The following is a 142,950-nucleotide window of genomic DNA, read 5'->3' on the forward strand; positions in this document are numbered from 1 at the left end:
TTGTGGAGCGCAACTGTGTCCAGGTGATCGTCCTCACATTGGTGTAGGAGCTGAACATCAGCTCGCTCCTCACCGAGGCACCGAGGTAGCAGCTGTTGGTGAACTTCTCCAAGGCCAGTATTGGACAAGGGTCCAGCAACTGTTGTGGGAGTTTCCATGGGGTTGAATGGACTAGATCCACAAGAGTGCCTCCAGGAAATATTGACTGATTGTCAAAGGTCACTACTCGCTTCATCAACACGTAGTTAAAAGGTTAAGAAGCTCGTTCATTGATGCACATTTATTTCTATAATTAAATACATGCAACTTTCATCGTGTTGAATTCTCAACTAAGATGTCAATTCTGATTTTTGCGTGAGGACAAGCGATACGTCAGTCACAATATCTTCATTGTCCAGGAAGTAGAACAACAAGTAGCTCACAATACAACGACAATTTCGATTCTTATTGTCTACATTTATCACAAGTCCCACAATATACACATATAAAAGACCTCCTTGCCTTGAAAATGGATTTATTTCTGGAGCAACTGCAGCTACCATTCAATAACAACACCTGACCAACCATCATCACCGGGGACTTGTGCTGTCTGGGAAGATATTTTTGAGTCGATAAAAAGTCGAATGGTTAGAGAACAAGTGAGGCAGAGAGCTAAGAACAATTTCCAAAGAATATATATCACTGGTTATTATCAAATAAAGGAATTAGCTTCTGGAAAGAGCACTGATAATGACTCACAAATGAATTTATTCTTTGGCGTCCCGCGGCGCCTCCTGGGGCTCACTTTGTCACGGTGACGTTGACGCGGCGATCGTTTGTTGACACAGAGACAAGTCCCCCTGTTGGACAGTCGGTGGCGTCATCAGCAGGTGACTCAGGGGAGTGGGCGGATAAGACGCTCTTTCTTTATTGGATCTGTACCTACAGCGCCGTGTTGTGTACTGCACGTCTGCAACATGCAGTAATTACAGCATAATTATGCTCTATGCAGTAATTAGGGAATTCATTAGCCACTGCATGCGTTGTCAGACGGTAATGAAGGGGAGAGGGGGACACAGCAGTTTTCACTAGCCCACTAATCTTTGGGTTTGAACAACTATTTCAATGAAACTTGACATCATTTTTACAGCAAGAGCGCCACCTACTGCGCCCTGAAAATGAGGACCTTGTTTCATGAAGCTTCATCAGCCCATCACTATTGTTTCCATATCGGAGTCTTACCCTCAGATGGTCCTCCCAACCATAGCAGGAACTCGTCTCTGCTCACGTTGTGCCTCTCTCACCTGTGTTATAACCAGTGTTGCCACAGTTATTTTGAAATTGTAATCCGACTACTGATTACTCCCTCATAACATACTTTACTGATGACTACAACTGCCGAAACAATATCATTTATGTGAATTTGTAGGTTGGAGTTCTTGGGGGTTCAGTGTTTTTCATGTTTGGGGTCATTTTTTTAGCACAGTCTCAGTTATATGAATGTACAGACAATGTTTTGCTTTGACACACTCACACCATTGGAGCGAAAACCACTCACAAAAAGCAACAAGTATGAAAACAAAACAAAGTGATATATTGTCATTTAAATAATAAAATGTTGGGAATGCCCCATTATTTTTATGATTATTGAACTTTTTTGGCAGTAGTTGCACTTAAGTGACTGCTCTTACTCGCCTCTATGCTCCGTCGCGCCGAGGATCATTTTATTTCTGACGTATGAGAGAAAATGCAACATCGGTACATATGATATATAAGGCGCCACTAAGTCTGAACTACCATTTCAATGAAACCCTGCGTCTACTAAGGGTGACACCTACTGCGCCCTGAAAATGAGGGCATTGTTTCATGAAGCCTCACCAACTCTACACTATCTGTGTATGCTGCGTGACGGAGGTGGGGCTGCTTGCAAAACACGGCAGCAACGCATTATTTTCACTGAAACTGCGAAAAACAGTTGCAAGATTTGTCGTGACATTTTTTTCCACAATAAAAGTTGCTCACGGGGCTTGGGACGTTGCCCAATTTAGCCACAATATTATCAAAATGTCAACCCTTTTCTTGAGCTGGGTGGACAATGAATGCAACACTGAAAACAATAGTGAAGATGTGCTGCTATCAAAGCTAGAGTTGGGGTGAGTCAATAAATCCATTGTGGATCGTACCGTCTATTCCCGACCTTTTGACAATTTTGCAGTTAAATATTTGGGTGCGATCCTTCAGACCCACCCCTCCCACACAGACAGTGGCTTAAGTCTGTATTAAACATCTCATCTCTAGAATCTCTACTTTGATGCTCATCACAGTGACCTCTCTTTGTGGGGACCTGCACAGGAATTTATGAATAATTAACGTGACGAATTGTTTCTCCTCAACAAACTGACGTGAAATTCTTCAACAAAAGGTTAATGGCTTCTTAAGGAGGCCAGATGTTTGTCATAGTTTCAGATCAGCATCGCCATGAGACAAGGCGGACGATCACGTCCGCGCGAGGAATCTTCTGCGAAGGGCAACCTCGGTTCACTTTGAGCCCGTAGATCACTGACACTAAACCTTCACCTCATTCAATTCTTCACTTCGAGGTTATTTCCTTTACCAAACCTGGACAGACGATAAAAACAGGCCGTTATTATATCTTGATCATAAACAGTGATTTTTCACTCTGGGAGCCTTGCGTATCTCCCTGCTGAGCCCTCCTCCATACACACCTCCAGTCCCTCAGCATTGCCTTGGCAGATCAATGGCACAGCGTGGGATTGGGTTTTTAATTGAGCTTTCCTGAAGAGTGGGGGATGTTTTAATGAGGACACGTCCCGTATTCCTCTTTGACCTTTGAGTCTCTGAACTACAGGTGTCCATCCTCTACCTCGTATAGGCTTGTGACCTGCGAAGCCTTAGAGCTCTTGACATTTAACCCCACTCTAAAATACACAGCAACAGTTACAGAGTGGACGATGTGAGAAGCACACTTCGCAAGTGTACTTTAGGTGTTTGCCGTCATCGATCCATCAGAAAGATGGCAAGAATAAACGCAGAGATAACATTGGTTTAAAAAAAAATGCCTTACATACTGGACCCAAACTGTCACTCTATTCCAAATAGATACTTTTAATGTTAACTGAAGACTGAGAATTCAACGAATCCAAAGAGTGTTATTGTCTACTTTGATGTATCATATGTTTTGCCAATGATTCTGATAATATTTGTTATATAATATCAAAATGAGTCCTCCCAATATAAGAAAAAAACATCAAAGACATGTCAGCCCCATAGAAATTGTAAATTATATATATATATATATATATTTTTTTTATTTTTTTTTTTTTTTTTTATAAGCAGAAAATTTGACAATTGTATTTTACATTATTATAGGTCCTTTATGTGAATAAAAACATGGGACAAAGGACAAAAAAAGGTCACCTGGGCCTGTGCTCGAACTTGGAACGCCCATGTGGGTCCCATGCGGGATGGCTGTGGGTTAGGTGGGCTGGCTTTTCAGATTTTTCAGGTCAAGGTGGCTGTGCTGTTCATCAAAATAACCGCCAAACAACTACATTGTTTCAGGCAGGGATGGGCTGATGAGGCTTCATGAAACAGTGTCATCATTTTCAGAGCTCAGTAGGTGGCGCCCTCTCTTCAAAAAAAGATGAGAGGTTTCATTGAAATGGTTGTTCAAATTCAGAGATTTCAGAGCAGATGGTGCCACCTAGTGGTCTCCGAAAAGGAAGGCACTGTTTCATGAAGCCTCATGAGCCCATCACTAGTTTTAGGAAGTTTCATTTCTTTTTAAAGGTAACCAAATGCTACGATTGTGTTGCGGTTGCATTTCATTGAGTTGAATATGTGTGTTTTTTTGGAACACGGGTGGTCAGCATTGGTGGTACCAGAAAAACGTTCGTTTTTTCACTCGCATTTTGATCATAGAATCAATAAGGCTATAATTTGTTCTGCATTTATCAACGAACGTTGTTCTCATTGCTATACTCATTCTCAGCTCTTTTCATGAAGTACCACAACCCCTTCGTCGCACAACATCCACTGAGAAGAAAAACATCTCCTTTTCCTGACAAATGCTTGTGTGCATAATAATTCAACCTTCAACCTCAATTGTTGTCAGAGCATCCATTTGCCTGATGGCCTCTAATAAGCCATTTCTGTGACAAGCGGCTGAAATCGCTCCTGTGCAATCTCTTCCCATTATTCTTCTGCAAAAGCTTTCAGCGCATTGATGACGGATGGCTCCTGTGTCGCTGCTGCGCTGTTCAAAAGAATGATTTTCCTCAAAGGATTAATGCTCGACACTAAACCGATCACTTAAAAAAGTAGGGTTTTTTTTTTTTTGGCATGTGTTGTTTGACTTTCTTCTGGCCCAGGCACAAATGGGAATCGCGCGGCCAAACAAAAGTCAGTTTTATGGAGGCTACAGACCGTTTTAGCCATAAATAAAGTGGAAAAATTGAGGTTTGCATAAAAATATTAAAATGTCACATGAAAAAATACTGGAGTGCTGTACTGTCTGGAGCAAAGATCGCTGGTAGGAGTGCATTCACACACTGAAAATCAAAGTTTAAACGCACACAGAGTTTAGCAAGTGAGTTTTGGAGAGAATCCAAAACAAAGCTTTAAATTTGCTCGGCTGGATGAATGTGTTATGAACGCGCTAGTGTCGACATGCTGCGCCACAGTGCCCTCTGGAGCCCATTTTGGGTATTACAAATCCATGAACCGGCTCATTTGTGCCGCTTTAAATGCTGCTACAGTGGATGTTATTCGGGATCAGAGGTTGCAACTGGATGGGACTCACACCCCACGTTTGTAGTTCTTGTCGGTCATGCAGTGTCAACACGGTGTTTTATGCGAGGCGTCGATTTTGCAAACTTTGACTTGCTGTAATTATGAAAATGCAAACACTGAATATCTCATTTTGACGTGAAGCTTCTTCAGTAGCTGAAGAAGGCATGTTCAACAATAGGACCCCTTCAACACTTTTCAGTCACTATTACCGGCCAGTTTCAGTATGTTGCCTTTTATTTTGTGAGCAAATGTTATGTGAAATGAAAGGAGTCGCTTCATACAAAGCTGAAAAAAAATAGACAACATTTAGAAATACATGTCCTGGAAGAGCGTTTGTCCCATTTCAATGTAGGCTTCCGTCTCCTGCGGGGTCATCTGCTTGACTAGTTCGGGCCGTTGGCTGACTTCTCGGTACGAATACTGCCGACCTCCCACCATCACCATGGGCTCATCACCCACTTCCTCAAACTCATCGTCGTCGTCGTCCTCCTCCGCCTGCTTCAGCTGAGAAGCCGTACGAGCGGGAGGGGCGGAGGGAGACTCGTCATCTGATTCGCTGGTGTCGCTGTCTGAGTCACTGGCATTAGCGGCGGCGGAAGCGAGCCCGCGGGCTGCGGCTCCACCTGCAGCTCCCCCTGCCGCTGCCACACTCCTCTTCTCGTGGATGAGCAGCGCACGCATGACCTCCTCATTTTCATCTGCCTGACCGCTTCCCCGGCCACTTGCTCCATCTTGCGCTCCTGATGCCAGATCCCCATCTACGAGTCGCAGCAAATTCAAGTCATGAATAGTTGAAGTCAAAGATGAGTCACTTTGAAACAACTTCAAATTTGGCAGGAGCTTACGGTTCTTGTTCTCAGAATCGGTGTACGCCCCTGGCACCGTGCTCTGAGTCAACCACACCGGCCTCTCCTTCGCCTCTTTGCCCTCAGAGGCCCGCTTTTGTTGCTCATCTTGCTCCTCCATGTTGATGACAACATTTTGGGTGTACAGGTCGGCATAGGAACCTTTGTTGGACCAAACTTCGCGGTGTTGACCGGACGCATTGACTGCAGACGCGGCAGCACGATCGCGGCTGAAAGAAGAGTCACTTTAGATGGTGGACAATAACTGAATCGCCCAAAACATGTCACAGCTGAAACGTAAAGTATTGTGAACAATTGTGGGAACTGACCTTTGTTTGAGAGCCGGGATCTCCGATGGCTCTGGCTCAAGAAGGTCATGGGATAAGTTGACGTCCTCTGTTTCACGCAGCAGAGCATAGATTGGTTCAATTTGCTCATTGAATCGGGCCACCGGCGTCCTCGCTTCAGGACACACAGATTCATCCTCCTCTACCTCAGTCTGACAGAAGGTGCAGCGAAATTTACCTGCAGGCAAAGTCCCCTCAAAAATGGTCGGCAAATTCAAGTGAAATATGCAGAAAGATTTTATCTCAGAGTAACTGGTGCATGTGAGAACAAATTTGACATTGATGCGTTTAAGCAAACAAACAAGGGGACAGTTTTTTTTACCTGTCATAAAGTCAAACAGTTGGTTTGCCTCAAGATCAGTGAAGGTGGAAAAGCAGCAGGGGCACCGGAAGGAGGCGCGGTTCGTGGAGTCCCGCTCATCTGTCTCAATGCGCCTCCGCATGTGGTCCAATTTGTACTTCACCACATTGACCAGGACCCTGCAGGTTTGACAATGATATAACATATAAGAAGAGCATACTTTTTCAATGAAAAAAAAGACCAAACGCTGACCTGTAGTTGATGAAATAGTAGTTGTGACGTGTGGTTTTGCCATCGGGGGCGGTCTCCACTCGCATGCGACACTTGACAAACTTGTCGGCTTTGAGCGTGTTGAGGACTGAGCGCAGCTGTTTGCGGTCAAACTTGAGCAGCTCCAGCATGTCCTCTTCTCGGACGCAGGGGTTGCGAATGAGGACATCCAAGGCCAGAGCGTGTTCGATTCCGTAGAACCCCCTGACCACCTGCTTGGCGAGTCGCTTGAGCGCCGCCGGGACCTCGGTGAGGAGCTCAGGCTCAATCATCCTGCAGCCAAAACAATATATGTAAAAACATCACCGTCACAAGAAAACAAAAGCTACAGTGGAAAGTTTAGAACACGAATGTAGTTTACACAGATGTTGTTGACCATGTAATGCTTGAAAATATACTGCTGGTATGCAGTATTACCAAGATAAAATACTAAATACAGTTTCAAACAATGCTATACTCTCGAATATTCTCGTGAATTGGTCTTAACACATCTTACGGTTCATTAATAAATGTAAGTTAAAAATAATTAAATGTTGACAGCCATCAAATCATCTATTATATTAACTGCTATGAACAAAACTTCTCAGACTTTTGTCTCACCACGGCAGGCTACCTTACCTTATCCCCGTATAATGAACGCAATACAAGAACAGCTAAGTATATTCCTAGTCAGCGATATGAAGGAAAGGTGTATATTAAACTATTGCGACGATAAATCTGCGGAAAGATAGCAGAACAACGTCAACTAACGCAGCATGAGCTTCTCATGTTGTTAGCATCGCGGCTAAGTGTTTGTCAGACACCGGAAGCCGCTTCGCTTTGTGACCAATGGTTCTCTGATCATAGCTGACGTCACGTCATGAACGAATCAGGTCGCCGGATATAGAGGAGTGGGCGGGCTTTGTTTCGCACGTCTTCCGGGACAACAGCGGAAGCAACGATGGCTTCTTTAGACAGAGTTAAAGTGTTAGTTTTAGGCGATTCAGGTAAGAAACGAGAGCGTTTTTAAGTCGAGTTTTAGTCGTTATTTTTGAATACACGGAATGCGCTATCACGTTGGAATTTTGGTTAGTCATTCCTGTACGTGCCATGTAAATACTCATGTATCAACTGTCATATTTTTATATATATATGTACAGTATTTGTTATGTGAATACTGTACTATACATCAAGCATGTAGAGCTTTACTGATCCGCTCGTGTCACGTCTGTTTCACTTTGCAGGAGTGGGGAAATCCTCATTGGTCCACCTCCTCTGTCAGAACCAGGTGTTGGGAAATCCATCATGGACTGTCGGCTGTTCTGTAGATGTTCGGGTAAGAAGATTTCATAAAAACGTGAACGCTTTCAGCCAACCTCATGATATATCTTGTTTTACACCGACTCTCAGTTGTTATTACTAACACTGTCGTTGGTATTTTCATTAATACAGTGGTGCCTCGGTTCTCGACCACAAGCCGTTCAAGAAGCGATTTGTTTGAAATCTGAATAGATTTTTCCCATTACAATGAATGGAAAAAGAAATAATGCGCTCCAAGCCTTAAAATAGTCTTTTGTAGGAGTGAATGTAGAGCGTCTGCTGCAGGTGCGCTGTTCCTCTATGTGTGTGGCCGCTGCATGTGGGAGGGGTTGCCGAGTGAGTGACGTCTCTCCAGAAGTGAAGAGGTGCCCGGTGCGTGTCCAGCTCTGAATGTGCGCTTCTGTGCAGTTTGGCTGTGACAAAGTCATAAACCAAGTCACGCTCTGTCCCAGACTCGCCTCGTCCCTGTCCCAGCTCCAGCCCACAACAGGACATCAAACCCTGGAGTGAGCGCTCCAGCCTCGGAGGTGTGGAGAGCGAGCACCTCCCCTGTGACACTCTACCATGGTCCAGTGCGGAGACAGGAAAGGTTTCACACCTCAATATGAAGAATAAACAGTCAGTAAATATAGCTAACGGGACACATCTGCATACAGAGGCTGCGTTATACACAATAACAAAGCGCCTCGTGGGTCAGATGATCGGTCCGCGCACGTTATGTTTTTTCTGGCTTTTTCGGGCGCGTTCGAGTTCCGGATTTTCGTTCGAAATCCGAAGCAAAAAAATCTCGAAATTTTTCTTCGAACTCTGATTTGTTCGAATTCTGGGACATTCGAAAACAGAGGTACCACTGTATATCAAATTGAACAGTTTTGACTGACATCTTGGTGCCAAACGTTGACAAGTCAAGGAGATATGATTCATTGATTGTACAAGGTTGGCGAAGGCTGTTTGTAAATCATTCACTAATAAACGTTAAAACAACACTGTGCTGCCATCTCTAGGTTCAGGACTATAAGGAGGGAACTCCAGAGGAGAAGACATATTACATTGAACTATGGGATGTTGGAGGATCAGTCGGCAGTGCCAGCAGTGTGAAAAGCACCAGAGCTGTTTTTTACAACTCTGTAAATGGTACAGTACATTCAGTGTTTTCCTTACTGATCTTTTTTTTCTGGATTTTCATTGTTATTATTTTTTTCCAGGGATAATTCTGGTTCATGATTTGACAAATAAGAAGTCCTCCCAAAATCTCTACCGGTGGTCTCTAGAAGCCTTGAACAAAGACTCCTCACCCACAGGTGTTATCGTCTCCAATGGGTAAGTTAACTCCTCAGGCGCAGTTTCTCGTTGAAAACGCAGCTGTCGAACCCGTGGAATTCTGTGTTTCCTTCAGCAGTGACTATGACAGAGAACAGTTTGCAGAGAACCCAGTCCCTTTGCTTCTTATTGGCACCAAGTTCGACCAAATTCCAGAGACCAAACGCACCGAAGTCCTCACTCGAACCGCCTTCTTGTCTGAGGATTTCAATGCAGAAGAGATCAACCTTGTAAGTTCCAGCTCTTTCAGTGTGTCAGTATCGACTGTGTTTGAAACCATAGTAACAATCAATCGCAGTTGGACACTGAATGAGTCCAAGGAGATCTATTAAAAGATACTATAAACATATCAAATAAACTTCTGAGAAACCATCACTTAAGACGATGGATTTTCATCATCAGGCGTTTGTTTGACGGTAGGAATAATAAGTATAGATAGATCTCTGAGGACATCTAGTGGTCATGCAGTCAACTACATCTTTTATTATTATTGTTATTATTATTATTATTATTACTAATAATAATTAATACTAGTATGATTACTATGGTAGTATTCAATTTAATGTTTATTTATTTCAGTAAGGGCAAAGAGTATTAGTCATGTAACTATTGAAAATAAAAATGGCATGAAAATCGATTATATTATGTCTTATGTATGCATTTCCAATATGTCAATTCACTGGAGGGAAATAATAAAAAACATTCTTATAATAATAATAATTATTCATAACTATAAAAATGATAATAATAACATCCCCAACATATTCTTCATTATGAAAGGAAGGTAAATATATTAAAAAGGAAATATGTTTTAACCTCTTTTTTAACATAAATAAATATGAGGGTGAATAAATTATAAAAAGGTTAATATAATATAATGCAATAAAAATAATTCAATACTTAATTTACCAGTTTCACATTGAATAACTGGAAGAATAACAATCTGAAATGTTTTCATAAATTGCTACGGCTTTAAATGAGTTTAATTGTACAGAAGTCCCCAAAAATTATATTTAATCGAAAAAAAAAACCCTGAAATGTTTCAGTTTGAGTGCAAACTGTTAATAACACATGGAACATGACTGTGCGACGGCCGGATTAACGCGAGCGCAGGGTCGCAGTAGACTGAGTCTGGTCTGATAGAATGTTTGAACATGTGTTTTGTGTCTGTGCAGGATTGCACCAATCCACGATACCTTGCCGCAGGGACATCAAACGCGGTGAAGCTCAGCAGGTTCTTTGACAAGGCAAAAAAATAAATGACCATTTTCCACTTGTTGTTTCAGACGTCTATTCAATGAAAGGAAGGTAACTGGATGTTTTGTCTTCCAACAGGTGATAGAGAAGAGATACTTCACAAGAGATCCAAGTCAGGTGCGGCTGAATTGCGTTTATTGCTATTAGCGAGCTAGCGCAACAATCTCATAAGCATCGATCCAGTGACCACCATGTGATGTAGAGAGATTTCATTGTCTACCGTGTTGTTCGTGTCATTTCAGATGACTGGCTTCACAGACAGGAAGCGATTTAACTTTAAAAGCTTGCACTACGACTGACCCTCCGTGTTCCTGGTCTTGGAATCACAGTGACGTCTCCAACACCTTTTTCTTCTATTCATTCCCGAGCGTCGCATTCAGTCCGATGAGTGAGGACTGTTCGTCACACTCTTGATCCACGGGACGAAGAAGGGGACATTGGTGAAGACGTGAGGGTAGCCTGGATGGGTGACTATATTAGACGTGAATGATGTGATCCCTATCAGCTTGTGGCCGCAGAGCAGCGGCCCTCCAGAGTCACCCTGAAAATGGAACAGCATATGGGGTGTTTCCATGTTTCTTGTTGAATAAAACACACTGTGTGTTTACCTGGTAGACTCCTTCATTAGCTTTGCTCTTGGTGCACACCATGTGCTGAGCGTAGAAGTGGTTTTGCCACAGCTTTTTGCACGTCTTGCTCGACTGGAGAACTTCTTCCGTCTCCTTCAGCACTTTGGACGGAGGTTCTTCAGCACCGGTTTTGCCCCAGCCAGCCACCGTGCAATCGATTTTCACTGGAGCTCCGTCCGGGAGTTTCATGGTCTTGGTGTATTTGTTCAGCTTGGCTTTAGTTTTCAACTGTCAGGGAGAACAGTTCAAAACATTTCTCAGTTTAATATCGGAAAGTGTCAATTGGTGTAATAAGAAGTGATGTCGGTGGATTGTACAATCAGCTTTGTTTTGATGATCCGAGGCTGAAGGCCTGAACAGTGGCTTCATGCAGCTTCACTGCAAGACTGCAGTTTATCCACTGATCTGAGGCCTCATCTATTAAAGTGTGTAGGAAAGCACTGTCCCGTGGCTGTACGCCGGAAACCTGCGGATTTAAGAGTGCTGACGCATTTCCTGCGCCTGTTTCAGTTTGTAACTCGCAACCTATCCCGCAGTTGGACAACATCACATGATGCCTGCTGCACTATGAGCATCTAACGCAGTTGACTTTACAGAGGGGCCGCTGTTGTGATGGACTGTCAAACCAAAAAACTGAAGTATAGGGACAAAATAATGTAAAAATGATCAAATGCTTGAAACGGTGAACGTAAACAATTTAAAATGATGATTTTACCATATTTTTTATTATGTTATTATGTATTATTTGTTTATTATATTTTAGGTATATATCTTTTTATATATTTTATATAAAAACTGCAAGAAAAAAATACTAAATACATGGTATTGTTTCTCAATTATGCAGTGAATATCTATGGCAACATGTTTTTTTTTTTTTTTTTTGGTCACTTAATTTTGAGGGACTGTACTGGGACAGTACAAAAAAACATGGTGAAAGGCATGCCTTGCTCAAAGTACGTGAGTTAGTTGAAGGTAAAATATGCGTGTTAGTTGCTCTCAGGAACGACAAGCGCATTAAATTCCAAAAAATAAAAAGTCTTCTTCAAGTACAGAAGTAAAGCTAATTCAAATGTTGTCGAATGTCATTGGTGGAATTGGTATTGTTAATCGTTTTTCTATTTATACTTCTTTAAAAAAAAGAATTAAAATTTTTATTAAAAAAAATATTGGAAAGAAAAATGCACATATTTCTGACCTCATGTGGCCCCTAGGCGGCGCTTTGCACAGGTCGACTTTGAAGGGAGCAATAAACCAGCCCTGTGGAAATCGCTTGTTAATTATAGTCTGGATGCGTCCTATCTGTGTGTGTGTGTTTATTTGTGGGGACCGATTATCAACAAAACACTATCCTTGTGGGGACCGCATGACTTTGTGGAGGCATTCGGCTGGACACCATGAGGTTAAGCCTCAATTTGAGGATGAAGTAAGTGGGCCATTATAATTGGGTGTAAGCTTAGTTCAGAGTCCTGGTTACTGTTAGCCATTTGTTTTGGATGGTTAGGTTAAGGGTGAGAGGCTGGGGAAAGGGTTATGACAATCCGTGGTCCTCATAAAGGTAGAGATAGAAACGTGTGTGTGTGTGTGTGTGTGTCAGTGTGTGTCATCTCTCATATGTGCTCTTCATTCGATCACTTCCTGATGGTCTCATGAGGCTTCATGAAACTGTCCTCATTTTCAGAGCCCACTAGATGACACACACTGCTCTAAAATCTCTGGATTTGAACAAACATTTCAATGAGACCTCTCATGATTTGTCAAAGGCGAGAGTGCCACCTAGTGGCCTCTGAAAATTGAGGATACTGTTTCATGAAGCCTCATCAGCCCATCACTAGTTTCAAGTGTTTAACCAATGGACCAGCCCTGTCACACGGAACACAGACTGCTCTTTGTCTGTGTTTTTTTTACATTTTAGTTGCAATATAAACCCATATCACACAGACAATGAGTTAGACTTGAGAATGAACCCATCATTTCCACCCAACACAAATGAAGAAAAAACAGTTTGTTCACTATACCACAAGACACAACTTGAGCTGAGGAGTACAGTCCACATCCTATTCAGCTCTGTGGTGAAAGGCTGTTACCTTGAGCAGCATGATGTCATAGTCGTACCCCTGTTTGTAATGTTTGTGTGGATAGGACTTCTGCACTTTGATCCTCTGCTGGCTTTGCTCTGCACGACTGAGGTTATGTGCTCCAAGTACCACCATGGTAGGACTGGCATCATGGAAAGAAAGAACAGATCAAAGTGCAAAGAGAAAAGTCACGTGTCAATAAATGTGTGCTCTAGATATTTAAGTGACCTGTTCTTAGAGCAATGGGCTGCAGTGAGGACAAAGTTGTCACGGATTAGAACCCCTCCACACAGATGTTGTCCATCGCGCTGCACTGAGGCCATGTACGGTCGCGAGTGAGGCCTTGAGACCCGTCCACCAATTATTTTGGCCCCTGTGGCTCCTATACAAGGATTTTTAAATTAACAAGCAGCTTTTTTTTCCAACGATCACATTGTTTTAGCTCACTCACCGGCGACGGAGATCAGTTGAAGGGCGAACAAGAGACGGCAAACCTGCTTCATGTTTCGTCTGCTTTCAACGGAATCTGCTAAGAAGTCAACTGTCAAACCACAAGAGACGAAACTGTGGTTTAAACTCAGCGGAGCGGTGGCTGCATCTTCTTTGCAGGAAGCAGCACTGCCACTCACATTATTCTGTATTTGATTACAGCAAGAGATGAAAATGACAGGTTCTATTTTCAGCGATGAAAAGTTCATTTCATTGTATCAATATTGACTTGTTTAAAATGGGGATGATTCAATACAACACTATTTTATTTCTCTAAAGAATAAGGGAAATAAAGGGGTGGATATTGAACTAAACTGAAATAAAATGTAAATGATTCATGACAGTAAAGAGGTGTATGAAAATGATATTGAATAAAAAGGAGATTAAAAAATATGAAATTATTGACCGGAAGGAAGAATATATAAAGTTACCTGCACTTCTGACAGTTGGGCTGCAGTGAGGAGGAAGTTGTCACGAATTAAAAGCCCTCCACACAGATGTTGAGGCCATGTACGGTGAGTGAGGCCTTGGGACCCGTCCACCAATTATTTTGGCCCCTGTGGCTCCTATTTCATTGGAAAGGCAATGCTTTCTTTACCATCACATAGCTTCAGCAACTCACCGGCGACGGAGATCAGTTGAAGGGCGAACAAGAGGCGACAAACTTGCTTCATGGTTGCTTTCAGTCAAATTCTGCAGGGTTTATATCGTCGTCCACACAACGTCAACATCTCAACAGGGGAATCTCCATGGCTTCAAATCCTCTTAAACTTATCGTGAGGACGATCTTGCAGTCAGCAGCAACGCCCTCACATTTTTCTGCAAAAATACCAAACAGTCTAATACTGGCATTAATACTAGAGCTGCTTATACCTTGTACTTGTTGGTGAAAGCTTGGGCCTATCCTCATACTTTGAGGGAAAAAAGGTACATGTGGAATTCTTGAACTACAAAGGTAGATTTTCTTATATTTTTATTGGTTGAAAATGGCTTTTTCTTTAGCAACAAATCTGATTTCTATAATAAATCCTGGATGAATTTACACTTGGACCCATTGAAACAGAGAGTAAAAACATATATTGAGTAGACGGCGACGTTTTTATATCAATGAAATGCAAATGACAGATTTCAAATGTGAAATTAGAAGTACACAGTTGATGATATTAATGCGATGGCACCTGCGTCAATAACAATCTCATCGCTCTGTTAATTTTCTTTAAAAACACAATGGACAAGAAAACAGTTTTAATCAACGTTGCACAATCGAACTCGCCTTTCTGGAGGAATCTCAGACACAGACACATTCACAGTGAAATAGTTACAGTGTTTTACTTTTTTAAAAAAAGAAAAGAAATCACTCGGATTTTCTCTTTGCTGTCGCTCTTCCACAACACTTGCGGCCAAGGAACAAGCAGCATTTGAGGGTCAAGAACAAGACAGTCACAATGACCAACAAGATGAAGCCCATGACGTCCAGGCTGTGGTACTGGATCCAGTTGAGGTCATGAGCCGAGACCCGTAAATGCTCCGCTCCTTTGTGTCTCATGACGAACTCGGTCCAGAACACAGCCTGCTCCAGGGGGGGAACTGGACGATCCAGATGAACAGCAGAAAGCTCTGCCATCTTCTCCTTGTAACTAAGGAGAGAACACGATTATTATTATTATTAACACAGATTATTATTACCTTACGGTAAGAAATAAATAAATAAAATGAACTTCATGTATCCTACTGCTTTGCAACATAAAGCACACAGAACACCATTTTGTTTTGATGGATCCCAGACCTGGGCAAAGTGTGGCCCCAGGGTCCATATGTGTCCTGTTTTTGTGGCCTTTATGAGGTCAGATTAAAACTACTAACTGGACACCACCAATTGGACACCACCACCAACTAACGGATATGTAGTAATTTTTCTAGCTATTTTATATATATAGTAAATATATATTTATTAGCCACAAATAGTTCAACAGTTAATATGACAACATAATATAACATCTCATTTGGCATCTTTCTGTCTCTTTCTTGTTCATCAAAACACATTGAAAGAAAATTGAAAATATATTTTTTAAATACATTTCCATTTTATCTTTCATAACCATCTTGAAATAAAATGCATCAATTGAAACAGTTTTTTTATACGTTTCATTGCAGAGGTACACATTTTAAGGTCCTTACAATGAATCTTTATATATATATATATATATATATATATATATATATATATATATATATATATATATATATATACAGGGAACCTTTGTAAGTGCAGGTCCACTGGTCCACTGATCCCACTGATACACAAGACACGTGGCAGCTAGGATGATAACAACAACAACAAACATGGAGGAATCCCTCAACAAAAGCAAACCAAAGCTTCTGTTTGCTTTTGTTCAGGGATGTTTTTCACTACACAATGGCCAGGGTTTCCTCTACTCTGAATGTACTTGAAATTCTTATAACATTGAAATTCTTAAACAAATATTTTTATAAAAGAGCTTTAGTTTCAATAAGGTGATATACAAACTTGAATATAGACACCATTGTGATTTATTGTGCGATTGTCAAACGGATGCAAAATAAACAATATTTTGTTATATATAAATAACACACTTCGTTTCATTCATGTATTCATTCAGCACCAAACTTTTGCAGTTTTTTTTCCATTTTTTTTTCAAGCAACCATGGCATTGGCTAAATATTTGTGCATCGGGTGAGACTTCACACATTAAACAGGGCGATTAGAAGGTCTGGAATGGCAGGCAGACACCTAATCTCCGGCTAATTCAGAAGCTCTTGTGGCCGAGAAGCAAACAGCGCGCAACAGTAAGTGTTTGCAGGCTTATTTCAGGAATGCCACAGGAAATCTTCTGTAACTGCTTGTTGTCCAAGTCCTACACCAGCACCCACTTCAGCCTCTTCAACCATGTCCACGAAAATAATTGACAGGTTTTTCTCTACATGAAATAATGAAGATGAAATACAATTTTAATTCCAATTAAATAACTATAATTAAACAGGATACAATTTTAATTCAGGGATGAAGTGTTGTCACACGGAACAGATCGACTTGTCACAGCTTGAAAAGCACAAGAGGATTTCAAAGCCAAATTCCAGTTGCGTCAGAGCTAAAAAGTAGGTGAATAGTTTAATGACGACCTATTAAAAAAGACTTGTAAATAAACCTACATTTCGGGTTTGACGGTTAAAAAGATCCGAACCTTTTTTATTTGATATTTTACAATCACGACATCAAAGAGCATAAGATCTTCCTTTTGTCTGCTTTCTCCTCAGAGGTTCTTTGCCTCTCTCATGGGTCGCAATAATAAAATAAATAGCCTGTACCATGTGAACGCAACGAAAACAAATGCAACACTTAGATCACTCCTTTCTCAACAAGAGTAAACTAGCAAACAAGTTGTAACTAAAATAATTATTATGCAGCAGCCAGAGAGGAAAAAAAAAACAAGTGGAATAATAATGAGTCAGAGCGAAAGAGTCAAGGGAAGTAGCAGCATGGTGAGGTCAACCCACACGTGGGTTCCTGAAACAGACGCAACCAGCTGAATTTCGCTCAAATATGCGATAACTCTGAGGCCATATGAAGGTGAGAGATGAGCACAGCTGGAAACTAAATGATTTAAACGATAACTCATGTTTGGTCACTTTCTCACTTCCACAGAATTTATCTTGAAGATAAGGTGCTTTATCTCATATGAGTTCAACGTTGTCTGGAAAGCTTCTTTCGAAGCGGAAGTCTTATAGAACAGGACACATGCGCCAACCGCGGTGCCGCTTTATCTTCTCGTGTGTTTTTTTTTTCACAGCATACGTATGTATGTCAGCATGACCTCGAGTTGAACTTTTGCATCCTCACAATCTAAACTGCAAAATCCTACCTTTGATCGTAGATGAGTTTTTTCAGTGCGGCCGCCATTGAGTCGCCGTTCACGTCGAATATACTGAGTTTCTCCGCGACGCCCCGAATCACCAGTTTATGGACATTGTCACCTTGGTCCCCGAAAAGTGGGAACATGAGCATGGGGACAGCGTTGCAGACGCCCTCGTAGATACCGTGGGTTCCTCCATGTGTGATGAAGACTTTGGCCTTGGGGTGCGCTGAAGAAGAGTAAACAATTTAGGCCAACCGAACTTTGTAAACTAATATTTTGTACGGGGTGATTCAGTTGATCATGAAAAAAAAACATACCAAGCAGATCATTTTGAGGTATCCACTTCATCAGTCTGACATTCTTTGAGACATTCTTGGGTGCCTCTCCGGTGAATCGCCAAATGACCTTAAAGCACAAGGTTCAATTTTAGTGAAAATATATCAGTCAAATGCGAGGAAAACACTTGTCATACATGCTTTGACCTAGCGGTGGGCCGATGAGGCTTCATGAAACAGTGTCCTAACTTTCAGAGCCCACTAGATGGCACACTTGGCTGCAAAATTTCTGGATTGGAACAATCATTTCAGTGAAACCTGACTCGTTTTTTAAAGTGACAGCGCCACCTACTTAGCTCTGAAAATGATGACACTGTTTCATGAAGCCTCATCAGCACACCACTTGTATTCACCACTTAGAAAAATCTTCCAATATTCATGGTGTATCTTCAGAATTTTTTTTATAAAATAAACATGGAACTATTTATAAGAACATAATGTAATTCAATCAATTGTTTTCCTATTTTTTTTCTTATTTTATAGTAATTTAGTTTATTTTGAGACACTTTCTTCTTTTGTTGTGTAGCTTGACAGCCATCACACGGTGTATAATCTGGTAAATCCAATGGCCCACCCCTCATCTATAAGCCATTTGGGAGACAAAGAATGCCCCACGAAAAGACTTGTTTGTCTGTTGACAATGTTTATGATGAGTGAAGGGCTGGCGAGGCTTCATGAAACAGTGTCCTCATTTTCAGAGCTAACTTAGATGGCGCTCTAAAGTCTTTGGATTTAAACAACTATTTCAATGATCATTTTCAAACCGAACTGACCTCTGAAAAAGAGGACACCGTTTCATGAAGCCTCATCACCATCTAAAACGTTACTAGATGTTTGACATTCACCAGACGGCTTGCAACCTGAGCTGTAAATAAGTAATACATGCCTGAGTGCTTGTTTGTGCTGGTTACAAAGTCTTCACTCTGACCTGATTACAGCTCTGCATGTCACGCGTTCCACGTCTTTGTGTGGAGCACGGAAAACCACATCAAGATCGACGTTGAGTGAATAAGTCACTGATAAGATTGGAGAGTTACCCTTTGTGGAATTCGACTGAAGGCGTCGAAGAAGTGTTTGGCTTTATCTGCAGGCATGTTTGACACCATGGAGCCCAGGGTGAACACGATGAAGCCGTCGTCCCCGGAGCCGTCGACAAACTCCTGCAAATCCTGCAGGGAGCGTGACGTAGAAGCAAATGTGAGCTTAAGGTCTGCTTCCTTGATGGATGGAGACTTCAGGTTTACAGCACCGAATGAATGAGAAATCAAAACCAACACGCAGAGCATCATTTGAAATCAACAAAGCTACTAACTAAATACCACACATATCAAACATGCCACTTCAAGATGACATTGCCAGGCGTATAAGAGCCGTTTTACTTGATCATGAATAAAATATAATGCATATTTTTAAAGCATTGACTGGATTATATGGAAGAGGATTATGGCCAGTGAAGAAAAATAAATAATAATTGGCAGAATTCTGACTTTATTTTCTCAGAATTCTGACTTTTTTTTTCTCAGAAGTCTGACTTTGAAGTAAGAATTCTAATTTTTTTCTCAGAATTCTGACTTTAAAGTGAAAATTCTGACTTTTTTTTCCTCAGAATTCTGACTTTAAAGTAAGAATTCTGACTTTTTTCTCAGAATTCTGACTTTAAAGTGAGAATTCCGACTTTTTTCTCTCAGATATCTGACTTTAAACAGCAGTCTGACTATTCACGTCCCACAATTCATTGCTCAAAGTCACAAAGTGAGAATTTTGAGATTAAAGTTAAAACTTCAAAGGCAGAATTCTCTCTTTAAAGACAGAAATCCGAGAACAAAAAGTCACTTTAAAGTCAGAATTCTGAGATTTAAGTCAGAATTGTGCTATTTGTTTTTCTTCACTGGCCCTAATCCTCTTCCGCAGGATCCTGATGTGGCAGCGGCTCCAACTCTATACTCACGGCAGGTAGAGGATTTTTCTTCACACAGTTGATGCCTCCAATGAAAACCATGTTGGGCATGATTGGTCTGGGCCACTCGAGTGCAAAGTCATATCTGAGAAGCCAGATGGCACCATGGCTCAACAGATCCTTGTAGGACATACTCTCTCCAAAATAGCGTGACGCCAGCTCCCCAAAGTGGTCGTAACACAAATGGCAGACGTAGGACTCCACTGCGAACATAGCGACGTTGAGGAGCCTCTGCGGGAAGGTCATGACGTCTGTGTTGCCAGTGAAGTCCAGAGGAACGTATGAGAGAGGAGCCGGGCACTGGTTTGCTTTCAAATCGATGCCACATGGAAGTCCTCGCAGGAAATACACAGCAGGGATGGAAAAGGCTCGTGCCAGGATGGATCCACATGGAAGAAATGGGTCTGTGAGAACAGCATCAAATCCCTCCGCTTGTAATTCAGCCATCATCGCTTGGTCGTGTAGGAGAGTCTCACAACCTCTCGCCTGTGTTTTTGTAAAATTGACCAAACGCTGGACGTTGACGAATAGATCAGTGATACCTGGCGGTTTGAGAAATAGAGAGTTTCTGAGAGAATCAAAGCTCTGATCCAGATCTTCTTTGGTGTAGGGCACTTTCCAGACAATGGTTCTGTAGCTCTCAGAGTGCCCGATCAGGAGGCTGGTCTCAGGCACCAAAACCACCATGTCGTGTCCCCTTTGGTGGAGCTCCTTGACCAGAATCTTCAGGCTCAGCCAGTGACTTCCATCCACCGGCACGACCAGGACCTTCCCCCCAAGAACAGGCCCCAGACTGAGGCAGCACAGTCCAGCCAGCACTTGAAACCACACCCAGCTGCCCATTCCTCCTCGCTCCTTCTCAGACTGCCTCTCTCCCACTTCCAGAGCCTCCTTTTCAACTTGTGTGAGAGTTTGTGGGTGTGTTAGTTCGGGAGCTCAAGTTGCAGGAAGCACATGCTGCTCCACTGCTCTGCCGTCGGACCACCTATTATGCAACCAGTGATTTTTCAGTCAAAGTGAAGGTTGCAACACCACGCTACATCTGCAGGCTTTGTTAGGAACATGCTGTACAGTAAGACGGGACGCAGATGTCTGACTGAGCTGCAGATTCAAAGGACAACCCGTCTTCTCATTTCATTTTAAATGCAAGATGCAAACACGACAAACCTAAAAGTAAAGTTTTTAAATAATACTTCAGCCTAAGATTCCTGATGTTTTTCCTCCATCATGAAACTTGTTTTTGGATTTTACACTCACTAACTTTTAGTTGTTCAGTTAAGTCTCTGACCTCCTTTATGAGATCAATTCAATCATTCAAGTGGTGAGTTTGTGCATTGTTTTATTAAAATATATAATATATTTCTTCATAAAAGATCTGGTTATTAGTGATGAGGCTTCATGAAACTCATTTTCAGAGCTCAGTAGGTGGCGCTGTCACTTTAAAAAAGTGATGAGAGGTTTCACTAAAATGGTTGTTTAAATCCAGAATTTTTAGAGCAGAAAGCGCCGTCTAGTGGGCTCTGAATATTAGGACACTGTTTCACGAAGCCTCATCAACTGAAAAAACTGCGCAGCCCAAGTATGACCTTTGGTTTCATTACTTAAGCAAATGTAAATACATAATAGCCTTTTCCTATGTGTTAAAGTGGAAGTGTGAATTGGCCCGTGAGTGAGAATGGCTGAGAGTATTTTATATGTTTTATTTTTTTTATATCTTACTTTTACACACTGTCTTTCACTTTGCACCGAGTTTGTAAAACCAACTACAGAGACAAGTTGCTTCTATGTTGCTTGAAACAGTGAAGCAATTTACTGTTACACTACACAATAAAAAGTTATGTCTGTTGGTTTTGTCAATTTCTTCATTGAAAATATTGAAAATGATAAAAGAATACTCATTCCAATGCGTACATTTGCAGCATGTAAAAAGGGAAAATACTGCAGTATGAGAGAAAGGGACCTTTAAACAAAAGTAATTTCTCTCACTCAACTTAAAAATTCGAATTAAAAACGTCACTGAATGCAACTGGGCAGATTCCAGATTTGTTCCCTCACCTCAGTGACCCTGTAGATTCAGCGTAACACCACAGTTTACGACTTCTCTTTCACAGGCTCCTTCAACCCTGCTGTTCTTACACTGACAGACCACTTTCTTATTCACCCAGTTTACAAGGTTTCTGCCTCAAACTTCTCCTTTATTGATGCGTAGCACATGTGATGTCAATCATTTCCCTCGGTTTATGACCTAAGCCCGATTTGCTAGAGTTGTAAAATCAATCATTAGCCGGCCCATATTAATGGAGTAAGGTTCAAGGAAAGATGCAGAGTCATTGTGGATCTGCAAACATCAGTATCTCACTGATTCAAGCTGAGCTGCCTCATGTTCTGCAGCGGTTAAGCCCCACCTTGAGGAGCATATACATGCCTCGTCGCGGGTCCGGTTTCTGCTCCTTCCTCCTCCCCCAGTGTTCGCTCGCACGCGAGCTGCGATCTGTTTACACAACTTTCCTGCCTCGACCCAGGGCCCGATTTGAACAATGAGCTCGAATGAGGCTGCTGTTGCTTTCATTGCAAACAAAAGTCTCAAGTGTTTCATCTTGTCAACATGGTGGAGACAAAAAACAAACTCTCCTACAAGGTAAACAAACACACCTTGAGAAAAACCTTTGGTAAATCTGTGATGCTTTCAGAGCGTCCGCTTTCACAAAGAGTGAATCACATGATTCCCTTTAAATACAGTGCTGCATAATAAAGGGCAAGAAACTCTTTCAGCAACCATCACGGATCTGACAAAAGGAAGCTTCCTAAAATGAACCACCTTCTTCAGCAGAGCAATGTTGACGTTGCACATCCGCCATTTCCTCCCACTGTGATTGGAGCACAAGCCAAATTCCCCAGTAACCACTGTCATTTCCTGTCCCCATTGTCATCCATCAAATCTTTACTCCGCTTCCAACCTGACTTAAAAGTCACAGTTACTGAGGTGGAACTTGGTGGTGACATTTATTTGCTCAGTGTAGCGTAGTCATTGCACAAAATAACAAGGACAATAGTACAGAATTAGTCACTAAAATTACTTGTAAAATTGCATATATATAGTTTTTTTTATTTATATTATGACGCTACACTCATAATGTCTTTATTTATTTTTTAAGATGACATCAAAATGTTCTGGTTGGAGTGGAAAAAAGGCTATTTACTTTGGTTTAAAAGCCACAGAATGGTGCGGCTGGTCGACATGTTCAATGTTATGGCCCTTTGACGGGTTTGCGTTGCAAGAAATGAATGATAAGTAACAAGACAGGACAAGAATGTAAACCCGAAACACAAGTTGATCATATCAAGAAGGGGAAGAGGCGTCCTCTGAGCTGCATGTAAACGCCAGTGCAGAGCAGAGATCTTCAGGTCTGCACACCACTGGACACAATGTTGGGAAATGGGGTTGGGGTTTAGAATCCTGTGGAGAAGCTAAGGTCAACAGAAGTGAAGAAAGTCTGTCACGCATGGTGTTGGAGCAGCATTTTGTATGTTGCCAACAAGTCGAGTGTTAAACAAAAAGTGTCATATCTTCTATACACCAGCAGGTGGTGGTGGAACTCCAGATTTAAGCAAGGGACGCCAATAACTATATTGGGATAAAACACAACAATACCTTTATGTTTTGCTTTTTTTTTTTTTTTTTTTTAATTAAAAATTAAGAAATGAATGTATGCAAAACAAAAATACACAAAAACTGCTGATATATAACACAACTGTATTGTTATAAATTATTACTATTATTATTTTGCTGTTATTATAAATAATAATAATACAATTTAATCATGTTTTTTATCAAAAATAATAAATGACGGTAAAAGGACTATTGACAAAACATGTATGATAGCGGAGCAGGAGCATGGTTCGCATTGCCGGCAGGAAATCAGACCTGTTCCCGGTGCATGTTGGTCTCCGCCAGGGCTGCCCTTTGTCACCGGTTCTGTTCATCACTTTTATGGACAGAATTTCTAGGCGTAGCCAGGGGGCGGAGGGGATCCGGTTCGGGAACCACAGAATTTCATCTCTGCTATTTGCGGACGATGTTGTTCTGCTGGCCTCATCGGACCGGGACCTTCAGCATGCGCTGGGTCGGTTTGCAGCCGAGTGTGAAGCGGCCGGGATGAGGATCAGCACCTCCAAGTCTGAGGCCATGGTTCTCGACCGGAACACGGTGGTTTGTTCTCTCCAGGTTGGTGGAGAGGTCTTGCCTCAAGTGGCGGAGTTTAAGTATCTCGGGGTCTTGTTCTCGAGTGAGGGAAAAAGGGAGCGTGAGATTGATAGACGGGTTGGTGCAGCGGCGGCAGTGATGCGGTCGCTGTATCGGACCGTCGTGGTGAAGAGAGAGCTGAGTCACAAGACGAAGCTCTCGATTTACCGATCGATCTACGTTCCCACCCTCACCTATGGTCACGAGCTTTGGGTAGTGACCGAAAGGATGAGATCGCGGATACAAGCGGCTGAGATGAGTTTCCTCCGCAGGGTGGCTGGGCGCACCCTTAGAGATAGGGTGAGGAGCTCGGTCATCCGGGAGGAGCTCGGGGTGGAGCCCCTGCTCCTCCACATCGAGAGGAACCAGCTGAGGTGGCTCGGGCATCTGATCCGGATGCCCCCTGGACGCCTCCCTGGGGAGGTGTTCCGGGCATGTCCTACCGGGAGGAGACCCCAGGGAAGACCCAGGACTCGCTGGAGAGATTATGTCTCCGGTCTGGCCTGGGAACGCCTCGGGATCCCCCGGGAGGAGCTGGAGGAGGTTTGCGCGGACCGGGAAGTTTGGGCTTCCTTGCTCCGAATGCTGCCTCCGCGACCCGACCCCGGATAAGCGGCAGAAGAAGGTGAAGGTGAAGGTGTATGATAGCAAAAAATGAAGTCCAAGTCAACTAATTTTAATTGTATTGATTTATATAATTATTATTATTTATTTTATTTTTATAACAATACCATCGGATCTTCCATCAAATAGTTTCTATTTTGCCCATTAAAATATAATTATTTGCATATAAAAATAATAACAGAATAAACCTGAACAGCTAGATACCTCCTCAAACTAATACTTTCTTTTTTTTGAAACATATGAACAAATCAGAAAAGCATTCCCTTGTGTTCATACACACAGAGATCAAGTTAATAGTGACTTCACTCGTGAAAATTTCAAGCCAATTAAATCAATCGTATCTCATTATGCTATATTAAGCTGTCATTATGTCACAGTTTAGCACAAAAAAAAATGTTGAACAGTTGAACTTTGGCACCTCACCTTCAGTTAAAGTCCAACTGAATACTCAAGACACTGTAGCATTATCCATTGTCTTATCAGTTGATATTTTATTTGAACTTTAAGACACTTCGCAACGAAACGTTGTTGGCTTCAGTACGTTCTCCTGAATCCTGAGGTCTCTGGAAGCTTCACAGAGACGCCACGTGATGGCGCCGGAGTCAACCGGGCGCTCGCAAACGCACGAACCAGTCTTAAAAAGAAATTCCTTTTCATACCGTCAGCTTCACATTTGACCTGTTTTCACACCATTTGCGGTGTTTGTGCTGCTTTGGCTGCTTTTCAGATTACAGAGATGACAAGGTGAAAGTGTTATCTCCACAGCGACTTGTGTTAGCCTCTTTTTCCCCACACTAAACACTTACAAACGTTCCACTTGTCATTGTACAGTCGCGAAAAGTGTGGCTCTGTTAACTATTGTCGCGGTTTTACGCATCACAGAAGTGAAGATCAGACTCAAGGGGTTAAAAAGTGTTGTGTCGGGGTGGGGGACGGAGACAAGAATGACATCAAGCCTCTTACTTTTCCTTCTGTAAGGAGAGAATAAGACTTCAAAGGTAGATCTTTGCTTTGACTCGCAGCACGGATGCGCACGGAGTCTCCAGACGCGCAGCGGAGGATTTTGCGCACTGAAGTCACACAGAGCTGAAGCGAGCACATCTTCTGACTGCAGCGCTGTCTGCGGGCTGCACACGCTCCACCTGCCTCGTACTCACCTTATTAGCGGATTATTCCACCTGCACACTTTGTTTTCCAGTGCTAATTTATGCCAGAGAAATTCTGAATCCGTCCCAGACGAGGATTTGTGGACACTTTTCACCCCTTTAAAAAAAAGTGGATTGAAAAACAATGACCGCCGCGTTTGCCTCTGGTTTGAACGGGTAAGTTTACTTTTCCTCGCTCGTTCACGTTTGAGATCTTATTTTGACTTTTTCGAAACAGGTGAGAAGAAAAATGTTCGAGCGCGATGTTCGTCTTCAGTTCTCCCAGAAAGGATTTAAGTGCCACTCATCTTGAATAAGTCCTGAAGCCCATGACGATGAGAGCTCTACACACGCTTATACTCCTCTTCATCCTGCATCAGGTAGGAAAACCAGAAGAAAAGCAGGGATAAAAGGCTTCTGAGACACCTTTTTAATTGTTATTGTTTATCTTAGAATCTATTCCAAAATTATTAATAGGCAAAAAACGAAATATAAATTGTTTTTACGGTGTTATTAATAAAAGATTTTGAGTTTTAAAAAGCACCACATCATAATAAGCATCTAAAGACAATATTATTCTCCAGGTGTTCATTTTAAATGATTTCAAATCACATTGTTATTGCTTCATATGAGATTATTATTTTATACATTTGTCATGTCATTCATAGACTTGGCTTTAAACAGTGGATTGACTCAGAATTTGGGATTTATTTTGATGTTTTTTATCACCACATATTCATACTGAGGAGCAATATTTTCCTCAGTATTTCTGCCGTTGGCCGATACTTTTCCCACGAATGATGCGGAAAACCGGTGGAGAAAATTCAAGATGCGCTGGAGAATTTCCTTAAAAAAAAAAAAAAGATTAAAAGGCTAAATCCACCGACTCTGAAATGATGATTGCTTTAACAGTGAGGGACAGAATCTTGGGTCCATAAATGAAAAATTATTTTCGGGCATTTACCAACGACTTATTGTCCTAAGCTCCTGGAGTTAAACCTTCCCTAAAGTCTAATTCTGTTTTGATTACAGGAGTAATCTCTCCAAGAGTTTTCCACAGCTTTAGGGGGGAAATTGCACTTATTTCGTGCCTGCAATGTCTTTTCTACCAAAGTAGTCTTTGGAGTTTTATCACACACCACCACCGCCCCCCCCTCCTCCCCACTAAAAGGGGGGTTGATTAGATCTAAGCGCTGTTTGACTGAAGAGCGTGTTCACTTGGGCGCTATCCTCAGAGAAGACTTCTTTGGAGATAGCGGTGCAGATGCGGCTGCGGATGCGACGTCTGCTCTGGGTGTTGTGCTAATCGGCCTCTGGTCTACTGGGAGCCTTGACTTCAGAAAGAAAGACAGGCTGCTTTCTCTGGGAGAGGCGCTCCTCACACGCCTCAGTGGCTCCCATCCCAGAAGACTCAATGCTGTCGGACTGGGCACAGATGGACCCTTATCAATAGTCCCCCAGATGGCTGCAGAATGAATCAATAGCAAGTTGAACTTCATCAATAACCCCGGAAAAATGCCTTCCACGGAAACGTACTTCCTATTCTTGAATTTAAAAAAAGAGATGACTCGAGTGCGGAAATCACATCATGGCAGCATGGTGTGTGTGTGTGTGTGGTGTGGTGTGGTGTGGGTCATCATATTTCCATCTGGATGAACAAAAGATATTTGGTTCTGCCAAAGGTTTTCAGAGTCAGAAAGGGAGCCGATATCAAATGAAAAAAATATTGATCCCCGCAGCCACTGCAATGTGCCTATGGCTTCACTTTGGGCAGAGCTCACCTGCATTTTTCGGCACAGGAATCTTGTGGTTTAAGCTTGTGTGGGTTCCCTGTCTACATAAACAAAACGGTTTACAATTATAATGACAATGATATACAGCCCCATTCATGGTTGACAGGATGACATTTCGGAAAGACCTTCCTCTGTGTAGGAGCCACTGGCTGCAGCCGATTTCAAATGACGTCCGACGAGAGGCGGAATTCGTCACAAGCGCTTCACAGCGAGCACACATGACGACAAGCCATGCAACGGATGACAGCTGTTTCAAGCTAAAGCGCGATAGTGCTCAATACCAGCTTCAAGGACGAGTAATAAAACGCAAAAAGTCATTAAGATTAACACATTTTATGGAGCAACATTTATGACTATTCCATTTTTAAAATGATTTAACATTCAAAAGTGAATTTCAGGTAGTTTATGTGCGGTGTGTGCATATAGTATATCATAATTTAATTTAATTTTGTGCAAATATATCACTTCACACTTCATAAAAATTTAAAGATTTAATAACTATCCCCCTCACAACTAATACTCCTTTTTTCCTGTATCATGGCTGTTAGCATAAAGAATAAACAACTTAATATTAACATGGACAGTGATATTATTCAGCAATATATTATTTCTTTTATAAGATAATCCAGTGACAGGTTTCAGCAAGTGTTCAGAAATGAAAAGTGAAGCCACTTCCATGCTGTACAAGTGTAAATGTACATGAATATGACTGGAATTGTACTTGGTGACAGGCACATTTTCTATCACTGCATGAGGAATTAAACTCGATTTCTCAGCAAGACATGAAGAACAATGACCCTTAACAGCATTATATGTAACCATATCAACGAAGAGACGACGGCTAATGGGAATAATAACAGTATTAGAGGTTGTGGGTTGATGATGGATGTCTTTTAACAAGTGGATGCTCATTAACCCACTGAGCAGATTATTTTCAGCAAAAGGAAAGTGTCTGAGCAGAGGAACCAGTGACACCACACACGTACAGCAGCACCGCACATGAATAAGTGAGGATGCAACCCTGAACCCAGCGTCTGTGGTCGGAACCGCAAGGGTCAAAACCAGCGAGAGAGAATCCATTCTTCCTCGTGAGATCATGAGCTGTTATCCTCGCAGTGATGACAGCTTGTAGGTGAAGATAGAACCTGGCTATATTTCTCCTTAATCCGGAAGATTAAATGTGAGAGGAGGAAGTTTAAATGCAGTCGAGAAGAGGACGCCAGAACTGCATTCCGAATCAGGGTGAAGAAGGGATGTAATGTTAGAACAAGCTCAATCCACGTCATAAATAAGTTCAGATCTTATCTTAATAAAGACGGTTGGATTGACAGTGTCGGCGCTTGGAAAAGGTCAGGCCATTTATGAAGGTGGGTTTTTACTGCTTGCAATTTTGCTCAGGGGGGTTTCAGGTGATGTACTAGTATTGTGCAGTGTTGGAGACGTGTTTATTTAATTCAGAATTCGTGGAGACACGACCTTGACGCGGACTAGATGAACCTGAATTCAGGACCTTGGACACCAAGCATGAAAAAAGTGCATCATGAAATGAGTATAAACCCGCAAAAAATAGCCATAAATTGGAGGTAAAACCAGTGAGACTGACAGCTAAGTCCACCACTGTCACGTGTCGACATACTAAACAAGGACATGGTTGTTCTACGTTTCTGTACTAAAAGCAGAAACATTCGCTCACTCGCGGCGGCCATGTTTGCCCAATTACACATTGGGCAAAATTTTGATCTGAAAAATTGTTCACAGTGTGAGTGTGGCATATAAATATTTCTCTGCATTTTCTCCTCTTAGATACCTGCTCCATAAACTGGCAATACATAACTTTCCTCTCTGAAAGAGTAAAAAAAGTATTTCTAGCATTAACAAATATTTTTGCACCTGATTTATCGCGATAATGTATAATAATACATTCTACGTGTCCATCATATTACTTTGTAATATTATGTCTTCCACACCAAAAGAAGATTCTGACAGTATGAACTGAATTTTATACATTGAAATTTCACTTATTTTGTAATAATATCGGATAGTTATTCATGAAGTGTAAAGTGGTTGTTAGTTACACTGTTATTACATCAAGCGATAGTCAGAAATGGGACAATGCACGTGATATTTTCTGATAAAAAAACTGAATATGAGTGTGAGAAAGTGAGTCAAATGTCATTCATATATATTTCTTAACACAAAGTTGGGGTTAAGTCTGAAACACTTTAGTAAAAATCCCAATTTGTTGCCAGTTATTTAACATCCAAACACGTGATTGTAGAACAACTGACATCAGAGAAGAAATAAAAAAAAACAAAAAAACGATTTGAAGGCTGAGCAGTTTAGGAGTAAGCTGATTGTCTGGCTCCACGACACACACCCTCTGTTGATCCCTAACTTTGATGTGCGCTGATTTCATGGCTTACAAGTGATTTCTCAAAGGACTTGGAGTTCATTCCGCCAGTCTTTTCCTCCTCTGTCCCTTGAATATTCATGCGCAGTGTAAACAAGCGCAAGTGCATTCGACTCGGTTCAATTTTAACTGCTAATATTGTCGTATTAAACGTGCCACAGCCTTGTTACGTCCCGTAATTTCCCTCCGCCGCAGCGGCTCCAGACAATGAGGCGCTATTCAAAGTCAAAAAAGCGCTTTGGCAAGGACAACATTTTGGTCCACATCTTCACAACAAAACACCAATTCGACACAAATTCCCTCTCAGAGGGCTCTTTAACCTCGTCCCCCTGCCCCATGCTCAATTAGCTTTGCTTTTATTATTTATTTATTGTGTATTTAAGGGCAACTTTAGACCGGGAAGTGTAATAAAATGTACAGTGGCGGGGATTAGGAGCAGCTCTTTAATCTCGCGCTTCTGATAATGCTGCATGGGCTGATTGATTAGTTTTTCAGGAAGCTTATGTCAGAAAAACCTAATCCGTCTTTGGATTGTGCCAGCCTTGTAAGGTTTTTCCGCCATGATAAAATGGCGGCGAATTACAGAGCTGCTGGGCTGTGATAAGGTCCTCGTCTCCTTTACAGACCCCCAACGCCCAACCCCTTTCCCTCTGGACAAAGAAGCGTGTTTATATTCTCCACATCCCCACTCTGCCTGCTCTTTACATCAACCTCTCGCCGGATTTGGTTAGAGAAAAAAAAAAAAAAAAAAACTTAGCAACTTAATTCCGCCGAAAGAACTGCAAATGGCTCCAGAAACTGCGGCAGGAAGTGTTTAAATATGCATTGGCAGGAGTGGCGGCGGTACAGTACATGCGTGTTGTTGCCTTCCAGGAATCATTTCTTGAAGCTTACATGGAGCTGATGTGTATCTGCGCCCATATTGGGGTCACAATCTTTCCCGCCAGAAGGCTTGACTACATAATCCCTCATAAGGAACACTGTCTGTGGCATTTGCTGCCCACTCACACGTCCAAACAGAAAAAAGGCTTCTGCAGCTTAAGTCCATCAAATACATCTCTCAGACACCACACGCAATATTGACCATGCATTGCCTTTTTCTCTATCTGTCATCATTTCCTCATGTCGCGGCGATCAATTCATGCTAAAGGTCCCAAAATGAAGCCAGTGCAATTCAAAGTGATTGATTGGTGTGACACAATTGCCCTTTTGCATCGACAATACATCTCATCTCGCGGCCGTACGCGAACAATTATAGACTTAAGTCGAACAATTATGAGCCGCGTGATGACTTTTCTCAATCTCCTCATGTGGCGGGAGCTTTAGAGGAGGATGTGAAGTGCAGCGCAGCTCTCGTGGAGTCAAGCGTAACCCCTCCGGTGACTGCCGCAGGATTTATTATGTTAAATATAATGTTCAGACTCCAGATCCTGGTTTTCAGTCAGCTTATCTGGTTGACTTTTTTTTTTTTAAAGGGGGGGGCGAGGGGTTGAGAGGGGCGGGGACTTGAGCTTAAGTTCCTGAGTGTATGATCTCTAATCTAATGACACGACAAATCCATCTACAAGTGTCCTGCGCTTGAGAGAATTTTGGAATTCGCCTCCATGTTGTTTGGGGCTGTCGATACATTACGATTTTTGATCTCAATTGATCGATGAGTTAACTCGCGATTAATCACACATTCCGTATCTGTCGGAAACGCAACTAAAACAAAGGTTTTATGAACACTGGAGTGGCCATTAATTCTTTCTTCATGCAAACATTTGTTTACTCCAACAACCCAACTTTACAGATGCTGTAAAAAACATTCTTTTGAATAACCTCAGAGGCACTGAAGAGGCTCAGATAAAAGCATAACATTGTCAACATTATTCGCCAATCTTAAGGTGATAAAAACTTCTTTTAAATCACATTAAGAACAGACACAAAATGTGAGATTAATTCAACATTAATCGGCAGTTAACTCTGCTTTATTGCGAGTCATTGAGATTAAATAATAATAAATAAATTGGGAGATGTCATGTCATTGCGTCTGCAGTGCTGCACGAGTGTCAAACACGAAGCCTGGGGGCCAAATCCGGCTCACCAAGTTGTTTTATGATGGAAGAATAAGGAGTATTTGCTGAAGAATGAACACATCGGCAGCTGCTGTCTGTCTAGTCAAATATAAAATAACAATCTGAGGCATGCAATAAAACAGAAAGGACAACAAATGAACACTTTTCAAAGCACCAAACTTCATTAAAATAAAAGATTTAATAACCATCCCTCTCACAAAAAATACTCCTCTTTTCGTGGAACATGGCTGTTAGCATAAAGAATAAATATCTAAATATTAACATGGACAGCGATACTGTACTATTCAGCAATATAGTATTTCTTAGTGATGGGCTGATGAGGCTTCATGAAGCAGTGTCATCATTTTCAGAGCCCACTAGTTGTCACTCTGCTCTAAAATCTCTGGATTTCAACAACCATTTCAATGAAGTCAGTCATCATTTTTGAAGTGAGAGCGCCACCTACTGAGCTCTGAAAATGAGGACGCTGTTTCATGAAGCCTCATCAGCCCATCAAGCCATAAGCCACCAAAACGCCATGACTTTCCGAATAAGAAGTTGCAAGAAAATAGAATAAGCTTGTGTTGAAAAGTGTTCAATGCACTCCAAAAGACAGTAACTTGAGCATGTTTTCACACACTGAACCCAGAAACAAAACCCACATCTTAAAAAATCATGGCGGAAAAGTTCGCCACCAGATATTCTTTATTGATGTTCCTCAGCTCCCCAAAATCTCCTTGACTCAGCAGAACATGTCAGCGCATCAATCTCTCTCCAGGCGAAGTGCTTGCCACCCACTTAAGGAAATCCATTTGCGCCATTGTAACAGGACCCAGAATGGTTGGTTCAGGGTGGAAACTCAACAGAATAGGAGGGTGATATCACAGAGAAACCCAAACAAAGCAAGTACAGTGAAGACAATACTGCTTCATTAGTCAAATAATTTACTCATCCCCAGCCCCTTTTTTTATTTCCTTGGGAACACAACTGAAAAGGGATGGATATTAAACACAATAGGCAGGATGTGTTTTCGCTGTGTGAGTATTTAAATGAGTGTTTTGTATTGGAGGTGTTGGACTGCTGTTTCTGGAGACAAAACGCAACACTGGCGGCAGGAGTTTCCTTGTTATTTCCACCAGAGCTTCTCCATTCATGTCAGAAAGCAGGAGCCTAATCACGTAAAAACCTCGACTCCAGCCTGACGCTGCGCTAATGTTTTAGCCTTTGAACGCGCTCATATCTCCCAAACACTCTGACATATACAGTTTTTAATTACCACCTAGTTTGGCACTGGCAGAATACAATCGCAATACGTGTCAGGAGGAATGATTGACCTTTTTAATTAAAACTCAGTTGAGTTCTTGTTCCAAAAAAATGTGAAAAGGTGCGACAGCTTGAGAATGAGTACAATAAATCTCTGATAATTCGGAGTTTTGCGTTTCATCCAGTCTTTCTTGGGGCTCGCAGGCCTTTTTTTCTCTCTCTCTCTCTCGGCTCTAACAAAGCTCTGTCAGCTCCCCTCTGTCTTTGTATATTTCTTGTGAAGTGCTTGTCTTCACAGCTACTTGGAGCAAAAAGGAAGCAAGGTTTTTCCTGCACATGTTTCTTCTTCAAAGCAGCCGTTTCTGTGAAATTACCAGCGCCGCGATCGGCTTTGAGAACAGACACATTGGCTCGGCTACATTTGGTGAACATGCTGTGGAGGGAATCAAAAAAAACACATGTGGAAGACAGAGCTTACAAATCAATTTTAGCTTGGATTCAAACAGAAAGGAAAAGGGAAAAATGCTCAGAGCAACCGGCACAAATAAAAAAATGCGCTTCAATCTCAGGGAATAGTGATTATGGCTATTATACCTTAAATTATCACACTAGTTGTTGAGGAAAAAAATAAATAAGATGATTTCATGAGAGCATCTGGAAGTCACAAAGCAAAACAGAAAGGAAGCAACCAATCCAGAAGTGATCGAGAAACAGAGGGGATCATTTCGTCATTTACTATATTAAGGAGAGTAAAAACGCAAGTTTTTAATCATGAGACGTAAATCTGTCTCCAATCCAAGCCGTCCTCACGCGGCCCGTCTTTTCATATGTGCAGCCAGAGCGACTTGAGCTCTGCGAGCAACAAACTTTAGTCATTACAATGTTTCTTTTGGGATTTTTTCGCGAATAACACGGTGAAAACCGTCACGTTCATGTCCACCTCCATGATGTGTTATGTGTTTCCACTTTGTTTTAATATGTTTGATCATGTAAAGATTTCATTTTTAAAAAGGGAGAATTTTTCTGATGGCGTTTTCTGTTCTCATGTTTATATGTGGCGGAAACCCTGAATCGACTATTCCATCAGTCCCGACGGCTACAGGTGTCGACGAGTTATGACATCATCACTGTCTTTCGCACGCAACAAATGGCGAACATAGCTTTGAAACCCCATTTTGAGCAATTCAAATTCAAATATGATATTTCAAAACAACATTTAATACTTCCATTTACAACATTTTACACACACATACACATTGTATCTCCATGCTTGTGGGGACCTCTCATTGCCGTAATGCTTTGCCCGCCTCTCACCATAAACCTAACCATCCAAAACAAATGGCTAACCATAACCAGGACCTCAAACTTGAATTCAAGGACACACACATGCACACACTTGTTATTTACAACACGACAGTCAGACGTGTCTGCAAGTTTGTCAACTTGCAGACAGACAAGACATTTCAGTTACTGAAGTGCACAGCAAATAGACAATATAATCTAACACTAAGTCACAATATTCAATAAAACAGAAATAAAATAGAAGACAATAATATGACATTTACTGATTGTAAGTAACAGAAAATTGTTCAGTTTAAAACCCAAATGCAACCAATAAATTCAACTATGAAGAACCAATATATATAATACAGTATTGCAAGTATAAACAGCTCAGACATCATACAGACAATAGGAATTGTAATATTTTCCTGATTCAAAGATACACAAGCTACAGTACAATATTTCCTGGAATGAAGCTGGTAATTTATAAAATGTTTGAGCAACTGTAGCCTGTCTACATTGTAACTAACCCTGCAACAGTCACAGTTTTATATATAACCAGTGCAAATCATCAGCTAGTTTTACAGGTTAGACGCGTCTATCATTTGAGTACCAGCGCAGCAGGGTGGTCTCGAAGGGCGGGGTGGTGCTGCTTTTTGTTGCAACCCAACTGGCACACACAGCTTCACCAATCAGGTGGGCTTGTTTCAGCTGGCACCTCTTTGGTTGAACTGGGGGTGGAACAAAAACCTGAACCTTCTTTGAAAGAGTTCGGACACCTCAGATTATCAGCGTCACAGATTGAAAAAAAAGTATATTTATTGACCATTGGTCTTTCTTTAAATGTTTGGAGGCTAAATTAGACAAAGAACATCCCAACCGACATCACCTCGGAACACTGGAAGCTCAACACTCTTCATCCTCTCTCTATGTTTTTTCCTTGAATCTCCTTGTTCTCCCATGTCGACGTTTTGGACTCTTCCAGATTAAGTGTGCTGTTGAATAACATTTTGAGTCAGCTATTTAAGGCTCCTGCGGACTAAACAAAATAACTTGGCGTGCTGGTTTTGGCCCCTGGGTTTTGAGTTCGGCACATGGTGTAAAACTATATGTTGATTTTACTTTTCGAATTACCCAACACATGCAAATACGCCTTTAAACTGTACTGAGAGAATCTTTCGACCTCCTCATTATAAACATTTCCTGTGAAATAAGTGCGCACTAAATTGTTATTTTTAGTGCCGCTGGATCCACTCGACTGTTACCCAACACGACACAAGTGCCTGTTGATAAAGCCAGTCAGTACTTGAGTGAAACCTTCTCCAAGTCTGACAGGTTTTCCCGGTATTATCGGACTGAACATGGCTGTCAGACACTGGCAGATGTGCTGTAGGTGTCAGGAGTATGCTGGGAGTGATTTGAGCATGTAAGGGGATTATTAAACTGATGATGCGATGAAAAGTAACGCCTGCCCGAAACCGAAGTGTTTAAGGCTTTGCAGCTGACACATGTGGCAGGTGCTGAGATAACACAAGTATCCAGATTACCTGGGTGCTCTTGTCCGAGACCCTTCACCTGCCACCCGTCTGTCTCCTGGAGGATCAGCATTTAACACCACCACCTCATCTTGAGTTCTAACGCCAGAACATTCTCACATTATCATTTCCTCTTCCCCTCCCTCCATGTGAAGCGCGCACACACGCATACAACACTGTTTAACTGTGTCAATTCACTCCCATATTTCTTTCTAAACTCACTTTCATTTTCACTTGAGTGGAGAAAGCATGGCGAGGAGTGATGTCACTGTTGATCCAAGGGTGTCTGGGTTTCATTTGCATCTCCCTGAGAAGACGCTAATACTTTTATTTGTGGGTGGAATAATTGCATCATAGATCAGAGGCCGCTCTCGCCAAGTTTGTCATCATTTTCTTTTGCATTAATGCTCTACGTAAGCGAAGTGAAGCATCTTTCAAACGCTCTCTAACATTGTAATGAACAATTAAAACTGCGTCGCTGAAATACATTTGTCAGTCACGAAAATACAAATCCTAGCAAGCTTTTATCTCAAAGAGCCAACATTTTTTCCTAAATTCTTAAGTTCAGCCAAATGCAAGTAAATAAAAATAAAAATAAAAATAAAAATAAAAATAAAAATAAAAATAAAAATAAAAATAAAAATAAAAATAAAAATAAATTGAATGAAGCAGGGATTTTAGTGGATAAAAAATGTATATATCATAACTAAAATGTATTTTTCACAAAACAAAAAGTAGTGAGACTTTTTTCATATCAGAAAAGACAAAGCTGTTTGTTACATTTTCCAGTTTCTCACTGACCTCAGGAGGAAAGGCATGCTCTGCTCAGATATGCTCTGGAACATCCACTGTCCCTAAAAGGTGTGACAGTATATCACGCACAGTAAAGTAGGACTAGTAAATGTCCCTAAAGCCCAGCTGAGCTACACCACAGTCAAATCCTGCAGCCAGTTTTGCTTTCACTTTACAGTCGTTGTTAGTCGATTCAGATTGCCTTTTCCTGCTTTCGATACGTCAACAATAAAGACATAATTCCTTTGCCGGAAACCTTTCCATGCCTGGCAAACGCAACCCTCCAATTTCAGCGTTTCTTTTGACACAAATTGCACACAGCTGCCCTGCATCTACAGCCAACTGCCCCTCAGCCTGTAATATTTGTGGCACACATTCATGGCTGCGGTTCATAAGATTTTGGAGCTGGAAACGCTGTCATTGGTCGAGATACTCCAATCCATTATTATTCCCAGTGTTGGCACATAATCTATCAGAGAGTGAGGGGTGTAGATGTGAGGACTGCCAACGCGTCCTCGATCACAGTAAATCATTACCTCCGCCAAGGAAGGACTGCCTTTGCCTGTGTTTTTCGGTGAGCAGATAACTATGAATGGCTTTCAGTGTTGATGACGGAGCACCGAACACATTATTATTTTGAGGTTGTTCCGGGTTAACATGGGCATCTTGTAGCCTCAGCCGTGCCGTCTTGAGATGTTGATGGGAAACTGATAACATAGATAAAATAAAAGCAGGACAGCAAAAAGTGAAAATGACAATGAGGGTGGAAAATAGTTGCTTGCTGGAGGTCTGCGCTGTCTGAGTGCTTTTCTAGATTATATATATTTTCTGGAGGCACTTTCATCCAGAAGAATGTGGGAAAAGGGAAATATAGCCAGAAGAATACATGGGCGGATTTCACTATAGGTAAAATTGTCCAACAAACTGACGTATTATTACAGGCGCAGGCAATTCAATTTCCTCAGGCCAAAAGACAGAAGAAGAGTCTTAAATGATGCTTACATTTTATACCAGAAACATGGGAAAAGTGTGATGACACAATGGCATTATATACTATATATATATATATATATATATATATATATATATATATATATATATATATATATATATATATATATATATATATATATATGATTTCAATGTATTTAAATACTAATGTGAAATATATAAATTATGAAGATCTCGGAAAAAAACACTTGAATATGTTTTTCAAAAACACACTTCAATGCAGTGTATTTTCTTCATGTTTTAGTTTAATTTTGTTTGCTTTTGAGGGACAAAGAATAATGTGAAAATGACTCATAAAAATGAAAAAAGTGAGTCAGAATTCAAATTGTAATTGTACTTTTGATCTGACCTCATGTGGGCTGCATGTGGCCCCGGGCCACAAGTCGAAGGAAATTTATGTAAGCTCAAGTCAGTTTTATTTATCATGTAAAGGAAAATAAAAAGCAATGGATATTATGTTCTTTACTGTTCTGCGGTGCAGACAGACAAGACATTTCTGTTACTGAGGTGCACAGTAAATACACAATATAATCTAACACTAAGTTACAATATTCAATAAAACAGAAATAAAATAGAAGACAATAATATAGTGAAATATTTGTTTGGCATTTACTGATTGTAAGTAACAGAAAATGGTTCAGTTCAAAACCCAAATGCAAGAAATAAAAATGGCCACACAAATAAATTCAACTATGCAGAACCAAGTAAATATAATACAGTATTGCAAGTATAAAGGGCTCAGACATCATACAAAAATATATCTATATGTGGCAAAGCCTTCCAATACAGACAATAGGAATTTTAATAATTTCCAAAGATACACAAGCTACAGTACAATATTTCCTGGAATGAAGCTGGTTATTAATAAAATGTTTGAGCAACTGTTGCTAAGTTACAAATATGCCAAACCCATTTGAAAGAACAGACTGGAGTCAAGATAAGATTTAATAAACCTCCTGTGAGGAAATTGCCAAAGAGCATTACAGTACATGAAGGAAAGTGTTGATGCTGTTTAATGGCATGTTACAGATGTGGAAGCCACAGACCAACTTCTCAGAGCAGGACTTGAACGGAACAATACACAGGCAGCAGCTTTCATTTGCTGGTAATAACGGGTGAAATAAGCATTTACTGCCGCAGCTGCTGGCTGTAATCTTTCCCTGCTCAGCAACTGCTGTAAACACTTTATTCTCAGGAACTAATATTGAGGAAAATCAACTTACCCTCTTAATAGAACCAAATATAATTATGACCAATGAAATCCCTCACTCACAAGCAAAGAACTTGAGACTAAAGTGTGATGTTACTAAAACACTGAGAGAAAAGAAATGCGTATTTATATTTAAAAACGTTTTCTTTGAGGAACAGTACACCATGTTTACATTTAGCTCTCTACACTACTTTGTCTTTCTGTATAAATATGAGCGCAACGTGCTGACAGATGATGATCAGCTGTGATCGATGTGATGCCAAGTGGTGTGAACAAAGGCATCTGCACCGTGTCATTATCCGAGACAGTGGAATAAAAGTTAATCGTTTAAATGACACGTTTGAGATCATTAGTTCGCTGCTCAGGTGCAACGCAGGCACTTTGTCACGATTTTTGATAATGACGATTTTATTATCATTATTAGGTAGTTATTATAGTTATATAATAACTATAATATAGTAGTTATTATATATATATATATATATATATATATATATATATATATAATGTTTTTTTTATTTTTTTATTTGTCAGCACTGACTCGCAGATTTTGTATCAATTCTAGATTGAATCATTGTAACCATGGCAAACAATGTTTGCTTTTAGATATTCTAAAAATGTTCTAGACAGTATCTGTCATGTTGGGTTGTCGTACTAAACAAATGTTGGCATGAAGAAAGCACCACTCTTGCTATGATGAAATCTTACATTTAAAACTGACTGAAAATGTGTGACCAATTTTCCATTTATCGCGAGTTCACTTTTGCGCGATTAATTGAGATTCAAATTTTTAATCCAATGACAGCCCTTCTATTAAGACTCCCACAATCCACTGCAGCAATTGACACAGTGAAAACAACTAACTTCAAAGAGCAAGAGGTTAACAAATGTAATACAAATGTAATAATGCTGAAGTAAAGATCTAATTTCGATTTTGAAAACAGTGGCTCAACTCCGAGTCTCAGTCAGATGACATTCCACCTTATTTTATGGAGCTGTGCAAGGAATTGTGACTGAAATAAGAGTGTTTTCACGTCAGATATCCATTTACCGGTGACTATTTAAATGTTATTTTTTAATGAATGAGATCCATGCAGACATCAAAGACAGCCGTGTGGTTGTGAGGCGCAAACACAGCATGTCCACATCCAACCTCTGATGGAAGCTGGATGACAGCAGGAGGGGATCATCATTATTTCTACTTGAGTTATCAAATCACTCACATCTCAAGCCTTTTATGTTTTGCCACATGCATTCACCGTCGTCTTTTTGTCCTGTTTTTCCTTCCTTGCTATATATGCAGCGTGTCAATTATTTCACAGAGAGACATGTTATATCATTATCACCACAGTGGGGTTCCCGTTTTTCTCTTTAACACCTGATCTAGTGGAAAAGTTAATAGAAAAGTGGAGTTTTTTTTATTTTTTATACCCTCTGTACAGTGTACAGAGCGTACTTGCTAATTGCTGGGATTTACTTTTAGCGCGGCGATGTATTTAGGTTGACGTGATGAAGCCTTGGCTATCTCCGTGGCGTATTTATCATATCGGTTTAATGACTTTGTCACTCGTCGGTCCGTCCAGAGTTTGAGCTCGGCAGCGGCGGCACTGTAAGTCAGGATGAATCAGCCTCAGCGTTCATCTGTAATGAGCATTATGGAGCCGGCTGCCTGCTTGTCCCGTGGGTAGACATATCTTTTAGAGGCCTGACATAAAGGTAATTGCCACCGTGACCAAAACTAGCCTCTAGAAAGTTATTAAGAAGCCGCTGACATCTGGCTTCAGGATCATCTGAAGAGATGCCTTTAAAATGCATTTGCGGCGTCCAGCCGTTATGTTTGCCGGTGATGGGCTCTGCGCCCCCGGGCGAGGCTACACTGTTGTTTTGATGCCGGCGATGGAATCTGATGGAATCTCTTTCAATCTGGCGCGGTTGACAATGAGTCGCTGTCACTCACGGTGAGGTTTCCTCCGTCGTCCTCTCTAAACACGCCTAGTATTCCGATGAATATCAACCCATTTGCGTGATGTTCTCACCTATTTGTCGCAGCAGGGACAGTTGGTTTGTGGCGTCTTTCCCACAGTAAACAAAATGGACAATTAACCTGCTCATCGGTGCACGACTAGCCGTTCCAATGATGCACGCCATTGTTCTTCATGGATTTTTCTGAACAAATTGACCCCACTTGGACGGCGCAATTCATTTCTCAGCTAATTTTCTGTGTCTGAGGGTTCATTAACTTGAAGTGCCGCGTGAGAATCTGGGTATTCACTAAGACCACGAAGAAGCACATGCTTGGAGGCAAGACTTTTATATAGTCATTGCATGACAATGTTCACTTAAGAGAGGACCTTCTGGAATGTTGACGTTGACATTGGTCAACATTTACAACACTGCATGAGTTGCAGGCCAAACGTAAATAGAAATATGAAGCTAAACAGTCCTGCAGTCTGGGTTTTCTCGAAGCGTATTACCTCCACCAAGAAGGTTTTTCTTGATGTTTATTGGTCCGTCTCTTAGCTATTTTTTTTCCGGAAAATACTTTGGTTGCGGATCTGGACTCCACACAACAACCAGTGTCATTTTGCCCATTGTAGCACAAGCTACAGCAACTTTCTCGAGTGCACAAGCGCCAGATTGTAACTGCCTCCTGCCGACCTATTGAGCTAACTGGAAGGGCATCAACGATTCTTAAACTCAAAAGTAGTGATAGGCTGATGAGGCTTCATGAAACAGTGTCCAAATTTTCAGAGCCCACTCTTTGCTCTAAAATCTGTAAATTTGAACAACCATTTCAATGAAACCTCTCCTTTTTTAAAGCGAGAGCGCCACCTAGTGAGCCATGAAAATGAGGACACTGTTTCATGAAGCCTCATCAGCCCATCACTACTCAAAAAGGAACCTAAGTACATCGGTATAACCACTAAGGCACTTTTACACTGTGCTGTTTCGGGTCCTCAAGATGGAGTGACTCTAAAAATGTGTGAGAAATGGGATGTGTGGCATGTGTGTGAGACAAGGCTCATTGATGCCGATTGTGTGAGAGTCGGCAGCTCTGGCTGAAACCACAAACTGCTGGTAGCGATCATCCATCTTTAGCTTGTTCTGTTAGCGATGAACAGGATAATTTTCATGCTGCACATGTGACCAGTAACAGCCAGAATGGTTCAGAAAGTCACCGTGAACAGAAATGCATTGGCAGTTTGCTTTAAATGTCAAAGGAGCCAACAAAAGGAGCGCCACCCCATGGCTTACCTAGCTCCAGCCGCTCTCTTTTTCTTTTACGTGATGCGCTGCCCATGACGTCAGCATGTGCTTCAATTGAAAAGCATAGGACACTAAAGTCAACTCTCCCAACATCAATATATAACGCCATGGAAGTGAGGATGTGTTGGTTTGTTTCATGCAACAACAGTTAAGTTGCCGGTTCGAGTCCATGACCGGGTCAAAACTTTGGCTGGTAGCCAGCATCCAAGAGGTGTTAACCATGCTAATACTAGCTTTGCAGCATTTCCTGTTTTTTTATCCAGAGCTGGTCGTGTTAAAATTTAGAAATCTTGAGCAGGTTCATGAATCCAAATGAACCGACCAAAATCAAATCGTATCTAAAGTGAGACCGTTTCCAACCAACCCTGAAAGTTATTTTCAAATCGATTTTGGAGTTAATTTCTAAACAAAACACTGTTACACAACCTGTCACTAATGTAGAACAATACTACCATGTAGGCTCAGCATAAGGCGTTAAAATGCCTTTCACATTCACGTCACTAAGTAAATAAAAGACTGCAATCCAACGTATAGGTAGTTCCGATGGAGCAGGGGACAAACATTCACGCAGCAAGTATGGCATGTGTGCGTGCTCTGGTGAATCTTGTCCGTGTTTAGGCTGCCCTCCCGCAGAACTCCTGGGGGCTTCTGTAGCAACACACCACAAAGCCCTTGATCCCTGCTCTCCAACAGTTTTTGATAGGCGAAACATTCCAGCAGATACAGAACTTTGAGACACTAGTTTACCCGTACCATTGTGGGATTATTGTTAATAATCTCTAAACATCCGGAGCCAAGAAACTGGTTCATGTGCAATGCATTTTGGGTAGAAACAAATTGCATTTCAAGGCCACAATGACAGGCCATTTGAAATCATGTTACGGACTAGATTCAGCCCCGGGGCCTTGAATTTGGTACCTGAATTTGATAAATGAAGACTGTATGTGAAATAAGGCTTAATCCAAGATGAAACAAGGTAATTGAAATTTGAACATTAGAATGATTGATGAGAATGGATGATACTTAATCGAGCTATCCAGCATGCAACCGGCGAAATCCTCTCCGCTAACATTAAACCCAGCATCATCTCGCCCTCCCAGGCCAGTTAAGCCTCCCCCAGGCGAACCCCTCCTGCTGCTACATCATTTGTAATGATTCACAGCCGGCATCAGTTCCAGAAGAGAAGGCCCTGGAGGTGCTTGGCCGGTCTGGAGTCAGAGTCTACATGCTGAAGAATAGATTGGCGCTCTGATCGCTGAAGCGGCCTCACGCTCAAGAGCCATCACTTTTAATCAGAAGCTGTTTACATGGCAGGTGCTTCATCGGCGTGGTGGATCGTGGCAGTAAATCCAGCAGAACTCTGTAAGCCGCCATTAGTGTGGCGAAATGTAGCAGGGTAAAGTAAACCCTGTGGACCATTTTTGCCAAGTGGAAACATCAGAGGAAAAGATTCATCTCCAAATTATTTCCAACACGGCTACTGTAGATCAACTGTACAACAATACAGCATGTAGTGTGATAACAATAGTCAACACCATCAAGTTAGAAATGACAAAATATACAATAAAACTAAAAGCACTTTTAATAATGATCATCCGGTTATTGGCGACATTTTAACCAGAAATAGGAAACTACAGGGGACCTCAGCCTTTTTACAACACACTGTTTGTTAAACGCCACGTTTGGGGTCAGCCAGTATTTACCCTCCTTCACCACGAACCTGTCTTCGTCATCATTATTCTTGCCGATATAAAACCAATGTGGATAGGGGGAGCCCAGATTACTGGTTGCTTTAAATATGTCAAGCCGCTAATAATGAATTTCTAGTCAGAAGTTCCATCTGAAGGAAATACAAAAATGTGCCATATTTTTTTTTCCCTTAACACTTAACCGGTACAAATGTACAGAACATACGGAATATGTATGAAACAATGTCACAATAAAGATTTTCACTCCCTTTATCCGACATCCGACCTTTTAAATGATGGTCCCAATTTTTATTCATTATAGTCCATCATTCTTACATTACTAGTTTACACGGCACTGCCTTTACAACTCCTGCTGGATATTCGGCAACATTCATGAAGTTCTTCTTTCGACATTTCCCATCAGGGGATGCCACAGCGAGTCAGCCCCCTCCATCTCAACCTATCTTGACCATCCTCCCTTGTCCCACCTGTCCTCTTCAACTCCCCTTTTCTCACATCCAGGAGCCTCAATGGTCGTCTTCCTCTTCTTATTTTACCAGTATGTCCATTTGAAACAATCATGAATACACTGAGTCCAGCTAAATTATATTTTTTGTTCCAAAAAATGTTCTTTTTTTAACATAAAAATTTCAACAATAAATTCACAATTTATTGATTCTAAGATTCTTCCTGTACTGTCCGTGGATCCTTCTTCATTCTTCAAGTGATATTTCATTTTTTTACTTTTCAAAATCTGTATTTATTCAGATGTATTTCAGTGCAATTCTGAATTTGACGTTGAGTGCTGCCAGGCAATTTTATTTCTTTATTTATATGTTGTTTAGAAGCTATTAATTTCTGCCTGTAATACAAATATTTTTGAGAAATATGTAGTTTTTAATGAATATTTAAGCAAATGCTGACGTACGGACAAGGAACAGATGATACAGTTTTGGTGGAATTCCGATACAGCACCTGTATCCTGAAGACTCCCAATAGCTACTATGGTATTTCCTCATGCAGCGTGAGCTCAACTTACTTGTCAGTCTCTATGGGTTCTGCCTCCTGCTGTTCCAATGTGCACATAAAAGCCTAATAATATTTATAAAATAAATGTTGGCAAATAAAATCGTGTGAAAATGACAACATGAGCTGCTTGGTGGATGTCTGCGCTCTCTAAGTCTTTTTTTTGCTTCTGAACTTCCTGTTTACACATACATGATATGGTTGTATGGCGACAATAATTCGACCCCAAAAACAATGATATCAAGTTAAACCTACGGAGCACAGGCATCATTCGCATCTCTGTCACTACTTTCAAAATAACAGTTTCGGTAGCGACTGCACTGAGGGCGCAAGGATCAAACATACTGATGTTTAGAGGACGTGAAAAAGAAGCAGCCTCACTATGATTCCATCAGGATTGTGGTGACTGTGCCCCACTGCTGCCGCTGCTGCTGTTAAAATGAAGTCTGTGGTGTTTTTCAGCTCAATAAGTCTGCAGTTATTATCATAATAATGTCTTGTTTCAAGTCTTGCTGAAATGCCTCCAGCACCGCGGCACAGATTAGGAAATCTTAATTAAGCTTTTGTACATTCTCCTTCATAAGACCTTGCCTCGTTTTTTTCCAATGCGTCTTGTTGTATTAAAATGTTTTTGGGGGGAGTTTAAGACTCTACCGTCAGCGTGAGCATGTGCGCGTTGAGAACCAAACTAAAGCCTCGTGTGTGTCTGTAGACTCTTTCAAGTTCCCTGCGCTTCATCTCTCAGGACATTAGATATTCCTCTCAACGCTCCCCTGGTTGTCACAGCGATTCCCCCAGTTGCTTGTCAGACTTAAACTAGTCTTTCATACGCGTTATAATCACCTTAAGAACAAAACTAACCTGAGATGTTTCTTAAGCTCTCAGTGAGACACCGAAACAGATAAAAAGAAAAACAAGAGTTTGCTTTCACACAGCTGTACAGCAGTAGGTTCCTGGACCAGTGACTCAGCTATGAGCCGAAGATCATCTGCTACATGTGTTAAGGGAGTCATTGTAAAAGCAAAAACCGTGACTCGATATTAACACTAAATGTATGGGTTTCATTTTTGCTTGAAATGTTTTTTGAAAAATAAGCTACAATTGTAACAAAATCTCCCAAATAAAACAAAGTCTCCGCCCCCTGGGGAGCCCCTGGACAGACCGCCTGTCCATAGACAGACAACCACTCACACACACCTACAGTCCGGACAAATCCCTGATCGATGGGGTGGACATACTTGACCAGGCTAGCCACAAGAATCGGCACAATCTGAGGACAATCCTGTGTCCTGGAAGCGACGCTACAGCTAGTGATGGGCTGATGAGGCTTCATGAAACAGTGTCCTCATTTTCAGAGATAAGTAGTTGGCCTCATTGAGATAGCTGTTCAAAATCCAGAGCTTTTAGAGGAAAGAGCGCCACCTACTGAGCTCCGAAAATTAGGACGCTGTTTCATGAAGCCTCATCAGGGTATCACCAGCTACAGTGCTAACCACTACCCCACCGTGCTGCCATTATACTGATAAGATACAACATATTAAGTGTATAAAATTAAACTAAAGAAAAATAAATAAACAGGCGGTGGTTCTCCACTAAGGGAGCGCGGCTCGCAGCAGTTATCAATGGGTAAGCCAGGATCAATGCACCAAGATAAATGCATCGATTTGAAATTATACGACCATTTTATCGCTTGCCGCACGAGTGAGAGACTCGATAGGACTCCTAGTAAAAAAATAAAAGACGTATGCATCATAACTATGAATTTATAATGGGCTACCATGAGTGTGCTTGGGTTCCCAAACAACTCAAAGCAGACCTCGGTGTTAGCTCGGTACACATGTGCTTCTGTTGGGCTTACAGCGGAATCGTAATTAGTCTGCGAGTGGCGCGGCGCCGCTCAGCAAGAACTCAAACAGCCGCTGCTCGCCGCTTTCAACATCTGCTTCTCTCAGTGATCCCCAGAACCGGGCCGCGGGAAAGACAGCACAGCTAATTACTAATAAAAGTGGCTAAGCTCATTTCTGTGCATTATTAAAGCTTTATCTGGAGTGGACCAGGAGTCGGCTCCGGAGGCTGAAAGGCTTTGAGGTACAAGGAGGGATCACAGTTCATTTTCTGGCTCTGGATTAGCACTTAGCAGATACTTTACCACGTGATAAGCCTGTTTTATTGTCGGGCAGCATGAACAGTCAAAGTTCATGTGAATAGCAAATGGCAGAGTTGCTGCAGATTTGAAGGCAGCTCATGGGGTAAATCCACGGGGATTTTTTTATTTTTATTTTTTTATGACCATGTAATCTGACATGACAGTCGAGGAGGAAATGTAGTCATTTGAGGATTTGATCAGTGATTATGACTAGTTTTCTCTGGAATATAACTTTTAAAGAAATAAAGAGAGTAATACAATACGAGTGCATTGTAATATATATATATATATATATACACACACATATATATATATATATATATATATATATATATATATATATATATATATATATATATATACACATATATATATATATATGTGTATATATATATATAATTTGCTGTATAATATATAATAGAGTTTATATATCACTACTAGCAATAATGTGTTATATCAATGGTAATATCTATAACTATATATAATATACATATATAAACTCTGTTATACAGCAAATATATATATATATATACTGTATATATATATTTACTTTGCTGTATAATATATAATAGAGTTTATATATCACTACTAGCAATAATGTGTTATATCAATGGTAATATCTATAACTATATATAATATACATATATAAACTCTGTTATACAGCAAATATATATATATATATACTGTATATATATATATATATATTTACTTTGCTGTATAATATATAATAGAGTTTATATATCATTATTAGCATTAATATGTTATATCAATGGTAATATCTATAACTATATATAATATACATATATAAACTGTTATACAGCAAATATATATATATATACTGTATATATATATTTACTTTGCTGTATAATATATAATAGAGTTTATATATCACTATGAGCATTAATGTGTTATATCAATGGTAATATCTATAACTATATATAATATACATATATAAACTCTGTTACACAGCAAATATCTATATATACTGTATATATATATTTACTTTGCTGTATAATATATAATAGAGTTTATATATCATTATTAGCATTAATTTGTTATATCAATGCTAATAACTATAACTATAATATATATATATATGTACATTTGTATCACTCATTTTCATGTATCAACGAAGCTTTAAGACAAAGTGTACAGAAAGTGAAGCGATGAAACAGTTGCAGCCAGCAACAGTGCCCTATCATGTTAAACTCTAAGTGATCTGAAGCGGTTGTTAAAGATCCATTGTGTTCGATAAGTATGCAGTACTGCGTGCTGCATTCACTGAAGAACAGATAGCAATAATTACCAATCAGAATTCATTGTTCTTTACAGTCCGAATCTAAACGAATCGTCTCAGGAGCATGTTTCATCAAATCACATGTCGACGACAATGTTGGTCATTTTTGTCCCGTCTTTTTTATCTTTCACTGTAGGTTGCGTGCAGGAAAATGCAGGACGGAGCCATGGAGCTCATCGAGTGGGGGGACGTCACTGAACAGAAGACTTCTCCCACAGGGGCCAGTCCACGAATCCTCAACCCCCTGCGTTTATTCGCCCGAGGTTCCCCGGGGCTCAAGAGCAACATGAGGGAAATGGCGTATTTACAGAGCATGGAGGACTTCTGGGACTGGTTATCTAACCAAACAGATGTTCAGGGGGCACAGGCCAGAAGTAAACGCAGGCCCATCGTCAAAACCGGGAAATTCAAGAAGATGTTCGGCTGGGGGGACTTCCACTCCAACATCAAGACCGTCAAACTCAACCTGCTCATCACCGGGAAGATCGTGGACCACGGGAACGGCACCTTTAGCGTGTACTTCCGCCACAACTCCACCGGCCTGGGTAACGTGTCTGTCAGCCTGGTGCCGCCCTCCAAGGTGGTGGAGTTCGAGATCGCCCAGCAATCCACGCTGGAGACCAAAGACACCAAATCTTTCAACTGCCGCATAGAGTACGAAAAGACGGATCGCAACAAGAAGACTGCCCTGTGTAGCTTCGACCCATCCAAAGTCTGCTACCAGGAACAGACGCAGAGTCACGTGTCCTGGCTCTGCTCCAAACCCTTCAAAGTCATATGCATCTACATCGCCTTCTACAGTGTTGACTACAAACTGGTGCAGAAGGTTTGCCCCGACTACAATTACCATAGCGATACGCCCTACTCCTCCACCGGATGAGCTAGCATCCATCTTTTTGTTGACTCACGGGTTGTCCTGGGATTCACAGCCGTGTTTCACGCCTCCCCTTGTCAGAGATCTGCATAAACCAATTAGTACGTTGTCCAGATGTTTTGTTTGAGGTCAGACCACCGGCAAGCTGTCTTCAACGTGTGCAGTAGAAGGGAAACTAACACTCTGAAGTGATTCCAGCATCAAACAAAAAGACTCGCGGTAGCACCAGGCAATTTGAGTCCCAAAAATACTACTCGCCTCTCACATTTTACATGGACAGCAATAATCTAATGTGGATGAAAATGGCATTTGTTTTACAGTGAATGCGCGTTGTGATTCCTGACAGCCAGTCTTTTCAGCGCCTTCGCTTATCCAGACCGAATCTTGAAATCTCTTAATTAGATTTACGCAACAATAAGATGAATACCAGGAAGTATCCTTAGAAGCTGCTACAGCTCAGAAACGGTCAAATGCCGGATGTAAATTTGTGGCAAAAGACGTAAGAAAAAAGCGAAAAGTGTCTGTGAGAAACAGATGCAGAGTGAATAACTAAACCCCTTAATCTCTCATTGGCTTGTAGCTGCTATAGTTAAAAAAAAGTCTTAAGTAGATCACACCATATGATGTAAAAACTAAAACATCTTGTGAAAAAGGAAGGTTTTTTTCTTTTATCACAGCAAGTCAGCTTTGAAGGGCCCTATTTATTCACACACACATGAAAGGCATCATGGTTAACTGTCGGCTAAATGATAACTTCGCATGACAATGTCTCAAAAAGCAGAGTTCAGTAATGCAGAAGTCACTGTCAAATGTGCTTGAAAACACCCCATTGTTCATCCACTTGAATCAATTAGCAATGCATTTTAAACAGATCTAACACTAATCTTGCTTTAGCTCTCAGTGGTATTGTATTGTTTTGTGTATAAATAAGCCCAATAAGAGGTAAAAGGTCTTGTCAGTCAATGGGAAAATAGCATATTAGCGACGACAGATGTGGATTAGGGATGTTTTTTGGCTGTGATTAAATGATTTTACACGCGTCGGCAGGCTTGGGTTCTATAAACTGTAAATACCGCTATCCGATTGTGTCGGTTACTGCTGTCTGTGTTAACACAGACAGAACATTAAAACTCCCTCCTAATTGACACAGGTATCACTAAAGCGAACTGACAGATTGAACCGGAGCGGCCGGAACAAACTCAATTGATCCGACAAATCAAAACCGGATGGAGGCACGGACACATCGGAAGGTAGATAGATGGAAAGATCTCAGTAGAACGGTAGAAATCACAAATAAAAACTTGAATTGTTTTTTATTTGTTTGTATACCGGTATTATATCTATTATTCTGTTGGTCAATTGACATAAAAAAAGCACATTATTGCGTAATAGAAATGGATTGTCGTGTTTGCGACAAAGACGACTGAAAGATATCTGTTTTTAACGTTTACATTATATGAAACATAAAGATAACCTTTGAAATACAGTTCAGGTTTATATTGCAATCGCGACCACAGTCCTTTCATAATATTTCTTTATAAGTACTTCTCAGTCCACCCAAACACAGATACAGAAATGTTTTTAACTCTGTCTTAATGTCAAATAAATCAACGTCGGTCCCGGCTTCGGCTGCCCGTTTACTCCTAGAACTGCGGTTACATCCAGGTTACTGCGAACTTTCACCGAGAGGTTGTGTACGTAATGTGTCCATAAATATGGATGTTGTTGATATTCTCACTCCGTTGGAGCCTAAAATACATGCAAATTGAATCGAAGTGGAACTCTCATCTGCCTCTGGCGTCTCCAAATGTGACGTCATATAAACGGGAATAAATACTTAGATATTTCATGAGAAGTCAATTTAACATCAACAAAAGTGTTTCATATTCCATTAAATACTCAACAGACCCCGTGTTTTTCGCCGTCTCCGCTCCACTGCGTCCCTTTTCAGTCGTTCGTGGCGATTGATCCCAGTGCGGCAGTGAATATCGTCCGTGTGAAACATGACGAAAATTGACTATCAAGGTCGGAGGGTGTGGTTCGGACTTATTTGTTTAAATGAACTAACATGGAAAGCAAAACAAGATTTTGTTGGCAACATTTTGTGTGGAAAAGCAAATTTCCACGGGAAGACTTTTTAATGTGACGTCTACTGTTAGCATCCCGCAATAACCGTGATCGATGTGCACCACTCGCCGTCACACTTTCTTATTTCCCAGGCCTCTTGTTTTACCCACCAACTGTAAATGACCCTGCAATTTTACACGTGCAAGTGTATAATAACAAGTCAATATCTATGTTTTGGTTTCCTTAATTCTGTGCAAATTCTATATATTAACGTGTACAAAGTGTCTCACTGAGAATAACAACAATGGACTACTATCCCAGGAGGAAAAAAAAAAAATAAACGAATAAATGTTTTCCTTCTTTCTATGTAGATACATGAGATTTTTTTTTTTTTCCGTTTCTCTATGGACCTTATGCTTGTCTCCCTTGTGTACAAAAGAGATCTATTGTGTGTAGCGTGTAAGCAAATAGGTTGATCCCGGAACATTTTTGTTCATCGCGGGTTCCATTTGTTTAAAAATTGTAAAGATGAATTAAGGTTTTTATGGCATTAAACCTTGTTTAAAATTGGCCCAGCGTGTTGTCGTCCTGTCTGGCGCTGGACTGGTCATTGCAGCACCCCTCGCTGGGATAAACACACCCATTTAAGAGATACATTTCAGTGTAGCGTTTTAATAGCCAATAAATCTGTGTCCACAGGCGCGGATGATACCAGAGGTACACCTCAGGGAGCACATCCATTTTGCGGTGGCCATCAGGGACAGGGGTCTTTTCATTGGCTTCCATTACTCTTATCTGATCAGAGGGAGAACTGCTCTTCTGAAGCGTCAGATCACTCCAGGCTGCTCTCTGGCACGTGTCGGAACACTTCACTCTCTTTGTTTTATGGACAGCTAGAAATCAAGCGATCCAGATACGCGGGCCGAGCGGGACTTATTGATCTGGCGCGGATCACTATCAGCATCACATTTGCTCTTCAGTGAAACTGTTCCTCTTCTTAATCCGGCCTCCAGTTTCTTGCCACTGCTGCTCCTCGTGAGCGTTCAATTACAGCACCGTCTCATGGCAACCAGACGGTTCGCACAACTTCGCCTCTTCCTGTTTCCAGCGTTTCGCTGAAATACTACAATTATCCCACGTCAGAAATGTCCCCGAGTAAGAGGCACATTTAAGACGGGAAGAATACACTTTAAAGGTCAGCAATTGAAAGCTGCCTGTTTTAAGTATGTGGCTGGACATGATGAAGAGGAGCATTTGTCTTTCCAGATTTCCGTTTGCGTTGGCGTCTCCATGCGATTATATATATAGTCTAGTTTTTCCCTTGTTCATCTTGAGGATGAAGAGCACTGAATCAGGATTAAGCGAACATGTAAGGGCTTGGTTCCAATTCATTTTCTAATCCAGTCTTCTACCATGGAAAGTTAAACATGAACATGAAATGAAATTTTCATAACATTCAAACATATGTCAAACTCAATTTTTTATTTTTATTTTTGAACATTGTTTAAATCCTCTCCAATACTGAGAACCTTATTTTTTTCTGTTTTACATACAAAAAAATGATATATACAAAACAGGGAAGTTTGTTGTATTCACTACAATTATTTTCATTTATTGATATATTTTTTGAGTCCTCTCCAATATGGAGAGAACCTTATTTTTTCAGTTCTATAAAAAAATCCATAAAGATATAATATATGAAAATTATATGAAAAATAGGGAATCTTGTTGCATTAGCTGGATGTATTTTATTTATATATTTATATATATGTTTAAAAATTCTCCTCTCTGATATTGAGATTATTTTTGAGATTATATTATTATTTTGCAATATATCATTGTATAATACATTTTTTTTACTATGTGTTTTCTCTGCTCATAAAAATAAATAAAAAAATATGATAAAAAAACATAACTTGTGGCATTAACTAGATTTTATTTAATTTATTCATTTATTTATTTTCAAACCTTAGCTTTGGTTCTTGATGATTTCAATTTTCAATCTTTATTTTTTATTTTTCAATGCATTTTTTCAGATTTTACAAGTGTTTTTTTTTCCAGAATACTTTCCTTTTATGCTACGGATGTGCGCGGCAGGATCTCAGCAGGCATGACACCGGATTCACAACACATCCATGGGAGTCACCAGGTTGGAGACTCTCACAGGATTTTTTCATATACCTTGATAATTGATAAAAAATATTATTTTGAAAAACAGAGTGGGAGAAAAAAATGTGGCTTAAATATGGAAAAAAGACTAAAACATAGACTGCTCAGATAGACAGAAATATTGACTCAAAAAAGCAATCCAAAAATAAATTGTTTTAATATATATTAATATTAAAATAATTTATACATTTAATTCAAGTCAATTCAATACACCTTTGTATAAAAATGTATTGTTATTTATCTACATTAAATCCACATCCAATAAACTCAACAAATCTTCAATAATATACTTCTATTTTGCAATGAAAATAAAATGATAATAATAAAATGACGGTCCTTTCGGAACTAACCATTTAAATAAATAACAGCTTCGCTTCAAGACACACATTTCTGGTGGAGCTCAATGTTTTAATATCCATAATTCAACTCAAATTCAATCTTGATTGGAGCTCAAGACAAGCCTGATGATTAAAATGTATTTTTTTAAGAACATTATAGAGCGCAGGAAATGAGTGCTTTGCATTGAAGAAGACATATTAAATTTGCTTTTACAGCACAGACACTGAAGAGGTAATTACTCCCTAAATTTGCCCAAAATTGGTTCCAAAATGGGCTTCACTGTTATCATTTGGTGCATAATGAGTAGCTTAGAAAAAAAAAAATAAAAAAAATGTTGTGGTTCATTATGACTTGAAGAGCGGTTTCAAGACAGACATAATCATTAGAAAGCAAAGAGGATCACTTCAAGCAAATGAAATCATGAAAACTCAATTTGTCTTTCAACAGTTTGAACAAGTTCCTCAGACCTTAACTTCGCTCACAGATTCCATATTTACATACGCGCGTGTAAAGTTGTGGCCCGGATGTGTTGACATTTCCAACCAAGCTAATGAGCAAACCAGTGGGACGTAATGATGCCGGCGCTTGTGCTCCACGCTTCCGCTCAACTTGGGTGGTTGGACCATGATTAAAAGGTCGGCGAGATGGTATCAAGGCTGGTTCTTTGGATGTTGGCGGAGAGGGCAGCGGCCGTCGGCCCACTACTGCGTTCCAGCCGAGCTGCCTTGTCTTCGCTGCGTACAGGAATTATTAGCACATGAAATAAGAGGGAAGATGTCTTTCATGTGTTCCGTCCCGGAGTACATGACAAGTCACAAGTCACGTCAGCTTGCAACAAACGTGGCGAAGAAGATGCGGCAAATGCAGTCTTCTACCATGAAACGTTAAACATGAACATTCAATTTTCATGACATTCAATATTTTAATTTTTGAACATTGTTTAAGTCCTCTCCAATATTGAGAACCGTATTTTTTCTGTTTTACATAAGAAAACAACTACAAATATGATATATACAAAACAGGAAAGTTTGTTGTATTAACTACATTTATTTTATTTTACTGATATATTTCTTGAGTCCTCGCCAATTTTGAGAGAACCTTATTTTTTCTGTTCTATATAAAAATACATAAATATATAATATATGAAAAATAAGGAAGCTTGTTGCAATAGCAAGATTTCTTTTATTTATATATTTATATATGTGTTTACATTTGTTATAAGTCCTCTCTGATATTGAGAGAACATTATTTTGCCACGGACTGAAAAAGTCACAAGTCAAGTCAGCTTGTAACAAATGTGGCGAAGAAGATGCAGGAAATCCAACATGGAAAGTGGCAAGGCTTCTTTGTTGATTTGGAGTCATTGTTCCATGTGAACGTTGTCTCTGTGAACACTCAACGCTAGTGATGGGCTCATGAGGCTTCACGAAACAGTGTCCTCATTTTCAAAGTCCACTAGATGGCGCTATCCGCTCTAAGATCTCTGGATTTGAACAACCAATTCAATTAAACCTCACTTCATTTTTTAAAGTGGTACAATGAGAACAGTGTTTCATGAAGCCTCATCAGTCCATGACGACTGAACAGTGTTTAACACGAACAAAATTCTTAACACTTGGCATGAAGGTTATGCTAAGTGATGCTTCAGCCCATCACACATGAAGCCTCTATGGGCTGATGAAGTTTGATGAAACAGTGTCCCCATTGTCAGAGCCCACTAGATGACACTCTCTGCTCTGAAACCTCTGGATTTTTTTGTGCTTTATTTTTGATTTCCTTTTCCTTTTGTGCTAAGGATGTGTGGGGCAGGAGCTCAGCAGGCAGGAGACTGGAGTCACAACACAACCATGGGAGTCACCAGGTCAGAGAGTCTCACAGGACTTTTTTAAGTCCCATGATCATTGATGAAAAATATTTTGAAAAACAGAGTGGGAAAAAATGTGGCTTAAATATGGAAAAAATACTAACACATAAACTGCTCAGATAAACAGAAATATTTACTGAAAAAAAAATTAAAAATCATATAAAAAAATAAATTATTTTAATTATATATATATATATATATATATATATATATATATATATATATATATATTCTTATTTATCTAGATTAAATTCACATCCAAAAAAACCAGCAAATCTTCAATACTTTTCTTTTGTAATAAAAATAACATAACAAAATGAAGGTCACTAGAGCGCCACCTACTGAGCTCTGAAGATGAGGGCAGTGTTTCATGAAGCCTCATCAGCCCATAACCATGAACAACCATTTCAATGAAGCCTAACATTTATAAATTAACAGCACCACCTTTTGAAATCTGAAAATGAGGGCACTGTTTCATGAAGCCTGAACAGTCTGAACAGACATTCACAAGACTCTCCATCTTTCTCCCTTTTACCTGCATCTGTTTTGGAAATAGTCTGTTAAGCTCGACTTATAACAGTGGGGCTGAAAAATTCATGAAACCGTGTGCAAATCTGTGGATTTGACCAACCGAGAACAGCAAGAGCGCCACCTACTGAGATCTGAAAATGAGGACACTGTTTCATGAAGCCTCATCAGCCCATCACGAGCTACAGCACTTGTGGGCCATTTACAATGAATAGACAGGCCGTTTTTGCCCCTCGGGCCTTGAGTATGACACATGCTATGATGGCATCTGCAACTTTTTTGACAAAAGAAAAAAAAAACATTTTAGAAATGAAGACCTTGCAATCTTTAAGAGTTTTCTGAACACTGCTTCACAACTTCTTACCGCAGGCCATTTGTGCACACAACAATTAACATCATCATTATGACCGCACAATCTCTGCACTACGGCTTTAATTCTGGCTTCACAACATTGACCTGCCAGAGTCGTTTTTTCTTTCGATCTCGCATCAAGGATGCTGGTTCAATTCCTGCTTCGAACAAACTTTTCAGTGTTGCCACACTGAGAATGCAAGTTCGACATAGTTGCTGGTCAACTAAATATCGGCCTACTTGTAAATGGTTCATGACATTTATCTACTGGTCCCGTAACACACCGCAACATTGGAAAAAGCTTATCCTGTTTGGACCATGACCTGGACTGGATTATGTTTTGGCCGGTGCCGATGGAGCCGGACACCGTGACTCTTGCCCTAGTGGTCTGCACCCAATTAAAAACAAGCCGCATTTTAATCTGTGACTGAAGTCGCTGCCTCCTGAGGCATCGCGAGGCATCTGATAACAACTACATCAACATTTTAAACTGCAGCAACAGCAGCAAATGCAAACTTTTCCGGGTAGTGAGATCATCTGTCGGAAAGCATCAAAATTTGAGAAGATGAATCAAATAAGAGGCAACATCTGACTGCTGGAAAATGTTTAATGTGTTAATGCAGGCATTCATTCAGTCAGACAACTTCATACGTGTCACTTCCGCTCTGGATATCCAACATCAACGCGATGCTGAACGGTGAGTGGGATCCCGTAAAAATGAGGTGATCCTTTTGAATTTTTACAAAATCCTCTCACGTCACACTTCATACGACAACGGACTGAATAACATGACGGGCCCCTCATTCAAACACGATAACATCGCCAGTCGAAGTGATGCTCAGCATCCTACAAACAGCCAAGCATGTTAGAGGAAAGGTCTTTTTTTTTCTTTTTTTTTTTTGCACATACTCGGTTCATTTAGTTCTGCACAAATATGTTGGATAAATGCAGACGAGAAGTCGTTACAAAAATTGTACTTGGACACTTTCTTTGACAATAACATCACCATGCATTAGTCTCTCCACTTTTTGTTAACCACAATATATTGAGAATATATAATATTTGCAAGTTGGCAATACTAAGGAAAGAATTATCAAGATTGTATCTAAAACAGTTCACAGACATATGATCGGAATTATGTCGAATGAGAGAGACCGGGTCAATGATGCTTTTTCTTTTCATGTTTCGCCTAAACGGAGGACAATTTTTGTCTCAATAGGAATTGACACTTGGGTCTTCGGAACGGCAGACTATTATTCCCCCACACATAGAAGCAATACGTCAGACTTTCCTAAACACGGGTCATCTGAAGATGGTTCAACGGTCATTTACATAGAAATGGTGCCATCAATATGGGGCATACACATCTTTTAAAAAGTGTAAAGAACTGACCTTGCACTGAAAGTGTTCATGCTTTTTAATGTCTAGTCACAAAACGGGCTAAACATTACAAATATATAATATTTCCCATTTAGTCAAACCTTTGTTACGTTCCTATCGAACTCCATATCAAAATGACTACTGATGGGAACTAGTGCAACCTGGAGGAGGCCTGGTCTTTGTGACGAAGGCAGGCACAGAGTTAAGAGAGACAAAGTTCTCTAGAGCAGCTCCAGAGCAATGGCAGATATATTAAGGCCATTTCTTTTAAAATGACAGGAAATAAACAGTAGCAGGCAGCTTGACTTTGCTACCCAGACTGAACACTGTTCAGTTGGAGCAGCAAACCAAGCAAGCAAACATCAATTCAATCCGTTTTTTTCCCCCTAAATCCACTGATGCCAGTAGTCCAATTGCAAGCCTCCCCTCATCCCTGGTCAGAAAACTCCACTCCTCTTTATTCAAGTGTGTTCAGTTTTGGTGGAAATAGAATGGTACCCTCGCTAGTTCTTTCTTCACACCACGAGCACAGTCCTGGGGCACGATCAGGACTGTTTTAGACGCTTCCTGGGAAGACCAAAGGGCGGACACTGGGCTGAGGCCAGGGCGCGGAAAGCTTCAGCTACCAAGTGAGGGTGCGACTGGATCATTGACTTCCAGCCTGCGGTCTCCATTATGTCCGTAGCATGACTGTAAGCACACAGAGAATGGGGTTGTCACTTAAGACCCAAGACTAGGCCCATTAAAAATCAATAAACAGAGAAGAGACGCTAATGGTATTAAGCAGAAGGAGGCAGCGAATGAGACTCAAGAACTGTCAGTACTGACGACATCAATAGGAAATTAGACTCTATAAGCATTTCACAGTTAAAACAGCGCAGGACAACACGCTGTGCGCAAGTGTGTGCACTTGCACGCACACACACACTAAAGGAAGCCATCCTGCTTTACTGAGTGTCAGCAGTGCGTCGACATCATCTCAGACCCTCTAAAAAACACTGAGGAAATAAGGAGCAGAAGGCTCCAGCTGCCCTCACACACAAACAGGAGGACAACAGTGCCTTGCATTGGGAGACGGTTAGCGTCCTAACCAAGTAAACAGCAGTTGGTTAGCACCAGGGTTTCTGGTACGTGCTAGCCAGGGCTGGGCAATTGGATTTCCTCAAGGGCCACATTATCTACCGTGACTGTTATGAAGGACCTTCTAGGGAAAACACAGTAGGGAAAAAAAGTCTTGAATTTAATTTGATTTTGTAGACTTAATAATATAAAACAAGGTGAAATAGGAATAAGGCTAAACATGCCATGACATGTTTAAGATACATTATTAGATTTTTTTACTTTATGTATATTTTCTTTAAAGATTGTCAATATAAATCACGAATACTGGAAGTGGTGATGATCTTGGTAACATAACGATGGGAATTTTTAATAGCTTTTCAATATCAATTATCTTATGTGGTTTTGCGATGACCTCACACGGACTGCAAAAACACAGATAAAGGGAAGCATTAGGACCTGGGCCGCACTTAATGTGGCAAAATAAACGCCCGCAAGCCTTCAGAATTATCTTTAGGTTTCGCATAACAAATGCTGTATAAATCACTCACAGAATGTAAAGTTTACATCTGCGCACATTTACAAACTTCAAAGCTTAAAACACTGAGGAAATGTGACACTGCTCTGCAAATGATTTCACACAGGCGTCTCAACCTCCTGTCCAGTTGTACAGTGTTCCCTGCACATAAGAACGAAAAATCTGGCATTGATCATCATCTCTCAGAGTTTGAGACCTAATAATCCCCTCAAAGTTTTTAGCCCAGCACTGATGGGTTTAGTGTTAAATATTCAATAACCACTAAGACTCAAATGTGGTCATCATACATGATACTGAAGTTTCAGTTAATAAACAAAGCTGGATTTCATTTGTTTTAATTGTTAATGACAAGTTAAATTTTTTACTAAATGTGATATGAGTGAAAAAATAAAAAAGTCTGTTATGTATGGGACATACAAAGTAAATGTCCACTTAAATTGCTGTAGAAACTGTAACACAACATTGTAAGTTATGGATATATTTGATGTCCCTCGAGCCTTGATAATCTATGTATTGATATGCGGCTGAATTTTCCCTTTTTCGTAGGCAACTTTTTTTTCCCCTCAAACAATACAATGAATGAAGATAACGCTGCGGGGGAAAAAAAGAAATCAAAAACCCCAGAGTCATCCTTTTCAAGGTGTCCTACAACACAGTACGTCATTTGAAAAAATAACTTGCCACATTGTTTGCGTCTGCTCTGAATAAAATCGTACAAATGTTTCATTTCCTGGCTGAACGCAGGTACGAGTCTATTAATATAGTCGGATAGAAAGATATGGCGGCTCAAAGTGAACAGGCAAATAGCACTCTGTCTGGCGCGGCTAAAACAATGAATTCTAATGCATCTGGTGTGGAAGGAGATAAGAGCGTGTTATTAATCTTGTGTCACATATATCAGCTAATTACATACTTGCTATTCCAGTTCTTTCCATCTTTACAGCCCAGCTGTCTCAGGACACTGCACCTATAGCAAGGAGATAAAAAGGTAAGCATTCAGGGCTGGTAAACACAAATGGCAGCAGGAATTTATCACCAGAGTATTTTTTTTCCCCTCTTCTCCGATACTTGCCTGTTGATAAAATCTATGGCTTGTGCTTTGAGCTGCTCAGCGCTGTGCAAGTCGGCGAGGATGAGGGTGTCGGCCACATTCTCCACTGAGAGGTTGTTGCACAACGCCTCTTCACACATGACTTTTAAACGCTCCAGAGCGTACTGCGGCCGTGACGAAAGGGAGATGCTAATTAGAGGCTTGCACTCATGAGCACACAATAAAGACAAAAGCAGGAATCAGGAAATATAATTAACCATTCGGGCTCTGGTCCAAATTGGACATGGGTGAGCTGATGAAAGACTAGAGAGGTCAATACCAGCCGGGCCCTGCAACATTTGCACAATACTACATCGGCAGTGGAATGGAATTCAATTAGAGCTTTACATTTAAATGCAGCCAGAATGACCACTTTCTTTTCCCCGATAACCCTGGGACAGGTGGTGGTCAATGAAATACATGTATGAAAACCAGCTCCTTCCAAAGAGCACTTTAAAAAGAGTTACCATGGTAACCAATGTGGTTACCACGGACAGACCAGACGCTTACCCATCATTCTGTTAAAAAAAAAAAAAAAAAAATTGAAATTGAAGTTTAATAAATTAACAATACATTTACAAAAAAAAAAAATATCAGGCTCAACTGTGTTATCGAAACTAGAAATAAATGGGTCTTACTTTATCAGCAGCTGCCAGCAGGTTGTCAGCCATCTTCTCAAGATTTGGGGCCTTTCCAGTATAAATGAACCCCATCATTTCCTTAAAGACCTCAGGATCCACGTCACTAATGTCAACACGGTTCTGAGGGAGAAAAAAAAAATAATTGTAATTGCGCCACATTTAAGTGACAGAGTTAAATAAATCCTACCTTTTTACTCTCCTCCATTTCATGTTCGAACATGGCATTGAACACAGGAGATCTTGCTGTGAAACAAATAATAACCATCAATTAAGGCTCAACTTACAAACTTGCTGTATTGTCAGAAACACTTTCAAAAACATGCTGCATCAGCACCAAGTCCTCCCAACAAATTCTTCAAGCACCATTTGGAAAAGTAAAAAGAAATTGTAAAGTTGCGACGTTGTCAGCATTTCCTCCGAAAGCTACAGCTGCCATCACAGAGTTCAAATGCAGACAGGCTGGAAAAAGAGAGCTGGGCTTTCTATCTCCAACATCCCACTGTCATCTGGGTCAAGCCGGGCCAAGCAGTGGTAGTCAGGCGGATTAGCACCGCTGCAGAACTAGGCGGCTCCTAATCAAGTCAGGAATAAAGACCCTTGGTCGCCTTTTGAAGTGCCTATGGCTACACAACAGAGGCCATTGAGAAGAGGCATGACATGTCCTGACCCTGCCATTTCAACTGCTTTTCTCAGGGTGGCTGTTTGTTCAGGGCTACGTTCAGACCTGCACAATACAAGGCACCGTGGTCCTCACTCATTTGCATTGAATCACGCAGACAAGCTGAACCAGCCTCAACTTCTGCCAGACAGATGGATGACGCAATTTTCATTCCAACTAAGAAACATTCATGTAGCTCGAGACTTCCAAAACAACATGCAAAATATAGGTGCAAATCATGATTTTCTCCAACAACAAAATACATAAAATGTCTGGCTGAAGTAGCATATACTGCAGTTGGAACAGAGGAGACATTTTCCCTCCCTCATTTCATACAGTTTAATACTGGGTCTTAAAAGCACCTTACAGCAGAATGGAAACATCAACCCATTTCAAAACAGAAGTTTGAGTCCTCCGGTATGCAGTGCAGAACATTTGAAAACATACAATCAATCAAAAATACACGAGGACCACTGTTTTTAAAAGTAGTAAAAGTAGAACCTGAACGTACACAGCCTTTTATGTGGTGAGGTGAACAGTTTCAGGGACTTTATAACCCACTTCCTTGATAAAATTCACACCAAGTTCACAGGAACATGTCTGCCGCATCATTAAAATCATACTCGTGCGACCTCAGCTTGTACCTTTCAAAACAGGGGAAGCAGATGCTCTATAGTGAGCCTCGGAAACTGTGAGTTCTAACCAGATCTCTCCAGAAACTGCCAAGCACCAAAATAAGCAAAAGAAAAACCCAAGCAATTCAAAAGGTTTAGAATCTTTCGATGCACAAAAGAATAAGGGGCTTCATTCATACTGCAATACATAAAATTCAATCACATTTGTGCTCAACTGAGTGGCCAAAGATTACATGGGTGTAAAACACAACAATGTGACAACAAAAGAGCTATCAAAGGCTTGTGGGGTTTGGTCGGGAAGGGGAGCAAGTTTCAGACTGTTTATTTGCACAGAACAATTCATACACAAGGAAACCCAAAGCTACACTCGGGTAAAAATAATTTAAAAACTATGTGGAAAATAATTAAATGAGCAACTGCAATAAACTCAAATATTTGCAGGCCTCATCACAAAGAGTCAACAGTTTGTGCTGACCTGAGGTGTATAGAGTGTTTGTTCCACAAGCAGGAAGCTTAGACAACTCTGTTTCACCTTGCTTGGTCTTAGCCCAGGGAATGCTCTGTAAACATGCCCCGGATAACCCGAGGACTCTGTATGCTTTGCAACCAACCGCCATATATTGATGCCCAAGACCATTCTTATAGAAGATTAAAAGGACAGGAGCATCTGTTTGTTGTGAAGGTGTGTATCAAAGAAACGGTGTGGACACAGCCTCTAACAATTTGCCTCAGCTCCGTCCTTCTGTTTTTGTTTAAATGCAGAAATTCCACAATCTGTTAACTCAGCAAACACCAGGGGGTTGGAGGACTTCCTTACCTGCTAATATGGATTTGTGGGCTTTGAACTCCTGCCCTCCCACATAGAGGCTGCAGTCTGTGAAGCGTGAACACTCCCACAAGTTCCCCAGGTCATCAGACAACTGGCACTCGGGTACTTTAAGCATGTTCATGTTCGACTGGCCCGAAATGTTGACAGAATCCTGGACAACACTCACCTATACAATAGACAAATCGCAGAGAAGAAAATTAATTTCACTTGAATGTTGAAACTTGAAAGTGCATTTTCTTTCTATATTTCTAAATAATATTTGACAGAAATTCCTATCACAGCTTTTGGTCAAATTACTTCCAAATCCATTAACAGATTTCTCTCCAGCACCAAATAAAATTATCTTGTCCAGCATTGTTAATAGAAAAATGAACTTGTCAATGAGGTAAATGTAATTTAATGCCACAGACAAGACAAACAACAAACGAGTTCAGACGCTTGTGAAACTGAATTGCATCACAATGCACTGGTGTTTTGAGAAAAGAAAACAAACCCATGAGTGAATACATAAGAAATAAAAAAGGAAACAAAACCGTACCTCACAGAACAGAGTGAGCTTGTCATCAGGCAGAAGTCCATTCGCCTCATCAAGGAGGAAATCTCTTCTGATAAACTTTTTGAAGCCCCAGTCTTTGCCTTGAACAAATCTGTATGCTCTTTGGCTTTCTGCAACATCGTAACAAGTACAAATTATTTTCTTCCATACAGCAAAAACACTGCAATTGTTAACATTATTTTCTGTGCAGCTGTACTCACCCATTGCTTTAGTCTCTTCTCGTTTAGCATTCAACAAAGAAAATTTAAATTTAGCTCTGACTTCACTTTTTGGACAACTAACAAGAAGTAAATACAATGAGAGATAATCTTTGCTTTCGTCGTCAAGTCCCTTTGGATTGACTCGCAGACACCTGAAGAAAAAAAAGAAACTTCAGTCAGATACAGGCTAATTCAAATAAGCCTGAGAGGTTTCGGTCACAAAATTATATTGCATGTTGCAGTTCACAGAACATTATTCAAAAGCTTTTTGACAACATATGGTGTGAATCCATAACACATTAAAAGTACTGACCACTTCATTTTGTCATTAGGGCCAGAGGAAAAGGTCGAGCTCTTCAACACCTCCCCCATTTCTTCTCTACAAAAACTAAAGTTATTTATAGTCCACATGTAGGAGAACTTCACAACTTTGACCTAAAAGTAGAGAACATTGAAGTTTGAGAGGTCAGTCAATTAAAAAAGATATACTTTGAAAACATCAATGAATAATGAACAGCAAGATTAAAAGGAATTTTGAAAGAAAACAACCAATTGTCAAACAGGAAATGGAGTTGGGGGTAAAGAAAATGGTGATAAATTTCTCCAACCTGTGTGTAACACCAGCTCTCTGCCACCGGTCCACTTGACATCTCCCCAGGAGGGGGAGGGGTTGGAACCCGTGACATCTCCAGTTCAGAGGTAGCACTCACGTCCTTAAAGCGCTTCCCGTTCCAGAAAAGACAAACACATAATTTTCATAATGCGGCACACAATGGCATAACAAGTGACATATACAAACACAAACAAAAAACATAAATGTAATGGTCCTTGCACCACTTTTTATCTTACAAAGTGATCCCGGTCCACCAATGTTCTGTATAGAACACACGACATTGTTCACGTAATGTCTAAGACAAAACAAATGTTTGTTAGTTTTATGAATGAACAGGAGGACATAGAGTCAGATATAACTTCAACAGCAGGCTATGTCCACACAATGTTTATAGCTTGACTTGTCTCACATAATTCTGAAGAAATATCTGACCAATGAAGAGTCAGATATTTTGATTGTTGTGGACCACACTCTTTGTTGCAGCTTTGGGGATGCACATGAAAGCGACTCCAATAACTATGTTTTGCTCTTCAAAAAGAACTGTAATGTCAATACTTCTGTTATTGTCCACAAATCAATATGAAGCAATACATTGCCATACATTTAATTGTCCTGAAGTGTAGCCACCGAGATGAACACAGCATTTAATGCAGCAAAGTAAATGTAATTGAGAAGTAACAATTAGAGCGAGAACAGAAAGGAAGATTTTTAATTGACACAGGATCAAGAATATTCCCAAACTAAACACGCTGCATCCTGCAGTACCAAATACTAATTCAAATATTGGGACCTAAAATGATTCGTGCCAACTGAGGAGAGGTGCGAGAATAAAGATAGCGAACTTCCCTGAAAAGAGTTGTGTTTGTGTTTAGAGCATTTACGGTGCTATATCTTGAAGTGAGAGCAGCCTTTGCAAAATAGCACCTTGAGGAGTGTTGACAAACACAAACCAATGCTGGAAACGATTGAAAATGTGCAAGAGAGAGCAATCAATTTCGAGCCTAAAGTCCTGTCCACAGCAGAACAAAACTGGAAATTAGGTGCGTGACAAATAAAGCCATTACATGAACTTTGGAAACCCTGTCTGCCCACATTTCCAACTATCTCACAGGGACTAAATGAAAAGAAAGCACTTTACTCATTTGCTCCTGCTCACCCTTAACAGGGTCACAGGGGGCTCTGGCCTAACCAACTACGACATGGCCACACTTCTTCCTTTTTACTGTTGAAGGCATCTGGTGCATTTAACAAGAACGAAACCACAGAAATAGTCACAAACAATTGGAAACAATACTCCAGAAGTCAAGAATAGGGATGAGTATCACAGTCACTTGCATAAATCTATTCAAGTTCGATTCATAAGTTTATATTGTTCCGAAATTGATTCATATCTATTATGAATGAATAATGAAAATTGCTGAACTGTGTGCAACAAAAATATTATTGGAATAATACAACATTAATTTTTTTTTTTTCTCACTTGTTGACTGTAAGCTTTTATTATTTTGCTGCTCAGCCTCCCCTTCTGTATAGCTCACTCCAACATTACAGCTATCTATGTGCACAGTGGTGTGGCTTGTCAGAACCTCAACGGTCTGTAAAGCATGAGACATCACTCCAGGTGGATTAAGTGCATAGTTACCGTCATATACATCTGTGTTTAAAGTGACATCCAGCCGTCACCTGCGTCAGCCATAGTGTGTGTTTATATGCAGACTTCTAAGCTTCAGCCGGATGTAAACGTCTGCCGTCAATGACGCGTACATTGATATCATGCTCTATGAATCAATATTGAAGAGTTTAATGAACTCAACACTAAATCGAATTAATCGATTTTTTTTAACCCAGCCCTATTCAAGAAGTGTCAAGTGTGACACAATTTAAAGACATTGGTAGATGAGGTAATCTGATAAGATGCTTAACATCAATGCTTCCTTTATCCCATCACACTTTGAAGGAAATGTACAAAAACCCACAGCTACCAAGAAGCTCAAACAAAGCACATTGACCAGGAAGTTGACAATAAGACACCCAGGTCGAGGAATTCCATCTCCAACATGCAACAGATGCAACAAATCCAGTCCACTACTGTCGAAAGGGACTGTTTGGGATATTCAATGGGCATCAATTATCAAGTCCAGGTGCAAAATGAGAGAGAAAAGACTTGCATGCAACTTTGCTATAATCTCCAGAACTACGTTCAACTAGCGTGCAGTTACTCCTAAACTGGCCATTTATACTGAATCATTGTGAACAGATGTTTTGCTGATGCACTAATTTCAAACTGCAGAAATATATTTGGGGGAATTGAGTCTGAGAAATGTTTTATTTCAACATCAGCTGACAAAGGTGCAGGTGAGATCATTCATTTCCCAACCAATTCCATCCCCCACCCAAAGATCTAAACATTCCAGCTAGTCATGGTGTGCCCAAATACTGTTACCTAGCTTGTTGCACATTGGCCAATACTGAAGAAGTAGAAACCCTAAGGCCAGAAATCACATAATGGGATACACTTTGGATTCCAAATGGCTGCCAGTGGCCTTACTGATGAAATGTGATATGGAGGAAATGATATCTTAAAGTAGACTATTTCTGCTCAAAAGTCCCATCGCATTCTTCCGTGACTAGATACACATACCCTGATCATACGATACATTAAATAGAGAGCCCCTTGTTGTGTCCATGTTTTGAAGAGTAAATTATACTTACAGTTAGAAGCAAACAATACAAACTATCTTGAGTACATACTTTTAAAAAAGGATCAGTTATAGGATTTCTGCTACAAGTAAAGAATCGTGGTAGAGCACCACAGCAAAATAAAAGCCGCCACACCTTCAGCTGTTTATAGTGTATGAATTATTCATATAAATATGGTCCATATATGCACACTATTCACGGACCATGATGAGAATCTTACTGTATTCTGCAAAGATTGGATTTTTGAAGTATATAAACATTGTTTATATACCTATATATCCTTCAAAGCAACATTTAGAAGGATTCATTATGAACGCTTCGGATGTCACGAGTCAACAGATGTAGTAAATTACATGACTTTTGTTTTTTTGGTGGTTACATCCTTCATCTCTCAATCAACAATGATGTTGGCTGGGCATCATGACTGTTCGCTCCTCCACCGGTAGTGACCATGCATTTTCTGTGAGAAATGTATTACTGTCTGCCACTATTTTCATTACCAAAGGGTGAGGTCACCATTATTACATAAGCATAATGGAAAATTTGCAGGCATTTCTACTTTCTTCAGTACTAAATATTTAGCAAACCTCAACAATATTGCACTGAAGCATGACTCCTTTCTGCCATCACACAACTACAAAAGGATGTTTGTCGGCAGAACACATCAAGAGGCCACAATAACAAAATGTTTCCCAATTGCTGATACATTTACTTGTTTTCTGCACCATAGTCAATAGTACTATACTCTTAGTACTAGTTGGACACAAGTTAGCAAAGTTAGAACCTGTCAAGAAAATTATGTAATGTCAATATCAAAATGGAAATGAAGTTTGTAGATGAAAATGTGAATTACCTCTTCAATATCTGAAATTGTTCAAAAAGGAAGTTTAAGTCACAACAGGATACTTCATGGCCCGATCTTCAAGTTCCGGTCTGCAGAGTAACAAGAATAAAAAAAAAGAAAATATTATTAAAATAGGTCATCGATCATTTTTAAATATCTCAGATGAAACATCCAACTTTTGTAATGAGGACTTACACATACATAAACCGTTACACATATCTCCAATGTTATCACTCAAAATCATATGCATCACGTACATTGCACTGTTGATGATTAGTTAGTTGGCCATAACTCAGTTACTGACTGTCAAAGAAACGTTGGTTTGTATCATCACCAGTTCAAACTAGTTCTGAGGTTAGGAGCTGTCCAGATTGTAGTCAAGATGTCTTCACCAAATCCACTAGTTAAGCCTTAAACGCTGTGATCCAACACATGAGGAAACATCCTATGTACAAGGCAAGACTCTTCAAAACCGGTGACAGAATGGAAGACTGCCAGCAAACATAAAACACAGCATTCAAAAACGAAAGAAGGCACATTAATCAATCGTCCACAGATGCCATCAAACGTAAAAATGCCAGCATAAATCACATCTCATTCCACTACAATATTAACAGAACACAGCAGGAGCTTCATAGAAATACAAATAATGACCAACTCGTCCGTTGTTTGGTGCGTCCCATCACATTTACATGAGCACAGCAAAACAACTGAACTAATCGTTCTAACTATGGGCTGAAATACTCAACCATGTAGCAGTAGAAAGGTCGAATTCGAAGTTACGTTCGCGATGAATTCACTCCATCTTCAACCCACAGCCGAAGCTAACTCTAAGCAGCTAGCACAACATAGACATCAACGGACACACGTCTATAATCATGTTACCCAAAAATGTAGTTGTGTATTACTTCCCGAATCCTACGGTATTCTAACAACACGCCATTAAGACTTTATGTAAAACGAAGGCCCATGCTTGGTATCGATGACAGGATGCTAACTAGCGTTAGCTTAGCTCGCTAATGCACCGACTGCTGCGAAAAAAAGTTAAAAAATATAAGACGACGGCGTACCTTTCAGTTTCATACTTCCGTATATGTCAACTGTTTCATACAGCTTCGTGTCACAGTGGCGCCGATCACCCACAGTCACTTTGAACTGTTTTTTAAAGTGAAACTCTTCACAAGGTTTCTTTGTCTAATTTCTATCAGAGCTAGCTACCATCTGTACAGCTGGCTATTTCGCCTACTCCGCATGCGCAACGCTGCCGAACTTCCTGCCTCAGCTCGTTAGATCAGCTGGTTCCAACAATAATAAGTTCAATTGCGGTACATCGTGATCATAAACGTACACAACAAAGTCAGTACCTTTGTTAACTGCACTGACATTTTAGGAAGGTAAACATACACTTTCATTACATCACTTTTATCCCTCGACTTTCGGCAGGGTTTGGTTTGTTTATAACTTATAAAGATGCAGCCAATTGGTGTTTCTTTTAAATAAGAATAACATTTGCGTTTGTTTGTGTGATGCTAAGTGTTTAATATAAACGGTCAATGTTATGATCTTAATGCGCCCTTAGATGGCACAAATCACATTTTTTTTTAAAGAAATTATATTTATTCAAATAGAACATTGATGATAATATATTTTTAATATACTACATGTTTTATTATTCCGGACATGGGACATTTAATCTGCATTTATTCAACACTCATTTCAAAACTGCCAAACAAATGTGACCTTTTTTTCCATCCATTCATTGCTCTTTAAATTCCAAAAATAGATCCCATTTTATTTGTCTCTTCTCCTTCCCCATAGTTAGTCACAGTTAAAGTGCAACCAATAAGTCTTATAAAATGTTATAGGCACCAACTGAACACAATGTGTACGGTATGTGTCTGTTTGCTCAAAAGTCTCTGTAATGTCTGGATTTACTGTGTCATGGAGAGGAAAACATATGCATGAGAGTCAGGAAAGTTGGCTCGGGAGGACCGTTGCTATTTAAACTGAAAAGTTAAATATTACTCTTCAAAAGAATATAATTGAACATTTGTTATACCTCAAAAATAAGCAAAGAAAGTTCATTTAAAGAAGCATTTTTGTCAAATGAAACAATTAATAAACAATATATTTAAAGCATAGAACATTATGGCATAATTCAAGTTTATTTTCTATCGTAATTTCTCATTGTTTTATTATGCTGGAGTCACAAGTTGAAGTTAAATTTTAAATATTTTCTTCTGTCCTTTTAGGAAATTGAATTGCCTGCCTGTATTATACACTCATTCATTGTTCAATAAAGTTTCATCAGAAAAGTCTTCTGACAATAATGAGTCCTGCCGGCAAGAAAAGGAATGGCAGTGATCCTCGGACAGGAAAAAAGGCCATCGACTGCTGGAACCCACAGTGACCTCATCCAAAGCGGATGCGAAGGATAACAGTGACGATGAGCGTATGACAATGGGTCTTTCTTTGGGTGAAAATATTGAATAAAGGAGAATACAAATTTGAACTGTTTCAATCTGATAAGTTTAAAGTAATAAAGGCCATGTAAATTTTTATATTAGGGAGATTTTGAAAATGCTTTTTAGATATGTATTTCTCACTCATGTGATATTGTCTCACCTTGTCATGCAAATTCATAATATGATATGAAAATCATTTGGTATGTGTCTCTATTGTTACCCGAGATTTTAATGCTGTTTGGTGTGACGTGTCCAGTTTTCTTCAATGTGCTTCTATGTACTTCATCACACCCTTTTCAACAGCTCCTCCATGGACTTGCCATGTATAATAAAACTGCACATTTATCGTGGTCAGCTCGATGAATAAAGTTGGGATGTGTGCAAGTAAAACCCTCTTTCCTTAAGCAACTTATTAAAACGAACAGTCCAGTGTCGCAGTGGTGACTTTATGCATTGGTATTTGAAGGAGACTGGCAATCTTCTCTTCAGGCAAAAAAATGTAAGGTTTCTAATTAAATGTAAATTAGAGTTTTGTCGTCAAGGTCATGCCTCACATTGATTTGGTCTAGTTGTTGGCGAATGCTCCGCCAGGAATCAAGAATCTGAAATGCGTGTTCATATATTAAGAAGTGGCATCCTTCATCCGCTGATGATAACATACTGAGCACCTGTTACAAGCCAAAAGTGCTGGTGGGTAAAACTAGAAGACCTTTGCTCGATGGTTAACAATAGATAAGTCTATTTTTCTCCAAGAATTATAGCAGAATTTCACAAACTAGACAGGATATCTGATGTAGCATGAAGCGGCGGCTTTGTCAAGGTGTATCAGTTATTGCTATTCTCCTGCCCTCGCCCTCTTGAAAGATGAATCATTGCACTCAGTGTTATGAATGGTGCTTTTCAAACTAAAAGGAGACTGTAATTAAACATATTTTATTGGATTTTATTGTCAGATGAACAATGCCGACGTAATGCATCACCCGCTATTATCCGACTTGATTGAACCGAATTGCTTATATTTCGATATCGCTACACGTTCTGAGGGAATTATGAGGTTTATTCAGACACGATTTTCATTACAGTGACAGCAGTATAATGGGTCTTAATGAATCCATCCATAGAAAATTGTATTTCTGAAAATATACTGAGGAAGATGCCACTCAAATTAGAAAGAAAAATAAATAATAAAGCGATGGCTGATGACCTTTCCAGGGTGTCCACCTCTAAATAGGAGGTGATGGACTATTTGATAAATTCAGATGTCAAAAGTCGACTGAGAAAACAGCTGGCTTATCCAGTTCCTTTTTAAGTCTAATTTTTATTTTTATTATCTCTAGCAAGGATGTTTTGTTCTCGTTGTAGGTTTGTCTGTCTGTGTTCACAATAACTTGAAAAGTTATCAGAATCACAATCAAATTTATTGTTGGGATCCCACCAACTAGGAAAGTGCTTCGGAATAAAGTGCTGACAAAAAAAAATAAAATAAAATAATAATAAAACAAAATAAAACAACAAAAGCTGATCACGATGGTACTGATTTGGATGGAACTTTCAGGAAATATGAGAATGGAGACAAGGAATGAATGATTCAATTTTGGGAGTGATTTATTTATTTATTTTTAAACATTGGGAGAGATAGGACCGTTTTCATTCGGATCCAGGATATTTCTTTTGAGAGGATATCTTGTCTTCAGGAGGTGGTGTTGACTGGTGGACTGAAGCTTCGTAGAGGAGTACTTTTTATAATTGTTTATTGTTATTTAATTTAACAAGATTTCTTTCCCCCGGTGATCAATGGGTTCCTGTTTCAGACGGCCAAATCCGACTGACTGACAGTTCCATTTTAAAATCTTTTATTTTTGTTTGTTTTTAACTTTACTATCAAATATCTGTGATGATCACTGAATTAGAAATAAAAGGCAATTCTTCCAGTATTCTCAGGAGAAAACAGAAGAGAAGTGTTTATCGGTAACATGCACAGAGAGAAACCACTCAAACACGAAACAAGGCAGAAAGTGCGAGGCAATCGAAACCAGAAAACTACCAGCAAAAGCTGAAGCACTGGAAACCACAATCGCAAAGGCGAGTCAGGAAACAGATGAGAGAGCGAGTTGCCAACATATGAGCAACATCGATCTGGCTCACCGCAGGGCTTTTGGGCAGGTGATCTTGATTGTCATTAATGGGTCAAGCACCGGCGGGGAGGGAGGGGAAAACACAGGAAGTCAACATGCAAAACAAAAACAAAACAAAATAGACTTCAAACACATACATTTTGAGAGCTTGTGAAATGGACCGGTGTCTCCAATGACCTCACTCTCAAAATGGTTCATCATCAGTGCGTGAACAGCTTAAAACGTAAGAGGCCTAAAGAGGACCAAGAAGAAAAAGAGTCCAGAAATTCCTCAAATCGGAAGCTAAAGATGACTTGGTTAGCTGGGCACAATATGAACATTCCAAATGGTAACATCTCCTTCACCTTCACCTTTTCTGCCGCTTATCCGGGGTCGGGTCGCAGAGGCAGCATTCGGAGCAAGGAAGCCCAAACTTCCCAATCCGCACAAACCTCCTCCAGCTCTTCCCGGGGGATCCCGAGGCGTTCCCAGTCCAGACCGGAGACATCATCTCTCCAGCGAGTGCTGGGTCTTCCCCGGGGTCTCCTCCCGGGAGGACATGACTGGAACACCTCCCCAGGGAGACGTCCAGGGGGCATCCGGATCAGATGCCCGAGCCACCTCAGCTGGTTCCTCTCGATGTGGAGGAGCAGCGGCTCCACCCCGAGCTCCTCCCGGATGACCGAACTCCTCACCCTATCTCTAAGGGTGTGCCCAGCCACCCTGCGGAGGAAACTCATCTCAGCCGCTTGTATCCGTGATCTCATCCTTTCGGTCATTACCCAAAGCTGGTGACCATAGCTGAAGGTGGGAACGTAGATCGATCGGTAAATTGAGAGCTTCGCCTTGTGACTCAGCTCCCTCTTCACCACGACGGCCCGATACAGCGACCGCATCACTGCTGCCGCTGCACCAACCCGTCTATCAATCTCACGCTCCCCTTTTCCCTCACTTGAGAACAAGACCCCGTTATTCTTAAACTCCACCACTTGGGGGCAAGAACTCTCCACCGACCCAGAGAGAGCAAACCACCTTATTCCGCTCGAGAACCATGGCCTCAGACATGGAGGTAACATCTGGCAAATTAAATGTTTTATCAGTCTAGTTCGGTGATTATAGACGCCATTAAAGAACTAAAAAAGTCGATACAAACAAGACTTTTTGGTCTAAAAGCAAAATGTCACGGCACAAAAAATGTTATTGTACAGCCACTTCATATTTGTGAACAACATCAGACATGAAGTTGCTGGGCGCCTGCGTTCGGGGAGGAGTAAGACATCACGCCCTGATGGCGTTGTGTATCATTTCTCAAGCAGGAAGCCGATGATAACCTGTCGTTTTTTTCTGGTCTGCTACACCTGCACACTAACTGTCTGCTGGGACCGGTTTTCCTCTTGACAAGCTGCTGTCTTCTCTGCCCTTTCATCTCCTCGCTCCACAAAAGAGAGTTTAGAAGTCTTTTATCTATGCCTGAGGGTACACTTCCTTGTCTGCCAAGAGAGAAATTCTACCAATTAAGCCCGTGGTAGCGTGCATATAACCCATTCATCACAGGAAGGGGTCTAAACGTTTTTCAGGGTGCATAATTTAAAAAGCTCTTGCCAGTTCGCAAAAAAGCAAAAGGGAACACAATTCGATTAGGTGTATGCAAATGGCCTGAAACAGTTACTGTCTTGTTACAAGAAGCCATTTTTTTCTTTTCTTTCTTTCTTTTTTTTTTTGGAAATTTTGACAGATTTATTTAACCATTAAATATTGCTTTTGTTGATGATGAAGTCAGTCTTGGGTTTGAGTTGACATTGTGACAATCTTGTGACTGAATACTTACTGACAAAAGTGAATATTTTCGTAGACAAAAATATATGCCAATTTTTTTTTTTTTTTTTTTGATGTATCTTATCTCATCTTCAATGAATAACAGGGCCTACATTCTTCATTATTTTCCGAATGTGGATGTCTAATAACATCGCTTTTTTTTTACCTTCCCAAATAAAGAAATAAGATGCATGTGACTTTAGTATGGCTGCCAACTCTCTCACAATAGACACTTTTCGCATGCACTCATGCCACAACTCCAGCGCCTCATGCACTTTTAGCTAAGTTAATTTACTCCAGTGGTTGTTGAAACGTAAAATCTGTGACTTGGCATAGGGAAATGGGAACAGCCCTCTGGTACAGAGTCTTGACCTACACCCCTCCCTGGTCATGGTGAGACCATGTTGTTGCCGTACATGACCTTATCTTTTGACATGCAGATGGTAACGGAAGGGAGTTACGCGATAAAAGAAGACAAGTGTCTCAAAATGCTGCAGCGTACACCTGTGGTCTGGTTGTAACACCTGAGGCAGTGGCGGTGAAAACCATAGTGGGGACTTGAAGTAGGAAGGACAGACTCAAGAAGCGGCGTCGATCACATCATCTCATCTATCGTCTTCAACTTGGAACTAGCTCTGAGATTCAGACACTGCGCAGACCCAGCTACAGCTTTGGTTGGGAATGAAACACGCCTGGATCCAACACCAACAGTGTTCTACCTGGAAGCTTAGCCACATAATGAAATGCAAATGAGCGGTTTAATTAAAAGTAATTATAAATAGAACACACACTCATATAATGCTTGTTGGGACTCAAGATGAAGTATGTCTCAGCTTATTTTAGACAATGCCATTAAAAAAATGTTTCATTGCAACAATTAATCGCAATTCAATGGTATAAGAAGTTTTGCCACAAGAAGCTACATTTGAATGAATTTGGAATGTTACTGAATTACTGAATTACTGGAATGATGGACCCATACATATATTTAAACAACGAAATATTGCTTACTTTCCATCAGTTTGACAATAGCACAATAAATCACGATGACGGCTATAGTCTATATTAAGTTTTTATATGACCTTATTTACACTAAAGCTCTTTTAATGTCTTGAAAATATTTGTATAAGAATTTCAATTTGATAAGAATTTCAAATACATTCAGAGTAGAGGAAACCCTGGCCATTGGGTAGTGAAAAACATCCCTGAACAAAAGCAAACGGATGCTTTTGTTCAAGGATTCCTACATGTTTGTTGTTGTTGTTCTCATCCTAGCTGCGACGTGTCAGTGTGATCAGTGGACCAGGAACTCCTGCACTTACAAAGGTTCCCACCAAATTAAATTAAATTAAATTAAATTAAATTATATATACATATATATATATATATATATATATATATATATATATATATATATATGCTTTGATGAAAGAGTTCATTCATCAGTGGACCGCTTCCATCTTGATGTTTAAGATAGTATGTACATATTCAACAGCATTTGACCATTCTGATATTAAATATTAAATATTAATATTAAAATGTGATTAATCGCCATTAATTACAGAGCTTCTAGTTCATGGGATTGAGTCCCATCCCTAGTTTTTTTAAGACAGTCTACTTGCACTCAGAAATCTCTAAATTCAAACTGACTTGGGACTTGTATCGCTTGATCCCCGGGTGCGGGCCACCAACAACAACTAGGCGAGCTGCATTTTGAGCCCCCCGGCCTTGACTTTGACACCTGCTCAAGTTATGCACTTACTCCCGTGTCTTCCTTACTCTAATGCAGGGTATTAATTGTGAGTGGAAGACAGGTGTACTGCAACATTTCTCTATAGGAAAGTCATTTAAATGCTCTGAAGTATTTTCTCTTGCACGTATTCACTCCATATATATATTGCATTTGCAAAGCACATAGTGTGTGAAGAGATAGCCAGCATGGATGCATTACTGAGAAAGTGTCCGTGAGCAATTGCTGATCGCCGCGAGTGATAAAGAGAGACGGGGCTGTCTGCAGCCTGAAAAAAGAGGCTGGCGAGAGTTGTGTAGCACATCGAGCAGGAAGGTCACCAGCTGCCAAAGATGGCGACATCGTCTGCAGATTGTCCTCAGGTTCTCCTTTGCTTATTCACAAAGAAACATTAGCAGACGTACACAAAACAATCACAAAATAATGGAGGCTTAATTCTGAAAAGTGGAATTCTCAGAGAGCCAAAGTGATCTTGGCCTTTGGTGCAAGTGGATCGATTCAAAGATACACATGAGCGATAGTCTCCTGGACATTCTCACTATCGCTTCTTTTGTAACTGGTCATTTTAAGGACGCGCTTATCTCCTGTAATGCTAATAGATTTATTTCCGCAAACCCCTGACAATCAGGGGCCGACACATTTGCATATGCGATGCGAACCTGAAAGTCATCGAAACGCTGTACAGTCTCGGATGGAGTATCTAAAAAGTGGTTAGTGAAAATATTTATCTGATCTTATCGTTGTGTTTACGGGTTTCATGCACTAAGAAATGCAAAGCTCTGGTCTCTGACTCTATCTCTCACTTTAACAATCCGATGACCTTCAGATGTGATAAGTAGTGGAGAAACAAGCCCTTGCTTTAAAGGCTGCTGAGATGCGACATCATTGGAAAACCTCTCATGCTTGTGGTGCACATATTTGGCACCTGTAATGAATTTGGCTGTAATGAAAAGCTACACTTTTCACCAGGGGAAAGGACAAGTTTAAATGAGACTGATTTGGCTTTTATGTATTTGACCTTGTTTATCCATCTGGCAACTAAAATCACCGAAAAACAAGATCTGATTTCAACGAAATTTTCAAGGAAAAATGATAACAGAACTAGGAGTAGACAACATTTTAGTGGTGTTTTGGATTCCCATCTGGAACCTCAAATCTTTTGAAGATTCCTCACTGCCTGCGGTGGAAAGAGAGAACCAACACCAGCTTCCTTTTGCAGAATGCTACCACCTGCTGTCTCATTGAGCACATTGCTATCAATGATATTCAAATGCTAAAATTTTTTTTCTGAGAATTATATAAATGAAATATATATAGAGCAATATGTAATATGCTTGTGGGCACACTGTCACCGTATACATAAGCGGCATCACTTTCCGTCATACTGCGAAAGTTATACTCTTCATCATAGTGTGAATATTCCTCAATTGGTTTTCAACTGTATTTGCTCCAAAACTTTGCCAGAAACACACCCACAAATGCAAATTGAACCTAGAGGTGCAGCTCGCCTTGTTTAAATGCAGTGATGTTGCCCAATAGGAAAAGCACTTGATAAGGAAATAGACCCTCTCTTGTTTCCTGTTTCAATTTTGTTTTAATCTTATATAGTGCAAAGAAATGTAATAGGAAGATATTAGAAGAGATTGAAACAGACCATTCAAAACGAGACAGTAAAATCTATTTATACATGCTGTAAGTATCACCATTTTATTCAGTGGAATAATGCACTTGTGAACATGGGCACTTGAGCATGGTCTTTGGATTTAAATGTGTGTAATGTTGTTCATCTTTAAATTGATTTTTTTTTTTTTTTGTGGATTAGAAGTGTTCTTGTAAAGCAGATATGTTGTTTTACAGTCTTGGAATTCGTACTCTTTTTAAGAAATAAAGCACAAGTTAAGAAATGGTTATTAGTATTGCTTTTTTGTTTTCTTTTATGATGTAATCTTGCGTTAACTAAATCCATAATTGTATATATTTGACTCTAGTTCTGATTGATGTAGGTCACACAGTATGACGATAGCAATGAAAATCATATCAAGACACTTATTTTATCCAGACACTCATAAAGATTTTCCATTTCGCCTTCAAAAAAATTCTGTTAAATCAATGTCATCCAAGAGATACACTATTGGAAACATATATTTACTCGAAAAATAAAAAAAAATAAACATACTTTTTTTTTCATGAGGATATGCTCTGTATATATGTATGCAAACAATAGGTTTTTCAGCGTTTGAGTACATTGGGACAGCAGGTGGCAGTAGCTTCATGAAGCCCCTACAACACAGTAGGAAGAGGTTAGTACACTCCTGTTTCAAGTTTACAAACCAACCACAACCAAGTTCATGCATTTGACAGGAAAAAATGGACGAGAAACAAATTCGTATTAGGAATCGTAGCATTTCCGAACTGAGAAACTGAGATGACATTATTCGGAACCTCATTCTTGTGCCATTATTTTTCCTATTATCACTATTTCTGTTTCCTCCGTTTCCCTTTTTCTCTTTAGAATTCAGTCACCAATGAGGTGTGCCGTTGTTTGAGGTGAGGTTCCTCCGCATTATTTAGCCTCTTATCTCTGCCGCCGCGCCTTACTGAGCAGGTGCACGGCTGTCCTCCACAAATTACGTCGGAGATAATTTCCGATTGATTAATGTGGATGAATTCCTCTTGGCTCTCATGCCCTGCCAACAGTCTATTCGCTGTGAATTACTGTAGCTGTTTTGCTGCACAAAGCCAATCCCCGCCAATAAGGTGCCTGCTCACGAGTCGACTGGGGCCTCCAAACTGCCCCTCTGCCTGCAGGAACCACTAAAGCTTTTAATTGCCTTCTGTGCAAATGGTCCTTATGCATTTGATAAAATACCTGGAAAGTCAGGGAAGGGCTGACTGGGGCTCGTGGGAGCCTGTGCAGATTTTGTTTCAGTGAGAGCGAAACAGAAAGTCGCCCAGCTATAGATTGTAAGTGACGGATGGCCAGTTCTATCTTTACAGCTTTAAAGGTGAGGTTACCTTTTATAAGCCGGCGCTCAGCAAAGCACTTGAAGAGCTCGCGATTCATGCGCCACAGAATTATTTCCTACAGTGGACGTTGGCTACAGTCGAGTGTGTGATAACCCTGAGTAAAACGATAAACAATCAAAGTGCGGCTTCAGTAGAAACGACGGCATTCTGCTCCCTGCCCAGGAGATGGGGGGCCATTATTAACACAGGTCTTGTCCTGACAACACTATTTTCTGGAAGGTAATTGCAGATTCAGATCTCTGAGAGGGCCTGACTGAGAGTAAATGCCACCTCTTTAATTATGTTCTCCTCCACGTCTCCTCTATTGAGCCACGAAGATGTCTATCGCTCCACGGGATCCTGGGGAAAATGACTCTAATGGGAAATGACCAGTGTCTGAGAAGCAGACTCAGATTAGAAGTGACATTTCTAATTGATGGCTAAAGAAATCCCTGGCCGGATGACTGGGAAAAGTCACTTTGGAAGGGATGTAATTGGAGTGATTGGAGTCCTAACAAGGCTCGCTGGATAATCTCCGATGATTTGAGCTTTTGCTCGCCTCGACAGCAAACTGAACAATAAGCAGTACAGCGCACAACTAATATGAAGGCTTGTAACGTCTCTCGTGACTCATGGCCAGTGGCTTTATTTTTAAATCTGCGTCAGTTTCCACACACTTAAAGATAGTGATGGGCTGATGAGGCTTCGTGAAACATTGCCCTCATTTTCAGAGCTCAAAATGATGAGAGGTTTCATTGAAACGGTTGTGCAAATCCAGAAATTTAAGAGCAGAGAGTGCCACCTAGTGGGCTCTGAAATTAGGACAGTGTTTCGTGAAGCCTCAACAGCCCATCACTACTATTTAAAATTCTTATAAAACTGAAATTCTTATGCAAATATTTTCAAGACATTAAAAGAGCTTTATTTTAAATAAGGTGATATATAAACTTGAATATAGTCGCCATCGTGATTTATTGTGCTATTGTCAAAAAGATGCAAAATAAACAATATTTTGTTGTTTAAATGTAGGTATGGTCCCATACATGGACCCATACACACATTTAAATCTAGACACCTCATGGAACAGACCAGGTGATGATGGCGCCAGATGGGAGCGACCTTTCGTCCTTTGGATAACAAGACTGAGTTTTTATTCAAATTAGATCAAATCAACAAACATAAAAACCCTTCCTTGTTTCCTGGTTTCTCAGTGGACTTGTCTCTTGGCTACATTCTGTTCCATATCACCGTTAAATTTGTGAGTGTTTCGCTTTTGGATACGTTTAGAATTAACATTTCTAAACATTTTCGGATCCGATTATCGCAGCAAATTCACTGTGAATGTAAGCTTAAGAGACAAACAGGTGTTTGCCATCCTTGGCCCTAAGGGCAAAATTGGAAGCAAAACAGCCTGATAGTTAATGATGGGCTCATGAGGCTTCATGAAACAATGTCCTACTTTTGAGGGCCCACGAGCTGGCACTCTCTGCTCAAAATTCCCTGTATTTTACCAACCATTTTGATGAAATCACTTCTCATTTTTTCACAGAGAGCACCACCTACTGAGCTCTGAACATGAAGCTACTGTTTCACGAAGCTTCATCAGCCCATCACTACTGATAGCAAAGTCCCACCCAGCTACTTTCGCCTCATGGGACCTAACTTTACAAAAAATATGAACATGAGTCAATGCATATGCGACAGACCTTGCATATGATGTCTGTGAATTTGAAAGATACATTCTAATCCACAGAGAGCACGGATTTTTGACCGGCAGCCAAAGTTACTTTAGGTTTTGTGTGATAAGGAGAAGTGAACTACAACGCTCCTCGCAGGGTCTCACTTTATAGTCAGTGGAGTGAGAGCCAGGATGCAGGACAAGCTCTACAGCAGGGGTCACTGACCTTTTAACAACTGCCAGCTACTCCAAGGACACTGTGTGAGCCAAAGGGAAACCATCAATTCAGTACACTCTTCTGAAATTACGGTAAACAATGAATGATAAATTATATTTCTGTCAAATACTTGTCTCATTGCTGTGTTTTCACAGTAATTACCATTGGTGTAATAAAAAAGGAATAAAAAATCAAACATAATAACATTGTTATTACGAAAAAATGTAAACGTATGCTTTGTAGTCCAAATAATTCCGTAGTTTCACAAGCAAATAAATCATAAATTACACCACAAAGTTGGTCGATACTCACATCATTATTTATCATTTAAACTGAAGCACAGCATGTGTGTGATCCAAGGCACGAGGCAAGGTGGACGAGAAAATAACTTCCGACGCCACTTGAACGCACCTATGTTCCTGCGTCTGAAAACATTAATGAATGGAATATATATTTGTATATATTTTTAAACAAACTGACTGGATCTATGAAGATTTCTGTCTCCATATAGCCATCTATGTTATTCTTATAATAAAAGTGGCTCCGCTAAACCTTTCATATTTCATGCATGACTTCTTCAAACACTTATCTCCACCTGCTGTTTTTTTTTTTTCTCCTCTCTGTTCAGCGGTGCTTGAATCCATCACTGCTTTCTGTCAGCAGTAACAAATTTGCTGCTCTTCTCCGACTGTCCGGTCATTAGTTGACATTCTGGCGCAGGGCAACGGGATCTCTGAGGTTCTCCAACTGGTATGAAATGTTCGAATGACAAAATAATAACAACATCTGTCTTGTGCCCCGCAGTATTGACACAACATTACAGGTACCAAATTGTTTGTGTTGTGAAGTGTGTCACAGAGATACCTCAAGCTTACGACTCCCGACGCTCCGAGTCAGTGGCTGTGATACTCGGAGTTGACGGTCGGCCATCAGTCAGATATGTAAATCAAAAAAATGAGGCATGTTGTCGGGCAAAGTTCGGAAAAGCGAGCGCGTACACTTTTTAAAAAATCAGTCCCCTGTCGTATTTGATGTTGAGGCATCATATTTAAGGCAGAATTATTCATTTCGAATATTTATTTTCATAAGAATCACATTGGTTTTCGGACCTTGGAAGGTGTCATTCCATGCTTTGAGGTAAATGAAATGCATCAAGACAATTGCAATATATGAGTTCCAAAAATGAAAATAAAATAAAAATTTCAAATAAAGGTAATTTTGTTCTTTTTGAATGGTTTCAGTTTGAAAAGATTCAGGTTCGATGCTTTGTTTCCACCTATCCAGCATGATGTAGTTTAACATTCCACCCCCTCCTGACGTCTTCTTTCACACACATTTGTAGTTATTTTTGGTATTTCACACCGTTTCCACCTGCATTCAAAGGTCAAAATCCACGTCTTATTCAATGAGTATTTGCTGACCTTGTCACCTACTTTGTATTGTTTGTGAACAAATGAATTAAGATTCCACAGCCTTGGTAATGGAAAACTGTTTTAATTTCCCTCTGACATTAAGCTGTTGTGCCTCTCAGGCATTTGGCGTCACATAACTCTGCGCCGGCGCTCCGTCGCCACCATCGGCCCGCCATGTTCCACTTAAACACTTCAATCACCGTGAAAGATCAGCGGAGATGTTAAACTAATCAAGTGGACACAGGAGAGATGAAGCTCAGTGCCCTGACTTTTCTCTCAGTCTCACCTCTCTGTATGGCCCTGTTAATGGACAGTGTAAATACAAGGCTGCTGTTAAATTGCCTGCAACATATACAGAGGGAAACTGATCCTCAAAAAATAGCTGTATGACTTGCTTTACTGAACAAGCCGCCCCGATCATCTGGGGACTGTTTTGCCTCTACAGTGCCTAATGACTGGGAACAATTCGGTATCATCCACTGAATCGGCGACAATGCATGAGCAGAATCGCTGCTGTATTCATCCAGAAAAGCTCGGCTCACGAGAACTGGACAACCCACATTTTTACATAGCGCAGATCCATCTATTTTCCTTCCCCAGTCCAGGCTGGCTGTGTCCCAAACGCTCTTTTACTGCAGACTGTACGCACAGACTCAGTACATCAGCGGTTGCCCTGCCCTCACCTTAATAGTGCACTAAATCAGCTCCATGAGCTCAACATTTTGTCCCGGGTCCAGCCCCGGTTTCAAGAACACCTCACATATACGAGTCCCCTCTGGTGTGTCCGGATCGGTCCCATGGTCTCTCCCTCGATATTCTCCTGTCAGCGTGGAAGAGCTGAGGTTCTACTATCAGACTTTTTTCCAGGTAACTGAGCAATGCTAATTCAACCAATGCTTCCAAAGCTTGTACCACAACCACGAATGGTACTGCTGTTGCCACAACAAGTAAATGTTGTTCCCGAAATTCCGAATAAGAAAAATGTTTATTTACTCATAATGATTTTTTTTTCTGTGGTGCTGTGTACCAATAGTGTAAAACACAAGTACAGTATGAAAGTACTAACAGTACAGAGCCGTGCTCCTACTACTACTACTGCTAATGCTACGAGCAGAATGAGTGCTAATGCTGCAAAAGCTACCAATGCTATAGCTGAAACCACAGTAATTGACAGACTATAAGCCGCTTTTTTGTCGTGGCTTATACAACGACACGGCGAATATAAGGATTTTTACAGGCTAAAGAGCATCATGGTGCCAAAATATTGAGCCTCGTCACATCAAACCAATGAAATCGTAGGTGTGTTGTTTTCACCCACATGTCCACAGCTCCGCCAACAGAGCCAAGCTCCTGGAGGACCTGAGACGAGAAGCAGCAGCTGAGACCTGCTGTGGTGTCTGAACTTCGGACACGTGGGCGAAAACAGCGCATTTTGAGAGCTTTAATGTCAATAAAAGATGTGAGGAGTTCAGGATTGAAGTTCAGAACATTGCCCAGTTTGTTTCATGAGTCAGTCTGGACCCCGTTTTCAAAACTAGACCGGTGGCTTATGTATGTACAAGATCTGTTTCCCTTCTCAAATTTAGCAGGTGCAAATAAAATTCCAGTGCACTCTATGGATCAGAAATGATGGTACTAATGCTACTACAACTACAAGTAACTCTGACTTACGTAAGTCAGATTGGACGTAAGTCGAATTCCATTCAAAATAGCCGACGCGAGGGTTGTAGGTACTACTGTAGTGGTAGATCACTGTGTGAGAGTGAGATGCCGGGATACTGTGCTGCCGTAACTGTCGTACCTTATGCTGGGCTGCTACGTGCTGCGGTGACAGACATTGAATAGTATCTGCTAGCCGTGGTTGTAAGTACGGTTGGATGTAAGTCGAGCAGGTTGTAACTCGGATGTTACTTACACTGGTATTATTATTATTAGAATCAGAATCAGAAAACTTTATTAATCCCAAAGGAAAACATTTTCGTAACATGCTCTGTACCCAACATATCACAATAAAATATAATAATAATAATAATAATAATAATAATAATAATTATTATTATTATTATTATTATTATAACACTTAAGACTGGGGAGCAGATATGAACTATTATTAACAAGTTACTTGTTTATTGTTTAGAGTGAACTGTAGGTGACCATTCCTGGGCAATATTCAGTCAGGCTTAACAAGACACTTATAAGTACTTTTTAATGATTCATTGCAGGCTATACTACCATTAAGTTGTTCATATATGGTAACATATGTACCCTAATCTGTGGTGTGACTTTTGTAGTGTAGTATTTGTATTGTAGTATCATTACTATTGTAGGTGTAACTACCACTACTACGACTGATACTACGTCTGAGACGGCTGGTGTGTATTATTTAAAAAAAAAAAAAAGCTTAGTTCTGCAAGAATGAACACTCATTTCGCGAAACGCAGATCCAAAAGGACGCATGAGCTTTAAAGATCACAACTAAATGGAAGCGATGCAGTGAGCCCATGAAGAATATCTGGCAGTGAGACATTAATGCAGTTTCGGATCTCTATCTCCTGGCTGGCAGCGCGCTACAGAAATGCCATTTTCAAAAATAACAACGACAGAAAACCCAGTCGGAGCCATGTGGGTTCATTATAAAACACTTGAAGGATGAAGGACTGTCTGGAGTCCTTAAGAGTCTATACTCCAGCTTAATAATAGCGGCGTGCAGCGCTCGGACCACTTTTCACTATCTCTCAATAGGCCGCCCTATTGGATAATAACTTGTTATCAAGCCTCTGAAAGCGGGGTGACTTTTTTTTTTCTGGGAAAGGTTGGGGGGGTGAGCCCCGCTTTATTTTCCCCAAGTTGAAAACAGACTCCCAGATCTGACACGTCTCATTTGCCGTCAATTTTGAAAAGCGACAGAAGTTTTAAGAGCAAATTAAAACCAACATCTTTGACATTTAGAGAAAAGGCATCAGTCACATCAGACTGTGAGTCAGGGAACGTTCACGCGCCGTTCCGAACGTTTCACGCATCAATTCCTCGCTGGTGTCGAGCGTGACAGATATCCTGCCAATATGAAAATTCATTTTGATGTAATGGCCAAATGTAATGTTCTGGAAAACGGGGTTAATTTGACAGGTCTTTACTTTTGAATCTGTCTGTAATTAAGTCATTTCATTTGGGCCAACAGAAAATAAACAGTCGCTCGATACAGTTTGTGAAATTGCGGAAATGAAATGAGCCAATTAATGGAGAGAGATAGAAAGTCATTAGTCTAATGGGGGAAATTTCAAAGAGAGTACTGCGCATGCAGCGTTCTCATGTTTGTCCATTTGTTTTGCTGCTGATAACCACGGCAAGTAATTGTATGAACAAAGTTTTGCTTTATTTGTTTGGGAGGTGAAACACTTGTGCAAGTGTGATTGTCGTCATTTGAAATGTGTTTTACAGCGCTGCCGTGATGTGCAGCGTTCGGCTTTTGTCAGCGCAGGATTTGAAGTGTCAGTGTCAGTCTTGGCTCCCTCGCGTGTTTACTTTGTGTACAATGGCTGCTACTACTACTACTACTAGTGAGAGTATTCCTGTGATGGCATCCATGATCCATGACACTTTATCAGATACAGAATATGAATGCTTCATTTGGCCAACATCAAGGAGTAGCTAGCGTGTTATTACTACTGCTACTACTACTACTACTACTACTAGTGAGAGTATTCCTGTGATGTCATCCATGATCCATGACACTTTATCAGATACAGAATATGAATGCTTCATTTGGCTAACATCAAGGAGTAGCTAGCGTGTTATTACTACTGCTGCTACTACTACTACTACTACTAGTGAGAGTATTCCTGTGATGGCATCCATGATCCATGACACTTTATCAGATACAGAATATGAATGCTTTATTTGGCCAACATCTAGGAGCAGCTGGCGTGTTATTACTACTGCTACTACTACTACTAGTACTGCTTAAAAGACTGCAGCTGATAGACCAAGTAAACCACTCACTTCTATTACATTACATTCTACTACTAACGTTTTGACTCTTATTAACACTGCTACTAATGTTGCAATAGCTATACTGTTATTTCTTGAAATACTAATGGTACCACTGTTACCAATACTTCTGCTCCTGCTACATCAGAGAATTAAATGTCCTCAAGGGCCATATTATAAACTGTTGAATAAGAATGATAAAAGACATGTATATTTCAATGTAGGAAGAACTACACAACAAATGGCAAATGAAAAGAAAGAAAAAAACATGAACATGTACTGTATAGTTTACTGTTGAACTGGTCACAGCTAATAAAAGAAAGTGGTGCAAGTTACATATCAGTTGTAAAGTGTGAGTCAGACCTCTTGTGAGACATGAAAATATTTGTAGAATTATATCTAGAAGGATCAAAACTATATATTCAAGTGTGATGAATTTCATATTTTAAGGTCATTGTAAATCTAAATCCTTATTTTGTAGCCAGGACTTTTCTAAGAAGTTCCACAAAGGATTAGCAACATGTCAGTTCAATTTAAAAACATAAAGATTAATAAATAACCAAAAATTATTAAACATTCAAATGATGTCCCCACATTATTATATTACTCACTATGGATTTTGACCTGGTTGTAATATTTAACTGGAATGTAAAGTTACTCTTCTTCCCCTTCTAGTAATAATAATAATATCAATAATAATAGATTATTATTATTAATATATTATTATTAATATTTCATAGTTATTTTTTTGTTAGCTGAATGGTTTACTTGCTAGTTGATACCACCCTAAAATTGTAGTTATGGGGTGATAAGTAAAATATACAGTGGTTGTCGATATTCCGTAATTCTCCAATTAAATAATGCAGAATTTCTATTTAATTTCATGCAGTTTTTTTTTTTTTTTTTTTTCTCAAAACAGGACTGTTGAGTGCATCATTCTAGGGTGGTAGAAAAATACCACTACAGTACTACTACTACGACCACTAATAGTAATAATAATAATAATAATAATAATAATAATAATAATAATAATAATAATATATAAAAAAAAACGTTGCACCTGAGGTGGTAAGATATCGTTCGCAGGTCATATGCATTTTACCAAACACAACACAAAATGGCTGGTCGTGGATGATATAAGAAGTCGAAATGGCACCTGTTTCCCGGAATGACCCAGCGGAAATTAGCTGTGGGAATTTGAATGTCCCTTTTAGCCGTGATGATGATGAAGCCAGCCAAGAATTAAGGGCCGAACAATTCCAGCCAGAAAGAGCTGAAAGAAGCCAGCGTTCAAGCTGATTATCAAGGAAAGAAAGTGGCACTCATAAACTTTTCTGGAGGCCTGTTTGGAGTCTCCTTCTGCCAGTCCTTTTGCAAGGAAGTTAATGATGCTGGCAAGAAGATGAATCACCTCAGACAGCACACAGAGCAGCTCTGACAAGTGAGCACCGGCGAGTCTGACACCTGCGAGGAGCAGAAGAAAGACTAATAGTCATGTCGACTGCTACCTGTAGGAGCTGAGCTATGTCTGTCTGCGCTGAAAGAAATGCCATGTCCCTCTGATCGAAGGTGAATGTGGCCAGAGACGCCTGGCTGAGCAAAAAAATACTACTCATGTCGTGGATGACAAGAAACGCGAGGTGACACCTGTAATTGATTTCAAAACTACTTCGGGGAAAAGTATTTATGTAGCCGTAACTCCATGAGACGTTTTGTCTTTATTTTAGAAACGAAGACAAACAAGGTTTTCAAGCCGGCGAGTCCGAGTATCTCTCCTCCGTGGGTTTGCAGTTTGCGCTACTTCGAGCTGCTGGTACGCAAGGCGACCGAGTGAGAGCTGACTGTCCTTAGTTGCCTTGTTTCTGAGTCGAGATGTTGAAGTAGATGGAAGGAGGTGACTCACCGCGGCTTTGCCTTAAATGCCATCCAGTTCTGGCACTTAAAGATGCTATTTTTCTCCATAGTTAGTGCCGCAGCCTCGCAGGTGGGAGGTTTGACTCCAGTGTGAGAGCTGCGTGTTTCGGCACTCCGGTTTCCTCCCACAGCTCTCCCAACCAAAATATAGAGGTAAAATTGACAGCTAACTTGTCAGCATGTATGAATGGTTAGTTGGATATGTACCTGTTTACGGGGTCCCTTGCAAACAATCCTATGAGGTAGCTGGAATAGAGTGTATGTTAAAGGCCTGCTATCATCTACACGGTATCAACATGTGACCGTAAACCACATTTATTGGTGGGTTGATCTATGAAGCCATTTTAAGACGTACAAGACGTATGACCTGTCAAAAATGCCCTCATCATGACTATTAATATGATCCTTTTTTGTGAGACACTTATATTCCCAACCCACGAAAAAACATACAAGGTAAAACATGCTGAAATGTACATAACAAACTCTGCATTTTATGCTATGAAATTTGGAAAAATTAGGATCAAAATTCTAGTTTTTTTATTTTTTTATTTGGGGGATAATTCTGTGTGGGCCTTTCTATACATGAGGAAATTGATAAAACATGCTGAAATGTACATAGGAAATTCTGCATCTTAAGCAATGAAATTTGGAAAAATTTGGATTAAAATTGTACTTTTTTTAAATTTGGGGGATAATTCTGTGTGGGCCTTTCTATACAAGAGGAAATTGGTAAAACATGCTGAAATGTACATAAGAAATTCTGCATCTTAAGCAATTAAATTTGGAAAAATTTGGATTAAAATTGTAGTTTTTTTATTTGGGGATAATTCTGTGTGGGCCTTTCTGTACGTGCGGAAACTGGCAAAAATGACAAACAAAAGTGTAGAATTTTGAAAAATTTCTGTCAACAAAAATTGTTTCATTTAACAGTTTTGATCCTTGTAAATGGAGATAGACCTGTATTTACTTATTTGAAAGCTCATGAGATGGAAATGATTCACCAACATTTTAAGTCACTGATCCAGTGAACCCAAACGTATTCATGTAGTGGATCATTTTGTTGTTTCCCATAGCATATACAGTCGCATATCTACAGTATATCATGCCGAAACAATAGGATCAAAAGGTATTCTCTTCTTCGCAGACATCTTTATGGACATACATACAGCAGTGCTTTGAATGTGTTAAATCAAGATACTTATTTATCATACGCATGCACACACGTTTGTATCTCTATCTTTGTGGGGACCCCAGATTCTGAACTAAACATTTATTTAGATATTTTGACGTCTTCATCATCAAATTGAGGCTTGGATTGGTGGGGTCCTGAGGTTTTTTTGTCAAGAATTGGTCCCCCATAAGTGAGGCTAAACCATACACACTCATAGATGAAAAAAAAAAGTCTTCATTCCAGTATAATAGAATTTCCAGATGTAAGTTCATATTTAATGTTTTGTTAGCACTGATGACATACTATTTTTTCCCCCCTCAGTTACTCACATTTACTGTCATTTTTGCATCATTTTGTGTCGACAGTGTCTCCAACTATATTTCTCCCTCTTCTGCTTCTTCTTTCCTTGTCTGGCACTTCCCTGCCTCGACATTCAAGAATTCCTTTCAATGTCGGAAAAAGTGGTGTTTTTGATCTGCTGGCAGTTTGGAATTCAGAAAATATGGTTTGATGTACCTCACCTTGTGATCCGTCATGAAAAATTCAACTCGACGGGTCTCACATCCCACTGACCAGCCGGATAAAAAAAAAAGAAAAGTATCATCATAATGCTGCAGGTGTGTTGGCCAAATAATATTATTGAGCTATATATTGATCAGTAATGCAATGTGTGTATTGTACGTACAAGGAGATTTACTGGGAGGGTCTCAGGAGGGGCAGGGTGTTTGGGGCACCCTTTACACGGCAGACAAAACCTCACACAAGCACTGACACGTATGACCATTTTGCTGTCATTCTGCCAGTTATTAAACCTTCAATCACCATGACAACCACGTCTTACATCGCGCCCTAAATCAAAACTATTCTGATATTATTCAACTCCATTCCTCACCCGCATGAATTTGACTCTTCATTTCCCATCACATAAAAACAGACTGAAGAACCCCAATGAGTGATTTAAAATGGACTGGAAAATCTCATTTAAGGCCACAAACAGAGTCATAAAGCATGTAGACATCAGAAAACCATTTAAAATACAGTGGGGGGAAAAAAAAAAAATTGCATTCTATAGGTCCCTAAATCACACCAGCAGTGTGAGTCTGTGGAAAAGCCGCATTAACCACCCACAAGGCCAACAGCAGACATTGCTTCTCACACTCCACTCCAAAGAAGCATGAGCGGAATATTGATGCCAAAACGGAACAGTTTAACACAGATTCCACGAGTCATGGAACCCGAATGTCTGTTTGCACATAGTAAAAGGGACCACACACTTAAAAGGGCCGCACAACACCGACACAAAAGCGGACGCTTTGAGGCAGTCTCAGCCAACAGAGTAACAGCAGGTGATCCGTTCAATTGTTCCTCTCAGTTTGCGCGCACCTATGATTGATATCGCCGTTTACTCCCCCGACAGCTAATTAACTGATTGCTGACATCGTGACTTCTGTGGCCTGCCACCGTTATTATTTACTTGATGCATGTGTCTTATTTAAAGACCAGCGGGAATGAAAAATGTGTTTTTAAACATTCATGTCGCGACGCCGGCCACATTGATCATCCACGCAACAAGCGCGACAACAGACACACAGAAACACATTGCTTTTTATTTTTCCGAAGCTGAAAAGATAAGTTGAGGTGAGCGATAGATAAACATCCTCATACCAAAGTTTAACTGTTCTCATTGGGTCACATGAGTTTTATCTCACAGTGGTTTTTCCCACAACATCATCCAGCAACAGCAGTGACATTGAGCTAGAAGTGCAGAAAACCCTACACACCAGCCATATCCGACGCAAGGTGTGAGGGCGGTTTCACACTTCGGGTTCTGTCTCGGGTGGCCTGAGTCCGATTGTGCAGCCTCGCACCTCTCCGCCTCAGCCATGTCCCTATTTTTCTTGGCGGCGCTCTGCGCAAAATAGCTTGTTTGTGACCCTCAAGGAAGTCGTCATCAGCCGCGCGACAACCGAGTTACGACCATCGGCTTGACCACCTTATTTCAGTTATGTCACGTCTTAACACTATGTGTCATCCTCACCTCAGATATGAACTGATGACGGAGCTCTTCCACGAGTGGAACAGACTGTGGCGTTTCACAGCTAAAACTAAACATGAAATAGCGTTGTCATGTTTATTTTACGATGATATAGCGGAAACAAGCTGCGTAATGCGGAGCGTCTTGATACATCCACGCTGCTCTCACAACACGTTGAACAAAGTGAGTAATATAACAATTGAGAATATTTTAATCATTGATGTACAGAACCAGACGTCAGAAATGATCTGTGAATAGCCTGGTGATCTTCAGTAAAAATCAACATCGTCTTCCTTGCCATTCTCATGCTGCGCTGCAGCGAGATCACAACAGTGAAAACAGTTACTGTAGAGCGCAGCATTATTCATTTAAGCAAATCTGTCTGTCAATAAAACCAGATGTTTATCAGCCTAATAAAGGCGAAAACACATTTCCCGCTCATAAACATAAATGACCCATGATGTCATTTTTAAAAAGTGAGAGCGCCACCTACAGCAGCTCATCACTACCCATAATGGATAGCAACAGTTATTAGAGCTTAAAGAATTGTCTATGAATAATATTTATGGCCACGTACTGACATAAGCAGTCCCTGATTACAACCAAAGAAACCTGCGCATCCACCCTGCCTGCACTCTCTTCTTTGCCTCTTAAACTGTGTTTCTCTGCACTGTTTCATTCTCTTACTGGATCATTTCCTTCCGCTTTAGAGGTCAAAATAAAATAACTTTTAGAAAATGCCGAGCCTCAATAATGTTACTATTACTATATACTATTCCTGGAATTCAATTCTGATAGTTTCTGTTGGAGGTTATGTGCCTCTTAGTCTTAATGGATCATGCTCTTATTTTTGTCATTTTTTTCAGAAAAAGATTAGCCTTGTTTGAAATGCCAGCTTGCAACCTTGTTATGACATAACATTTTTGTTGCTCTTTTACACTAAAAAGCTGATTATCTTGAAAGTTTTCTGAATCCACATTTATTTTCACGTATTGATTTCCTGCCTCAAGGACACTCCCCACTACAACTTGAGGTGGTACCGCCACAGAGATTGTGAAAAACGCAACCACAGAATATGCTATGGCCTCGTGGAAATTTACTAATATCATCATTTATTGATCAAACAATAAGTATTTCCCATCAATGGTTGCCACATCTGTGTGGCCTCATCCACCTGAAGCTGCTGTATCTTGACTATCCTCCCTGGTTATTTACCACATACATGCATTTCACTGGCGGACGTCCTACGCCACGGAATAGCAGGAGCGGTAAAAGCGAAAACCACAACATGGGTATTGAGTCTCAGAGCAGTCGGGACAGTGATGGCGTAATGCTGAGTCCCACTGTGAGTCATCTTTTTTTTCCAACCAGCTGTTATCAAAAATGCTAAAACAAATGTGACAATCTTGAGCGCTCCCTCTCCCCGTTCAGACCCATAGGGACGGGGTGATGAACGATCCGAGCCCGGCCGTGGCCCTGGGATGCTCCACTGAACCATGCTTTGATCTATCATTCGGCCTTCCCGTATTAATGATGAGGTCATAGTGTTGAGGGTCACGGAGCTGCTGATAAAAGCGCTACGTCTGCCATTTTTTATGAGCTCAACTTGACCGACCATAACTCTTTGATGAACGGGGACGCGATTTCACACGCCGCCGCTGTCACACCCGGGACATGCCCATGTTAGTTATACAGGGAGGATGGCAGTGAATGAGGCTTATCGTTGTCGATGGAAGGGTAAACGGAGTGGACGTTATCACTTACAGCGCCATAATGACGGCAATGTGGGCGATATTAGCGATGTAACTGAGTTACGAATAAGTGCAATAAATCCTGGCATCAGATGCTGGAAGCAAGTTTTCGAAAACCATCAGTAAAACAAGCCATTGACTGGACAACCGCCTTCCTGGCTTTGCCATGTATGTGAGCATGAGCTTGGCAGGCCGAAGCACAGGGAGAGGCTGAGAACTGTCCATGTTTCAAATGAATTATCTGAGAGACGTGCAGCTTTGTTGCAGCTTATTGCGATGTTTCTCGTTTAATTGCTGCTGGGTGCTCCCAGTAATTTGCCCTTTACTCATTAGCAGTGCTAAAAGGCTACAAGTTACTGCGCGTATCCTGAACAACTGGTGACTTTCTCCGGTGATGTTGTGAAAACAGAGCTGGGACTGGCACCAGCGACCTCTGACTCTGTCCAAAAGAAGATTAAGAAAGGATTTGGTTAGAATTTTATGGTAAAACTCACTTTATTAGAGGCTAGTTCTCATGCAAAGATCGCTCAGGGCAACGGATCTGACTCAACCAATTACATACAAAATCTCAAGCAGTGAATGTTCGACAGAGTGTTTCCAAGCTAAACGAAAGGTTAAAGCCGTCATGAGTGGAGGTGGACTTTTCTTTAGCACGGCCAGTATTAGGCAGTTAGCAAGGTCGCAGCCAAGTTTCTCTGTAGGGAAGTAATGAAACGCCCAGTCCAGATTGGAAGAGTGCCCCGTTCGCTAAATGGAGGCGTTCAGGTACCTAGGGGTTTTGTTCATTACTGAGGGCAGGATGGAGGGTGAGATCAACAGACGGATAAGTGCGGGATCTTTAGCCTGTCTGAGGAAACACCAAAGCCATTTGCCGATTTACCATTCAATCTATTTTCTTAAGCAGGGCGATCATTACTAGTAATGACCAAGGTTCTCCTCAGGGTGTCAGGACATCAGGGGAAGCCCATCAGGATGCCTCCTGGATGCAAGCCATGACCTAACGTGGAGAGCCAGCCCAGACACTCTGGAGGGATAAAGTCTCATGACTGTCCAAGTAACAACGTCCCCCTTGATCAGACCTCTAACAAACACAGGGGACTGGCTGGAGAAGTGTGGAAGTAAGGGTTTGGAGAATAGTCGGAATAGGAGGTTGCAGTTTTGGATGCTTTTGAAGTGCTCAATGTATTAGAGGTTGACCGATATGCTTTTTTAGGGGGCGATCCTGATATCAGGTGGCTCAGGAATGCTGATAACCGATATTTGCGATTGATATTTTGGCTTTGGTATTGAGAAATTTACACTGTGGAGATTTTTATTTGTTTTTCAAACAATCCATGATAAAAAATAGACATTACACATTACCATAGAGAATGGTTTTATTGCTTAAGTTGAACAGAAAAATGTTTACTAAGAGTTCAAAAAACAGCTTACGAACAACGTGCATTCCAGTCAGTGGCCTAGCCAACAGATTAAGGGAGAAAAGTAGAAATGAATCTATCACTGATGAAAAGATGAATTAACAAAAACATGACAAAATGGCTGTGGATTTCACTCGCACTTTGAGAGGCAGGCTATACAAGTACCATCCAACTTACCACGGGGATGGGTTCCGACCGGTTGTAAGTCAGATTGGACGTAAGTCGAATGCCATTCAAAATAGCCGACAAGAGGGTTATATGTCCTACTGTAGTGGTAGATCGCTGTGTGAGAGTGAGATGCTGGGATCCTGCGCTGCCGTAACTGTCGTACGCGATGCTCGCTGGCTGCCATAATTGTTGTACGCGTTGCTGGGCAGTTAAGTGCTGCGGTGCCAGACATTGAATTAAAACAAAATAAGCATCAGTGGTTGTAAGCACAGATGGACCTAAGTCGAGCAGGTCGTAAGTCGGATGTCACTTGTATTCTTAACAAAAGAGGGTGCAATTGGACAAATATCGACAGGAACCGATATGATGGAGGCCAACAGCGATGCGGACCAATGGCCCAAAAACCAATATATTGGTCGACCTCGAAATGTAACCACTTTATATTAGATTCTGCACAGACAATATTAGAGTAAATGACTAAACAACTGTGTTTGTCAGAAAGCACTGATGTGCATTTATAAATTCTACCAGTGCTCTTTCTTTCCTCCTACAAAAGGACACTTCTGCTCCGAATTTAAATGTCAGGATTGAAGAAGGAGGTTGAATCTGCACAGAAGATGAAAGCATGTGTGATCCATCCATCATCTGATCGCAGCCGCTTAGATTTCTCAAGGATATCATCTGATAAGGTGAAGTATGTGTATCGCCGCCTTTTTTTTTTCTCATCAGTACAATCCATGTGTAATTTTAACCACAAAAATGATCTTGATGGTAAATCCTCATGGTGTGGAATGTAGCCATTTTAGAGAAACTTCGAGCAAGTTCATCTCATTTCTATCCGTCCACTGGATAGAAAAAAAGACCCTCCCTTTGTGGATGACACACACATATTAACCGAACAACGCTATTACTTAGTTTGCTAATGAAAGTATAAGTGCGCGGCGTCCTAATGGCCAACTCTGAATGTCAGCAGGGACGATAAATTAAGCAGAAACATAAGTGTCTGACCCAGCGCTGCTTTTCCAATCAAGTGTGAGCCATCCAGCAGGATATCCGTCATTGGTTCACATTATCTTGTTGATGGTGGGAATGTTTAGTGCTCGACATTATTGCTTGGCCCCAGGAGGGTCTTGCGTCTTTGAGAGATACGCTTTTATTTATCGTAGACGATTTCCAATACAGCACTTGTTAGCTTCTTAATTACTATCTGCGTGACACCATTAGCGTGGCCGTGGAATATGTCGGAACAGTAATGCAGTTGTGAAGTCACGGATTGACTGCTGTAATGATAGAGTTTATCATGAGAAAGGTCAGTAGATCAGGGCAACCTTTGCAGCAACACACTGTAAGCATCAAACATCGCCGAAGTGGACTTTTGCATCCCTCACTACTGAATCACGTACAATACCGTGCCTGGGGTTGGAGTGCGTCCATGTTGCGCCGTACGGTGTTCATTTCGACGTTCAATTCCAAGTCACTTGGAATCTTGAGGACCTCAGTTGATCATTAGCATGACTCTACGGACATGTGGTTTAGCGTCCTACCCCATCGGTTTATGAGCAAAACAGTTTGGAAAGCTTACAGTTGATTTCTGCGTTTTCTCAAAAATGCACTGAGGGGCTGATGAGGCTTCATGAAACAGCATCCTCATTGTCAGAGCCTACGAGGTGGCAATCTCAGCTCCAAAATCTTTGGATCTGAACAACTATTTCAATGAAACCTCACATTTTTTAAAGCGAAAACGCCATCGAGTTGGGCTCTGAAAATGAGCACACTGTTTCATGAAGCCTCATGAGCACATCCCTATAAAAATGGGATGAAGAACATGTGACTGAATTCTTGTGGGGACAGATTCAGTAGACTCACTATGTGTGAGAATCCTTTACTGTCTCATAAAACTATAGTCTTTACCGAAGATGGAGCTGGTTGGGATCTCCTTCTCCACCAGAGGGGGCTACGTATTGATGTCGGGACAATGCTACAAAATGGCTTAAAATTGCACCCATTGTGTTGCTTGGTTTTTTTATTGGTTTATGGAAGCAAGCTCCATAACTCCACTGCCACCTGACCTCATTTTCGCCTTGAGGCTCCTCATCAAACATATTAAACAAATGACTATTCAATGGGATATTTGCACTTTTCTATTTTTCCATGAGCAGTCATTCATGTGACCCACTGCTGTTACCAAAAACACTAGCGCCATTCGAGTTGCAAAACGTAGTATTATTTGATTTGGGTTCGTATTTTGAACGAATGTGTCATGAAAAAAACAAAACAAAAAACAAACAAAAATACAAGCCTGACAATGGAGGGAAAAAAATACTTTACACATCTATAAAAACAAGATGCAGAAATGACACGAAGAAATTATTATTATTAAATTAAAAAAAAACATTTAATAAATCTGTTCCCTGATCCGTCGATTGTCTTCCAAATGAATTCTGTCTATCTCCTGGCTCAGTGAAATTCCGTCAATCCTGCAACCTTGTTCTGCTCGATTTGAGTTGACGCCCTGCCAGGGAATCATCTAGGCAGCCACTGGAGTCTTCCCAGCCATTTTGTAACCGTCTGGACGTCCTAGGCTTCTCTGTATTCATTAACAGGCCGGTCACAGCAGCGCGATGGAGCGTATCCTCTCCTCGGCCCACAGGGACTGTCAGCCGAGTGACGGAGACGGATCACAGGTGGACCAACAAGCAGACCTGCCATAGATTAGCTCCTCTGCCAACGGTGGGACTCTCCTGTACCATTTGTTCTCAACTCAACAGATCATTTTTGCAATTAACCTTTAATGTAGTAAGAGTGCCAGGCACCTGCAACACTCATTGTGTCTCAGAGTGTCCATAAATATACAAGTCTCTTGCAAGAACACTATAATTCAGTCAGAATTGTTGCGAGGAAGCGGAATGATGTGATTCCACCCTCCTCTCATTTACACTTTATATCCAAACATGCACATTTTTTTCAAGTTTCTTAGGTTGTATTCGCTTTGCATGCTACGTCTGAATATAATCGGACGTAAACAGCCTGCTGTAAAGTGGTGGGTTTAACTTATCTCCCGCACAATAACAGCGAGCCCCAGGGATTCAAACCTCATGTTTACCATCAAATTTCAGCCCTAGGCCAACGCACTGTCACCTCTACATTTGAAACCCAAAATGGCTATCCCGAGATTTCCTCGAGCATGGAGAGGTTCATGCTTTAGATTAAAAATGTGTAATTCCATATCCATCTGGCTGGAGAAAAAAGAAGAAAAAAAATCTAAGTGCCGTGTGGTTGCCTGCCTGATGCCTCATCTTGGAATGGGCTATTGCTTTGCGAATGACTCTGGGCAGTGTCCCCCTCTCTGTGTAGTCTTCTCTGACAGCCGCCCCCTCCGAACCCAAGTTTAAAAAGTAATCTTTTCTCAGAGCATGGGCTGTCTTTGATAAGGAATCTAAACTAGGTCAAGGACTGCGAGTAAAGTCATTGAACAGTAATTAAAGCAGCCGGCGACGCTACAGTTCAAACTGTCTCCACCATGAGCTTTGGAGATAGAAATCCATTCAAGGATTTGGAGAGCCATTGTTTCCCTTGCCTCTTGAGTCGAATCATTTTCCTCCTATTTTCTTTCTGGGAAGCCGAGTCTGTAATTAAGAGAGCCGGGTTATTATCAACCCACTGGAGGGACTGGAGAAGTGCTGCCCGTTCACCTAGGTGTTTAACAGATGAGTTACTGGAGGAGCCCAGAGACAAACCATCATTTTAACGCTGGTCCTTTGCATCCAGATAGTTGGGTAAAAATAGACCTAGAGAGGCGCTATTCCATATTAAAAGTAGAGAGTGCAGAGCGCCACCAGGTGGCACCTTTAGATTCACAGATGTACTTTACATGTATCGTGATTTATTTATATATATTTTTTTGACATATATTGTTTCAATGTAACTTGAATACTTTTACTGGTCCAATGAGACAGCAAGTGGCAGTAGCGACCCGGAACTAGCATGCATGTCAACCAAGACATTAAATAAGGGAGCTGGCAACTCTCCAGATGGAAATTTAGTTCACCAGCAAAATATAATCCATTCCTTGCTCTCCTAGTTATTTGGCTAACTCACAGATAATCTCAGACATAACCTTGTTGGCGGTGGTTATCGTTTTCATTGCTTGAATTTATGTCTGTATAGATCAGGGTATATCCTTCCATTCAGTTCGACTTATTCAAGATGGGGATGGGTACCTTTCACATTTGAACGCTACTGTAGTGATACTCAGAATCTGAATTGGTACTTTTGTATAAGATGATAATGGGTACTAGAAGAGGATCGAAATAAACATTCAGTCATTCATAAAGAGGACCACACACATACTGTCACAATAACTGGGCTGTTTTGTCGCAACTTTGCTCCTTGCTGACGAAAGACGGAAAACCCCAGATTATTGTCTCTTAGAGTAGAAAACTATCCGCTGGGAGACTCCTTGTGTCTTGGATGTGTTCAGAGCGAATTTTTCAAGAGAGTCAGCTCTGAAAAAAGCCAGCGCCGACAACTATTAACATAAAATATATCAATATTTACAACCTAAAATCTTTACTTTGTGAGTGGCGAGAGCCGATCTTTCCCGACACTAACGTATGTGAAAAGGAATTGAGCTAATCAAAAAGCGATACAACTCAGAAACAACGAAGCAAAGGAGTTTGTGTTACCAGTGGCAATAAAACTGCTACTTTTTAATCATTAATTCTTAAATCACCCAGTCCTTCCCTTAATATATCTGGGCGTCACACTTTAGTGCCGCGAGCAGCAAACATGATGATTTTTATCACTACAGAAGCAGAGAAACGCGGCACCTCTCGAGTCAACGTGAATCAGTACTGACCGGTAGGACTCGACAGAACTCGGCCGATACCGATAAAAGCAGCAATTTCGGCAACCATCCCTAAACCGAGGGAATGTTGAGTTAAAGTTTACAAATATGGCCGCCTTGGTGAAAAAAAGGCTTGTAGAATGGACGAGCAAAGTGGCTGATGTTCCTGACTTTCCTAGAGTCCTGTGTGAATTTAGACTGCCTACACATTAATGTTACGATTTTTACTAAACAGAAATATCAAGCACTAAACAAAATCACAATGAAAATAAAATAAAAGAAATAAATAGAATGACAGTTTTGCGCTAATTGCAGTTGTTGTACTTCCAGAATTTGCGATTCACTAGGTCGGAGAAGTTTCATGCGCACTTCCATAATGCAGCACCCTTGCTCTCCACCAGAGGGCGATTCAGATTCCTACTAGGATTCAAAACAAAATCATTGGAAAAGCTCTGGTGGAGCACCAGTTTTTGTTTTCGTAAAATCTACACGGTTGTCCTTGAGAGTGTTGGCAGAGATTTCATGGGCAGATCGTCTGAAAGTAAACACGAAGCCATTAGAGAGGAATCTTCGGGAAAGACAAAACTCTTTGACGAAAAACTGAAATCTGTCATGAAGTCATCTCCATAATCTTTCGCCCGAGTCACTGAATTGCTCTAATATTGAAGGAGTTTCATCTCTGTAATCAACAGTGGAAAACATAACAGTTTCCCTTAAGTTATGGTTTTACAATTCTCTCTCATTTGAGAAAGGGAACCAGAGGAAGGAGTCGGGACACGCTATAAAAGTTTTAAAAGCTTTCTTTTCTCCATATAAACATCTCTTTTTTAAAACCAGACTTCCTTTCATGCCACATTTTTACATTACCGCTCCAAAGTTGAGAAGTGAACATTCATATCCAGAGAATAATAAGCAAGCTAATATTCTCACCATTGGGACTATGATTGCCTTGTGAAATTTATAATCCCTCCCTGTAAGAAGCAGATATTTGGCAACAACCTCCATCCACTGTAACATTGTGCCCGAGGTCTTTTTGTTTCGTTAGGCGAGCCGCTGGCTGAGCATTTGAAGTTTCTTAATCTGTCGCTCCAGAGACTAAGGTCACCTTTCACTTCCCTTCTACCACTCTTTTATTTGCTTAGTTCTGGTTACCGTGCGATTTCACATACTATTAAAAGAAATGTGCTAATGCAGGAAGTCCTTGGCTTGTGGAATGGAAAATGATGGCATTTTTCTGAATTCTGTCTCTCTGAAAAGACCCAAGGCGTCTTGAGCAGGGTTTATGACCCAAAGATTAGTCACTTTTTGAAGCTGGATGTACTGCCTGGAGCTATTTCTGCCAGAAACTGATTTTCATATTGATGTGCAACGTTGAGCCCTCTCCACTCCACATATTGGCTCATGCATCACCTGGACTCTGCAGCTGTCAGACCCCGGTGATAGCAAGCCAAGCAGACAATTCCTTTGTTAATAAATAAACAAGTCAGACACACTCTGTACATATTATATTTTCCAGGCTTCAGGCCTCTGGCTGCAGACGGCACATTTCATTACCATTAACGCCGCCTGATTTTCAATCTCAATTTCACCCTGATTTACTTTCACCAAACGTAATTATGACATTTTATGGATGACTCGGAGAATTTTAATGAATTATTATGCAGTCGGAACACATCTTGACCTGCTATTCTGGAGGTTGGCTTTTGAAGACGCCGAGAGCCAATTTTAACGCCATAAATTGCCCGGTGATGGTCGAGTCCATTTGTTGAAAGGTTTTCTTGAAATCACCAGACCAGTACGTTTCTAAAAAAAAAAAAAAAAAAAAGAAAAACCAGATGCATCAATAAGTTGCAGGCATATTTCACAGTGAAAAATGTAGGTTATGATGCTATGCTAATTTATCAATAATTAAACACTGTTTCTTATGTTGTCAAAATTGCATTTGTTATTACGAATAAATTTAAATCCACATTTGTTTTCTTTTCATTCTGTTCAAATATAATTTTAATTCTTATTCATGCTTGGATAAATCACATGACGATGCCGGTCACACTTTCGATTAGGGAACATTTATTACCCAAAATAAGATACTTATTTATACTTACATGTGCAGCATTTAAGCCGGTGACTATCAATGTAAAGTATCGATTGTTGTCTTCCTCAGACTGACAAGATTTTACCCTGGAATAGCCACAGAACGTTCACGCTAAACAATACCGCAATCGCCAAGTATTAACCGTAAATAAACAACTGAAAATCTTCATTGTTGTTACGTGTTCCCCAATGTAAAGTGTTGCCACAACGTCTTATTGAAAGCACCTTGAAATATGTTTCTTTTTTTTAAATCAGAATTTAAAAAAATACATAAAAAATGCATTGGATAACTGAATATAAGCGGTAAAGCATCACAACGTTTAACTCCAAGTTCATATATATAATTTTATGGTCACCTTTGTTCTGTATTGTTGTTCATTGATATTTATTATTTGTTGATTTATAGTTATGATTTTTTTTTTTAATCATTTATTTATTTTTGTGTACTGGACAATGTATGACTTACATTGCTAGTAATTTCCCAATTCTAAACCAACTGAACTCGCTGGTAGCCATTTGTTTATATGTATATAATATATATGTAATATATGTTTATAAGTATAACTTCTCATGATAAATCTGAAGAATATTTTAGTTCCTCTGTCTAAAATCAAGCAAAAGATACATGTATATGTATGTAATAAATAATACATGGAATTGATCTGTCGAATAATTTAGTAATTCAAATCTAAATAAAAAAAAATACAGGTGTTAGTTTAGGTTCTTTAAGATCATTTTTCACTGCATTTATTCAATTCCGAAGAACGTCATTCTTCTCTCAGTCATTTTAGTCAGAATCCCAGTGTCTGAAGTTGTTTCAAAAACAACTACAACAATGGAGTAATGTTGCTCATACAGTTAGAAATAAAATAAAAAATGAAATAAAATGTAACTTTCCTCAAAGAAGAGGTTCCGGAAGAGCCCTAAACTTCTGGCACTAATAAGCAGTTTAGTAAACATGATGTACTTTAAACTACTGTCACATCTACTCTCGTCAGGGTGAAAAAAGAACAGTTGGGATATTACATGGAGCACAGCTTTGCATGTATTACGAGGGGAAAAAAAAACTAGCAGAGATTATCCAAGGCCAGATGTGTGTCTCTTTCCCTCTCTGAGGAGGAAAAAAAAAAAAGCATGCTGTCCACGAAGCAGCATCCGTATCCGGCTGCTGGTAAGCATCAAGCAGCAGGGCGTCGACGGCTGGCTGTCTCCAGCATCACTCTGCCTGTCTCTTGAATATGCAGGATTTCAGGCTTTAGGAAGCGTCACCCATCATCCATCATGCTTTAAACAAACATTTTACCTTGTTGATTGATTGATAGTAATACAGAATTAACCTCGGTGTACTCAGACGCAGAAGCCATCACCGGCTCTTTGAGGATCACGGTTATGGTTCTACTCACCACCAAACTGATCACTTGTGTTGCTGAAAGTTTGACAAAATAAAATCTCCAAACTGTCAAACTAACTACCTGTTTCTTTTTCTTATGACTCAATGAAGGGATAGACGGTTTCCAAGTAACTGCTGAGCCTTTGGAGCTTTTAAATGTCTTCAAATGCTGACCCACAATTCACTTACATGCTGTATATCTTGAAGACATAAACCCACAGCCTTGTTCCTAAATTGATAATAAAAATGAGGAACCTCAGAAGTAAATATTTATCACTTTGTCCTCCATGTTGTTGTTTTTTTTATCTCAAAGGTCTCTTAAAGTTCAGTTTCAACTGTTCTTTTTTCTTGAAAACAGTCAATTTGAGGCTAAATTTCTCACAAACATTGTTAACTCTAACATAACCAAACTCGAACCAGAGCCCTTTTTATTCAGTGGTGCCCATTGCTCATTCAAAATCGAGTCAAGATACTGACACACTACTTCAAAGCATAAAAGACAGGACTGAAAATTTGCATGTGTGGATCATGACAACACTGTTTTCACATGAAAATGTTTTGAATTATTTATATGAGATTTACTGGAGTATTAGAAATAATAAGAATAATAAGAAGATCTACTGGAGTATTAGAAATAAAAAAAATAAATAAAAACAATTCTCCCTCTTGGTGGCATTGTAGTACGACGTTTCGGTGCTAGAGAACATTACGCCTTTAAACTCGTGGATTTTCTTTTAAGGCGCATCAGGATTCTGAATAATTGAATCATGAGGAAGTTGGAGCCTCAGGTAAGCAAAGAGTGGGATGTGTGTATGGCTCCGAAGAGTTTTGCAAAGATGAGGAAATCGATTGAGGTCAGGTGAAGAAAAAGAAGATGGCATGGAAGGAATTGAGGGTGTTTGGTGTGGAGAATGGTGGTGGGTGAGGGCCATACTAAAGTATTGTGTTCTTAGAGTCTGTTGTGTTCGTGGTTCTTGGTTCATGCTTTGCACCCTGCAATGACCTGCTAACCTCACTAGGGTCCGGCTCCAGTCCCACTAATGGGAATAAGCAGGAGATCATGAATGAATTAGATCAGGTTCGATGTCCTTTATTTGTCCCGCTGTGGGGGAATTCAATGAAGACAGATTCTCATTGGTGTATGCTAAATATCGTATGCAGCTAGTGAACATCGGTGCGCACAAGAGAGAAATGTTGTGGACAAGGCTAGTAAAGAGGTTGCACTCTTTTGCAACAGGCCAAGTTTATAGAATCCATCACAACCCTGCACTGCACTAAAACTGTGTTACTTCATGCTTGAATCATGAAAGTAACTGAGATTAAACAAATATAATCATGAGCACAATTCTTTCAGCTGGATCATCTTTTTTAAAGTTAATTCGATAAGTGCCTCAATTTCCTAATATTTTTCGGGTTATGACACTGACATCAGTAAATCAACCTTCCTCACTGTAATATTTGTCACTGAGGCAAACGCTCAGACACAAAGAAAGTGTTCAGCGGTATCAGAGGAGGAATAAGGATTTGCAACATGCTAAAGACAAAATATCTTGATCATGAAAAAAGCTTGACTGGAAGAACAGTGGATGGTGAATATATAAATTTACATTTTCTTGCCCCCCAAAATAAAAAAAAAAAAAAAAAAAAAACATCCTCAAATGGAATAATCATTTCAGGGCACATACGGTGTGGGCGACTCATCAAAAAAAAGGACAGAGGTTGGGGTTAGGTAAGCCAAGGGATAGTGTTCCGTTCAAACTACATGTAGCAAGGTGTCAATTGCGATTCAACGCCCACTGAAATGGCATTAATAATGGGCAGAAGACGCAAAGAACAAAGGTGCCTAATTCAGCAGCTCACGCTCTTTCTATGTTTTCTTTTTTTTTTTCCTCTGGAGATATTTTTGTCTTGTTTTTGTATGGTGATCATTTGCTGGACTCAACATGGCCAGTGATATCCTTGTGTCCTGACACCCTGCTCACTACCACTGTGCTCCGGATCCGGATGAGGACTTCTTGTTTTTTTTTTTTAACTGTAGATGGCGCAAGACTGTGATTTGCCATTTCAGATCCATCAACTTGAATAGTCAGACATATTTCTTTTACTGCAGGCTCAAGTCAGATGACTGACGTTTGGGAAGTTATGCTCCTTGTATGAAGGATTTGTCTTTCATAAACAGCAGTACAATACAAGTCAACGGCGTTTTTATTTCGTCTCCAAGCAGCGTTACACAGGGTTGGACAATGCAAATAGTCCATCACAGTGGGGAATGACGGTCTCTCTTCCGGCGACAGCAGGATGAAGAGCTAGCTCCACTGATCCAGCATCAGTGTGTGACGCGGTAGTTCTGGAGCCATGGCTAGCCGCGCGGACAATGGATGGCGGCGTGTTGGACGGCTTCCAAGACTAGTCTCTCGCTCTGCTAGGCAGCACCGTAGAGGATGGACTTCCCTGCCCACTGCTGTCAGGTTGCACAGTGGCAAACTTGGCCTGGACTCACTGTCATAGCTGTGCTTTTTGGTCATTTCTGCATATTATCATTTGTTTTGTTTATTTTTTTGGTGTCTTTGTTTCTACAGTGCTGACTGTGTTTATATGCTTTGTTGTTGCTTTGTCCTTAATGTTAATCTTTAATGTTAACATGCTGCCAATAAGCAAAATTTCCCCGTTGTAGGATGAAAAACGACAATCCATCAATAATCTGAAGAGCAAACAATGATGTCTATGACAATAAACATAGGTATTTATGAATTACTTGTTGAAATGAGCATTGAAGCAGACAAGCAAAACAGCTCAATGGCAAAATTGATGCAGAATTTATACTGGTTGCAGCACCCCACTTATTTATTTGCAGCTTAATTGTCAGGATAAATGTTCCTCAAAAGGCAGACCACAGCACCTTGTGTCAGAGTACACTACATTTTATTGAACCGGTGCGCGTCAGCATTTTTTGGCGAGCTGGTAAAATATAATTGTATCATCTTTTATAAAGCAATGTTGGGGTGACAGCGACCACAGAAGCTTCATTACTCCGATTTTTATTGGGGTGTGAAGAAGGGGGCGCTCTCCGGGTGATGAATAACGTCTCTGGCGTCAAGTCAAGGTAAAACACACTCGCCGCGGCGGCGTGCTCCGCTGGATGTATATGGATCATTTCAAATGAAATCAATTCCGCTGAAGAATTTAGTGCCGCGTGCCTCTCCGGTTCGGATCTGACAAGCATCAATACGGCTATCGATTTTCTGGTTCAATCAAAGGTGCCGGAGAAATGCTACATGCAGGTGCGCAGCGACGTGTCGGAGGTTAATCTAGTAGGATCGAGCATTAATAAGTACCAGGATGCCTCTCAAGCCGAAATGTCACAACACAGAGGTTTTAATTCATAAAGGTAAGACGTGAAGAAAGAGCTGCAGTGGAACACTTCCGTTTTCAAAACATCAGATTCAGAAAACTTTATTAATCCTAAGGGAAATTGTGTTTGTAACATGATCTGCACACAACATATCACAATAAATTAAAAAAGAAATAATATTCTAAAGTGCAAAAAGCTATACAAAAGAGCTCCAGGACCCAGAGACGTGCAGGTCGGATCAGAGCCGACCCTTCTCACCCTGGTCATGGACTGTTTGTTCCTCTTCCCTCGTGCAGGAGGCTACGGTCCATCCAGACCAGAACCTCCCGTCACAGGAACAGCTTCTTCCCCTCGGCCGTCAGACTGTTGAATTCGTGAACAGCCTTGTTGTTTATTTTATTTTATTTTTTTGTCAGCACTTTATTCCAAAACACTTTCCTAGTTGGTGCAATACCCACTGAACATGGCAATAAATTTGTTTCTGATTCTGATTCTGAGAAACAAGAACAGAATGAACAGAAAAACGTGCCAGAGAAAGAATCCTTCATTGTAATTCTTTTCAGGGATGAACTGTCCATTTTTATTCCCACAAGAAGAAAGGACCTCCTGTGCCGCTCAGTCTTTGAGATGGGTATCATGTTTACAGACATGTGATGTCATCTACTCTCCGGATTCATTGAGGCAAATTGTTATTATTATTATTGTTAATATATGGATAAATTGTGACATAATAATGTGACACTTTATTTTATTTATTGCATGTCAGTGTGGAATAGCCGGTTGAAAAATAGCTCAAGAAAAGTAGGTTTACAGATAAACTGCCACATTTTATTAAAGATTAGGAAACAATGGAAGTGTGTACGGTGGTTTTTTTGGGAGGGGCGTAAATCAGACACCCACTGGCAGTGACATAAATCGCCACCTATACTTGTTGTCACTTTTGCCGAGGAAACTCCATTAGATCTCAGGGAAGGAGATCGCATTTTCAACGGCAATTCGTCTACGTAAACAACATCATTTCAGGCGCCTCCTGCGCCTGTAAACACATTTCTTAGGTGCGGGACGGAGAGCAGAACGCTTTGACAATTGAGCCACTCTATTAATGAAGTGATTTAAGCGGACGTTATTAAGGAAGAGGGGTCACTCCAGGGACTTGCACTTTAAATAGAGCCCCCAATTTCCCATGCACAATCAAGCTTCACACCCGTGAGAGGACGGATATGCCAGATCCGGTGAGCGCGTGCGAGAAAGAAAAGCCATTTAATAAAAGCAAAAGGCACGATGCAAGTTGATGAAAGTGCAGAGGACTAATAAAGAAGAAAAGATCTGCAGGGAGCTGTACAGTCATATTTTCCTTCTCTCGCGATGAGGATTAAAGTACAAATACCTCTGCTCATGGAGTTGACTTCTGACTGGATTGCTCTGTGTCATGATCCGTGTTTTGCCCCACCGAAGAGGCAGACATTCGCAGTAATAACAGTTATAAAACACAACCGATATCATCTATAGGCCAATGAGAAGCGCTTTTAAACGGCCGCACCAGTCCGCCGCAGACACTGCTCGCCAGAGGAGCAATATTCTGAATCTTTAATTCAGTTACTTACAAGCTAGAGCGGGATAATTCCCTTGTTTATTGCAGGTGTCGCTCTTATCTTCTGCAGCAGCGTCAGTTATGTCTAAAATTATTCATTTTGCATTGATTTCCAAGCACAGCTCTTGCTGAGGGAGCAACAATGACCGACACTGTGTCTGCAGAGTAAAAGAAAACAGGAGTAGTTTGAAAATATAGTTGACAAATACATCCATCCATCCTGTTATCATCCTCTATAAATCAATATATAAAAATAGACCTTCTTGAGGAGATAAAATGTCAGAACGGCGTGAATGGATTTCCTATTTATCTCGAGAAGGTGCCCACCCAATTTCGATGGGCTGATGAGGCTTCATGAAACAGCGTGCTAATTGCCCACTAGATGGCACTTTCTGCTCTAAAATCTCTACATTTGAACAACCAGTTCGATGAAAGATCTCATTATTTAACAAAACACAAGCAGCACCTAAAACTGAAAACGCTGTTTCATGAAGCCTCACCAGTCTATCCAAGTCTAGCTTCTCAAATTTCATGATTTGTTCCACTGACATTGTCTTTTCCCATAAACAACCTCAGTATCTTCATATAGGACACATCACGGCTGGTCTTGCTGCCATTACGACACAGATCCTCCCTTCAGTCATGACCTTCCTTTCCACCCTGCCTTCACTCTCTTCTTCAACTCCATTTCTTTTTTTTTTACCACTAGTGTCATGGAACCGAAGAGAATCACTGTGTCAATATACAGTTCCAGCACAAGCATAAGTTTCATTCTAAACAATAATAACCACTGGTTGAAAAGTGAAAGTAGCTAAAACAGGAAGAGGAATTTGGTCACGAAATGTGCATTCAATTCTTAATAAAAGCCACCCAACAACCCCTTCATTACCAGCCACATTGATGTATTTTAACCAGATATTACTGCCCTACAATTTTCCTATTTACTGTATATACTTCGCAGTGTTGTACTTGGACAGCAGGAGTCAGGAGAAGTTTTTTGTGGGCTACAGTGGTTTGTAGTTTGTAGTGACCGACTGACCTCTGCCCCAGAATGGAAGGAGCCCAAACAAACTTAAACCAGAATCATGACAATGGTATGGTACTCTTCCAAATGTTACACAATATTATTCACTGAAATACCACATTCACACATAATCTATATATATACTGTATATACTGTATATATATATATATATATATATATATACAGTAACATATTTTAACATTAAAGTGCAGTAATAAACTGCATGAATTTGGCTCCACAAGAATCCACAACAGACCAAAACGAAAGTGTGAAAGGAAACAGTTTAAATGACGTTTTTCATCTCATAAAGTGCTTAAACTGACCTCTGAACCGCGTAATTGTGACACCGCAGCACCACCCGCTCACGCGTCCACATTCGTCTCTTGTATGCGACCTGATTATTTATGACCTTGGGTGTGAATAATCGCTGAGGCCTCTGGGGACCTCTGTGAGGTGAAATGTCAATACATTCTGGGAATTTCTTCTGTGTTTGATGAAATGAGTTTTGATTGATTGATCCATCCGAGTGAGGAATACGAGCGAAACAACCAGGCCCCAAACACTGCAGCATGAGAGGGAGAGCGGGAGTGTTTGAGGGCAAACGTCTGTAATTAAAGACGCTCTCGGCCTCGGGGAACCTCTTGGTCCAGAAAGTAGAAACAGTGACAGCTACTCATTTATGTGAAACGGGCTTCAAAACCGAGTAGCTTACAGTCAATAACAAGTAGTTTTTCAAAATGTTATCGCAGTTCTTCAGACATGAATATATTTTTCTTCAGCAGAAAAGTTCTTCTCAAATAAAGTTTCACTGTCACAGAAAGCTCTCGAACAATGAGCAGCATACATCACTCCTCTGGCTGCTTGAGGTCCGGTGGTGGAGCCTTAGAAACCAGAGACGCCTGGACTTCATCTCCAGGACAAAGCCTTGTGCCGATCTCCTCAGGTAGTGTTCTCAAGCTATCGTGGCTTGTGATTTCCCCAGTGCTTGGACCTGCCTGCTGGCTTCTTCTTGGTAACCACGTTGGGTCTCAAACAGGCTTTTAGCTAGAAGGGCGTCTGGGCATCTGCAAAACAGGAAAAAAATGGACCTCCAATTCTTGACCGTATCTTGGCCTCCAGATGGCATCTGGCGGCCAAACTACGGTGGAGAAGCGTCCATTTTTTCATGTTTTGCAGACGCCCAGACACCCACCTAGCTAAAAGCCTGGTCTAAAAAACAGGGGCCGCTAGCATCAACAGTCTCTTTATTTCTTTTGCTACTCCTAACCAGTATCATTGATTCACTATTTATTTTGGAGCTTGCCCTTTTAGCTCAGCTCACCTTTGCATTCTTACAAAGGTTCGGCTGAAGTTTCATTAGCCAATCACTAGCTCTGTAGGTGGCGCTCTTGCTTTGAAAATGAGGTTTCATTTAAATGTTTGCTCAAATCCAGAGCATTTAGAGCAGAGAGTGCCATCTAGTGGGGTCTGAAAATGAGAACACCGTTACTCTCCTCGGCCCATCACTACTGACCACCGTAGACTAATGATGGGCTGGTGAGGCTTCATGAAACAGTGTCGTTCTTTGCAGAGTTCAGTAGGTGGTGCTTTTAGTTGGAAAATGATGTGAGGTTCCAGTGAAATGGTTGTTCAAATCAGCAGAGTGCCATCTAGTGGCCTCTGAAAATGAGCACTCTGTTTTACGAAGCCTCACGAACCCATTACAACCGTAGACCATTGTTTTTTATTGTCATTTCAGCAGGGGGGGATGAGGGAACATGGTACTATAGGCTACTTTTGTCACACATTTTAAAGACTATGCTGTTATTGCACCCATTGTTTGTGACTGAACCTTTAAAAATCACAATAGGTCAAATCCCACGTTGTAATAAGCAGTGTGATCCCCCTAGTCGCCATGTTTCAGTTTAATCGGATTAGATCGGTTGGAAACCGAGCCATCACGTGTGTGCAGCACAAAGACTTGACTCATGTCACCCCAGTACTCACCTTACCCCGCTGCTGCTTAATTGATGACAGAATTTAAGAAGAAGTCAGGGATGCTCAAAGTCCTCAATCCAACAGTCTCATTGGAGGAAGTGCTGGAGAAGACAGCTGTCGTACACCAGCGGCCGCTAAACAGGACTCATTCTCCAGGATGACATATGTCACTGGGATCAGCCATTTACAGGACCACAACCAAGGCTATATTTTAGTCCTCGACTGCTGCCTCTGCCCATTAAAGGGGAGGGTGATATATTTGAGGGCCAGTTAATGTCCTGATCGGGTCCCACTGAGGTGCAGGGACATGATGGCTAATAGAAGATGCCTCTGGCCTGGCGTGAATCTCCACAGAGGAGTCATTACGAAGACGATAAGACACTCCCTGAGTCACTTAGGCCAAAGTAGATATCACATTAAAAATGTCTTTAATGCATTTCATTCAGTTAAAAAAAATCTCTTTATTGCATTTAAAAAACATGACTAAAAAGCCACTAAGATTGTTTAAAAACGTAATATTCCTCCAAAGCTTTTGTTTTACTGTGCAAATGTTTCAACGATTTTGGAGGCTTAGCAGTTAATTTGTCTTAACAGATTTATCACATCTCTCCTGAACACTTATTTGCTAGTTATATTAGGTTGAAAGAGTGTTGAGTGACAAACTGGAATCTTCTATGCAAAGTACAGTAGTTGCAGCAATATTCATAAGAGCTTTTAAATCCCATGTTCACCGAGTTTTGTCACATATAAGTATTAAAGGGCTGATGAGGCTTCATGAAACAGCGTCCTCATTTTCAGAGCTCAGTCAATGGAGCTCTCACTTAAAAAAAAAATGATGAGAGGTTTCACTAAAGGAGGACGGAGTGAAATCTAGTGGCACCAAAAATTAGGACAATGTTTCATGAAGCCTCATCAGCGCAACACTACATTTACATTACATACATTTAACTTTCACACAGATGTCGAAGCCTGTCTACAGAACAATCACAAAGATTGGCGGTGGGCCGTGATGGGCAGATGTGGGTTTGTGGCGCAGTATTGAAGACTTGATGAGGTTTCATGAAACAGTGTAATGATTTTCAGAGGCCACCAGATGGCATTGTCTGCTGTAAAATGATTCGGCAACTTATTAAATGAAACATAATTTGTAACGCAACAGTGCCATCCAGTGGTCTCTGAAAATTAGAACACCGTGTCATCAACCCTGCAGAACTGTTTCATGGTACCTCATCTAATCTACCCCATCACTAGTGTGCCGATTTTCAAAGGTTACAGTCGGTTTAAAAAATGATGTGAGGTTTCATTGATATGGTTGGATCTGAAAATGAAGGCACCGTTTCATGAAACGGTGATGAGGCTTCATGAAACGGCGCCCTCATTTTCTTCAATATGCCTTCTAGATGGCACTCTTTGTTTATAAAATCACTGGATTTGATCAGCCATGATACCTCTCATCATTTTTAAACAGAAAGCACCATCTACAGAGAAATTTGGAAAACCAGAACTCTGTTTCATGAAGCTTCACCAGCCCATCACGAGTCGTTGCTGAATGAGGCGCCACACTATAATCCGAGTAGAATCTGTGGAAAGTGTAAAACCTTTTCAGTACTTGGTTCCAACCACATCCTTGGACAGAACCTACTGAAAGATTATACTGTATTATACTCCTAATATAAGCAAAAAGAAAAGACACCCCCTGACATTCTGGCTAACACCCAAATAAACAAATATATGTAAAATAAAAAGATACAAATAATTATCTCCACACGTTGAACATATGGCGCGTTTCCTCATTACACTGATGAGCAACTCGGAGCCAGAGGCTGAAAGCTCGGCAGCGATCGGCGTCCAGATGGGCTGAAGCAGACCGTTTCCTTGCTGGAGGAGACTCAACCACGACACTTGACCCCCCTCTCCTCACAGAGGGAAGTTAGGAGACCTTACACGCTGAGCTGGTGCCTTTTTGTCCTGGAAAATGCCGATGTTTGTGCGTCAATGTCGCTCAACATCTGTTACTTAGTCGAGTTTTGGTTTAGTACTAGCGACGTAGACTGACAACACAATTTCCTCCCGCTCGGCTTCCACCGAAAAAAACAAAAATATGGACACATTTGTGGTGTTCGGAAGTTATTTCGCACATGAAGTAAATAGTTGTGGAGGAGCATTAGCCGCGGCGTCGTGAGGTTGATTATCTGGGAGACTAATGTTCTGTCACGGCGGTGTTCTGTGAGGGGGCCCAGTGAGGACCCTCGGTAATGAAGCCTGAGCAGGTGCTGAAAGCCTGCTGACATCAGGGGGGAGGACTCTGACAAGACTTTCTGATGAATTTCAATTACTGATCTATTAAGGCTAATGAGCGAAATGAGCAGCCAGAACACATTTGCAACTGAGTGCCAGGCGGGAACTCCATTATTCCATGGCAATTTTTAATATTGATTTATATGATGTCAAAACACTGCTACACTAAGCATAAACAACCACTAAAAAGATGCATTTATTTTTGCTTTTATTTCACAGTGGCTCAACGTTTTAAATCTAGGGGCGATTGTGCCATCTAGTGGATGGTTTAGAGCAAGCGTGCAGAGGCTGCTCGGCTTGGATTTAAAGGACTTCTCTACCATCTGGTGGATAAACAGGGAGACGCAGCAGCAGAAAGAAGCGACGGGTCCCGCAACATCGATGCGCCGACGCACGCGCCGAGCTCACAGAGCCATCCACGCGTCGGTGGGCGGACTGCTCCACACTGTGTTCATAAGGAAGCGCATCTGTCAACGGGATGCAAGTGCTGAAAGAGTCTGCTCGCACTGTTCTTTGTGAACGTCTCTGTGGATTGTGGAGGAGCTCCAGGGCAAACGCAAGTTGCCTGCCGTGTGGGACCATTCTGATCTCCTATCGGGGAATAATGTACTTCTTTCAATCACCTTGTTTTACACAGTTGGTCTCAGATTTTCGACTTTGTCTTGTTCCATTCTAATTCAAATTAATTTCAAGGTAACTTGGTTCACTATTCACATTGTGTTTGCAAGAAACACAACAAACCTAATTTAGAAAAATTGAAAACACTGTAAAAACTTTTTTTTCAATAAATAATTGTAAAAAATTATCCTCATTCACAACGTTTTCACTTAGATTTTCACATCATTTAAACCTATGGAATATTACAATATGAGTGCAAAGGCTGAAATGACATTATTTTAGGTCATTGAATAAGTGTCAATTCAGCCAAGTAGGTTGCCTGCAGGGATTTTGAAGCAGCAGGTGGATGCAACAACATTGCGTCGAATCGCTTTATTATGCCTCATTTACCCATCACTAAAAGGTACGGAGGTTCACGGGGGCATGGATGAGAAAAAGAAGGAAGATTCTGGTCGAGGATCTTCAAGCAGACTGTCATGACTGAGTACAGGGCTGTGGTGGAGGACTTTGTTTCTTGGTGTGAGCTGAACCATCTGCAGCTCTATGAGGCAAAGTCCAAAGAACTGGTGGTGGACCGACGGAGGACCAAGTTTCCTGTGACCCCCGTTCCCATCCAGGTCAATGTGGATATGGTCGAGGACTATAAATATCTTGGGGTCCACATAAACAATAAACTGGACTGGGCTCGGAACACTGAGGGCCTCTACTAAAAGGGTCAGAGTCGTCTCTACTTTGTGAGGAGGCTCAGGTCCTTCAACGTCTGCGGGACAATGCTGAGGATGTTTTATGAGTTGGTGGTGTTCAGTGCAATTCAGTTTGCGGTTATTTTCAGAGGCAGACACTAACAGACTCAACAAACTCATCCGCAAAGCTGGTGATGTGGTGGGGGTGAAACTGGGCTCCTTGGAGAAGGATGCTCCTGAAACTAAGGAGCATTCGGGACAACATCACCCACCCCCTCCATCAGCTCCTGGTCCAATACAAAAGCACATGGACCAACAGACTGAGGATACCCTCAAAGACTGAGTGCCGCAGGAGGTCTCTTCCTGTGGCAATAAAAACATACAATTCATCCCTGAAAAAAATAGAATGAAGGGTTTTTTGGCACATTTTCTGTTCTTGAACTGCATTTGTTGCACATTGTTTTCTAAGCTCTTTGTATCACTTTTTGTTTGCGCTTTATAATATTATTTCTTTTTAATTTATTGCGATATGTTGTGTACAGAGCATATTACAAACACGATTTCCCTTGGGATTAATAACGTTTTTCTGATTCTGATTCTGATGAAGAAGCAGTTGCACAAGTTCTGTAGGAACAAAGGCTGGACGAATGCAAACAGAGCAGAGTTCACTGGCACAATATAAGGAGTGGCAGGTGATTTGCATCAGCAGGATGCAGCATTCCACTGATCAGAGAGCGCAAAGAGTTGCAGACAAACTGTGGAACTGGATTGAGGAGATGAGTAGGAATAAAAGACTCTCTATTATAAGACAGATGAGAAAATTCTTTAATCCCAACAATGCAAAAATCTACATTTTAGGAATAATAAAAAAATACTGAGACATCATGCATGGATGCAGAGACACCAGTAAACTGAGAGAGTCAGCATCTGGATATCCAACTCACCTGATGTAACCACGAAAAAGAGCGTTTTGAAATGCGTAAGAAGGCACAGAAGAGAGTCACAAAAAATATACATTTAGAGCACAATATTATTATAATATACAATATTATTATTATTATATATTTTTTTCATATTGCAAATACACAAGGAATCAGGGATGCTCCTCAAATTCCCTTCGTGACTACACTTAGTGATGGTGTTGGATGCAACACGACAGGTGGTCCTACTGGAACTGTGCCCCAGGAAGACCGGATGGAGGAGGCATTTGAACGAAGGGGGGCAAGTGTGTGGTGCCAGCAGGCGAATACGAGAGGTGTAACAGTCTGTTGCAGCCCATTCGAAGTAGGATACAGAGGGTTCGGAGGCTTGAAACTGCGAGATGAACCAGAGCTACAACATTGGAACGGCAGAAGGAAGAGTTCCTGCCGCGAAGTCATGACTCTTGAATGGGAAGTTAGGTCCGTGGACAGTAAACACCACCTTAAAACTGAGATACGTCACTGCTGATGTGTGATGCAGTGAAGTACAGAGCAGAACAGTAAAAAGAAAAATGTTGGTGCCCGATATTATCGCTAATACAGAGTGAATTTGAGTAATTGCTGGTCAAACCAACACACAACACATGGACATCAAGTGGCGGAACATCAATTATCATCCACTGATCACCCACAGGCCATGAGTTTGAAACCCATTGTTCACTGCAGATAAGTTTAACCTTCACTTGAACAATGGGGGATTCGGGGAGCAGAGAGCCAGATCAGAAATAGAGAGCACAATTCACCTGTCTGACAGAAGAAGAGTCTGGTGACTGTCCTTCAAACCACAAGCTTTATTTAGCTGCTGACTGTGAAGTGGCATCACAAGTAAAGCTTGAAACCAATTTAGACTCATATTAAAAGGTTTGGCTTAGCGTGTGAATGGACCCTTGGCTCATGTAACAGATTTGAGTTGAATACTTCTATCCAATAAAACCAACCTCCGCCACTCCCGACTCCCAGAACATCCAGGCTGCTTTTCCCTTCTGCCATCCTGCAGAGACACACAAGTCACAGATCATGTCTACAGCGTTTCAGTCGCGCCATTTTTCAAGTCTAGAGTTGATTCCCTGGAGATGGACTGGAGAAATAAGGGTACCAGACTTGAATGTAAAGGTTGAAGAGAGTTCGCCTGACCCCAATGAGGTGAACAAAAAATTGAGAAGCAGCCAAGATACACAAAGGAACACACAACCACGGACAAACAAAGGGATTTGTGCAAGTGGAATGAGTGGCTGGAGAGATCCAAAACTCTCTCATGATTCTCATGAATGTGTATAGAAATGAACCTTTTGAAGTCGGCAGGCAGGATTTTTCGGACAGGCTAGAGAATGGCCTCGTGTTCTCCTGATTTCTCCAAGTAGAACTGGAAACTTTGAATTGAATCGCCTTCATAGCAAGTGTGCTTGTCCTCTGCAGCCATGGCTCTGGACTCTGCAGAGAGATAGAACTCAGAGCAACAGATGATGCAGAGAAAAGCAGGTCACACAACACAACAACAGTCTCTGTATCTTAAAAGAGGATAAGCAACTTTGAGTATATTGCAAGTGAGGAGCTCGAAAGAAAGTGGGTGGACAGTTGCAAACAAATGCCCCTCCTAAGAACGCATTACGTAACTCTGGATCAGGGGTCACCAAGCTGTTCCAGAAAGGGCTACAGTGGATGGGTGGGTGCACACGCAGTTTAGCCAACCAGGTGTCAACTGAAACTTGACAATGACAGACAACACATCACCTGGTTGGTGAAGACATAGGGCCTTTTTAAATAAAACATTATTATTCATATTATTTAAAGATTATTTGAAGGCATTTATATTCTTGCACCCTCAACACATTCATTCATCTTAGATGCCAAGTCCTCATTTCCTGTGGTTTTTCATTGCTTAAATGTAGTCACACTTGTCACATAAAAACTCGATGATCACAATTTCTGTTATTCTCTTGGTTGTTCTCATTGTTGATTTAGTGGGAGAGAGAGCACTTCATGAGAAGAGGTTGAACCTGAATATCCACCGCACCTCTGCACTCTTGTTTTCCTAGTTATAGTCATGACTGGCTGTGTTTCTATCTCAGATGGTTTTGAATTGGATATTGTCTGAGAGAAGAACTGAGAACTGAGAACTATGACGCAAGTGAGCTTGGCTTCTGACGCAAAAATACCAAATCGGTGTTCAGTTATCTTTCGGTCTTCATTTCTATAAATGTGAAATTCTCATGAAAAGCTTCTGTCACATACCTCTGAGTAAGTTGCCAGGGATAGTGGAGCAACTGTTGCAGGCAACTGTGCAAAGACTTCCCGTCCTGAAATGACGCCCCCTGCTGTTGCATGAACTTACACATACTCATAAAACACAAGTGCAGTGCTCCCGCATGTCTTATTTATTGTGAGCATAGAGAAATAGGCCTTGTCGTGATGCTAAGCTTCAAACACCTAGCAGTTCATTTTGTCATGTGGCCTGCCCTCATTCATTTAAGCATCAATTAGAATCATCTTCAAGTCACTTTTGAAGAAAATCTTCCCGTCTTTCTTGGTGCTGCACCGTTCTCTGAGGACATCCAGCATTTCGGCTCTGAGCTCTGGGGTGAAGGAATTTTGGAAGTCATCTTTGGCCGTCATGAAGTTGAGCAGACGCCTTCCGGTTTCATTCGTGGGATCGAAGCACTCCGTGATGTCGAAAGAGTTGGGGATGTCGTGTTCTTGGAATTTCATTCCCAGCTTTTTCAGAGAAGCCACAACGTCTCTGGAGGAGCGGTACTCCTGGATGGCGCCGGTCCAGAGGTCCTTCTTGAAGGTATTCCACAGCGTGTCCCAGCCTCCATTTTCTGGTTGGTAGACAAAGACTTAATAACCGAAGGAGACGCCTCATTGGCAGTGAGACTTACCTGCTTCAATGATGATCATGATTCTGCCATTGGGTTTCAGAGCGCTTTGGTAGAACTTCAGAGTGTCCTCAACGTCATTCACGTAGTAGATCATCTGTCAAAAAGAGTCCAAAAGATCACCTGCAGTCCAGTCAGAATCTGTTTGATGTTTGCTGATGATTCACTGATTTCAGATTAAGACGAGAAGGAGACAACCAGTGAGGATCATTCCATATTCCAAAGATCTAACAGGACCTTTAGATGCTCCCAAGTGGCCAGGAGTCTGACCCGAACACCTGGTTTAGATTGACCAACTTACTTCTTATATTTCCATGATATAAAAAGCAAGGCCTTCTTACTATTCTTAGCCCAGAAATTCAAGATCATAAACATTTCAGGTGGCAGTGAAAAGCTTTTCTGATCCAAAAAACTGAAGTAGAACATTCCTGTGTTTCCATGTTTCACCTGAATCATATGGATGAAGTCAAATTTCTTGATGTCAGCCTTGGCTTTTCCCTGCTTCACGTATTCCTCACTGTGCACGACGTGCCAGGTGAACGGCACATTCTGAACGCTTGGCGTCTTCTTCACCAGCGCTATGAAGAAAGACATCAATCTATCACAATTCCGCCAGAGGCCATACATCAAGCTAGTCTCGACTTGAGTTAGCCTACTCCCAGAACAACTGCTGTAATTTCCCGACTATAAGACACTGCTTTTTTCCTACCCTCTAAACCCAGCAGCTTAAACAACGCTGCAGCGATTATATAGATTTTTACAAGCTAATGCTTGTCAGCGGTGATGGGTTGATGAGGTTTCATGAAACAATGACCTTTTCAGAGGCCACCAGATGGTGCTGTCTGATGTAAAATGTGTGTACTTGAACAGATAATTCAATGAAACTTCACCTCATTTCGAAACCAAGAGCACCATCAATAGGTCTGAGAGAATCAGAGCACCGTTTCATCAACCCTGCAATACTGTTTCACGATACCTCAACAACCCATCACGACTAAAGAGCGTCATGCTGCCTCGATATTTAGCCTTGTCACGTCAGACCAATAAAATCACAGGTGTTTTATTGACATTAGAGCGTTCAATGTGGAGCTGTCACCCGTATGTCTTCTGCTTAAATTCAGTGGGTGTCGCTTATATTCCAGTGTGCGATATAGTCCGGAAATTACAGTGTAATGAATTTTATATCAATATTTCTGTTACCTTTGAAGCAATCAACCAGTTCACTGCTGCCCTCCACGATGTCGGTGGAGAGGGAAACACCTGGACAGGTGCTCTGCAGGAGATTCAGCATCTGGGTATCCAACTCACCTGAAATGGATAAGATGGATAAGAAGGCACCAGTGGAGAGTAAAATAAAAAACAAAGATACATTGAGAACACGATAATGATTTATACATATATGATCTCAAGCTTTGGGTAGTGACCGAAAGGATGAGATCGCAGATACAAGCGGCTGAGATGAGTTTCCTCCGCAGGGTGGCTGAGCGCACCCTTAGAGATAGGGTGAGGAGTTGGGTCATCCGGGAGGAGCTTCGGGGTGGAGCCGCTGCTCCTCCACATCGAGAGGAACCAGCTGAGGTGGCTTGGGCATCTGATCCGGATGCCCCCTGGACGCCTCCCTGGGGAGGTGTTCCAGGCATGTCCTACCGGGAGGAGACCCTGGGGAAGACCCAGGACTCGCTGGAGAGATGATGTCTCCGGTCTGGCCTGGGATCCCCCGGGAAGAGCTGGAGGAGGTTTGTGCGGATCGGGAAGTTTGGGCTTCCTTGCTCCGAATGCTGCCTCCGTGACCCGACCCCGGATAAGCGGCAGAAGAAGATGAAGGTGAAGGTATTATTTTTTTCATACTGCAAATACACAAGCAATGGGGGAAGATCCTCAAATGTGTGTAATATACTGTTGGTGTTGTGTTGTTCAGCTGCAAATAGTTGGTGATTTGCAAACAGAAATTTCACCATTTTATCGGTATCGAGTTTTACAAGGTTTTTGCCGAAATATTTTATAATTTAAGGGAGCATGACTGAAATTCAACCAAGCAGTCAATGAAGGATGATCATGATGTCGAAATTGGCTGAAACCACGGAGCCACCTTGTGATGAAACAAGGATAGTGAAAGATAGAAAAGGAAGTGAAGAAAGTCGCGGACTATATCAGTGAAGATAAGTATATAGTAAGTGTGCAGCTTTCTCGTTTCCTCTTCCACCACCGGACTCTTGCGCCTGAGGTCCAGTTGAAGCTGACATCATTCATCTCAATAATACAGAGCGAGTTTGAATAATTGCAGGTCAAATCGACACACAACCTATGGACATCGATTATCATCCACTGGGCTTAAAGTGACCCACAGGCCATGAGTTTGAAACCCATTGTTCACTGCAGATAAGTTTAGCCTTCACTTGAACAATGGGGGATTCGGGGAGCAGAGAGCCAGATCAGAAATAGAGAGCACAATTCACCTGTCTGACAGAAGAAGAGTCTGGTGACTGTCCTTCAAACAGTCTGAAAACCACGAGCTTTATTTAGCTGCTGACTGTGAAGTGGCATCACAAGTAAAGCTTGAAACCAATTTAGACTCATATTAAAAGGTTTGGCTTAGCGTGTGAATGGACCCTTGGCTCATGTAACAGATTTGAGTTGAATACTTCTATCCAATATAACCTACCTCCGCCACTCCCGACTCCCAGAACATCCAGGCTGCTTTTCCCTTCTGCCATCCTGCAGCGACACACAAGTCACAGATCATGTCTACAGCGTTTCAGTCGCGCCACTTTTTAAGTCTAGTGCTGATTCCCTGGAGATGGACTGGAGAAATAAGGGTACAAGACTTGAATGTAAAGGTCGGAGAGAGTTCGCCTGACCCCAATGAGGTGAACAAAAAATTGAGAAGCAGCCAAGATACACAAAGGAACACACAACCACGGACAAACAAAGGGATTTGTGCAAGTGGAATGAGTGGCTGCAGAGATCCAAAACTCTCGAAGAGAACTCATGAATTTGTATAGAAATGAACCTTTTGAAGTCGGCAGGCAGGATTTTTCCGACAGCCTGGAGAATGGCCTCGTGCTCTCCTGATTTCTCCAAGTAGAACTGGAAACTTTGAACTGAATCGCCTTCATAGCAAGTGTGCTTGTCCTCTGCAGCCATGGCTCTGGAGTCTGCAGAGAGATAGAAATCACAGCAACAGATGATGCAGAGAAAAGCAGGTCACACAACAGAAGAACACTCTCTCTTGAAAAAAGTAACTTCAAGGCAAGTACCTTGCAAGTGAGGAGCTCGAGAGAAAGTGGGTGGACAATCGCACGCTCTGCAGCATAAAGACTCTCATGTCCGAAAACAAATGCCCCTCCTACATCCACATTACGTAACTCTGGATGAATGATCAACTTTGCATACACAGTCAACTGCAGCTGTCCTGCTGGATTAGAGTCCGTCAATGCACTTCCATAAAGGGCCAAAAGTTCAACTCGGTTCTCAAAGATCTATGGAAAGAAAATTGAAAAGCAGATAAGCCACATTGAACCTCCATGAAAATAAAATTAAAATTGTGACTATCTACACATACAACAATGGAGGGTTTTATTATGGATTTATTTTATCATCAGGATACAACTGAAAACTGTGAACAAGAGGTTTTTCAAACTTTTTCACTGGTTACCAGAGTTATTTGTAGATGTCATTCACAGTGAGGATCAGATGAATGGATGATTTATTTGGTTCTAAAACTACCTATTTCACAGGAAATGCAACAACAGAAAGCCAGCAACATCCTAATCTACTTGAATTTGTTTGTCTTCCACTATGATCTTACATAAAATAAACAGCGAATAAAACACAAAATGATCTGCAGTTACATTGTCTGACCACAAGATGCTCCCGAAAGCTGCAAAACGACTTGAGCAGCTGCTTCTTTGTGTACTAACAACAAGCCAAACACAACTTGATCCCCTCGTATTTTTATTGCCATTATCTCCATTAAAGCACATCTATGAGAGCTGTTATTTCATAAGATTATTATCAGATTATTTAAAATGTATTCTACCTGAGGTGATACATTGATGAGGCTTTTCAAAGCGGTGTCCTTATTTTTAGAGCTGAGTAGGTGGCGCTGTCGGTCAACATGTTTCATTGATGTGAATCCAAAGATTTGACTGAAGAGAGTGGCATCTAGAGGGCTCTGAAAATGAGTACACAGATTCATGAAGTCTTATTGGCCCATCACAACAGGTGTCCACTTTTGAAGTGGAAATTGAATTGAATAAAACTAAATAGTTGAACTATCAAAACAATACAAATGACATGTGGTATCATGCTTTGGTGGCGACAATTCATCCAATTTGTGTTGGTTTTATAAATACATATCAATTATATTTAAAATTTTTACATTTAACATTATTTTAACTGGATAGACATCAGATATTTGGCCTTAAAAAAAAAAAAAAAAAAAAAAAAAAAAAAAATATATATATATATATATATATATATATATATATATATATATATATATATATATATATATATATATACGCAATGCAATGTATTTTTTTATCATGCATCTTAGATGGCATGTCATAGTTTCCAGTAGTTTTCATTGCTTAAATACAGTCAAACTCTTCTCATAAAAACTTAATAGTCACATTCTCTGCATTGTTCTCTCTTGTCTGTTCTCGTTGTTGATTTAGTCATAGAGTGAGCACTTCATGACAAGGCGTTGAACCTTATGATCCTCCTTCCACCTCACCCTGTTGAGTAACTCGTGATGGATGATGAAGTTTCACACAACTGCAGTGCTCTTGCCAGTTTGATTGGAAATAATAAAAACACTGAAACATCTCTTGTTTATTGTGTACAAGGAGAAACAGGCCTCGCCATCATGCTAAGCTTAAAACATGTGTGTCCTGCCCTCATTTATTTCAGCATCAGTTAGAAGCATACTCGATTCGTCGTGGAAGAAAATCTTCCCGTCTTTCTCTGTGCTGCACTTATTGCGGATGACATCCAATATCCTCTCTTGAAGTTCCGGAGAGAAGTCCGATTGGAAATCATCGCAGTAGGTGAGGAAGTTGAGCAGACGCTTTCCGGTCTCATTCGTGGAATCGAAGCAGTCTGTGATGTCGACAGTGCCGGGGACGTCGTGCTCTTCAAATTTCATTCCAAGTTTTTTCAGAGACGCCGCAATGTGTCTGGTGAAGCGGTGCTCCTTGAGGGGACTGATCGAGATCTCCTTTGTGAAGGTATTGTACAGCGTGTCCCAGCCTCCCTTATCTGGTTGGTAGACAAAGACTTAATGACCGAAGGAGACACCTCATCAGCTATGAGACTTACCTGCCTCTAGGACGATCATGATTCTGCCATTGGGTTTCAGAACGCTTCGGTAGAACTTCAGAGTCTCCTCAAGGTCTTCCACATAATAGATCATCTGTCAAAAAGATCACGTGGATCACTTGCAGTCCAGTCACAATATACATGTGCCAAAGGTATCATTTTAAAAGGAGAAATGAAACATTTACAGTCCATGCAAAAAAGACAGATGACACTATTTCAAAACCTAAAGCTGCCTTAAACTTGGGAGAGTTGGGAGGAGTCTCCATGGATGAAGATGGGGGGCGACTTGCTGTGGCAAGATGTGACCGAGGCTTCATGAAACAGTGTCCGCATTTTCAGAGCTCAGTAGGTGGCACTTTTGGTTTACAAATGATGTGAGGCTTCTCTGAAATGGTTAGTCAAATGCAAAGTTTTTAGAGCAGACAGTGCCATCTAGTGGGGTGTGAAATTGCGGAGACTGTTTCATGAACCATTAGCAGCAATTCCTGTTGGAATATGCCAAACGGCAAAAATGCTATAGACTTACAGTAGACGGCATAAGCAGTAGTAGAGGAGGAATAGGGCTAATAGTTTTGTCACAAAGTGTTAGACCATTCCCTTGTGTTTCATATTTTACCTCAACCATGTGAATGAAGTCAAATTTCTTGATCTCAGCCTTGGCTCTTTCTTGCTTCACATATGCCTCACTGCTCATGACGTGCCAGGTGAACGGCACATCCTTAAGGCTTGGAGTCGTCTTCACCCGCTCTATGAAGAAACACATTGATCCTTCTCAATTCCACCACATGGAGAGCAAGCCCCTAAAAGAGTTTGCCTACCCCAAAACAACATTTGACAACTATAAAGGGATGCGACATCAAGAGTTACGTTACCTTTGAAGTTTTCAACCAGTTCACAGCTGCCCTCCACGATGTCAGTGGAGAGGGAAACACCTGGACACAATTCCTGCAGGAGATTCAGAATGTGGATGTCCACTTGGCCTGAAACAACCAGGAGACACAGCATATTGAAACATATACCAGAGGTGGGAGAAAATTCTAACATATTGTTGTGCTCTCTGTCGCAATAAATAATTGATACACTGACAGCAAATATGGAAATTTGAACACATATAGTGGATTATCGAGCAAATTCATGTTAAAATTCAAAATCTGTATTTCCTGTGCTTCACAAACGTATGGTGAGTATCAGTGGTGTATCCCACAATATATTATATACAGTATATATAATAATCATACTCATGTTATAGTGTATCCCAGGGTTGTTTTTCCAGGTTAGAGTTTTCATCCAATCAGAATTCAGCTAGCGAGCGAGATAACCAGGCTTTATGATGCAACTTTTTTTCTCACAGTCTGAACCCTGCGGCTTATAATATATAATACATGGCTTTTTACGAGGGATGCTCCACTGGATCGACTGCCGATTATGAAAGGCTGATCTCTAATGAAAGGCGATCACAAAATCTGATCACGTGACAGCCAGCACTGTGTTTGTGTTTGTGATGCGTCCGCTCCTTTCTCCCTCCCTCCCTGCCGATGTATGGGGGGGCCGCGGTGTACTTGACTGAAGGCCTAGGTGTAAAATGCACGGCCTGCCACTCATATATATGTGCAGTGGTACCTCGGTTTTCGAACGTCCCGGACTTCGAACAAATCGGAGTTCGAACAAAAATTTCGAGATTTCTTTGCTTTGGATTTCAAACGAAAATCCAGAACTCGGAGGCGCCTGAAAATAGCCGGAAAAGAACAGAACGTGCGCAGACCGATCAGCTGACCCACGAGGCGCTTTGTTATTGTGTATAACGCAGCCTCTGTATGCAGACGTGTCCCGTTAGCTACATTTACTGGCTGTATTTTCTTCGTATTGAGGTGTAAAACCTTTCCTGTCTCCACACTGGACCGTGGTAGAGTGTCACAGGGGAGGTGCTCGCTGTTGTCCTGTTGTGGGCTGGAGCTGGGACAGGGATGAGGTGAGTCTGGGACAGGGCGTGACTTGGTTTATGACTTTGTCACAGCCAAACAGCACAGAGCCGCACATTCAGATTCAGATTTCAAACAAATCATTTCTTGAACGGCCTTTGGAACGGATCATATATATGTCTATATATATATATATATATATATATATATATACATAAACGTGCAGGACGGATCAGAGCCGACCCTGGTCTTGGTCATTGTCATGGTCATTCTCAACCTGGTCATGGACTTCCTCTTCCCTATGACAAGAGGTCAATCCAGACCAGATTCTGATTTTGAATCTGATATATAGTGCTGGACCTTCAAGGTTCTGCTGTAGGTGAACGGGCTCGACACAGTTGGAATGCCAGGTGGATCATCAAATGTGCTGCTGTGGAGTCTTTGAGACGGATCAAGAACGGCAATAACTAAGACATTTATTTTTAAATAGATTTAACCTTGCTGCGTCTCAATGACCCCTGTATCGTGGGATTGATTTCAGTGGACTATTTCTATCCCAGAAAAATGCACAATGTGAAGTACCTCCACCGCTTCCAATTCCCAGAATATCCAGGTTGTTTTTCCCTTCTGCCATCCTGCAGCAACACACAAGTCATCAATCATACCGTGTCAGTCTTTAGCTACACTCACAAACTAAGTGCACCATTGTCACCAGTTCTTAAATCTACCGCTAAATGCATGGAGTTTAACTGAATGAACAACAGTGGCAAAGCTTAAATAAGAAAAAAAAAAAAAAAGAAGACGCAGCCTTGAGCAAAAAGAAAGGAATGTAGGTAGAATGAGACTTTCAAAACTGTGAAATGAAAGAGAACTGGATTCATAAACGTTATGAGAAGTGAACCTTTTGATGACAGGAGGCAGAACATCTTGCATGACGTCGCGGAGGGCATCGTGTTCTCCTGATTTCTCCAAATAGAAATTTAAACGTTGAACTTCAGCGCCGTCATAGCAAGTCTTCAGATCATCATCGTCCTCCATGGTTCTGGAGATGGAAATCACTGCAACAGATTGTGAACATAAAAGCAAGTCAGACAACACTGCATCAATCTCTCTATCTTAAGAAAGGAAAAACTGCTTCCAGACAAGTACCTTGGAAATGAGATCCCTGGCAGAAGGTGGAGTGACTGTTGGAGGCTCAATAACAGGTCTGAAAACCACCGCCCCACCCAGCGACACCTCTTCCAAAAATTCAAATAGGTTCTCAAACATTTGTAGAAAGCAGATTATAAAGTAAATAGGCAGGTAAAGCGTGATGCGGCAACTCCCACACAAATGAATGTTGCACCGCAGGCTTACAGAACCGTTGACGGTGAGCTGGAATAGTTCAAACCTTAAGCCGGCGATGCCTTAATCTAGTTGAATTGTCTTGCCCTCGACCCTGGACAAACAAATGACAAACTGTGAAAAGGGAAAAGGAAAGTAAAAAGGGAATATTGCAGAAAATGATCTGCAGTTACAGTTCTGACCATCATTCAAGTAAAAGCCACATAAATGTAACACCCCCTCCGTCCCCATCTGTGAAATGTTATTTTCTGATCTTTAACGCCGTTCAGAACAAAGTGTTAGACCATTCCCTTGTGTTTCATATTAATGGTTATTTCAAGATACCTGTATTGTTGTGCTCTCTGTCGCAATAAATAATCGATACACTAATAGCAAATATGGAAATACAAGACATTCGACTTACAACCTGCTCAACTTTATTCAATGTGTGGCACTGCAGCACGTTGCATCGTGTACGACAATTACAGCAGCACAGTATCCCAGCGTCTCACTCTCACACAGCCATCTACCACTACAGTAGCACCTATAACCCTCGCGTCGGCTATTTTGAATGGCATTCTGCTTACGACCAATCTGACTGACGACCGGTTGGTCGGAACCGATTGGTTGGAACCGATCCCTAAAAAAGCCGGAAAAAACATAACGTGCGCGGACCGATCAGCTGACCCACGACCCGCTTTGTTATTGTGTATAACGCAGCCACTGTATGCAGACGTGTCCCGTTAGCTACATTTACTGACAGTTTTTTCTTCATATTGAGGTGTAAAACCTTTCCTGTCTCCACACTGGACCGTGGTAGAGTGTCACAGGGGAGGTGCTCGCTCTCCACACCTCCACTCCAGGGTTTGATGTCCTGTTGTGGGCTGGAGCTGGGACAGGGATGAGGCGAGTCTGGGACAGAGCGTGACTTGGTTTATGACTTTGTCACAGCCAAACTGCACAGAAGCGCACATTCAAAGCTGGACACGCACCGGGCACCTCTTCACTTCTGGAGAGACCTCACTCACTCGCCAACCCCTCCCACATGCAGCGGCCACACACATAGAGGAACAGCGCACCTGCAGCAGATATATATATATATATATATATATATATATATATATATATATATATATATATATATATATATATATATATATATATATATAATGAATGTTATGAACTTGAGATGTCAGAAAACACAAACTCAATCTCCAATGAGTGAAGCTATGCCGACTCCTTTGCCATTAACTTAGCTAACGTGGGTGGCTTTACTCACGGAACAGCAACACACATGTTTGATTGAGTATTTCTTTATTCAAACTTTCCTGTCTAAAATGCCGTGAACACAGCAACGTGTCGAGTGACTGCATTGAAGTGATGTAAGAGCGTGTTGCTAGGCAGTACGCCGCACCTTACTTCCGATACTGTTGTCCTTACCTCTTCCTCCACTTGAAATGGGAACAATCGCAAAGCAATGTTTTTCCGAACGGGAACGACTGTAGCAGTGCACAGAGCTGGTGACGGTGTTGTGAACAAACTTTTCAGTTGGCCAACTATGCTTTGTCTGTTGACCACGGAGACAACACCCTTTCAAGCCCCGTTGCTATCTGGGTAAAATATGGCATCTTTGCTTCTGGAAACATGAGGGCATCCGTAGCTTTTATACATTCTTTGATCTGTGTGGCACATGAGAGTTACATGGACTCACCACTAGATGGGAGAAAGTCTCAAGGAGTGGACCATTAATCTCTCTTGTCCTGTTTGTGGGGGCACTAATCTCGTGAATGCGAATAAAGTAGGCAAATGCAGCGGCTGGTGAGCAAGTGAGAGTAACAGCAGACGAACTTTTGTCATGTTCGGCTGTCGGTTGCTTATATTTACAAGACTGAAGGCGGTGAGACACTAAATGCACATTTCATTGTACATTGAATAAATGCATTATTACATTTGTTTTCCTTTTTATGGGTCTATTTTGCTTTCCAGTCACATACATTGCGATATATATTGTTGATGACATTTTTTGCAATATATCGTGATATTATTGTTATCGTAATATCACAATATCTTGATATTGACATATTCATATGAATATCGATGATGCTTCTACTCTAGGTGAATGGACACGACACAGTTCGAACGCCAGGCGGATCATCCCTTGTGCTGCTGTGGAGTCTTTGAGACGGATCAAGAACCGCAATAAGTAGGACTTTTATTTATTTCTTTTTTAATGTCCTTCTTGCTGCATCTCAATGACCCCCGCATCGTGTGATTGATTCCAGCGGACTATTTCTATCCCAGAAAAATGCACAATGTGAAGTACCTCCACCGCTTCCAATTCCCAGAATATCCAGGTTGTTTTTCCCTTCTGCCATCCTGCAGCAACACACAAGTCATCAATCATACTGTGTCAGTCTTTAGCTACACTCACAAACTAAGTGCACCATTGTCACCAGTTCTTAAATCTACTGCTGGTTGCGTGGAGATTTGCTGAACATACAACAGTGGCAAAACTTGAAACAGAGAAAATAAAAAAAGAAGACGCAGCCTTGAGCAAACAGAAAGGAATGCGTGCTGATGGAATGAGGCTGTGAAATGAAAGAGAACTGGATTCATAAACGTTATGAGAAGTGAACCATTTGATGACAGGAGGCAGAACTTCTTGCATGACGTCACGAATGGCCTCGTGTTCTCCTGATTTCTCCAAGTAGAAATTTAAACTTTGAACTTGAGCGCCGTCATAGCAAGTCTTGGGGTCGTCATCGTCCTCCATGGTTCTGGAGATGGAAATCACTGCAACAGATTATGAACATAAAAGCAAGTCAGACAACACTACATCAAGTACCTTGAAAATGGATCCCTAGCAGACTGTTGCAGGCTCAGCAACGGGAACAATTTTCAGGTCTAACAACCACCGCCCCCCCCCCAGCAACACTTCATGTAACTGCCGTTGAACCTCTGCCAAAAATTAAAATGTCAGACATTCTCTCAAACATTTGTAGAGAGCAGATCATAAAGTAAATAGGCAGGTAAAACCTGAAGTACCGACTCCCACACAAATGGAAGTTGGCAGCCCTCTACCACCGGCTTACACTATCATGGACTGTTATACCAAAAGTGGAAATGGCTCAAACCTGAACCGACAATGTCCGAATCTAGTTGAGTTTTCTAACCTTTAATCCTGGACTAATAATAAGAGACAAACAGTGTGAAAAGGAAAAAGAAAACTTCACAGGGAAGTTACACTTCTGACCACAAGATGCTGCTGAAAGCTGCAAAAGGACGAGAGCAGCTGCCTCGTTGTGAACTAACTCGCCAAGCTGATTCACGTATGATAATTGACATTATCACCATTAGTTCATTTGAGTCCGATATCAGATGTTGATATCAGATCTGAACATAAATACATTCATATACAGCGCTCAGGATAGCAAAGAGTGAGGAAGAAATTCTAGCATTTATATGAGCATCTAAAAAAAAAAAAAAAAAGAAAACATGAAAGCAAAACCTCTTTGACGGAAGCCATAAAAAACACTGAAACATCTCGTCATCATTTTATTTATTGTGTGCTTGGAGACATCGGCCTTGCCTAAATGCTACGTCATGAACACCGAGCATTTAGTTACGTCGCGTGGCCTGCCCTCATTTAGCATAGATCACAATCATCTTCAAACTACTGTTGAAGAAAATCTTCCCGTCTTTCTCGGTGCTGCACTTATAGCGGATGACATCCAACATCGCATTTTTGACGTCAGTGCTGAATTCCTCTCGGAAATTTTTTCTGTTGGTCATGTAGTTGAGCAGACAATTTCCGGTGCTGTCATTGCCATCGAAGCACTCTGTGACCTCGAAACTGTTAGGGATGTCGTGTTCTTCGAATTCCATCCCATGTTTCTTCAGAGAAGCCACGATGTCTCTGGAGCAACGGTACTCCTCGTTCGGGCCCACCAAGAGCTCCTTCTTGAAGGTGGTCCACAGAGTGTCCCAGCCTCCCCCGTCTGGTTGGTAGACAAAGACTTCATGACCAAAGGAGACACCTCATTGGCAGTGAGACTTACCTGCTTCAATGATGATCATGATTCTGCCATTGGGTTTCAGAGCGCGTCGGTAGAACAGCAGAGAGTCATCAAGGTTTTTCACATAGTAGATCATCTGTCAAAAAGAGGACATGGATCACTTGGATGGATCAAAATCATTTAGATGCCTGGGCAAAAAAATAAAGGACATAATGACAAAAATAAAAAGACTTTAAACTACATTGGTTTCAGATTGGCCTGAGTCAGGTGCTAGCGATGGGGGTACCAGTTTAAGAAAAGTGGGAGACAACCAATGAGGATGATGGATGTGGTCAAGGAGGACGTGTTGAGGATTAAAGTGACTGTGGAGATTGGTTCAGAGGTGGAGGAGGCCGACTTGCTGTGGCAAAAGAGGACACTGTTTCATGAAGTGCCCGCCCTTCATGGAAAAGGCCAAAAGACAAAAATGCTATGGACACATTTCAAAGACATAACAGAACCCCAGTGGCCAGGAGACTGATCTGATCACCTTGTTTGGTTGACCAACTTAAAGCTTGTATTTCCATTTCATAAAAAGCAAGTCTTATTTTTAACCAGTTTAAAGGCAGATTTTACCTGAACCATGTGAATGAAGTCAAATTTCTTGATGTCTTTCTGAGCCTTGGCTCGTCCCCGCTTCACGTACCCCTCGCTGTGCATGACGTGCCAGGTGAACGGCACATCCTTAAGGCTTGGGGTGTTCTTCACCAGCTCTGTAGAGAAACACATCGATCTGCCTCAATTCCACAAGGAGCTATATGTAGCTCTAGGCCCAAATTGAGTTAGCATTCCACCAAAACAACATTCAAGAATTATAAAAAGGATGCCACATCTAGAGTAGGGGATCTTAACCTTTTTGGTCTTGGGGCCCAACTTTTCCACGGTAAATGGGCCTGGGACCCATTCAAGGAATAGAACTAATTCATTACTCTTGATTTAATAATAACCATATTTAATCTACGTACTGTACATGTGAACAAACCCAAAGTGTGATCATCGCAAATATATTTTTATGTCATCAAAAAGTCAAACCAGCCGCAGAAGCAGGCCATATTCTTCAAATTTATGAAAGACAAAAATGCAGTTGATCCAAACTGTTGAGAAAATTGGAAAAACTGTACGTCATGAATACAATTTTAAGTAAAATAAATATACTAAAACAATGTCTACATATCGTGAAATAAGAATAAGATATATATTTTCGAAATATAAACTAAAGCAGATAAAAGTGTAAATGAAAGTTTTGCCATCAAATGTAATTTTAAAAAGTGCTCCAACAGGCACTTTCATGAACAGTTTTTACTGTTGGGAAGCGTATTAAAACTGAGGGTCACTGAGGTTTAAAACAGAATACTTTTTGCGGCCCTCTAGGTGGCGAGGCCGATATTTGGGCTGTGATATTTGAGGGATTTTTTTTACCTTTGAAGTCGTCAACCAGTTCACTGCTGCCCTCCACGATGTCACTGGAGAGGGAAACACCTGGACAGAATTCCTGCAGGAGATTCAGAATCTGGATGTCCACCTGTCCTGAAATAACCAAGAGACACAGCATATTGAAATGGGTAAGAGTGCTATTAAGCAAAACATTTCATTGATTTCAGTCGGCCATTTCTATCCCAGAAAAATGCCCCACGTAACGTACCTCCTCCGCTTCCAATTCCCAGAATGTCCAGGTTGTTTTTTCCTTCGACCATCCTGCAGCAACGCACATGTCACAGATCATGTCTTTAGTTACACTTACAAACGTTTTAAATCTATGCAGCTTTTCTGGATAAACAACAGTGGCAAGACTTGAACGACCTCATAGAAAAGAAGACACCGACTGGAGCAAACAGAAAGGATGTGTGCAGGTAGAATGAGAGTTCCAAAACTCTGGCATGAACGAGAACTGCATTCATAAATCACAATAGAAACGAACCTTTCAAAGTCATCAGGCAGGACTTTCTGCATGGTCTCAAGAATGGCCTCATGTTCTCCTGATTTCTCCAGGTAGAACTTAAACGTTTTAACTAATTCGTCTGCATAGCAAGTTTTGGGGTCATCATCATCGCTATCCATGGCTGACATAGTCGACGCAGAGATGGAGGTCACTGCAACAGATTATGAGCAGAAAAGCAAGTCAGACGATCCAAAAACATCCTCTATCTTAGAAGAGGAAAAACAACCAGTACCTTGGAAATGAGATGTTCGGCAGACAGGGGAGTGACTGTTGCAGGCTCAGCACCAGGAACATTTATATGGTGTGAAAGCCACCTCCCCTCCCTTGACCATGTTACGCAACCCCTAATAAACTATGAAACATTCATTGGTCCTGTCAGATTCTGATCCATCAGTGCAGCAAGGACTGCCAAAATCCTCAGCCAAAAATTCAAACAGGTTCTCAGAGATCTGTAGAAAGCAAATCTAAAAACAAGACACATTGAACCTCCATGAAAATGAAATGAAGATATTGTTGTATCCTGGCAACTATCTATACATATCACAAATTGATGGTTTAAAAACGAGCACTTATTTCCTCTCATCCGGGCACAGTTGATATTTGTCAACAAGGGCTTTTTAAACATGTTCATTTTCAGATTCAATTGAGCTTCCAGTCTTGAATAGTAAAATAGTTAACTGACAAAATGCTAAAAGCAAATTCCTCGCCTGCTTAGTACAAACAGAAGGGATGCAGGTTCAGTCCAACTCGTGAGGAGCCTGTAAATGAGTAAAGTTGGGGCTTGCTCACACTTGGAAAAGGTGCTGTTTTTTTGTTCAGTGACATTTTGTGAGTCAATAGAGTCCAGGCTGCTACGGCCTTCTGCCAGCAACACACAGAGATCATCTAGCAAGTTTGTTCTTGTTTGCCTTGTTTTATTCACAACATTCTGTGACTGCTCAGTTCTCAAACGTACGTCCAAAAACCTCTAGCAAAGGTTCAGACAGCATCTCAGTAGAAACCGAATCGAGAAGCAATTTAGACGAGCTGAACCGTCATGAAAATGACATTTCTTGGCGCCTATCTACACATAGCAGCGATAGATAGCTCGAATAGCTCGCTATTATTTCACCCAGCAGGGCAGATAGTGCTTAACAAGGGCAACATTTTTATTTGTCACCAAAATGAAATGTTAACAGCCTTGAGAGTGAGGACTGGAATCCAATCTGATGGAGACAATTGTGCTTTTGTTCGCCGTTTAATGAGTTGCCCGTCATTAAAACCGGTACAACAGCATCGGCCAGGGCTGCCAACATGTGACAGTTTTGATCAGTGAGAGGTGTCATGTGAAGGGAGGGTGGATGGAGAGACATGGCAGGTATGGCGTGAGAGCCTGAAGTGCCAACTCTCACATATTTGGCATGAGATCCTGGCATCACAGCAGACCAGGTGCAGTCCACCATTCAGAGCCATTTTTGTTTTACTGTCTTGCTGCAAGGAGCCACATCCCACTACTTTGTACAAACAAGGCTCACCTGAGCAGGTGATTTTTCGGCAGCACAGCGGTTCATGCACGGTCTCTCTTGTGCATTTATTTTTAAAATGAATACATATCACCAGGACAACAGGAGGAGACTTCGGCCAATAGTCGAACCTCAGATCCAGGAGGAACAGTGTGGTTTTCGTCCCGGTCGTGGAACACTGGACCAGCTCTATACCCTCCATCGGGCGCTCGAGGGTTCATGGGAGTTCGCCCAACCAGTCCACATGTGCTTTGTGGATTTGGAGAAGGCGTTCGACCGTGTCCCTCGCGATGTCCTGTGGGGGGTGCTTCGGGAATATGGGGTGCGGGACCCTCTGCTAGGGGCTGTCCGCTCCTTGTATGACTGGAGCAGGAGCATGGTTCGCATTGCCGGCAGTAAATCAGACCTGTTCCTGGTGCATGTTGGTCTCCGGCAGGGCTGCCCTTTGTCACCGGTTCTGTTCATCACTTTTATGGCCAGAATTTCTAGGCGTAGCCAGGGGTCGGAGGGGATCCGGTTCGGGAACCACAGAATTTCATCTCTGCTATTTGCGGACGATGTTGTTCTGCGGGCCTCATTGGACCGGGACCTTCAGCATGCGCTGGGTCGGTTTGCAGCCGAGTGTGAAGCGGCTGGGATGAGGATCAGCACCTCCAAGTCTGAGGCCATGGTTCTCGACCGGAACACGGTGGTTTGCTCTCTCCAGGTTGGTGGAGAGTTCTTGCCTCAAGTGGCGGAGTTTAAGTATCTCGGGGTCTTGTTCTCGAGTGAGGGAAAAAGGGAGCGTGAGATTGATAGACGGGTTGGTGCAGCGGCAGCAGTGATGCGGTCGCTGTATCGGACCGTCGTGGTGAAGAGGGAGCTGAGTCACAAGACGAAGCTCTAGATTTACCGATCGATCTACGTTCCCACCCTCACCTATGGTCACGAGCTTTGGGTAGTGACCGAAAGGATGAGATCGCGGATACAAGCGGCTGAGATGAGTTTCCTCCGCAGGGTGGCTGGGCGCACCCTTAGAGATAGGGTGAGGAGTTGGTCATCCGGGAGGAGCTCGGGGTGGAGCCGCTGCTCCTCCACATCGAGAGGAACCAGCTGAGGTGACTCGGGCATCTGATTCGGATGCCCCCTGGACGCCTCCCTGGGGAGGTGTTCCGGGCATGTCCTACCGGGAGGAGACCCCGGGGAAGACCCAGGACTCGCTGGAGAGATTATGTCTCCGGTCTGGCCTGGTAACGCCTTGGGATCCCCCGGGAGGAGCTGGAGGAGGTCTGTGCGGACCGGGAAGTTTGGGCTTCCCTTCTTCGAATGCTGCCTCCGTGACCCGACCCCGGATAAAGGCAGAAGAAGACATATCACCATGATCCTCTTTGAACTGTCAAGCGGCGTAGATAGAAATCTATGAACCATTTACTTCATTTCTACATTTTTTGCGTCACCCTTTTGTGTGTGAGCAACGATGCAGACTGGAGCGTCTGATGTTGACTCTTCGCTCCACTGACTGAAACGGACTTCACAGCAGTGATGAACAATAGGTGAAACACATGCCACACATTCAGTTTAGGGAATGACTGAAGTGTATGAACTGCAATGAGTTGTAAATCATTGAAACCTGTATAACCGCTTCATCAACGTCAACTGCTGAAAATACCATGCTCAAGTGTCAAGTTGACTATGTCCTAAACTACTTGAATATGTTTCCCTGCCACCGTGGACTGATAATAAATGACAAACAGCATGAAAAGGGAATAGAACAATAAACAGCAACTATGACAGAACACAATCTTTAGTTCCTGTGCTGTAGTTCCAGAGGCAGAGCTCTCTATTTACCGATGCATCTTCACCTTGGCTCAAGAACGAGATCCCGGATACAAGAGGCTGACATGAGTTTTCTCAGACAGGTGACGTGCATCTTCCTTAGAGATAGGGGGATAAGTTCTGTCACTGGGGAGAGACTTGGAGTAGAGTGTAGAGAGGAGTCAGTTGCGGTGGTTTGGGCGTCTTGGAGATGCTCCCTGGACGCCTCCCTTTGGAGGTGTTTCAGGCAGGGCCAGATAGGAGGAGAGGGGTCGACCCAGGACCAGGTGGAGGAATTATATCTCTTCACTGGCTTGGGAGCATCTGGGGATCCCCGGTCGGAGCTGGTGGATGTTGTCTAGGAGTTGGTCCTTTTGAAGCTGCTGCCCCTGTGACTCGGCAACCAATAAGAACAATGAGGATGGGCGAATCAGAAGCAGAATCAGATTTATTGCCATGTTCAGTGGGGATCCACCAACTAGGAAAGTGCTTTGGAATAAAGTGCAGTCAAAATAAAATAAAATAAAATGTTCCCTCAAGTATATATGTTTCCAAAAACCAGGTGCATACACAGACATATGCACGCACCTTCACAAAAACAAAGGACCTCACACGAATCGTGGAGCTACAGTTGCCGCTTCTGACCGCAAGAAGCTGCGAAAAGACGAGAGCAGGTGCCAACAATGAATTAGCTCGGCTATTAGGCAAGAGATTTTGGGGTGTGTTGGCGAATAAGTGCCAACTCCCACACAACTGAAAGTTGGCAGCCCTGCACCACTGGGTTACACTACCGTTGACGGTTAACCAAAACCTTAAGCCGCCAAGGTCCTAATCTAGTTGAAATTTTTTGACCTTGACCCTGGACTAATGAATGACAAACTGTGAAAAGGAAAAGAAAAATAAACAGTGAATATCACAGAAAATGATCTGGAGTTACAGTTCTGACCACAAAATGCTGCTGAAAGTTACAAATCACAAGAGCAGCTGCCTCTCTGTTCACTAACCAGCCAATCACAACTGATTCACGTATGATAATTCTCTTTATCTTCATTAAAGTCAATTGAAGTTATGTATTCAGCCTTGATATCAGAGCTGAACATTAAGACATTACTCTACAGCGCAGCCACATAGCAAGGATTGAGGACAAAATCTAGCATTTATTTTTTTTTAAATTACAGTTGTGAAAACAAAACCTCTTTGACGGAAGCCATAAAAAACACTGAAACATCTCGTCATCATTTTATTTATTGTGTGCTTGGAGACATAGGCCTGGCCTTAATGCTACGTCATGAACACCGAGCATTTAGTTACGTCGCGTGGCCTGCCCTCATTTAGCATAGATCACAATCATCTTCAAAGTACTGTTGAAGAAAATCTTCCCGTCTTTCTCGGTGCTGCACTTATAGCGGATGACATCCAACATCGCTCTTTTGAGCTCGTCGCTGGAGGCCACTTGGAAATCAGATCTCTCGGTCAAGAAGTGGAGTACACGGTGTCTTTTCACGCAGGCCACGATTTCTCTGGAGCAACGGTACTCTGCGAGGTTGCCCACCGAGAGCTCCTTCTGGAAGGTGGTCCACAGCACGTCCCAGCCTCCCTTTTCTGGTTGGTAGACAAAGACTTCATGACCGAAGGAGACACCTCATTGCAGGTAAAGGTCTTGCTGAGACCTTTACCTGCACTGCAGATCTTGCTTTACAATAAAATAAAATAAAATAACAAAGGCTGTTCACAAATTCAACAGTCTGACGGCCGAGGGGAACAAGCTGTTCCTGTGACGGGAGGTTCTGGTCTGGGTGGACCGTAGCCTCCTGCCAGAGGGAAGAGGAACAAACAGTCCATGTCCAGGGTGAGAAGGGTCGGCTCTGATCCGACCTCTACGTCTCTGCGTCCTGGAGACATACAGGTCCTGAAGAGGTGGCAGACTGCAACCGATCACCTTCTCAGCAGAAGGTACGATGCGCTGCAGTCTGCTCTTGTCCCTGGAGGTGGCGCTGTTGTACCACACAGTGATGGAGGAGGTGAGGGGGAACTGGATGATGGCTGTGTAGAACTCGTAGCTGCCTCAGGAAGAACATTCTCTGCTGGGCCTTCCTGATGAGGGACCTGATGGTTGGCTCCCATTTGAGGTCCCCAGTGATGGTGGTTCCTAAGAAGCAGAAGGAGTCTACAATAGGAATGGGTAAACCAGCCAACATGAGAGGGGACAGAGAAACTGTGACTCTCCTGAAGTCTATAACCATCTCCGTCGTCTTCTGGGCGTTGAGCTCCAGGTTGCATGTCTGAAAGTCTGTATGTTTTACAGTTCTTTTTTAAAGTTTGTTCTTGTTTGCCTTGTTTTATTCACGACAGGCTGTGATTGCCTGGACAGTTCTGAAACGTACGTCCATAAACCTCTGGCAAAGGTTCAGACAGCATCTCAGTAGAAACCAAATCGAGAAGCAATTTAGACGAGCTGAACCGTCATGAAAAGGACATTTCTTGGCGGCTATCTCGCGATAGATAGCTTGAATAGCTCGCTATTATTTCACTCACCAAGGAAGATAGTGCTTAACAAGGGCAACATTTTTATTTGTCACCAAAATGAAATGTTAACGGCCTTGAGGGTGAGGACTGGAATCCAATCTGATCGAGGCAAATGTCCTTTTGTTCGCCTTTTAATGAGTTGACCATCATTAAAACTGGTCGAACTGCAACAGCCAGGGCTGCCAACATGTGGCAGTTTTGATCTGTGAGAGTTGTCATGAGGAGGAGGTTGGGTGTGGTGGTGGGACGGAGAGACAGTTGAGACATGGCAGAATTGGCATGAGAACCTTAAGTGCCTCACATATTTGGCACAAGATACTGGCACCATAACAAAACAGTTGTCAGTTTACCGAAACAGGAGATGGCTCAAATCCTCCTCCCAATCCATCTGTCGACGCTGAACTAGACTGGACACCAAACAGATGAACTGCATTATGCTCTTATTTTTCTTTTAAAATGCAATGAGTTGTAAACCATTAAAACCTGTAGAGCTGCTTCATTAACTTACTGAACTGCTGAAAATACCAGGCTCAAATATCAAGTCGACTACGTCCTCATCTACCTGAATGTTTCCCTCTGACCCTGGACTAATAACAAATGACAAACAGCGTGAAAAAGGAAAAGAACAATAAAGAGTGACTACTACAGATGATCTGTAGTTATAGATCTGTAGTTGTAGAGCTCTCAATTTATGCTCAAGAATGTGATCCCGGATACAAGCGAAGGCTGAAAGGAATTTTCTCTGAAAGGCGTCAGTTGCAGTGGTAGGGGCGTCTTGGAGATGCTCCCTGGACGCTTCCCTTTGGATTATTGACACGATCACCATTAAAGTCCATTTAAGTAAAGTATCAAGGCTTAATATCAATGGGCTGAACATCTAAACTGAATAATGTGACCCTTGAGCTTGTGTAATTTGGATGAAAAACACTATAAAAAAAAAAAAAACAGGGCAATAGAATTGTTTAGTTTAGATAAAGTTAAGTGGAGGAAGTATATAAATTATACTGTAGAAATGATCCATTATTTCATGCTTTAGAGGTTTCTGCAGCTACAAATTTGCTCATGCATCGAACAATATTTCATATTTGACTCATTATCTATGTATTTATTTATTTTTTGTCTTCAAGATTATATTATGTTCTTGACGTATCATCATGCTTACTGTCATCTGATGTGATAAAAAAATAAAAAATAAAAACACCTCCTTAGCTTTCATTGCTTCAAGGTCTTAAAACTCAACTCAGAAAACTCAGCTCATTAAAATGACTTCTCTTTCTGAGACAGGACTGAATTCCAAACAGATGACAAGCATTATGCGTTATTTTCATCCACACGCACTGAGGTGCACATCATTAAAACCTGTTGAACTGCTTCAGGCACAACAGCTGAACCTGTCAGGAAATGTTTGGCTCGGCAAAACAGGGGATGGCTCAAATCTTCAGCTGACAATATCCAAAGCTCCTTGAGTTACTTAGAACTTCAAACATTCAAGGTAAGTGAAGGTTATCAACACGCAAACACACACTTGCACCGCTGTTTTTGTGGGGACAACTCTCATGTTTTGCTCAGTGTCTCACGCTTAACCTAACCATCCTGACCATGATCTAGCTATTTTGAAGTTTTAATCCTCAAACTGAGGCAAAGCACCGGCAGAAATGTTCCCACAAGTGTGTGTGTTTCCAGGAATTCGTCGTCTATAGAAGTATAGAAAAAACAGGTACACACAAACACAGGACCTAACACACACACACACACAGTTCACACGCAGCTACACACAACCACAAATCCGAAAAATAGGGAGTAAGTGGTAGAAATGAAAAGAAATAAGAAAAATCCATGCATTTTTTTTTTTACATTCAACTAAGAAATAATAATAAATGACAAACAGCGTTAAAGAAAAGAATAATAAACAGCGAATACCGTATTTTCCGGACTACAGAGCGCACCGGAATATTAGCCGCACCCACCAAATCTAAGAAGGAAAATGGATTTTGTTCATACATAAGCCGCACCGCTCTATAAGCCGCGGGTGCACCGTTGCTGTCTGCGCCACAGAAAATGCATGAGGATCACTTCTAGCGATCCTCTAGTACTAGTTTTGAAAACGGGGTCCAGTGTCGAGACTGACTCATGAAACAATCTTGCCAATGTTCTGAACTCCAGTCATGAACTCCTCACATCTTATTTACATTTAAAGTGTTCAGAAAGCGCTGTTTTCACCCTCCAGTAGATCGTCTCTGTCAGCAGAGCTGCGGACACGCGGGCGAAAACAGCGCAATTTGAGCGCTTTAAAGGTAAATAAAACGCCCGTGATGTCATCGGTTTGATGTGACGAAGCTCAATATTTTTGCCAGCAAAGAGCATGCTCATTAGACTCTAAAAACTCGGGATGCTCCGAGAGACAGGGCGAGCACTCAGCTGAAGTAGCTGTCTTCAACCTCTTTCATGAAAGTTCTCACTCTGGACGGTTGCAAACGTTTCAGATTCACCGCGACCGCTGCATCTGACACACACAAGACTGCAGCGGATTCGGTCCCGGTTGATTCCGTCTTAAAACGACACCTGAGAAAGGCTGCTCATCTGGCGCGGTGAAATGAATGATTATTTCTCGGGCAATATGCTTCGCGTTCTGAACGTCATGCTCAGACCGGCGAGTGTCGCGAGTGACCGCTGGTTCCTGTAGTTTCACTTTCATGAGCACCAGAAAACTCTCTCCGCTCCGTCAAGTGCTGGTGTTTTAAATATCGTATTGAATTCGTGGCGTTGACGCCCTTTAACGTGCATGTGCTGCAGGATGCAAACTTGACATGACAGACTGAAAAAAGCTTCCGCATTAGACACGCCGTTGCCAAGCGAGTGGCGAGTCGGGAGGGAGGAGCAGACGCATCACAAACCGCGGGCGGTGCCTCATCAGAACGGCTGCTGTCACATGTGATCGGATTTTGTGACCAGCAATGACAGGCAGTGGTCGGCATTCACAGATCACAACGAGTTCAGCCTTTCATAATCGGTGGCCGATTGATTGGAATATCCCTGTAAAAATCAATATATTAGCCGCATCGTTTTATAAGCCGCAGGGTTCAGACCGCGAGAAAAAAGTAGCGGCTTATAGTCCGGAAATTACGGTAATAGAGAAAATGAGCTGCAGTTGCAACTTCTAACCACAAAAAACTGCTGAAAGCAGCAAAAAGAACTGAAAGCTGGTGACTAACAAGCCCAGCACAAGTTGATCCCTGCATGATTATGGCCATTATTTTCATTAGAGTCCATTTAGGATCTATATTAAGGCGCGATATCAAAGGACTGAACAGTGATATAACACATTAGCATCTGTAATTAGAATGAAAGTCGCCACAAAACACAAAAAGCAAAGCAAAGCAAAGCAAAGCAAAGCAAAGCAAAGCAAAAC

At 41.2% G+C, this 142,950-nt stretch overlaps 9 protein-coding genes across 14 annotated transcripts; 2 read left to right on the plus strand and 7 right to left on the minus strand.

Moving 5' to 3' along the window:
• Positions 1-5,022: 5,022 nt before the first annotated feature.
• On the minus strand, positions 5,023-7,357 carry gtf2e1 (general transcription factor IIE, polypeptide 1, alpha). The gene is made up of 6 exons (XM_053877435.1): positions 7,173-7,357; positions 6,537-6,827; positions 6,306-6,463; positions 5,966-6,161; positions 5,637-5,866; positions 5,023-5,549 (listed from the first exon to the last, which is right to left on the minus strand). Exons 2-6 carry the CDS (start codon positions 6,824-6,826, stop codon positions 5,098-5,100), a joined length of 1,326 nt encoding a protein of 441 aa, XP_053733410.1. The 5' UTR covers position 6,827; positions 7,173-7,357; the 3' UTR covers positions 5,023-5,097.
• A 99-nt stretch (positions 7,358-7,456) lies between these two features.
• On the plus strand, positions 7,457-11,033 carry rabl3 (RAB, member of RAS oncogene family-like 3). Of its 2 annotated transcripts, none has more exons than XM_053877193.1 (8): positions 7,457-7,540; positions 7,778-7,869; positions 8,858-8,987; positions 9,059-9,173; positions 9,250-9,403; positions 10,349-10,407; positions 10,509-10,547; positions 10,673-11,033. In XM_053877193.1, the coding sequence occupies exons 1-7, from the start codon at positions 7,495-7,497 to the stop codon at positions 10,510-10,512; spliced, it is 600 nt and encodes a 199-aa protein (XP_053733168.1). In that variant the 5' UTR covers positions 7,457-7,494; the 3' UTR covers positions 10,513-10,547; positions 10,673-11,033. The 2 variants fall into 2 exon arrangements, with proteins under 2 accessions (XP_053733168.1, XP_053733167.1); XM_053877192.1 differs by having other exon boundaries at positions 10,349-10,420; positions 10,673-11,028.
• On the minus strand, positions 10,458-14,545 carry LOC128765931 (mast cell protease 1-like). Of its 3 annotated transcripts, none has more exons than XM_053877191.1 (6): positions 14,055-14,545; positions 13,586-13,660; positions 13,363-13,516; positions 13,144-13,276; positions 11,039-11,287; positions 10,458-10,971 (listed from the first exon to the last, which is right to left on the minus strand). In XM_053877191.1, the coding sequence occupies exons 2-6, from the start codon at positions 13,635-13,637 to the stop codon at positions 10,807-10,809; spliced, it is 753 nt and encodes a 250-aa protein (XP_053733166.1). In that variant the 5' UTR covers positions 13,638-13,660; positions 14,055-14,545; the 3' UTR covers positions 10,458-10,806. The 3 variants fall into 3 exon arrangements, with proteins under 3 accessions (XP_053733166.1, XP_053733165.1, XP_053733163.1); XM_053877190.1 differs by having other exon boundaries at positions 10,459-10,971; positions 13,586-13,663; XM_053877188.1 differs by having other exon boundaries at positions 10,459-10,971; positions 13,586-13,675.
• Positions 14,546-14,853: 308 nt separating this feature from the next.
• LOC128765930 (UDP-glucuronosyltransferase-like) lies at positions 14,854-20,747 on the minus strand. The gene is made up of 5 exons (XM_053877187.1): positions 19,800-20,747; positions 18,889-19,020; positions 17,834-17,921; positions 17,523-17,742; positions 14,854-15,260 (listed from the first exon to the last, which is right to left on the minus strand). Exons 1-5 carry the CDS (start codon positions 20,649-20,651, stop codon positions 14,978-14,980), a joined length of 1,575 nt encoding a protein of 524 aa, XP_053733162.1. The 5' UTR covers positions 20,652-20,747; the 3' UTR covers positions 14,854-14,977.
• Positions 20,748-25,600: 4,853 nt separating this feature from the next.
• On the plus strand, positions 25,601-52,101 carry nxph2a (neurexophilin 2a). The gene is made up of 3 exons (XM_053877430.1): positions 25,601-25,997; positions 26,059-26,200; positions 48,733-52,101. Exons 2-3 carry the CDS (start codon positions 26,150-26,152, stop codon positions 49,474-49,476), a joined length of 795 nt encoding a protein of 264 aa, XP_053733405.1. The 5' UTR covers positions 25,601-25,997; positions 26,059-26,149; the 3' UTR covers positions 49,477-52,101.
• Positions 52,102-57,660: 5,559 nt separating this feature from the next.
• On the minus strand, positions 57,661-69,823 carry spopla (speckle type BTB/POZ protein like a). Of its 3 annotated transcripts, none has more exons than XM_053877745.1 (12): positions 69,602-69,823; positions 68,541-68,620; positions 64,983-65,096; positions 64,688-64,809; positions 64,375-64,526; positions 64,157-64,284; positions 63,607-63,784; positions 61,684-61,739; positions 61,494-61,616; positions 60,838-60,980; positions 60,679-60,732; positions 57,661-58,858 (listed from the first exon to the last, which is right to left on the minus strand). In XM_053877745.1, the coding sequence occupies exons 3-12, from the start codon at positions 65,058-65,060 to the stop codon at positions 58,714-58,716; spliced, it is 1,179 nt and encodes a 392-aa protein (XP_053733720.1). In that variant the 5' UTR covers positions 65,061-65,096; positions 68,541-68,620; positions 69,602-69,823; the 3' UTR covers positions 57,661-58,713. The 3 variants fall into 3 exon arrangements, with proteins under 3 accessions (XP_053733720.1, XP_053733721.1, XP_053733719.1); XM_053877746.1 differs by having other exon boundaries at positions 64,983-65,105; positions 68,540-68,620; XM_053877744.1 differs by lacking the exons at positions 68,541-68,620; positions 69,602-69,823 and adding an exon at positions 66,630-68,511.
• A 48,827-nt stretch (positions 69,824-118,650) lies between these two features.
• On the minus strand, positions 118,651-122,499 carry LOC128766103 (histamine N-methyltransferase A-like). The gene is made up of 7 exons (XM_053877489.1): positions 122,419-122,499; positions 122,172-122,316; positions 121,824-121,876; positions 120,362-120,469; positions 119,609-119,739; positions 119,165-119,258; positions 118,651-119,104 (listed from the first exon to the last, which is right to left on the minus strand). The coding sequence occupies exons 2-7, from the start codon at positions 122,303-122,305 to the stop codon at positions 118,752-118,754; spliced, it is 873 nt and encodes a 290-aa protein (XP_053733464.1). The 5' UTR covers positions 122,306-122,316; positions 122,419-122,499; the 3' UTR covers positions 118,651-118,751.
• A 1,541-nt stretch (positions 122,500-124,040) lies between these two features.
• LOC128765766 (histamine N-methyltransferase A-like) lies at positions 124,041-131,070 on the minus strand. The gene is made up of 15 exons (XM_053876814.1): positions 130,979-131,070; positions 130,899-130,911; positions 130,771-130,818; positions 130,571-130,593; positions 130,333-130,502; positions 130,157-130,238; positions 130,049-130,101; positions 129,437-129,540; positions 129,166-129,292; positions 127,304-127,460; positions 126,985-127,037; positions 125,356-125,463; positions 125,100-125,230; positions 124,484-124,577; positions 124,041-124,423 (listed from the first exon to the last, which is right to left on the minus strand). Exons 1-15 carry the CDS (start codon positions 131,068-131,070, stop codon positions 124,041-124,043), a joined length of 1,638 nt encoding a protein of 545 aa, XP_053732789.1.
• A 197-nt stretch (positions 131,071-131,267) lies between these two features.
• Positions 131,268-133,993, minus strand: LOC128766134 (histamine N-methyltransferase A-like). Its single transcript, XM_053877544.1, has 7 exons — positions 133,952-133,993; positions 133,699-133,870; positions 133,423-133,475; positions 133,200-133,307; positions 132,357-132,493; positions 131,784-131,877; positions 131,268-131,723 (listed from the first exon to the last, which is right to left on the minus strand). The coding sequence occupies exons 2-7, from the start codon at positions 133,845-133,847 to the stop codon at positions 131,368-131,370; spliced, it is 897 nt and encodes a 298-aa protein (XP_053733519.1). The 5' UTR covers positions 133,848-133,870; positions 133,952-133,993; the 3' UTR covers positions 131,268-131,367.
• Positions 133,994-142,950: the final 8,957 nt, after the last annotated feature.

The sequence above is a fragment of the Synchiropus splendidus genome, chromosome 10 (assembly GCF_027744825.2).
Source record: "Synchiropus splendidus isolate RoL2022-P1 chromosome 10, RoL_Sspl_1.0, whole genome shotgun sequence".
NCBI lineage: Eukaryota > Metazoa > Chordata > Actinopteri > Syngnathiformes > Callionymidae > Synchiropus > Synchiropus splendidus.

Bases quoted from the DNA above. Each gene is read 5' to 3' on its own strand.
- rabl3 (XM_053877192.1), top strand. From the start codon at position 7,495: ATGGCTTCTTTAGACAGAGTTAAAGTGTTAGTTTTAGGCGATTCAG. The intron at 8,988-9,058 runs GTACAGTACATT...ATTTTTTTCCAG, and splicing joins TTTTTACAACTCTGTAAATG to GGATAATTCTGGTTCATGAT. The intron at 9,174-9,249 runs GTAAGTTAACTC...TGTTTCCTTCAG, and splicing joins GGTGTTATCGTCTCCAATGG to CAGTGACTATGACAGAGAAC.
- LOC128766103 (XM_053877489.1), bottom strand. From the start codon at position 122,305: ATGGCTGCAGAGGACAAGCACACTTGCTATGAAGGCGATTCAGTTCAA. The intron at 120,470-121,823 runs GTAGGTTATATT...TATCCATTTCAG, and splicing joins GGGAGTCGGGAGTGGCGGAG to GTGAGTTGGATACCCAGATG. The intron at 119,740-120,361 runs GTAACAGAAATA...CTTTCTTCATAG, and splicing joins ACTGGTTGATTGCTTCAAAG to CGCTGGTGAAGAAGACGCCA.
- LOC128766134 (XM_053877544.1), bottom strand. From the start codon at position 133,847: ATGTCAGCCATGGATAGCGATGATGATGACCCCAAAACTTGCTATGCA. The intron at 133,476-133,698 runs GTTCGTTTCTAT...GCGTTGCTGCAG, and splicing joins CTGCCTGATGACTTTGAAAG to GATGGTCGAAGGAAAAAACA. The intron at 131,724-131,783 runs GTAAGTCTCACT...TCTACCAACCAG, and splicing joins CATGATCATCATTGAAGCAG to ACGGGGGAGGCTGGGACACT.
- gtf2e1 (XM_053877435.1), bottom strand. From the start codon at position 6,826: ATGATTGAGCCTGAGCTCCTCACCGAGGTCCCGGCGGCGCTCAAGCGA. The intron at 6,162-6,305 runs GTAAAAAAAACT...CTTTGCCTGCAG, and splicing joins ACTGTTTGACTTTATGACAG to GTAAATTTCGCTGCACCTTC. The intron at 5,550-5,636 runs GTAAGCTCCTGC...TGCGACTCGTAG, and splicing joins CGATTCTGAGAACAAGAACC to ATGGGGATCTGGCATCAGGA.
- LOC128765931 (XM_053877191.1), bottom strand. From the start codon at position 13,637: ATGAAGCAGGTTTGCCGTCTCTTGTTCGCCCTTCAACTGATCTCCGTC. The intron at 13,277-13,362 runs GTCACTTAAATA...CCATGATGCCAG, and splicing joins GCCCATTGCTCTAAGAACAG to TCCTACCATGGTGGTACTTG. The intron at 11,288-13,143 runs GTAACAGCCTTT...TCTCCCTGACAG, and splicing joins ATGACATCATGCTGCTCAAG to TTGAAAACTAAAGCCAAGCT.
- spopla (XM_053877744.1), bottom strand. The intron at 60,981-61,493 runs GTAAGACCCATT...TCACGGCCGCAG, and splicing joins TGCTGGCAGCTGCTGATAAA to TACGCTCTGGAGCGTTTAAA. The intron at 58,859-60,678 runs GTATGTAATTAG...GTGTGCTTACAG, and splicing joins GGAAAGAACTGGAATAGCAA to TCATGCTACGGACATAATGG.
- LOC128765766 (XM_053876814.1), bottom strand. From the start codon at position 131,070: ATGTCAATTATCATACGTGAATCAGCTTGGCGAGTTAGTTCACAACGA. The intron at 130,503-130,570 runs GTACTTGATGTA...TTCCATCTCCAG, and splicing joins GCTAGGGATCCATTTTCAAG to AACCATGGAGGACGATGACG. The intron at 127,461-129,165 runs GTAAGGACAACA...AATCTGTTGCAG, and splicing joins CATTTCAAGTGGAGGAAGAG to TGATTTCCATCTCCAGAACC.
- nxph2a (XM_053877430.1), top strand. From the start codon at position 26,150: ATGACGATGAGAGCTCTACACACGCTTATACTCCTCTTCATCCTGCAT. The intron at 26,201-48,732 runs GTAGGAAAACCA...CTTTCACTGTAG, and splicing joins TCCTCTTCATCCTGCATCAG to GTTGCGTGCAGGAAAATGCA.
- LOC128765930 (XM_053877187.1), bottom strand. From the start codon at position 20,651: ATGGGCAGCTGGGTGTGGTTTCAAGTGCTGGCTGGACTGTGCTGCCTC. The intron at 17,922-18,888 runs GTAACTCTCCAA...TTGTGCTTTAAG, and splicing joins TCAGTCGAATTCCACAAAGG to GTCATTTGGCGATTCACCGG. The intron at 15,261-17,522 runs GTAGGATTTTGC...TTCTCTCCTTAG, and splicing joins AAACTCATCTACGATCAAAG to TTACAAGGAGAAGATGGCAG.